This window comes from Ambystoma mexicanum, chromosome 13, assembly GCF_040938575.1.
Source record: "Ambystoma mexicanum isolate Mex_15411 chromosome 13, UKY_AmexF1_1, whole genome shotgun sequence".
Taxonomy (NCBI): domain Eukaryota; kingdom Metazoa; phylum Chordata; class Amphibia; order Caudata; family Ambystomatidae; genus Ambystoma; species Ambystoma mexicanum.
Genome location: NC_090938.1, coordinates 771,183,376 through 771,327,554, shown reverse-complemented (window position 1 = coordinate 771,327,554; position 144,179 = coordinate 771,183,376). Strand labels below are relative to the sequence as shown.

General features: G+C 49.7%; 1 protein-coding gene and 1 long non-coding RNA gene across 2 annotated transcripts; both read right to left on the bottom strand.

The window, feature by feature from the left end:
• Window positions 1-35,044: 35,044 nt before the first annotated feature.
• LOC138520557 (serine/arginine repetitive matrix protein 1-like) lies at window positions 35,045-36,118 on the bottom strand. Its single transcript, XM_069632898.1, has one exon. The coding sequence runs from the start codon at window positions 36,116-36,118 to the stop codon at window positions 35,045-35,047; it is 1,074 nt and encodes a 357-aa protein (XP_069488999.1).
• Window positions 36,119-50,802: 14,684 nt separating this feature from the next.
• Window positions 50,803-126,186, bottom strand: LOC138520687 (uncharacterized). The gene is made up of 2 exons (XR_011282859.1): window positions 125,784-126,186; window positions 50,803-51,239 (listed from the first exon to the last, which is right to left on the bottom strand). It is a non-coding gene; the product is annotated as an uncharacterized lncRNA (long non-coding RNA).
• Between the last annotated feature and the right edge of the window lie 17,993 nt (window positions 126,187-144,179).

The window sequence follows — 144,179 nt, the reverse complement described above, 5'->3', positions numbered from 1 at the left end:
CTCTTAGATGGAATTGTGAATATTATCATGCCCACACTTAGTTAGAACTGTGAAAGTTAGCATGTCCACTCTTAGATGGAATTGTGAAAGTTAGCATGTCCACACTTAGTTAGAACTGTGAAAGTTAGCATGTCCACTCTTAGATGGAATTGTGAATATTATCATGCCCACACTTAGTTAGAACTGTGAAAGTTAGCATGCCCACACTTAGTTAGAACTGTGAAAGTTAGCATGTCCACTCTTAGATGGAATTGTGAAAGTTAGCATGCCCACACATAGTTAGAACTGTGAAAGTTAGCATGTCCACTCTTAGATGGAATTGTGAATATTATCATGTCCCCACTTAGTTAGAACTGTGAAAGTTAGCATGTCCACTCTTAGATGGAATTGTGAAAGTTAGCATGTCCACTCTTAGATGGAATTGTGAAAGTTAGCATGTCCACACTTAGTTAGAACTGTGAAAGTTAGCATGTCCACCCTTAGATGGAATTGTGAAAGTTAGCATGTCCAATAGCCTCTCTGTGATTCTAGAAATGTGCCCAACAGCCCCCCTGAATTTAGAAGTTTACCCAATAACCTCTCTGTGAATTTAGAAGTCTCTGAAAGGGCATGTAACCCATCATATCTCACCAACACGCTTACTCTCTCCTTACATCACCACTCAAATAGAACACAGAGATACTATGACACCATTCGGTATAGCTGTTCTCATATCAACATTTGCTGCTCACCCCACATCACTCTAAGTAATCACTGCTGGTTACGCACCCCCCAGCGAGGCGTTCTCCTCAGGCCTAACGCAGCCACATCCGATCTGGATGAATCCTGCCAGAACGAACACATACTCCTGACCTCTCAACCACCACACCTACCGCTAGAAAGCAGCTATTACACCGATACCGCACGAGCTGTACACATACCCGGTGCTCACACGCACCTTTTTGACTCTCTCTACTCTCTCTACTGATATGAACTTCGGTTCCCAAGGGCGTTCAACCTACCAGCGCCTTCAGACCATACCAATGGTATATAAGGCGCTATATAAGTGCAAAATAACAATAACAATAACAATAGGTCCAGCACTTTAATGCCTAATGAATGGCGGGCTATTCTTGTTGGTGGAGAAATGATGTCATTGGTTTTAGCTACTGGGACATTTTTAGAGTGTATTTTATACAAGAAAGACATTTTACAGTAGAAATGGTATTTTCATACTGGATTTTTATTTGGAAATTGGTTTTAAAATGTTATCTATACTGGATGAAATAAATGTTAAAAGGTCTGCAATACACCAAAGGCAAATAACAAATAAATACAATGTTATACGGCTTGGGAGGGATGGTAGTGCAGGGTTTGCGCATACGACCAAACATGCCCCATTCCCTTGGGGGGGGGTTAAGATGCCAGACATAGTATGGGTCGATAGGATGCCAGACGTAGTATGTACTTTGCGTTTCATGACTTGGATTTCCCTATTACACGTCCAGGGCTTCAAGTCCCAGAAAGCAAAGGAAAATCAGGCCTGGCTCAACAGCTCCTGAATGGAGCGGGTCACTTTGGCATGAGTGCTTCGCCTTCCGTGCATTATTGTCTAGTAACTGCCCAGCTCTCCTCACACACATCTGCACACCCTAAAGACTCTAGCCTCAACCCATCGAGTGTGTATCCTGGAATGTGGTTAGCCAATAGGCTCTGCTCAGCTTCCAGTGAATGTGAATGAACCCAGACGCCTCAGTCACCAAAAGCAAACTCCTCTGTTTGGATATCACTCGATCGCTGGAGCGTGTTCTCGCGAGATCGCACTTAACGAGATTTCGCGAGCCCACGCTCCGCGGGAAAACGTTTCCCGCCTGAGAGCTGGCAGCCCGCCAGATGAAGCGGTCGCACCACAGCGCTGCTCCTGATGAGGAGCCGAGAAGGCAAGAACTTCCAGCAGCCGTACAGCCCAGCTTCTAGGGTGTAACACCACAGCCACAGGAGGTTACCTGGGGGCCCTAGAAGCTTACAGCGTGCCACCCTAGTGCACCCACTTCCCTCAGTGACTCAACTGGGGAAGTCCTGAACTTAACTGAACTGTAAGTACGTGCTTGATGAGAACTTGGACATATACCAGTCCACACCAGTTGTTATCTAATAAAGTAGAGTAAATTCACTACAGCGTCCTGTCGTCCTTCAAGGCCACAACATAATTGGCGACGAGGATACCAAAGACCCCACGGCCTCACCATGCAAGGCGCCACGCCGCCCCCTGCCTTTCTCCCGTCACCGGGGACACCAGCAATTCCATGGATGCAGTGGGAGCCCCTGTTCTCCACCTATCTGGAAGCGATAGGCAGCACGCGGCATGCCCCCGTGAGGAAGAAGGCGATGCCGTTAAATGCGTTGGCGGTTGAAGGACAGCGCATTTTTGCTGGGTTGAAGGAGATATCTGCGGCCGATGATGACGACGACGACGTCTACAAGGAAGCGACCCGTCGCATTGTGAAGAGGTTCACCAATAAGGAGAACGTTGTACTGCACAGACTGAGGTTCTACACCCGCAAACAAGAAGGGAGCGAACCCGTGGACGACTACATCACCAGGATGAGGGAGCTGGCCTCTCTTTGCGCCTTTGGCGAATACGCAGAACAGGTCATCTGCGATATTCTCGTCGTTCACACCAACTCTAGGAAAGTGCAGGACAAGTTCATACAAGAAAAGGAGGTCACCCTTGACAAGGCCATCCAAATTGCTAGGGCGGAGGAGGAAACCTCCAGCAGACGCAAAGAGGCGGGAAGTCACCTGCCCGCGCCCAAACTTGCGGCGCTACAATGGAGAGGGCGCAGAGACAAGCAGTCCCGGGACGGCCCCAGAGACAAAGGTCCCAGGCAAAAGGAGGCACCCAAATGCTATAGATGCGCCAGCACCAAGCACATGGCGAATGATCGCGACTGCCCCGCCAGGAATAAGGAGTGCTCTAAGTGTGGACGCATCGGCCACGTGGCTCAGGCATGCACGTGGCGGGAGAAGACGGTTTCCCATGTCGATGGTGACTGCGTTTCAAGCGACGATGACGACCAGCAGGACAGACCCATGGTGGTCATGGTCAACGCTCCCCAGGCCAGGAGGGAAAAGCCCCACTGCACCATTAAAGTTGACGGAATGGAAACGCGCATCATGGCAGACTCGGGATCCGACCTACCAATCCTCCCCATCAACACGTACAAGGAGATGATGGGTCGAGCACAAGTAGAGATCAGAACGACCAGGCAAAAGCCGACGGTGTTCGGTGGTGCAACTGTCGACCTTTTAGGCTACATCAAAGCCCGGATCGAATTCAAAGGGAGGTCCACCACCACCAAAGTGTATTTTTCACCCAAAGGCCCAGCTGTACTGGGATGGGACGATCAACGCAAACTCAGCATGAAACTGGATCCCAGCACTCCGGAACAGGTTCTCATGGTCTCCTCAGGAGCAGCGCTGAACTTCAAGGAGATGTTCCCGGACCTGTTCTCCGAGAACCCAGGGAAGGTGAGAAACTATGTCCACAGGATTCGCCTAAAACCCAACGCCATACCGGTGAAACACAAAGTCAGGGCAGTTCCTGCCACAGCGAGGCCCGCATTGGAGGCCCACCTTCGGAAGATGGTCAAAGAAGGAACCATCGAGACCGTGGAATCCTCACAGTGGTTGAGTCGAGTAGTTTTGATCAAAAAGAAATCCAGCAACGACCTTAGGATCTGCATCGACCTAAGAAGCCTCATTCTAGAGGTGATCACAGATAGCTTTCCACTCCCCAGTATCAATGAGATCGTCCTCATGATGAAAGAGGCGTCAATCTTCACTAAGCTGGACATGCGTGATGCCTATCACCAGATTCCCCTGCACAAAGCCTCTCGCCCCCTTACAGCGTTCATCACGCCCTTCGGCACCTTTCAGTATACCCGCATGCCATTTGGGTTGTCATCGGCGGCATCCGCATTTCAGAGAATGATGAACTCCTTACTCAAGGGACTCACAAATGTTTCCTTCTTTCAAGATGATATCCTTGTGTATGCCAGAGACAACGAGACCCATGACAAGGCACTCAAGGCTGTCTTGAGGAGGCTTCAAGAGGAGGGCATTCACCTACGCCATGAAAAGTGTGTCTTCGGAGTGAACAAGGTAGAATACCTTGGGTACTGCATTTCAAGTGACGGCGTTAGTCCCAAGAAGGACCTCATGCAGGCCATAACAGAAGCCCCGGCTCCGGTGTCCAAAGAGGAGCTACGCTCATTCCTGGGCCTAGCGGAGTACTATGCCAAATTCATCCCCAGATTCTCCGAGACCACGTCTCCCATGAGGGAGCTTCTGAAGAAGGGGGCAGCCTACTGGTGGGGTTCGGAGCAGAACGAGGCGTTCCGGGAAATCAAAAAGAGAATCCTACATGCGCCGCGCCTGAAACCATACAACCCGGAATGGGACACCTGCATTACCACAGACGCCAGCGCGTATGGCCTGGGGGCCACCCATACCCAGTAGAAGGGAGACGCTGAGAACATTGTGGCGTTTGCATCCAAAGCGTTATCCGCATCGGAGAAGAATTACTCCACGGTCGAGAAGGAAATGTTGGCATGTGCATGGGCCATCGACTACTTCAGATCGTACGTATGGGGGACGAGATTCAAACTGGCCACCGACCACAAACCCCTCATCCACATGTTGAGCCCGGGTGGCACCAAGACAGCCACCCCGAGGCTGGCCAGGTTCGCCGCAAAGCTTCAAGAATACACGTGCGAAATAGCACACATTGCGGGGTGGAAAAATGCACAAGCGGACTGCATGTCCAGACTCCTTAGCCAAAGAGCCCCCGACACCACGTTCCTGGAGGATGAGTGTGTCGTAGCCTCCATCAGTGACTTGAGGAACGGCGAATACATGGACCTGAGTGAGCGCCACTGGCGGGAGGAGTTCGAACAGGACGAGGCCCTACGGCACGTCAGCACCTGGGTTCGCGAGGGATGGCCCAACGAGAGAGCGATCCCCGAAGGCCTCCGCCCCTACTGGAAAGTGAACAAGGAAATCTCCACCATGAACAGTCTCATCTTCAGAGGCGATCAAATCATCCCGCCCAGCGGAATCCGCAAAGTGATAATGTGCAGGGCACATTCAGGCCACCTGGGGTGCAACATGACGCAGGATACGCGACGCCTACTGGTGGCCAGGCATGGACCAGGACATAAGACAAATGGTCGAAAGGTGCCACGAGTGCACCAACAGTGACAAGCGCCTAACCTTGAGGCAAGCCCCCATGCTGTCCACCGAAGTGCCCAAAGGGGTGTGGCGAAAGCTAGGTTTGGATTTCATTGGGCCCCTGGACAACATGCCCCCAGAGCACAGATATGGGATAGTCATGGTTGATTACTTCTCCAAATGGGTAGAAGCTGACTTCACGTCAGACATCACCACAAGCACAGTCATTGAAACACTCACCGCCGTATTCCAGCGGGAAGGTCTACCAGAAGAACTCGTCACAGACAACGGAGTCCAGTTAGTCTCCCAAGAAATGGAGAAGTTTCTCAAGCTCAACAGCATTCGACAACGGAGAGCAAGCCTGTACCACCCACAGGCCAATGGCCTGGTTTAGCGAGCAAACCGCTTCATCAAAGGGGCACTACAACTGGCTCATGCCTCGGGCTCTGACCCGTACAAGACGGTCAAGGAAGCAGTAGCGGCACACCGCCTCACCCCCAACGCCGTCACTGGCTTCTCCCCATTCCATCTGCTGAGGGGGAGAAGGGCCGCATCCTCACTGGTACCACCCTGGCTCCATCAAGTGAGGGCTGACGAAGACGTGAACATGGACGACGTAGCGTTTCGCATGTGGCGCAACAAAGAAGCCATGAAGGCCCAAGGGGACTTGCGTCGAGCCGCTCGACACACAGCAATTAACAGAGGTGACCTGGTAAAAATACGCCTTCCCCACAAAGACAATGAGACCGGCTCCAAGTACAGCAGTCCCATAGAAGTCATGGAGAGAGGGTCAAACCACATCTGCACCAGCGATGGAAGGAAATGGAATCTGGAGAGGGTGGCCATGTACCGTAGGAGGGAAGACGTGGAACAACCACACTGGGACACCGGAGAAGATCAAGACCGCCAAGGGACATCCGAAAACCCTCGCCGCTCAGAAAGAGGTGTCTTGGAGCCACACCAGGGCAACGAGTACTCAAGCTCCGACTCTCCAACTACACCCAGGGAGTCACAGCGAAGAGCAAGGGAAGAAGAACTTGAATCACCGCATCTTCTCAAGGGCACTCCAGCAATCCTGCCCCATATACAGATCTAAGCAGACCTCAGACAGAGAGAAGAAAACCCAGCAAGTTTGCAGACTTTGTCATGGAATGACCATGCATCCTTTTTCCCAGCAAAGGAGGTGTGTGGGGATATCACTCGATCGCTGGAGCGTGTTCTCGCGAGATCGCACTTAACGAGATCTCGCGAGCCCACGCTCCGCGGGAAAACGTTTCCCGCCTGAGAGCTGGCAGCCCGCCAGATGAAGCCGTCGCACCACAGCGCTGCTCCTGATGAGGAGCCGAGAAGGCAAGAACTTCCAGCAGCCGTACAGCCCAGCTTCTAGGGTGTAACACCACAGCCACAGGAGGTTACCTGGGGGCCCTAGAAGCTTACAGCGTGCCACCCTAGTGCACCCACTTCCCTCAGTGACTCAACTGGGGAAGTCCTGAACTTAACTGAACTGTAAGTACGTGCTTGATGAGAACTTGGACATATACCAGTCCACACCAGTTGTTATCTAATAAAGTAGAGTAGATTCACTACAGCGTCCTGTTGTCCTTCAAGGCCACAACATCCTCCCTCCCAAATCTCTAAACACTCCCTAATAGGGTTCCCCCCTTGACTTCCCGCCAGTGGCGGCTGCTTATTCAGGGCAGAGATGGGGGTGCAGTTAGCGTAATGCATTATGTAGGAGGCTGGCAGTGCTATCGATATGGCCCCACCAGTATTCATGTGTGCGCAAACAGCGCAGTGTAAGGATCTGCGGCATAGCAACAGAGGTTACTTACTTTCATTGGCTGTGTGTCAGCCAATTAAATTCGTTATGAGTGTGGATGGGGTCACGTGGGTCGGCGGCCGCACGCACGGCAGTTGTTGTAGAGTAGGGCGGTGCGGCCTAGCCGCCCGCCTGCAGCTCCGCCCCGCCCCCCCATGCCACGTGCGCCCGGTGCGGCCTAGCGCCACCGCCTGACAGCCCCGCCCTGCCACGTGCGCACGGTGCGGCCTTCCCTGAGCCAGACAGCCCCCTGCCATGCCACGTGCACACGGTTCGTCCCTTCCCTGAGCCAGACAGCCCCCGCCATGCCACATGCGCATGGTGCGGCCCAGCAGCCCCCGCCATGCCACGTACACACGATGCGGCTAGGCCTGAGCCAGGCAGCCCCCGCCATGCCACATGCACGTGGTGCGGCCTTGCGCTGCGTTCAACTTGTAGACCCCGAGTCCTCCGATTCCGACCAGTAAAGTAAGTAAAGGTGTGTGTACTAGAGAGCATGGGGGCAGTGGGGGAGGGAGGGGGGATCCTAGTCAGCGTCAATGACTTTGGAATGCTTAGTACTGATCTTCACATCAGCTCCTGCCAGCACCTAATGCATGTAGTCCCAGTTCAACAGCGCTCTCAGGGTCTGCTGTTGATGAATGGCCTTTGCAACGCACAAAAATCTGTGCCCATGTCACCCCCCTTTATATGACAAAACTTTAAAATGATAACATATATCTGCTGGGTGTTTCCTGCTCCCAGTATCCCCTCCTGCTCCCAGTTTCCCCTCCTGCTCCCAGTATCCCCTCCCAGCATCCCCTCCTGCTCCCCACCTTCCTAAATCAGAACTGGCCATGCAGAATGGCATCCCCTCTCTCCCAGCATCTCCTCGCGCTCCCAGTATCCCCTCCTGCTCCCAGCATCCCCTCGCGCTCCCAGTATCCCCTCCTGCTCCCAGCATCCCCTCGCGCTCCCAGCATCCCCTCACGCTCCCAGCATCCCCTCCTGCTCCCAGCATCCCTTCCTGCTCCCAGCATCCCTTCCTGCACCCAGCACCCCCTCCTGCTCCCAGAATCTCTTCCTGCTCCCAGCATCCCCTTTTGCTCCCCACCTTCCTAAATCAGAACTGGCCATGTAGAATGGCATCCCCTCTCTCCCAGTATCCCCTCCCGCTCCCAGCATCCCCTCCCGCTCCCAGCATCCCCTCCCGCTCCCAGCATCCCTTCCTGCTCCCAGCATCCCCTCCTGCTCCCAGCATCCCCTCTCTCCCAACATCCCCTCGCGCTCCCAGCACCCCTTCCTGCTCCCAGCATCCCTTCCTGCTCCCAGTATCCCCTCCTGCAGCCAGCACCCCCTCCTGCTCCCAGAATCTCCTCCTGCTCCCATCATCCCCTCCTGCTCCCCACCTTCCTAAATCAGAACTGGCCCTGCAGAATATGTTCTGTTTATTTGATCAGGAAGCCCGCAGTGCTGTCTACGTTCGCGTAGCACATTGTTCACACCTGTTTTTGATGTAGTTGCAAGTTGCTTTGCCCCATAAAAGCAATGAAAGAATATGGAAATGTTTTAATATTTTGGGACAGTTCTACAGTAAGTCACACAACCCCTAGTGCGTTGCCCACTGCTTAGTGTGCTACTACTGGCCCACCCGAGCGTTGCCATCCTTGACCTCTAAGCCCCAGTGTGGTGCCCAGTGCCCAGAGCGCTACTACTGGCCCGCCACGAGCTTTGCCATCCTTGACCTCTAGGCCCCAGTGTGGTGCCCACTGCCTAGAGTGCTACTACTGGCCACCACGAGCGTTGCCATCCTTGAACTCTAGGCCCCAGTGTGGTGCCCACTGCCTAGAGCGCTACTACTGGCCCGCCACGAGCTTTGCCATCCTTGAGCTCTAGGCCCCAGTGTGGTGCGCACTGCCTAGAGTGATACTACTGGCCCGCCACAAGCTTTGCCATCCTTGAACTCTACACCCCAGTCTGGTGCCCACTGCCTAGAGTGCTACTACTGGCCCGCCACAAGCTTTGCCATCCTTGAACTCTACACCCCAGTCTGGTGCCCACTGCCTAGAGTGCTACTACTGGCCCCCACGAGCATTGCCATCCTTGAGCTCTAGGCCCCAGTGTGGCCCACTGCCTAGAGTGCTACTACTGGCCCGCCACGAGCTTTGCCATCCTTGAGCTCTAGGCCCCAGTGTGGTGCCCACTGCCTAGAGCGCTACTACTGGCCCACCACAAGCTTTGTCATCCTGGAACTCTAGGCCCCAGTGTGGCCCACTGCCTAGAGCGCTACTACTGGCCCGCCACGAGCTTTGCCATCCTGGAACTCTAGGCCCCAGTGGGGTGCCCACTGCCTAGAGTGCTACTACTGGCCCGCCACGAGCGTTGCCATCCTTGAACTCTAGGCCCCAGTGGGGTGCCCACTGCCTAGAGTGCTACTACTGGCCCCCACGAGCATTGCCATCCTTGAGCTCTAGGCCCCAGTGTGGTGCCCACTGCCTAGAGTGCTACTACTGGCCGCCACGAGCTTTGCCATCCTTGAGCTCTAGGCCCCAGTGTGGTGCGCACTGCCTAGAGTGATACTACTGGCCCGCCACGAGCTTTGCCATCCTTGACCTCTAGGCCCCAGTGGGGTGCCCACTGCCTAGAGTGCTACTACTGGCCCCCACGAGCGTTGCCATCCTTGACCTCTACACCCCAGTGTGGTGCCCACTGCCTAGAGTGCTACTACTGGCCCGCCACGAGCTTTGCCATCATTGAGCTCTAGGCCCCAGTGTGGTGCCCACTGCCTAGAGCGCTACTACTGGCCCGCCACGAGCTTTGCCATCCTGGAACTCTAGGCCCCAGTGGGGTGCCCACTGCCTAGAGTGCTACTACTGGCCCGCCACGAGCATTGCCATCCTTGAGCTCTAGGCCCCAGTGTGGTGCCCACTGCCTAGAGTGCTACTACTGGCCGCCACGAGCTTTGCCATCCTTGAGCTCTAGGCCGCAGTGTGGTGCCCACTGCCTAGAGTGCTACTACTGGCCCGCCACGAGCTTTGCCATCCTTGACCTCTACACCCCAGTCTGGTGCCCACTGCCTAGAGTGCTACTACTGGCCCGCCACGAGCTTTGCCATCATTGAGCTCTAGGCCCCAGTGTGGTGCCCACTGCCTAGAGCGCTACTACTGGCCCGCCACGAGCTTTGCCATCATTGAGCTCTAGGCCCCAGTGTGGTGCCCACTGCCTAGAGCGCTACTACTGGCCCGCCACAAGCTTTGCCATCCTTGAGCTCTAGGCCCCAGTGGGGTGCCCACTGCCTAGAGTGCTACTACTGGCCCGCCACGCGCTTTGCCATCCTTGACCTCTATACCCCAGTGTGGTGCCCACTGCCTAGAGTGCTACTACTGGCCCCCACGAGCATTGCCATCCTTGAGCTCTACACCCCAGTCTGGTGCCCACTGCCTAGAGTGCTACTACTGGCCCCCACGAGCATTGCCATCCTTGAGCTCTAGGCCCCAGTGTGGCCCACTGCCTAGAGTGCTACTACTGGCCCCCACGAGCATTGCCATCCTTGAGCTCTACACCCCAGTCTGGTGCCCACTGCCTAGAGTGCTACTACTGGCCCCCACGAGCATTGCCATCCTTGAGCTCTACACCCCAGTCTGGTGCCCACTGCCTAGAGTGCTACTACTGGCCCCCACGAGCATTGCCATCCTTGAGCTCTAGGCCCCAGTGTGGCCCACTGCCTAGAGTGCTACTACTGGCCCGCCACAAGCTTTGCCATCCTTGAACTCTAGGCCCCAGTGTGGTGCCCACTGCCTAGAGCGCTACTACTGGCCCGCCACGAGCATTGCCATCCTGGAACTCTAGGCCCCAGTGTGGCCCACTGCATAGAGTGCTACTACTGGCCCGCCACAAGCTTTGCCATCCTTGAACTCTACACCCCAGTCTGGTGCCCACTGCCTAGAGTGCTACTACTGGCCCCCACGAGCATTGCCATCCTTGAGCTCTAGGCCCCAGTGTGGCCCACTGCATAGAGTGCTACTACTGGCCCTTCACGAGCGTTGCCATCCTTGAACCTCTAGGCCCCAGTGTGGCCCACTGCATAGAGCGCTAATACTGGCCCGCCACAAGCGTTGCCATCCTTGACCTCTAAGCCCCAGTGTGGTGCCCAGTGCCTAGAGCGCTACTACTGGCCCGCCACAAGCTTTGCCATCCTTGAACTCTAGGCCCCAGTGTGGTGCCCACTGCCTAGAGTGCTACTACTGGCCCGCCACAAGCTTTGCCATCCTTGAACTCTACACCCCAGTCTGGTGCCCACTGCCTAGAGTGCTACTACTGGCCCGCCACGAGCTTTGTCATCCTGGAACTCTAGGCCCCAGTGTGGTTCCCACTGCCTAGAGCGCTACTACTGGCCCGCCACAAGCTTTGCCATCCTTGAACTCTACACCCCAGTCTGGTGCCCACTGCCTAGAGTGCTACTACTGGCCCCCACGAGCATTGCCATCCTTGAGCTCTAGGCCCCAGTGTGGCCCACTGCCTAGAGCGCTACTACTGGCCCGCCACGAGCTTTGCCATCCTGGAACTCTACACCCCAGTCTGGTGCCCACTGCCTAGAGTGCTACTACTGGCCCCCACGAGCATTGCCATCCTTGAGCTCTAGGCCCCAGTGTGGCCCACTGCCTAGAGTGCTACTACTGGCCCGCCACGAGCTTTGTCATCCTGGAACTCTAGGCCCCAGTGTGGTGCCCACTGCCTAGAGCGCTACTACTGGCCCGCCACGAGCTTTGCCATCCTGGAACTCTAGGCCCCAGTGGGGTGCCCACTGCCTAGAGTGCTACTACTGGCCCGCCACGAGCGTTGCCATCCTTGAACTCTAGGCCCCAGTGGGGTGCCCACTGCCTAGAGTGCTACTACTGGCCCCCACGAGCGTTGCCATCCTTGAACTCTAGGCCCCAGTGTGGTGCCCACTGCCTAGAGCGCTACTACTGGCCCGCCACGAGCTTTGCCATCCTGGAACTCTAGGCCCCAGTGGGGTGCCCACTGCCTAGAGTGCTACTACTGGCCCGCCACGAGCGTTGCCATCCTTGAACTCTAGGCCCCAGTGTGGTGCCCACTGCCTAGAGCGCTACTACTGGCCCGCCACAAGCTTTGCCATCCTTGAACCTCTAGGCCCCAGTGTGGTGCCCACTGCCTAGAGCGCTACTACTGGCCCTTCACGAGCGTTGCCATCCTCAGCTTCTAGGCCCCAGTGTCGTATCTGCTTTGCTTTGTTCCACCCTCTAGTTTATTTGGCTTTTATAATGTTGTTTAATCTATGGTAAAGCAAACAGTAGTATGCTCTTATGTGGGGAATACTGTCATGATGCCTACCCCCGGGGACCCAGACCAAGTCCAGCAACCCCGGAAGCAGGCATCAAGTTATTCCAAGCAAGCCCAGCAACCCCTGCTAGGGGCTATTTGGGTGCGGCCAGGCTCATATGGAGAGTCAGTCCTGGCGCCATAGGCGCCAGGCTCATAGATTAAAACTTACCTGATGCAGACCATGCTGCCAACTTACCTGATGCAGACCATGCTGCAAGAGCTCCAAGCCAAATGAGGCTTGGAAGGGACTATTTTACCTAGGAACTATTTTTTTACTTGGGTGGGGCTGGGGAGGAATACTTACCTGGGACTACTTTGGTGGCTATTTAAACCACGCCCGAAGAGCAGCACACGCTTCGCGTTATTCTGCATCCAGCACCGTAACGCTCACCGTGCTTGCAAGTCTGCATCCAGTCTTCTGCCACGCCCACCTCGAGTCTGAAGCTCCTAGAAAAAGGGGGAAAGAAGGAGAAAAAGTTAGAACAAGAGCAATACCTTTGATCCTTATCTGAATTCCGGATCCACCGCGCCTTCGAGCTGGAAGAAAGAAGTTATTTTACGCGCGTCGCCTCGCCCGCTGCAGCGCCGCGCTGAACTCACCGGCCTTCGCAGCATCTTCGCGATCCACCGCATCCTTCTGCATGTTCCTGCCGCACTCCGGCACCTAAGGGGAGCACAAGAACAGCAAGGTAAACCAAGGGAATAAACAAGAGGCAATATTAGCTACCCCCCATAGACTTACCTGATTTTACCGCCAGGGGTACTATTCCTCTTCACGGGTCGGCGCAGTCTCCATCGCATCCTCGCCGTAACCCGACCCCTAAGGGGAACAAAAGGACAACAAGGTGAGACAAAGGGACAAACAAGGGGAATCCTTCTCACCACAATAGACTTACCTAATTTTACCGCGGGAGGCATTATTCCCCGAGACTTCATAATTTCTCTCCGCACCTGAATAACGGAGAAAGCAACAGGTTACATACTGGCATTATTTCATTGAACTGTGTTGGATAATACAAATCCTTACCTGAAAGTCGTCGGCTACCACGAGGAACTCTTCGCTTGGGTCAAGCTGCAAACTGCAAGGAATCGGTCAAGAGTGAAAGTCAGACATTTGAACTCTTACAAACTATATTCTTACAGCGTCTCACCGGAAATCTCAGAGTCAATATTGTTCTGGAACTCACCAATTCCTTCGAACCAGTGAAGCAACTGGTTATCTACGCGCCCCTGCGCTCGATGCAGGATGGAGAGCTCATCCTTCTAAACCATCAGGTAGACTATAAGAAGGGACATTAGAGGTGATCAGTGGGGAGAACAGTGGGGGTGTGGGTTAACACTCAACTCCACGGGTGGTTAATTCTCTTTCTCCATTTGCAGAAGAATACTCCTACGGGCCAAGCAAACGAAGCTGGGTGGACCAGTCCAGTCTGTCATCTCGGCACTACGCGTCACGTTGGTGGAGACCGCAGCTGTCCAGTTCAGATCGACGCCCCTGTGGGAACCAGGTGAGCGTAAAAAATACTGGCACATATTGGTGCAGCCAGCATGGAAATGTATGGGCACAGCCAGCATGAACATGTTTTTATACTGGCATATATTGTGGGCAAAGACATCATGAAAATGTGTTGGATAAATGTTCCTGTGCACTATTGGTGACTTGCATCTATTGGATTTTTTCATGCGTTACCCTACAAGACCAATTAAATTGGCATTTCACCCAATGTTTCTAAAAAAAGTGTGCTCTAAAAAGCATCATGTTAACCCATTATTTAAAAAGAAAATCCCAAACCCACCTAAATTGGTTTGGGTTCCCTCGCCATGCTTGGTCGCTATGGCATATCTGCGTGAAATATTTACATCCCTTGACTTGAAACACCCGCTGCTCCCCACCTTCTCCCTGATACCTCCAATCACTCCAAATCAATATTTCATGACCCTCAACCTCCAATTTCACCAGTGCCCTCAACATCCCTCTCAGCGGCAACCCCTCCCAACTTGACTGGACTGGAGCAACACGCCATGTACAACACGGATGCCCCTGGGCGTCCGGCGCACAGCAAAGCCGGACATTCCGGCGCACTGCTTTCAGCGCGGCGCGATGGGCGCAGGCCCCTTTTAGGTGCGCCCCATTGGCTGCGGCCAGCAGGGTGCAGAGACCCGGGCGCCAAGATATTTATGTTTGCTTAAATACATTGTGTCCCAAACCAGGGAAATATGCAGTGCTTTGGTTGAAAATACATTTAAGCAAACCGTAGCTCACTGTGAGTGCACGCTCCATGCAGAAATAGGTCGCTGTATCCCGCAAACATAACATTCGTGACACAGCTACCTACTTCTGCATGGAGCTTACTGGCAACTGAATATCATGCTCTCTGGCTGCCATCTGGTGGCCAGGACTGAAACTTCATGCAACAGCATTCCCTTCTCTAACTTTTTTCACACTGTCTCTCATTTTTTGCTCTCCGACCAATCACGTGTCGATGTTTCGTGCTTGCCTCGAGGGCTGCTCTGGGTTGATCGACTTCTCTGAAGTTCTGATTCAGGAACGCCGCAGCTGGCGGCGCACCTGTGGGAGGTGCAGCTGGTGGTGCACCAGTGGGAGGTGCAGCTGGCGGCGGCACACCAGTGGGAGGTGCAGCTGGCGGCGTCACACCAGTGGGAGGTGCACCTGGCGGCGCACCAGTGGGAGGTGCAGCCGGCGGCACACCAGAGGGAGGTGCAGCTGGCGGCGGCAAAACAGTGGGAGGTGCAGCTGGCGGCACCCCAGTGGGGGTTGTAGCTGACGACGCACCAGTGGGAGGTTCAGCCAGCGGCACACCAGTGGGAGGTGCATGGCGTCATCCTTCATACATTTGGAAAGGGTGCGAGAGCTTTTTCCTGTGGCTCACCTTTTCCCTGTGTAATCCTGAATGCCTTAGCCAAAGTCTGCATAGATATCTCGACACCTCCATTGGCACGCGGCCTGTATGGCGTGATGTGCTGGTGTTGCGCTCCACAGCAGGCCACACATTTTTTAAATTCCTTTCAGTAGAATGTGTGTGTGTGCGGGGGTCCGATTCCTGATCTAATTTTTGTGGGTATCCCATCTGCTTTAAACAGTTCTTGTTTAATTGTTGGGATAAACACTTCTGCAGCAGTTGAAGGGCTTCTGGAATTAGACCCAACAGGGGGCAGCTGCTGCGCTACGTTGGATGCTTGACTCCAGCGCAGGAGCCAAGTCCCTTGTCTATTTCCATGTCTGGGGACCAGACTTCCTCCCTCAGTCCAGCTTTAGCTTTTCCTGCCCCTTGATGCCCAGGGTGGACTGTTAGGGAGTTTTATTAAAGTCCACCTGTGGTAGGCGTGTTGGTGGCGTCCCGGTCTCTGATTAGATGGACGCTGCACAGGTACCGGGTTAAAGAGGGCGTTCGTGTTAGGTCACATTATTAGGGTCATGTGAGTAGGTCAGGCTAGCATCAACCACGTCAGACATGAACGTTGTTCCGTCTCTGGGGATGTCTAAAGAGTTGTTGCATATCGGCACGAAATATCGCGGGGATGGAAATAGAGAAATTTGAGAAAAATTTGGCCGCGACTCTGTATTGGGTCACATTGCATGATGTCACGTTTGCAAGGGCTGCTGGTAGATGTAGTTTATGCTCCATATCACATTATAGGAGAGTAAATATGCGGGTGAGGAGATAGTCATCGGGCCTTCTATCAGCTGGGTGCCGAGAATCTGCAGATGAAACTCATTCCTTACACTCCCTCAAGGCGGCTCCATTCAGAGTCTCAGAAACGTCAGATGGTCCTTCACTTCCAAAGAGCACGGGTCGGTGGTCGTGCTTTCTCCACCCTCGCACCTGGTCTGTGGAACTCACTACCAAATCACTTGCAAAGCATTGATGATCATTTAGCATTTCGAAAAGCTCTTAAGACATATCTTTTCTAGTTTCTGTCCACCCTCTGTAGATATCCAGAGTGGACTCTCCCACAGGCTGTTTCTTAGCACCTAGATGCCTTCTGGCTGCAGTCTGCGCTTTATAAATGCTATTACATTACATTACATTAATGCAATTCTGTATATGTAATAAGTACTCCGCTTTAGTTTGAAGCACTTGCTATACAGTGAAATTAACTAATAGAAAATAACAAATAACTTTTTCAACAAAACATAAATACCCAAAATTAAAGGTAAGTCTATATGGGGGGTGGGGTAAGGAGTTAAAACAGGTAGTGCAGTAGTTAGGGTGGGATAAGAATCATAGGGAAACATGGGGTTTCGGGGAGACCCCCCCCCCAAATAAAAAAATAAAAAATCTGTCTTTTTTTGTTATTTATTTTTTATTAAAATTTTTCGTTATTTCCTATGTCGTTAAGAAAGAACACCTAGAACCAAAGCACTTGCCCCCTTAGGCTAATGTTACCTTTTGTAAGTCATCTGCTCCCTTATATACATTTTGTTTCTGTTTCTTTTGTTTTGTCCCTCGTATATGTCCTATTCTTTTTGACACCTTCATAAATTGGCTCTTTACTTGTTCTCATCTTAATGCTACTGCACAGGCACCCTTCATGGGAATTCTTGCACCATCTGAAATGTGTTGCTGTAAGTCATTTCTGATCGAAATTGACATCCCTGTTTTTCGAATAAATAAAAAGAAAATACAAATGTGCTTCTATGATATAAATCACAGAGCCCCGCTTGAATCTCAGAGACACAATCACAGTTTCTATGCGCGGCATCCTGCAGGCTCACATAGACATCAGATTAGCAGAAACTATTTCCCGACTCTGCACCCCGTGGCCATGCAGCATAAGCGAGCAGGGCGCGCCTCCCTATGCTGCGCGGTTTGTAGGCCAATAAAGTAAACAGAAACAAGCTACAGTTTCCATTGACATCTGTGCAGCAGGCCCGCTCACTCAAGGGTCCCCATGCTCGGTTCCCTTCAAAGAAGAGTTGCCGAACATGCATGGGGAACCAGCGCCATGTTCACAATGTGTTTGTTATTTCTTACCGTTAATGCACCCTCCCGTGGTTCATGAAACTGGTCACCAGAGAGCAGACACACCATGTAGTTGTGCAGGAGAGTCCTGGGCTCTGAGTGTTTGGGGTTGGAATTCAAGATGGCTGTTTAGGCATATAACGATATCCAGACTTAAAGTTACCCATTGGACTCAGGTAATTATTTAGCAACGCCCACTGACTAGGCTACAGCCATATACCCTGACAGGCACAGACCACTGCAGGCAGCCTAGCAGAGGTTACCCTGGGATATGAAAAGCCAACTGCTCAGTAAAAGCCTGTGGGTGTTTGGAGAAGTAGGTTGTGGGAGGCAGTTGGAGCAAGATGGCAAGCATTGAAGGAGATTGTAGTGAGAGTTTGGAAAAACATGAGCTGGGAGAGAAGAGTAGGCTGGTGTAAAGACTGGAGGGGGGTTGTCTGTACTCCTGCTCTCTATATGGCAGAGTAGAGGCACAGAGCACCCCAGCCAAGATTCTCTATTGTTGGTAGCAATGGACAAGCAATCAAGGCTTAGCTCTCAGCAGGTGATGAGGGCTGGTTCTTAAGTACAGTGTAGCCCCCAAGCACCCACAAAGGAATGTCCACACACTATGTTAGTCAAAACACAGTTCTTTATATAAGCAATATTCAAGTTATGTACTCAATCACAATAACACACTTTGTGCTCCAGTTAATCTACAATGGCAAATATATACAGTTTTCTATGTGGTACCACAATTATGCTTTGATTCCATTAAAATGCATTAACTGTACTCAGTTCAAATGTCATAAAAATCAGTAGCTAAAGTCAACCAACCATAGACATAGGAGGAAAGCAGGTTGGTTAAAACAATAGGCAGAATACTGGCCCCGTTACCTAGACACAGTTCTGTGTGAGGATCCCCCCACCTGGGCAACCTGTAAATAAAGATATAATACAAGCCCAGCCCATACATTGTTCACATGAGTCTTATTTCCTTCTATAATAGTCCTACTACCCCAATGTACCTGGAATAGCAGAGTTCAACGTCTAGTCATCGACAGATCCTTCTTGAGCGCCCCCTTTAAGACAGGAGCCACGTTGATAGTCCACGAAGAAGGCGACCTTGGCATTGAGGCCGCAGCTTCGGTCTTGGCAGAGCTTGTTAACGTTTGGTTGGGGACATCTCGACGACGATAGTTCGTTGCTGCAAAGAGTCTATGAAGAACTTTGGCCCAGCAAGTGCGTCAAGTCATTGTCGTCTCTGCAGTCTTTGGGTGGTGGGAAACCCACCAGCTGTAACGCTCACCTGATTCCTGCAGAGGCGCCGGTCTTGACTGGGTGAATGCCGTATCTTCAAAGGTGATGTGTAACACACGGTTGGCTCTTTGGGCTGGACCTCTGTGCACTGTATGTCTGACTCGAAGAGTAAGATGTCTGCAGATAGAAAATATGGGATTAATGAACTGGGGTTATTGGGTGCCTCTCTCCTCTTCCCTTTCTCTTCTCCTGTAGAACCCCAAAGGTTAACACCCTCACCTTAGGTAAGTGCACGCCGAGCTCTCCATCTGCCTCGGGGCAGGGTGCCGTAACCAGTTTCTTCACTGGATAAGGGTGCAGGCCTCTTGACCTCAGAGGACTGCTGTCCGTCGTTAACTGCACGAACGGTAAGTTCTGGGCACTTCAAATGTCTTAAAAGTCTTTTGTAATGATATCTCTTGTTTTGCAGGGTTCTGGCGATGGCGGATGGCGGGCTGATGAGAGTTGAGGATCGAACCCGCGTGAGGAATAGAAGCGCCTGGAAGCACGTAAGTAAGCGCTTGTAGCCTGCTTCACGATGCACACTAACTGTCCCTTTTATCTTGCAGGTACAAGTTCGGAGCTTTAGAGAAGCTGAAGGGTGCTGGAATACCCACTGGATTCGGCGTGGGAAGGAGTAATGGCACGTGAGTAATAAAGTTGCCCAATGTCTTTAAACGCACCTTCTTTTGTCTTTCAGATGCGGGATGCAGCGCCGAAGGCCTCCGGAGCGTGCGAAGAGCTGGTAAGCTTTTGTCTTTCAGATGCCGGAATGCAGTGCGAAGACCTCCGGAGCATGCGAAGAGTAGGTAAGCCTTTGTCTTTCAGATGCCGGAATGCAGCGCGAGGCGTTGGTGACAGCCGATGGACCAGGTAAGAGATGCGCTGCCACTGAAGACCGTAGTGCTAACCTGTTCTTTCTTTGTCTTTACAGGTGCTGCTGAAGACTGGATTCCAGGATGGTAAGCCTTTGTTCCCTTAGGTCCAGGAGCAGAAGACACGATGAGCGTTCTGCTGCAGAGAATGCAGAATAACGCAAAGCAAGATTCATCCATCGGGTGTGGTTTAAATAGCCTCCTGTAGTGCTTAGGTGTCTCCTTCCACAGCCACGCCTAGGTAAGAAAAGAGTTCCTGCTTTCCAGAAGAGTTCCAGTGTTCTGAACCTAGGGAGTGGCTCCTGCCCCACCCAACAGGAAAAGTAGTTCCAAACAGAAGAGGATCAGAGGCTCAACTGGCAGCCAAGTAAGCAGCATGGTCTGCTGCAGGTAAGTCCACCCAAGCATTATGAGCCCGGCACTTCCAGCGCTGGGACTGGGCATCTTTATGAGCCTGGTGCCACTGGCGCCAGGACAGGGTCCAAAAGGTCCCAATTGTGACTGGCTGGCACTCGGAACCGGGGTTATGGGTCTGCTTCCAAGGGAGTTGGGCAAGTCCTGATCTTTTGGAAGCAGAGATCATGACAGCACCCCCCCTCAAGGCCCCTCCCAAACCGGGCTTCTCCGGGGTTTTGGGCTTGTTAGGAAATGTTCGATTAAATCTTTTGATTAGACGAGGCACGTGGACATATTCTGCAGGTTCCCAGGATCTTTCTTGGGGACCGTAGCCTTTCCAGTCAATCAGGTAAAATAGTTTAGATTTGGAGATCTTGGAATCCAGGATGCTTTTGACTTCAAACTCGAGTTTTCCATCAACTAGAATAGGTTTTGGAGATGTAGTTAGTCGGGTTTGATGTTGCACGGGTTTTAATAGAGAGACGTGGAAGACCGGATGTATCTTCATGTGAGGGGGCAAGTCCAACTTGACCGCTACTGGATTTACTATGGTAGTGATGGAATAGGGACCAAGGTATCTTGGGTTGAATGTGCGTGGTCCTTTTAGAGGTAGGTATTTGGTGGATAACCAGACTTGATCTCCTACTTGATATTGGGGGGCTTCCTTCCGATGTTGGTCTGCTCCTTTCTTGTATTGTTCTTTAGCCCTTTGAAGGTGAGAAACGGCTTCCTTAAAGGCTTGGGTGATTGTAGAATGCAGGTGGTCTACTGCTGGTGTTCCAAGATCTTGGAGTGGATCCAACTCCGAGGTTCGAGGGTGACTACCGTATAAAAGAAAAAACGGGGTCTTCCCAGTTCCCGAGTGGACAGAGTTATTGTAGGCATATTCGGCTATCCAAAGGATATCTTTCCAAGTTTTTTCAGTTTGTTGTAGCATGCAGCGCAAATACTGTTCCAGAGTTTGATTGGTCATCTTGGTTTGTCCGTCGGTTTGAGGGTGGTGGCTGGTCGAAAGTCTCACATCAATTTGAGCCGACCGACAGCAACTTCGCCAAAAATGAGAAATAAATTGACTACCTCGATCCGAAATTAGAACTGAAGGAAAACCGTGCAGTCGGACGATGTTTTCGAGAAATTCTCGGGCCAGAGTTGCTGCTGTTGGTAAGCCTTTGAGTGGAATGAAATGCGCCATCTTGGAGAATAGGTCCACAATTACTAGGATCGTATTGTATCCGGAGCATGGAGGTAGATCGGTGATGAAGTCCATAGAAAGCGTATGCCAAGGGCGAGGCGGGATGTCAATAGGGCGTAAGAGGCCGGCTGGTTTTTCCTTTTGACTCTTGTTTTGGGCGCATACTCCACAGGACATTATAAAGTCTCTGATATCTTTTTTCCAAGACGGCCACCAGAAGTAGCGCTTGATCTTTTCCGAGGTCTTGGTCATACCGGGATGTCCTTCCATTAAAGAATCATGATAACAAGAGATTACCTTTTTCTGTAAATCTGTGCTGGGCAGGTATAACCGTTCTTGGAAATATAATAGGTTGTCCTTCACCGTAAAGTCCTTTCCCTGCAGATGCCAATTCTGTATGTCTGCTGGAGTTACCAGTAGCCTGGCTTTATCCTTAACTTCCTCTATGGATTGTGTGGCGATTACACCTAGAATTCTTTGTTCGGGAATGATAGGTACAGGTTTAGGATTGATCAAATGTTCTTCCACTCCCATCCGAGAAAGGGCATCAGCTTTACCGTTTTTTGTACCAGGTCGATAAGTAATTATGAAGTCAAACTCGGCAAAGAATAGTGCCCAACGGAGTTGCCTAGAGGATTGAGCTTTTGCGGTTTTCAAATATTGCAGGTTTCGGTGATCTGTAATCACAGTAACGGTGTGTCGGGCCCCCAGAAGATAATGCCGCCAAGCCTTAAAGGCGGACTTGATAGCTAGAAGTTCCTTATCAGTAATAGTGTAATTGATTTCAGGAGGCGAGAATTTGCGGGACCAAAATGCCACGGGATGCAACTGATTGGTTACTGGGTCCTTTTGTGATAGAACTGCCCCCATGGCAAGGCTCGAAGCATCAGTTTCAGCGATGTAGGGGAGTTCTGGGCGAGGATGTTTTAAGATCGGTGCAGAGATAAATCTAGTCTTCAAATTCTGGAAAGCTTGTTCCGCCTCGGTAGACCATTCAAAACGTTTGTTTTTCTTTAACAAGGCGGTGATGGGCTGGACTATTCGAGAGAATTTGGGGATAAACCTGCGGTAAAAGTTAGCGAAGCCTAACATGCTTTGAACACCTTTTACGGAGGATGGCGATGGCCATTTGGGAATTGCATCGACCTTCTTTGAATCCATACGCACTCCGCTAGGTGATAATATGAATCCCAAGAATTCAACTTCAGTCACGTTGAAAACACATTTTTCCAATTTAGCGAAAAGTTTGTGTTGACGCAATCTCTCGAGGACCATTTTCACGTGTTTCCGATGTTCAGTTTCCGATGAAGAATAAACGAGGATGTCATCAATGTAAACAACAACACACACATCTATGAGCTCTCTAAGGACATTGTTCATAAAATATTGAAAGGCGGCCGGGGCATTGCAAAGTCCGAAGGGCATGACCTGATATTCAAATAGCCCATACTTGGTGTGGAAGGCCGTCTTCCATTCATCGCCCTCTTTTACTCGTACCAAGTGGTAGGCTCCTCTAAGATCCAGCTTTGTATATATGCATGCTTTTCTGACTTGGTCCAGGAGTTCAGGGATCAAAGGTAACGGATATCTATTCTTAACGGTGATCTGGTTCAGGGCGCGATAATCTATACAAGTTCTAAGGTCCCCTTCTTTTTTTGGAATGAAGAACAAAGCTGAGGAAGCAGGGGACTTGGAAGGATGAATAAACCCATTTGCTAGGTATTGATCCAGGTATTGTCGGAGGTGAAGATTCTCAGGCTCGGTGAGGGCATAAATTCTACTACAAGGAGGAGTAGATCCTGGTATCAGGTCTATCTGGCAGTCATAAGACCTATGAGGAGGTAGAGAGTTAGCCTGATCCTTACGGAAAACATCTTGGAATTCTAGGTATTCAGGAGGTAACTGGGGAGCCTCCGAGGAAATTGCTGCCAGTGCAACACCAGGTCGAGGGTGACAAGTAGAGACACATTCTGGAAACTGAACCGTTCTTGCTCGCCAATCGATCTGAGGATTGTGCTTCTCTAACCAAGGAATTCCTAGAATAATCTGGAACTGAGGGGCCTTGATCACATCAAACACGATCTTCTCATGGTGTCCATCTTGACTTACTAGCGTCACTTCTTGGGTGGTATGCGTTACTGGTCCGGAGGCTATCTCCGTACCATCCACCGTAGTAATGACGTCCTTTACAGCCTTTGGACAAAGAGTCAGATTCATCCTCAAAACCATTTCATGATCCACATAATTGCCGATGGCACCGCTGTCGACGTAAGCTTCAATCGCATGTAATCGATCCGGATGTTCAGGGCTAATGAGGACCATAGGTATCACGAAATGCGAGGTCACGAAACTGGTTTTAACGCTCGGCAAGAGGACCTCTATTCTTGTTGGGCGAGGTCGTTTCCCTGCTCAGAGTTTGTGACCCTGGTAACTGCAGCTCCTACTGCCTTCTTGGCTGGTTTCACCGGACAGTCTCGAAGAAAGTGCCCCGAGTTTCCGCAATAGAGGCATAATTGCAGCTGTTTTCTCCTTTCCCGCTCCTTTTGTGTTAGTGGTCCTTTCAGGCCCCCTATTTGCATGGGTTCCCCGGAGTCTACTCCTTTGGTAGGAGTTGGTGGTTTGGAAAATACTCGAGCATCAAACTTGGAACGATCGGCCTTCCTGTTCTGCAGTCTGTGGTCAATTTGAACGACTAAGTCTATATAGTCCGAACAGTCTTGCGGGGGATTCACTACTTGGGCTAACATCTTTGAGCTCTCCACGTAGACCTCTATAAAACAGCGTAATTCTTTTGTCCTCAGGCCATCGAGTTTCCACTATCAGTCTGTTGAAAGACGCAATATAAGCCAAAAGGTCTTGATTACCCTGTCGCAATGAAAGGAGCTCATTGTCCAAGGCCTGCCCCTGTGAATGTCTTGCAAACAGTTTTTCCATACTGAGCTGAAAAGCTTGAAAATCATGGAGAACCGGATCATCTTGATTAACTAGAGGGATCGACCAGTCTGCCGCATTGCCACTAAGGTACGAAAGCACGAAAGCTACCTTAGCTTGATCAGTTGGAAAGGCTGCTGGCCGGCATAAGAAGTGCAACCGGCACTGATTAATAAATACTGCAAACCTCTTTGGGTCACCAGAAAATCGTTCGGGCGGAGCCAGAGGTACATTCCCAGGTAGGTTGATCTGCACTGGGTTCGTAGAGGATGTTGAAGGAAGATTTGCCCCTGATGCGGGTAACGGAGTTTGTCCGGCTTGTGACTGTAGCAATTGTCTAGCGAGATCGTCTGTTCGCTCCTTGGAAATAATCAGTTCCCTTCTTAGAGCATTCGTTTCCTGACGGGCTGCATGCACTTCTGCTCTTAGTTCCCCAAGTAACTGGGCTAGCTGGTCGGTATCCGAGGTTTCCATAGCGCCTGGGTGGGAGTTTTGCGATAGGCTTTGCGTTCTGTAACGCTCACCTGATTCCCGCAGAGGCGCCGGTCTTGACTGGGTGAATGCCGTATCTTCAAAGGTGATGTGCAACACACGGTTGGCTCTTTGGGCTGGACCTCTGTGCACTGTATGTCTGACTCGAAGAGTAAGATGTCTGCAGATAGAAAATATGGGATTAATGAACTGGGGTTATTGGGTGCCTCTCTCCTCTTCCCTTTCTCTTCTCCTGTAGAACCCCAAAGGTTAACACCCTCACCTTATGTAAGTGAACGCCGAGCTCTCCATCTGCCTCGGGGCAGGGTGCCGTAACCAGTTTCTTCACTGGATAAGGGTGCAGGCCTCTTGACCTCAGAGGACTGCTGTCCGTCGTTAACTGCACGAACGGTAAGTTCTGGGCACTTCAAATGTCTTAAAAGTCTTTTGTAATGATATCTCTTGTTTTGCAGGGTTCCGGCGATGGCGGGCTGATGAGAGTTGAGGATCGAACCCGCGTGAGGAATAGAAGCGCCTGGAAGCACGTAAGTAAGCGCTTGTAGCCTGCTTCACGATGCACACTAACTGTCCCTTTTATCTTGCAGGTACAAGTTCAGAGCTTTAGAAAAGCTGAAGGGTGCTGGAATACCCACTGGATTCGGCGTGGGAAGGAGTAATGGCACGTGAGTAATAAAGTTGCCCGATGTCTTTAAACGCACCTTCTTTTGTCTTTCAGATGCGGGATGCAGCGTCGAAGGCCTCCGGAGCGTGCCAAGAGCTGGTAAGCTTTTGTCTTTCAGATGCCGGAATGCAGTGCGAAGACCTCCGGAGCATGCGAAGAGTAGGTAAGACTTTGTCTTTCAGATGCCGGAATGCAGCGCGAGGCGTTGGTGACAGCCGATGGACCAGGTAAGAGATGCGCTGCCACTGAAGACCGTAGTGCTAACCTGTTCTTTCTTTGTCTTTACAGGTGCTGCTGAAGACTGGATTCCAGGATGGTAAGCCTTTGTTCCCTTAGGTCCAGGAGCAGAAGACACGATGAGCGTTCTGCTGCAGGGAATGCAGAATAACGCAAAGCAAGATTCATCCATCGGGTGTGGTTTAAATAGCCTCCTGTAGTGCTTAGGTGTCGCTTCCACAGCCACGCCTAGGTAAGAAAAGAGTTCCTGCTTTCCAGAAGAGTTCCAGTGTTCTGAACCTAGGGAGTGGCTCCTGCCCCACCCAACAGGAAAAGTAGTCCCAAACAGAAGAGGATCAGGGGTTCAACTGGCAGGTAAGTAAGCAGCATGGTCTGCTGCAGGTAAGTCCACCCAAGCATTATGAGCCCGGCGCTTCCAGCGCTGGGACTGGGCATCTTTATGAGCCTGGTGCCACTGGCGCCAGGACAGGGTCCAAAAGGTCCCAATTGGGACTGGCTGGCACTCGGAACCGGGGTTATGGGTCTGCTTCCAAGGGAGTCGGGCAAGTCCTGATCTTTTGGAAGCAGAGATCATGACACCAGCGGATCCTCCTCGGCGCGTCGGTAGCCTCAACTTTCTCCAGCGGGACAAAGCTTTCGACAGTGCAAGCGAGATCGTCCTTGAATTCACAATTCTTAATCAATGGAGCTTTGCGGCTCCAGTTGTCGTCAGCACTGCGCCGATCAGTCCCTGCTTCTGGGCAACTCGCTTCGACGGGCCTCCAGTGGTTATAGCAAACCTGCGAACCCTGGTCGACGATGGTGGACGGCTGTCCGGTGCTTCTTTTTCTCCTCGGCAGTACCGTCTCCAGTTGACAGTCTTTCGAGGGTTAGCTTCCAGGGTGCTTTGGCGAAGGTTAGCAGTACCTGATGGTACCTCATAGCTCGGGAAGAGGGCACCTAACCATGTCCTCTCTTGGATCAGTTCTTGAAGACACATCAGCTTTCAGATTGTGATGAAGGTAACAGCAGTCAAACTTCTTCCGGCTTGGCTTCGAGATTAAGTATCAGTTTCGTCTTCAGCTTCTGAACGAATTCTAGCAGTCAGAGGCCCCCAGATATACTGTTCTGTCTCTCATTCACTGTGCTGGGTCACACTCAGGCAACCACTCACTCAGAAGGGCAGCCCGGCAGCCAGTCAGGCTCACAGTGCATTCAGGCCATTCTCCTCCCTCCAGACACTCACAACAAAGAATGTGTATTGGGACAAGTACCAAGCCATTCAGCACTGCACACTGCATTCATACTTGTTTCAGAGAGAGCTGTCTCATTCATTGTATTACACACCAGAAACCAGACACCCATTACATGAAGTGCATATTGGTCACACACTCCATTCACCCAGGTCCCACCCCAAGGGTGTACCCACAACATACAGTCACTGGGAAGGCTCCAGACAGCCTTCAGTACTTCCCCACAATACAATATATGGAACTTCCACCCTACAGCCAGTCAGGGGGAAGGGACACAGAAGGGCTTCCCAGGATTTTGGGAAAACAAGGTAACAGGCAATAGAAAGCAAGAGGCCACAGGGGCCATCTTGTCCTTTATCAGGAATCAACTGATTCCAATGGCAGAGCCTGGGTATCCCAGAATGGAGGATACTCAGAGGTGGACAGTGGGATGTGGTTGAAGTTGTATAACATTAGGTGGGTGGGTGGTGGCTGGAGGTGAAGGTTAGGAGGAAGCTGAAGGTGAACAGAGGGATGTAGTTGGAGGTGGACAGTGGGATGTAGTTGAAGTTGTATAACATTAGGTTTTGGGTGGTGTTTGAAGGTGAAGGTTTGGAGGAAGCTGGAGGTGAACAGAGGGATGTAGTTGGAGGTGGACAGTGGGATGTGGTTGAAGTTGTAGAACATTGGGTGGCAGGGTAGTGGTTGGAGGTGAAGACCAGGAGGTGTTTAGAGGCAAACAACAGAAGGCGGAGGAAGCAGAACTGAAACACCAGTTCTGGGGCAGGTGTGAAGGGATGAAGCTCACAGTAGGAGGAGGGACCAGAAGAGCAGTGAAGAGGAGGAACATGAGAATAAGGCCTAGCATCAGATATGTGCCCCAAGCCACCATTCATTGACCACATGTGAGTAATGGAGGCCCCGAGAAGAGAAGCTGTAACTATACCCATTATCCCTGGCAGAGGCAGAGCAGCGATTACAGAAGGTGAACCAGAAAACTGAATTACCTACTGGCAAGTGGTGCTGCAGGGGCAACCGGGGTGGGATACTGGACAAGCAGGGTGTGTGATCCCCTAAAATCCAATTGTATAGACTTTAGGATTGGCCCCATGGTAGGTGAAGAAGTGTGCTTTCTCTTTGGACCTTTAACATCACTATCAGCACAAATATAAATCAGTGCCAGGGATGACAAATAAAAGCACTCTCTCTGCCACATGAGTTGAGGTCTTAACATCCGTATTGCCACAGACAATCTCAGTGGGACCTTTAACGTCATTACCATATCACACTATCTATGTTTAAAATGTAACCTCAGGATCAACACACAAGTCAATGTAGACAAAAGCGCAACTGTCCTGAAACACATGCTGTGCAGAAGACATGGTCTTCATGCTGATTCAGTGAGTGCTGATTACTGAAACCTGTCTGCTAATCTAGCATACTCTATTTTTTGTCGCACAAAATCTTTGTGACAAGTTTAACATCATGATATCTTAATTTAATGTTAACCAAGGATGGGTAAGCCTTAAAGTGCTGGACTCGAATGCCACTTTGAACAGTGCAAAAAACAGTTTGATTTGACTCGAGTCATTCGAGTCGCCATAGAAATGGCCTGTGAGTGAAATTGAGTCAGTAAATGTCCAGTTCGACTTACATGAATATTGAATCGGCTCTAACCAATTCCAGCCAATTGCTCACTATCGTTCAAAATGGGTTAAAGCTTTTCTGAAAAATGTACATATATCGATTCAAATTAGTTTAGTATTTTCCAACCACAGGAAAATATTGATTGAAACTATATTGAGTCTGTGATTAACTTAAAGCAGAAAAAATGCCTGTTATGAACAATATTCTGAAATTAAGCATTTCACCAAAAATACCAACAAACTCCTAATGAGCCCCACATATCTGTGCCCGATTTCCGTTTCCCTTCTATAAAATAAAGCAAACCGAAAGTAAACTAAAGTACAGTTTTTCTTTAAAGAAAAGGCTGTAACTACAAACATAAAGTGCAGCTGTGTGGATTTTAGGAATGGATAACTTTAGATGAAGCAGACACATCCAAAGGTCTGTCTCTCTCCTCTCTCTGCAATAGAATTCCTGCCGGCAGGAAATTATGTCTCTATTGCATCATGTCCTTAGCCACCAGTACCCCAGAATTCAATACTACCAAAGAGCATTATTTGAGCCAAATAGAACCATCAAATACTCATGTCTATAAGAGCAGCTCGAAATCCTGTTTAAAGTTTTGAACCATCTCTAGCTTCAGCTCCAAATGGTTTCAATCGTCTGCGCCGATTCAAACTCCTATTGTTTATATAGACTCGTATCCGATTCCAGCCAGATCACGCACCCCTAATTTTACCATTCTGAAGCACTGTATTTGCAATGATTTTGACATTAACATCATCACATACCATGCATGTGGGAACCTGATCACACATGATCTCTGTGAGGACTTATACATCACCACTATCGCACATCATCTCTATAAAGACACTCAGATCATTATCACACAAAATCTACATGGGGACTTTAACATCATTATTATCACACACCATCTCTGTGTGGATCGTACCATCATCATACATGCACACACCATCTCTGTGTGGATTGTACCATCATCATATATGCGCACACCATCTCTGTGGGGATCGTACCATCATCATACATGCACACACCATCTCTGTGTGGATTGTACCATCATCATATATGCACACACCATCTCTGTGGGGATCGTACCATCATCATGTATGCACACACCATCTCTGTGGGGATCGTACCATCATCATATATGCACACACCATCTCTGTGGGGATCGTACCATCATCATATATGCGCACACCATCTATGTGGGTATTGTAGCATCATCATGACAAAACACTATCACTTTGGTGATTTTAACATCATCACACACACTAGCTCAGAGGGGGACTTTAAAATCATCATTATCACACAACATCTCTGTGGGGACTTTAACATAATCATCAAACACATCTGTGAGAACCTGAATATCAGTATCATGACACACAATCTCTATGGAGACCTCAACGTCACACACACTGTTCTTGGGCCTTTAACATCATGAAAATCGCATACCATCTCTATGGAAGCTTTAATATCGTTCTTACCATACGACATCTCTGTGCCAGGGGAGCCAATTTATGAATTTCCAGGGGGTGCCCAGATAGAAGGAAGTGACATCGCCGGCAGTGATATCACCACATTTGTACTTAGTCGCCAACTTGGTGAAAGGGAGGGGCGCAGAGCAGTGGAAACATTGGCAAGCATGTTCTGCATATGCTAAAGTCAAGGAGGAAGGAGAGGCCAGCCTCCCAGTTGCATTCTAGTAAGCCATAACTGCCCCTACTCTACCCTCTATAATCATCCAGGTTGCAGCAGCCCTCAAACGGTGGAGCAATGCCACTAGGATGGGAAAACGAGAGAACGGCATGATCGCTCAACAGAAGGTTCAGCTGCAAGAAGTACCACGCCACCAAAAAACGTCTGGAATTCAAGGGAAAACAAGAACAAGTAAAGACATTTCTTGTTGAAAAGGGCAACGTTGCTTTGTCATGATCTGCATCATACCATGAGTACCAGAACATAAACTTCACCCCAAGGGTGGTCTAAATGCCCACCTGAAGCTGTGGCAGGTTTTGCACTAGACCGTATTGCTGTGCCAGCAGAAAGCCTATGGAAAACGTTGGGTCACTGTGCTCTGGTGCAAGAGAAACTACTACCCCTGAGAACCAGGCAGACTTACTATTGGACAGCAATATTGTTTTGGGTCCACCGTCTGTGTGCATATATGTATTATGCTTATTACCCTTGTGTTGTGTGTGTGATAAACATTAGATGCTATCTGTTTCTTCCCTACGGTTTCAGTAAATCACTCTTTAGCACACCACCAGAATACATGACCAACTATCATGGGTTTACCACACTAATCTTATGAAGGAAAAAGACCCCGACATACACGGCAACAGACTCGGGGGTGGACTGGCCTGTCGGGAACTCTGGAGATTTCACAGTAGGCCTATACACCCTGGGCCTCTTTTGTATGATAACCTATTTTATTTCCAAATTATCTCATAGGAAAAGGCTTGAGCTTTTGGGCCTCTTTTGGTTCTTTGGTTCTCAGTCGAGACCCCCCCCCCTTCCCCTGGCAACAGTACCCGAGTAGCAGTCGGGTCAAAAACACTTCCACGTCATTTCTAAACTCTGCAGTAAGTGCCTCCAAGATCAATCCCAGTCACTGTCTCATAGCATCAAGATCAGTCCCAGTCACTGTCTCGTAGCATCAAGATCAGTCCCAGTCACTGTCTCGAGCATCAAGATCAATCCCAGTCACTGTCTCGTAGCATCAAGATCAATCCCAGTCACTGTCTCGTAGCATCAAGATCAATCCCAGTCACTGTCTCGTAGCATCAAGATCAATCCCAGTCACTGTCTCGTAGCATCAAGATCAATCCCAGTCACTGTCTCGTAGCATCAAGATCAGTCCCAGTCACTGTCTCGTAGCATCAAGATCAGTCCCAGTCACTGTCTCGAGCATCAAGATCAATCCCAGTCACTGTCTCGTAGCATCAAGATCAATCCCAGTCACTGTCTCGTAGCATCAAGATCAATCCCAGGAATGTCCTCCATATGCCATCATGAAGGAGATCTCCCCCGCCCCATACAGCCAACCCTCGCATTTCCCGTTCCCTGTGCATGTGTCTGTGTTCCTTAGCAGCACTTTCCGATTGAACTCCTAGACTCCTGGTTATTGGGCATTCAGTTGCGTTTTAGTCAGGATTTGTTGCCAGATTTTGCACTCTAGCCTCATCGGGTCCCTGCTGCAGGCCACCCCATTACAGAGAGGTCCATTACAGGGTGCCCACATCATGCAGGGTAGTTAGGGTTCCCAGAGAGCTTCATGGCGAGGAGGCAAGGGCATAGTTTATAGTACTTATAGGTGCCGCAAGGAGGGCACACACTGCGGACCACAAACGTCAGGGTTTTTGATTTCCAAATGTAGGCAGGTCTCTGTGTGGGAGCTTGCCCCCGCCCCCCAGTGGCTCTTTCAATAGCCAGACCAGGACATTTGGCAGTGGGACACCACTCCCGTTCGGCCCCTCAGGCAGGCCACCCTGCGGAGCAATGAGGGTGCCGAGTAGCACTGTCTGTCTCCCCATGTTCCCCCCTCCCTGCCTCGTCGCGCCTTGAAACACTTGTGTATAGGCGCGTTACAAATGCCATATCATATCATATAATAGCACAGTGTTGCTGCTCAGTACTCATTGTCCTGGCAGCAGGACACATTTCCCATTCAGCAGCTTCATTTTCAATGAGGGTGCCAAACGGGGGAGGTGTCCCTCTGCCCGGACACTGTCCCACAGAGCTCAGGCAGCAGAGCAGCTGTCCCGGGACCTGACACTATGCTCTGTGTTTCATCAAAGCTTTACAATGCGAGCCATTAGGGACTGATGGGAGGGAGGGGGAACTATTATCTGGTACTTTTTCCCCTTAAGAAATGTGAATGGGGGTGATCAGAACTGAGATGGGTGCAAAATGCAGGATATTTTAAAATAATTGCTATAGCTTTAAAACCCAAGGGGGATTGGTTAGGCTCACATTAATCTGCATGATGCTATTGTGACTTTGCATGCAGGATGGGGAGAATAAAACTAAAGCCATACTCTTATTGCTCATATTTCTATGATGATGTATGCAGTGTAAAACATATGCAAATGAGGAGGTTTGCAGGCATTTTGCCCCACAGAGCCTGAACAGAGCTATAATAGATGGGTTTCCTGCATCTGTAATGGACCTGCGGTTTTATTTTTTTTTGTTATGTGTTTTGTTAAACTGCCATCTGCCACTAATGTTACCAAAAATGTTGATTTGGGGGGAGCAGAGGGGGGAAGAATTAGACGTATGGAATCGCACGCACTGCACTTGGGGGGGGGAAGTAGGCAAACCTTTTTCGTGACTCGCCCTCCCACCCTACTCTTGCAATGCTGGATACCACCTTGGGGTGGGAGGAGTGATGTTGATTGAGCAGGTGGGAGTGGGAGGCCGAGTGAAGTGTGGAAAGGCCAGGGCCCAGAAGTGTTGAGGGACCGGGAAAAACAATAAAATGGGGCTGTAGAGAGCAGAGGTCCGTGTGGGAGATAGTAGAGGGAGAAGGAAAGTAGGGGAGGAAGGAAGGAGTGGGCCAAAATGACGAGAAAAATAAAAACGCACCTCCTCCTCCTCGAGTTATCAGGCCAGCTGGCATTGTATCTGCATGGGCCATCAGGCCGGCTGGCATTGTATCTCCGTGGGCCATCAGGCCGGCTGGCATTGTATCTGCGTGGGCCATCAGGCCGGCTGGCATTGTATCTGCGTGGGCCATCAGGCCGGCTGGCATTGTATCTGCGTGGGCCATCAGGCCAGCTGGCATTGTATCTGCGTGGGCCATCAGGCCAGGTGGCATTGTACCTGCATGGGCCATCAGGCCAGCTGGCATTGTATCTGCGTGGACCATCAGGCCAGCTGGCATTGTATCTGCATGGGCCATCAGGCCAGCTGGCATTGTATCTGCATGGGCCATCAGGCCAGCTGGCATTGTATCTGCGTGGGCCATCAGGCCGGCTGGCATTGTATCTGCGTGGGCTATCAGGCCAGCTGGCATTGTATCTGCGTGGGCCATCAGGCCAGCTGGCATTGTATCTGCGTGGGCCATCAGGCCAGCTGGCATTGTATCTGCGTGGGCCATCAGGCCGGCTGGCATTGTATCTGCGTGGGCTATCAGGCCGGCTGGCAATGTATTTGCATGGGCCATCAGGCCGGCTGGTATTGTACCTGCGTGGGCCATCAGGCCGGCTGGCAATGTATCTGCATGGGCTATCAGGCCAGCTGGCATTGTATCTGCATGGGCCATCAGGCCGGCTGGCAATGTATCTGCATGGGCTATCAGGCCAGCTGGCATTGTATCTGCATGGGCCATCAGGCATTGCATCTGCGTGGGCCATCAGGCCAGCTGGCATTGCATCTGCGTGGGCCATCAGGCCAGCTGGCATTGTATCTGCATGGGCCATCAGGCCAGCTGGCATTGTATCTGCATGGGCCATCAGGCCAGCTGGCACTGTATCTGCATGGGCCATCAGGCCAGCTGGCATTGTATCTGCGTGGGCCATCAGGCCAGCTGGCATTGTATCTGCATGGGCTATCAGGCCAGCTGGCATTGTATCTGCATGGGCCATCAGGCCAGTGGCATTGTATCTGCGTGGGCTGCATGGGCCATCAGGCCAGCTGGCATTGTATCTGCATGGGCCATCAGGCCAGTGGCATTGTATCTGCGTGGGCTGCATGGGCCATCAGGCCAGCTGGCATTGTATCTGCATGGGCCATCAGGCCAGCTGGCATTGTATCTGCATGGGCCATCAGGCCAGTGGCATTGTATCTGCATGGGCTATCAGGCCGGCTGGCATTGTATTTGCATGGGCTATCAGGCCGGCTGGTATTGTACCTGCGTGGGCTATCAGGCCGGCTGGCACTGTATCTGCATGGGCCATCAGGCCGGCTGGCATTGTATCTGCATGGGCTATCAGACCAGCTGGCACTGTATCTGCATGGGCCATCAGGCCAGCTGGCATTGTATCTGCATGGGCCATCAGGCCAGCTGGCATTGTATCTGCGTGGGCCATCAGGCCAGGTGGCATTGTACCTGCATGGGCCATCAGGCCAGCTGGCATTGTATCTGCGTGGGCCATCAGGCCAGCTGGCATTGTATCTGCATGGGCCATCAGGCCAGCTGGCATTGTATCTGCGTGGGCCATCAGGCCAGCTGGCATTGTATCTGCGTGGGCCATCAGGCCAGCTGGCATTGTATCTGCGTGGGCCATCAGGCCGGCTGGCATTGTATCTGCGTGGGCTATCAGGCCGGCTGGCAATGTATTTGCATGGGCCATCAGGCCGGCTGGTATTGTACCTGCGTGGGCCATCAGGCCGGCTGGCAATGTATCTGCATGGGCTATCAGGCCAGCTGGCATTGTATCTGCATGGGCCATCAGGCCGGCTGGCAATGTATCTGCATGGGCTATCAGGCCAGCTGGCATTGTATCTGCATGGGCCATCAGGCATTGCATCTGCGTGGGCCATCAGGCCAGCTGGCATTGCATCTGCGTGGGCCATCAGGCCAGCTGGCATTGTATCTGCATGGGCCATCAGGCCAGCTGGCATTGTATCTGCATGGGCCATCAGGCCAGCTGGCACTGTATCTGCATGGGCCATCAGGCCAGCTGGCATTGTATCTGCGTGGGCCATCAGGCCAGCTGGCATTGTATCTGCATGGGCTATCAGGCCAGCTGGCATTGTATCTGCATGGGCCATCAGGCCAGTGGCATTGTATCTGCGTGGGCTGCATGGGCCATCAGGCCAGCTGGCATTGTATCTGCATGGGCCATCAGGCCAGTGGCATTGTATCTGCGTGGGCTGCATGGGCCATCAGGCCAGCTGGCATTGTATCTGCATGGGCCATCAGGCCAGCTGGCATTGTATCTGCATGGGCCATCAGGCCAGTGGCATTGTATCTGCATGGGCTATCAGGCCGGCTGGCATTGTATTTGCATGGGCTATCAGGCCGGCTGGTATTGTACCTGCGTGGGCTATCAGGCCGGCTGGCACTGTATCTGCATGGGCCATCAGGCCGGCTGGCATTGTATCTGCATGGGCTATCAGACCAGCTGGCACTGTATCTGCATGGGCCATCAGGCCAGCTGGCATTGTATCTGCATGGGCCATCAGGCCAGCTGGCATTGTATCTGCGTGGGCCATCAGGCCAGGTGGCATTGTACCTGCATGGGCCATCAGGCCAGCTGGCATTGTATCTGCGTGGGCCATCAGGCCGGCTGGCATTGTATCTGCGTGGGCCATCAGGCCGGCTGGCATTGTATCTGCGTGGGCCATCAGGCCAGCTGGCATTGTATCTGCGTGGGCCATCAGGCCGGCTGGCATTGTATCTGCGTGGGCCATCAGGCCAGCTGGCATTGTATCTGCGTGGGCCATCAGGCCGGCTGGCATTGTATCTGCGTGGGCCATCAGGCCGGCTGGCATTGTATCTGCGTGGGCCATCATGCCAGCTGGCATTGTATCTGCGTGGGCCATCAGGCCGGCTGGCATTGTATCTGCGTGGGCTATCATGCCAGCTGGCATTGTATCTGCGTGGGCCATCAGGCCGGCTGGCATTGTATCTGCGTGGGCTCTCAGGCCAGCTGGCATTGTATCTGCGTGGGCCATCAGGCCAGCTGGCATTGTATCTGCATGGGCCATCAGGCCAGCTGGCATTGTATCTGCGTGGGCCATCAGGCCGGCTGGCATTGTATCTGCGTGGGCCATCAGGCCAGCTGGCATTGTATCTGCATGGGCCATCAGGCCAGCTGGCATTGTATCTGCGTGGGCCATCAGGCCAGCTGGCATTGTATCTGCGTGGGCCATCAGGCCAGCTGGCATTGTATCTGCTGGCCTGTTGTATCTGCATGGGCCATCAGGCCAGCTGGCATTGTATCTGCGTGGGCCATCAGGCCAGCTGGCATTGTATCTGCTGGCCTGTTGTATCTGCATGGGCCATCAGGCCAGCTGGCATTGTATCTGCGTGGGCCATCAGGCCAGCTGGCATTGTATCTGCTTGGGCCATCAGGCCAGCTGGCATTGTATCTGCATGGGCCATCAGGCCAGCTGGCATTGTATCTGTGTGGGCCATCAGGCCAGCTGGCATTGTATCTGCTGGCCTGTTGTATCTGCATGGGCCATCAGGCCAGCTGGCATTGTATCTGCGTGGGCCATCAGGCCGGCTGGCATTGTATCTGCGTGGGCTATCAGGCCAGCTGGCAATGTATCTGCATGGGCCATCAGGCCGGCTGGCATTGTATCTGCATGGGCCATCAGGCCGGCTGGCATTGTATCTGCGTGGGCCATCAGGCCGGCTGGCATTGTATCTGCGTGGGCCATCAGGCCGGCTGGCATTGTATCTGCGTGGGCTATCAGGCCGGCTGGCAATGTGTCTGCATGGGTCATCAGGCCGGCTGGCATTGTATCTACGTGGGCCAACAGGCCGGCTGGCATTGTATCTGCGTGGGCTATCAGGCCAGCTGGCATTGTATCTGCGTGGGCTATCATGCCAGCTGGCATTGTATCTGCATGGGCCATCAGGCCGGCTGGCATTGTATCTGCGTGGGCTATCATGCCAGCTGGCATTGTATCTGCATGGGCCATCAGGCCAGCTGGCATTGTATCTGCGTGGGCCATCAGGCCGGCTGGCATTGTATCTACGTGGGCCATCAGGCCAGCTGGCATTGTATCTGCGTGGGCTATCAGGCCGGCTGGCATTGTATCTGCGTGGGCCATCAGGCCAGCTGGCATTGTATCTGCGTGGGCTATCAGGCCGGCTGGCATTGTATCTGCGTGGGCCATCAGGCCGGCTGGCATTGTATCTGCGTGGGCCATCAGGCCAGCTGGCATTGTATCTGCGTGGGCCATCAGGCCGGCTGGCATTGTATCTGCGTGGGCCATCAGGCCAGCTGGCATTGTATCTGCGTGGGCTATCATGCCAGCTGGCATTGTATCTGCGTGGGCCATCAGGCCAGCTGGCATTGTATCTGCGTGGGCCATCAGGCCGGCTGGCAATGTATCTGCGTGGGCCATCAGGCCAGCTGGCATTGTATCTGCGTGGGCCATCAGGCCGGCTGGCATTGTATCTGCGTGGGCCATCAGGCCAGCTGGCATTGTATCTGCGTGGGCCATCAGGCCAGCTGGCATTGTATCTGCGTGGGCCATCAGGCCAGCTGGCATTGTATCTGCGTGGGCCATCAGGCCAGCTGGCATTGTATCTGCGTGGGCCATCAGGCCAGCTGGCATTGTATCTGCGTGGGCCATCAGGCCGGCTGGCATTGTATCTGCGTGGGCCATCAGGCCAGCTGGCATTGCATCTGCGTGGGCCATCAGGCCGGCTGGCATTGTATCTGCGTGGGCCATCAGGCCAGCTGGCATTGTATCTGCATGGGCCATCAGGCCAGCTGGCATTGTATCTGCATGGGCCATCAGGCCAGCTGGCATTGTATCTGCATGGGCCATCAGGCCAGCTGGCATTGTATCTGCGTGGGCCTACTGGAGGCAGAACTGGCTGCTGCTGCACCGTGCGCGACACAGAAGGTGCAAGAAATTCCAATGGCCTGTCCCTAAGCCCTCCCCTCTAGGCTTAACCACCAATAGGGGGCCTGGTGGAGAGCGCTTAGGTGCCACTCCCGGTGTGCCACAGGCCGTAGATAGAGAGAGAGGCACAGTATGGAGCCCAACACAAAGGGCCATCCATACTGTGTCTTCTCGCCATGCCAGAGGGGGTTTAGCCCTGAATTCATTCTCCCGGCGGGGGCCCCGGCCCTGGAGCACCCACATAGTCAGCGCCCCTGCTCTGTGCTGTCTTAAACATCATGATAATCACACCCCATCTCTATGGGAGCTTCTCCGCATCACACACAATGTCCATGGGCCTTTAACATCGTGATAATCACACACCATCTCTATGGGAGCTTCTCAACATCACACACAATGTCCATGGGCCTTTAACATCGTGATAATCACACACCATCTCTATGGGAGCTTTAATATCGTTCTTACCATACAACATCTCTGTGCTGTCTTTAACATCTTTATTATCACACACCAACTCTGTAGAGACGTTATCACACACAGACGCGGCTACTTGGCTTTCAGACAGACAGCAGGGAATACACACGCTGAGCTGACCGGCAATTTCAAACACCTGCATGAGAACGCTGACTTAGGTTTCCATGACAATGCATTTTCAACGTTGACTCGCTCTCACGCTTGCTATTCCATTGCAAGTCTCCTACTCGCCCGTGGGTAGGACCCATATTAGCTAGATCCGGCATCCTGTGTGCCCCGCCTCAGGGAGGCACTGCATGCTTGGCAAAGTTAACGGGCCCAATGACTTCACCAGAGTGCTTCTGTACTGAGACATTACCTCCCCGGGGAGCTCACACACAAACAAGCTTCTTCTGCCTCAATCATTAGGGGTCGCTGTACTTTGGTCCCGAGGAAGGTGGCACATGGATTTTTCTGCCGCCGAAACGTAAAGCCCCCTTTGTTTATCATTGATAGTACCCTGGCCCCGGCCAGAGTTGGGGTTGCCCTGAAGCATTTATCCGGTTATCATTAATATCACACAGTATCTCGATGTCCTCAGACACCCTCTCTGCGAGTACTTTAGCATCATTAATTGTCACGCCCCATCACACACACCATCTTCCTGGGGACATCAATAGTATCATTTTCAGGAACAATCTTTGTGGGGACTTTCCCGTCACCATAATCATGCGCCCACCCTATTGGGAAATTAACTTCACTGTCATAACACAGACTCAAAGTAAACGCTTACACCTTTATCATCACAGACTCAACGGGCGGCTTTTGAGCTAGACGTGGATGTTAAGAGAGGACACCACTGGATGAAAGGTACGAGGCATAGAGGCCTGTCTCCATGCTCTCTCTGCAATGGAATGGCTCCAGGCAGGATATAATGGCCTCGCTGCATCACTTCCTTACCCACCAGTATCCCAGAATTCCCTAATACAATAAAGTATTATTTGACCTGAGCTGAACCATCAAATACTCGCATCTAGAGGAGCGGCTCAGATTCCTGTGGAAAAGCTCTGAAGCATCTTGAGCTTCAGATCCAAATGCTGGGAATTGCTCGAGCTGAGCTGGTCAGGAGAGAAGGCGCTTTGCCATCCCTCATTTTACCATCTTTAAACACCACATTTGCAATGACTTTGACCCGACCACCATCACACGCATTTCATGGCATCTGATCGCCATTATCATCACACATCCTCTCTGTGGGGACTTTAACATCACAATTACAACACATCTTTGTAACTACTCATATCCTTATTATCTCAACTTCACCAACTTCTCATGCAATGTGTGCAGGGACTTTACAATCATCATAATCATGAACCATGTCTGTGGCATCCTTAATGTCATTATTATCACACACCATACCTTTAGGGAATGTACCCTCATTATTATCACACACTCTCTCAGTGACACACTTTATCATTACTGTTATCACACACCATCTCTGTGAGGACATACGAATCACTATACTCACACACCCTCTCTGTGGGGACTTCAATAACATTATTATCACACACCATCTCTGTGAGGACTTTAGCATCCTCATAATCACACACTCTCTCTGTGAGGACTTTAGTATCATTATAATCACACACCCTCTGTGTGGACTTTAGCATCATTATAATCACACACCATCTCTGTGAGGACGTAAACATCATTTTAATCACACACCCTCTGTGTGGACTTTAGCATCATTATAATCACACACCATCTCTGTGGGGACTTTAGCATCACTATGATCACACCCCCTCTCTGTGGGACTTGAATAACATTATTATCACACACGGCCTTTGTGGGAACTTACCCTTTAAGATAAACATGCAGCATCCCTATTGGGAAATTAATTTCCCTATCAAACTACAGCCTCAAAGTAAACAGTACATCTTTATCATCGCGTCAATCCTGGATAGTGGGTATGGTTCTGTGGGCAAGATGGTGACTGCGAAACAATGAAACATCAATTCTAATCACTGCCTCCCCTCCCCCAGCTGCAGTGTGTGATTATGGGTCATTCATGTCAACCTTCTGTGCCCCAGTCCTATTTCCGACACATTTGGAGGGTTTCTGATAGGGTGTAACGCCCCAATACAGTGCCTTTTGGGTGCATATTTTATGGGCAATGCCATACCATTAGCATCCATGTGATGTGCATCCCATGGATGATGGCAGCTGCTCATATAGAGGAATACAAATGCATAATGTGCAAAGATTGCTGTGCATCCCAAGGATGATGGCAGCTACTCATGTAGAGGAATACAAATGCATAATGTGCAAAGATTGCTGTGCATCCCAAGGATGATGAATACAAATGCATAATGTGCAAAGATTGCAGTGCATCCCAAGGATGGTGACAGCTACTCACGTAGAGGAATACAAATGCATAATGTGCAAAGATTGCTGTGCATCCCAAAGATGATGGCAGCTACTCATATAGAGGAATACAATTGCATAATGTGCAAAGATTGCTGTGCATCCCAAGGATGATGGCAGCTACTCATATAGAGGAATACAATTGCATAATGTGCAAAGATTGCTGTGCATCCCAAGGATGATGGCAGCTACTCATGTAAAGGAATACAAATGCATAATGTGCAAAGATTGCTGTGCATCCCAAGGATGATGGCAGCTACTCATGTAGAGGAATACAATTGCATAATGTGCAAAGATTGCAGTGCATCCCAAGGATGATGGCAGCTACTCATGTAGAGGAATACAAATGCATAATGTGCAAAGATTGCAGTGCATCCCAAGGATGATGGCAGCTACTCATGTAGAGGAATACAAATGCATAATGTGCAAAGATTGCAGTGCATCCCAAGGATGATGGCAGCTACTCATATAGAGGAATACAATTGCATAATGTGCAAAGATTACAGTGCATCCCAAGGATGATGGCAGCTGCTCTTATAGAGGAATACAAATGCATAATGTGCAAAGATTGCTGTGCATCCCAACGATGATGGCAGCTGCTCCTATAGAGGAATACAAATGCATAATGTGCAAATATTGATGTGCATCCCAAGGATGATGGCAGCTGCTCCTATAGAGGAATACAATTGCATAATGTGCAAAGATTGCTGTGCATCCCAAGGATGATGGCAGCTACTCATAAAGAGGAATACAATTGCATAATGTGCAAAGATTGCTGTGCATCCCAAGGATGATGGCAGCTACTCATATAGAGGAATGTAATTGCATAATGTGCAAAGATTACTTTGCATCCCAATGATGATGGCAGCTACTCATATAGAGGAATGCAATTGCATAATGTGCAAAGATTGCTGTGAAAGAAACATGTAACCATGTGCATATGAGTCAATTCAATTCCAAATCGGAATAATGAAATAAGTCCCCACACGAGATGGTCCAGCACACACGATTAACAAAAAGCATTTTTGCAAAGTTGAAGCTGGATCCTGTATTATGATTTTTTTCCTGAACATATTTCTGCTATTAGCATTATATATATATATATATATATATATATATATATATATATATATCTCCCCCGGCGTGCCCTGCATTCAGGGGGACATGGAAGAAGCCTGAGAAATAACACCATAGGGGTAAGGCAATTCTATTAGTGTGAAGGATGGGCAAACATGGGGAAGAGATTCTGATAATGCCCCGAAAAAAGATGCATAACATCTCATGGAAAACATCCTATGTACAGGTTATCCACCCTTCCCATGATGCAATGACTTGCAAAACACTGAACTTTAATGATTATTTGGGAATGGAATTCTGCAGTGCTACCCATTAATCGTTAGGCTGATAAAGTTTGCAGCCAAGTTATACCCTTCGCTGGACCCTAAGAGCCAAAACCAAAAATGCAGATTTATTCTGTAAGTATAAAACATGGTTATGGTCGCTGGGTTCTACTGAGTCCGGCCCCTCGGACCCCCGGCTGCCGACAGGGTTTGCATGCTCACTGATAACTATGACTGAAGGTAGTGACATCATGGGTGGTTTAGAAGTAGTAGTAGTTTGTCATTTGTATAGCGCCTTTATCCCATTAGTATGGCCTCAACACGCTTGTTACAGGGACCCTAACTCTCCTGTAACAGAATAAATCCACATTATATTTTTGGCTCTTAGGTGGCGCTTTAAGCAGCGCCTCTAAACCGAAACCATTGTCATGGGAAGTGAAGATAGGAGAGGGGTGGGATGTAGGAGGGGCACAAATCCTGTGGATGTTGTTTGACTTTTTATCCACCTATTGAATGGCCAAGGTCATGCTAGTCCCTATAGCCTTTCCCTCCCAATATCTGCCCCGCTGCAAAAAACACCCCCAGGATATTGTTATTTCTAATCAGTCCTCTGAAAGGTAAAGGTAATGGGCCTCATTCCAAGTACGGCGCTAACCAATGGCGCTATTAACGCCTTGGTTGACGCCGTACCCGGACCGGCAGCGCCTTGGTGGATGGCGGAATCACCGCCCCATTCCAAGGTTGGCTGGGCGGTAATTCCCCATTCACCAAGGCTCTTCCCCATTCCCAAATGAGCCCCCATAGGGCTCAATGGGAATGGGGAAGATGCAAATAACGGTGACCATTCATTACGGTCACCGTTATTGGCTTGGAGGCCCCTTTGCGCCCTCGACTTTAACACCTGCTCAAAGCAGGCGTTAAGGGCGAGGGCGCAGAGGGAACTCGGAGTATGGCGGTAAGGGAATACCGCCACCGGTCTCGTTACCGGTGGCCGCTATCCCTTACCGCCATACTCAGAATGAGGCCCAATGACTTAATTGCAGCTGTAAATCAGTCCTCCTGTAATACAAATGCCCTAACCAAGTGTGCCTTCAGCCACTTGATTTATAACCAACATGTGCGTCCTTGCCTCTGTTCTATGCACTGAATTTCTGTTAAAACACCATTTGCCAAACCAACAGTTTTAGCTCCTGCATAGGCATTGTTACATAGGCATTTGCCTGGCACTGTGATAATAAACCCTGACTTTGAGTGGCTTACCCGACACTCACCGGTCCTTTGACGTCTTCTCTGTCAGCTCCAACTGCCTTCTTCCTGCTTCACCGGTCGGCAGGACAGCCTCTGCGAGCCCGGGCTCTCAGTGACACCCCGGCAGCTCTGCTTCCTCTGCACGGATGCAGACGTCGTTCCTTCTTCTTCCATGCTTGCTCGCAGATGTATCTACTCGCTTCTAAATACGCAGGCTCCCACACCTTTGGTAGCCTAACGGCCTGACTTGCCTGGGGCTCCACAGGTTCTCTGGGCCTCGGCTGGCATCCTGACTTTCTTGCAGACCCCACCACGGCTGCCTCCTCATGGCACGGGTCCCCCACTGGTCGCTCACATGCAGGCCTCAGCTTCTTCCTCGTCCCAGTACCAAAGTGGTGAAATAAAGTTTGAGTGTTCATTACTCTGTCGCCTCTTCCTCGTCTCAGTAAGGCCAAAGGTTAAATGTGGAGAAATGAGGGGAGCTGTTTACAATAGCCTACAAAGGCCAGGGGAGGGTTAGGTTGGTTCTCAGCAGGGAAAGGCTGTTACCATATCTGTGGGCACCCCATTCCCAATCCCCAAGGTCTTTCCACCCAGGTAATCCTCCCTTGCTTCTCCACCCCCAGGTTCAGGGCCTTTCCCTGGCCACATGAGAAGAGGATCCAGGGGGAGTAGGAGTGAGGATACCCTCAGGTTTCTCACAGTACACCCTGTAGTGTTGGGGAGACTCGGGCGGTAACACTTAGCATAAAACAGAAACGGGTACATACCAGGCTGATCGCTGTGGTGACAGGTAGTCTCAGGAACTGTAGGGGCAGAGCGGGCTGAAAGCAAAGTGACACAGAGAGAAAGAGAAGGCAGGCACATATACTGGCTAACACGGATTGATCATAATAAAGGATGAACTGGAATATGATAAGGGGTCTCCATGAGAGTAAGGAAAGCCCTTGGGATGGGTACCAGCAGATTACTCTTAACAATCATGCAGCAGCGTCATGGGTAAGACGTGCTGATGAGATGGTTGTACTCAGTGCAAGGGTAAAGCTGGAGACCATATACCGAGACAGGCAATACTTGAACAAACCAGCCTAAGGCAACCAAAGTCTTCTTCTCTGATCTTAATGGAGACCAATGCAGGGGTCCCACTGTATACGGATACAAAGCTGAGACACAACAGTGGACCAATTTGTAATCAAGACTGAAAAGCAGAGTGGCTAGAAATAACCAAGTACAGGATAGGCAGAGAAAAGAAAAAGTGCAGAAACTGTAGACAGAGGCTGTAGGCGGAAACTATACAAGCACTACTTAGAAGGCACACATGAATGCTGGCATAGAGGAAATCTTGGACCAAGAACCAGAACAGGTATCAGGGACTTGGCCAAAGAAAGTTACCACACAAATGTGGAAATTTAGCATACTAGTAATACCATGAAACAAAGCTTTAGTCATAGGAAAGGTAGACGGTTGCTGCTAACTCAGTGAATACACAGTTCAAAAAACTCAGTGCACTACTCATTCACAAGAGAACAAGAGAAAAAGCCGCTGCCAACTCTGCAAATACGTGGTTCATGAAACCCAGTGCACTAGTAACAGCCAAGATAAGACATTGCTGCAAACATGTGGTTCAGAAAACAAAGTACACTAAAAAGCAGGTAAACTAAGGACAAGTGAGCTGCTTCGATCGTTATCAGGGGGCGCATTACATAAGTCGCTACTGCCAAGCGCAGGGGGCCATCCCTATACCCTGTTCTCTCTCGTGCAGGAGGGGACGTGCTTCTTTTAGTAGTTGTGACATATCCTCTGGATTCCTGAGAGACCTCCTTCTGGAACCTCACAGGTGTTACAGATATTGAGGGGACTAATAGCTTTTCTTTTTATTGAAATGCTGCACAGTGGCCATCAGTCAGTGAAATGTCAGTAGCATCTGGATGCTGTGGAGAATCCTGCGGATCCCTCACTAAACCCTGCCTAGAGTCTCCTCCCAGGTGTCCAGGAGAGGGCAGATGCCTCCAGATCCCAATCCTGGGGGTGGTGTACTGCGGGAGGACCACCGTGGTGGGGCACAGGCCCAGGGAAGTGGGGAGATTCCGCAGGGTGAAATGCAGTATTCTTCTTTAGGGAGGAATATATGTTCTCCAGACTGAGAAACCGGAGGGTATTCTCCCAGTAAGACCTCGAGACTCCCTTATTCAGGTGGCCAGGACACGGCCATCGTTGTTGGATCCAGTTCCTGGGGTGGACCAGTGGGGGAGGATCACCTGGGTAGGGGGACCCGGGGTTATGCTAGGGGGAAACCCAAGGTGAGATGCGGTATTCTACCGAGAGGGAAGAAGTGGGGGACGAACTACCTGTGGTTTTCTTTGGTTATTCCATTTCTACCTCCCTTCCATCCATAGAAGATCCCTTAGTCAAGTTCTATCGACCCTACTACACCACTAATAAACCAAATAGAAGTCCAAACTCTGTAGCATCTCAAAACCGCATCTCCCAGAACCTGTGTTTCCCTCTTCCCTACCTGCAAACTCCCAGCCATGCTTTTCCACGCCCCTCTAGTCAGTATATTCCACGCGTCCCATTTGCTCAGGTAAAATACTACGATTCCCACGATTGTTCAGATCACGATCCCAACTATCAGTTTACCCCGCAAAACCTACCAAGGTCGTCGCTTTTATTATAATTTTCCGAATTCTCACAAACCCTCCTGCTTATTTCACAAACCTTCCCTGTCCTGTAAGATATTCTGACACTTCAACCCTTTAACTTTCTAACGCGAAAACTGTCTTGCCTCATGCAAGACAGCAGACTGATACAACTGTTTATTTAACGTGTCCCAATAGAAGAGTCAGGCAATTAACTTGAATAACCTACACCTGACAACCCTTTCCTTTCCCCATAGGGATAATGGGTGGAGCAGGAGAAAGCAATACGAGCAAGGGGAGCATAGCGGACAACACGATGAGACGGCTAAACCAAGGCGGCAGTTCAGATGAAGGAGAAAGGCGGCAGGAAGAGAGAGGGAGGCGAGGACAGAAAGAACCTTGCCCTTTTCGTCCAAGACACGCAGAACCTTCAGTGAGGAGCATCTAAGACCGCAGACAATAGCCCCAGTGTCATGCTGCAGATGTCAATCGTACACAGGGCCAGCCTATGCTGATAAAGCAGAACAGAGGAAGCTCCCGCACCCGTGGTACCAGCCTTGACTCCACAGTGAAACAGAAAGCCAGGCGATTGAGCACACCCAATGAGTTGAGGGGAGAATCGAAAGAAGCCAGGAGGTGTTGAATGAGAATCGCAAAGTGGCAAGTTTTGAAACTAAAGTAATGAACTTGAAGTGAACTGTGAAGTACGAAGGGGGAATCAGCGACAGAGGGAAATCGACACCACACGTGGGTGTCAATTTAAGAGACTCTGGTCGAGCCCCATATTGATAAACTACAGAAACCAGAGGGCCATAGGAAGGCTGCCAAAGGAATGCAAAGTGGTCATACCAGACGGTTGAGCAAATGCCCTGTAGGTTCGAAAGACTTTGATTCGTGAATGGGCAACAAAGTGAGAAAGGGAATACCATGTAGTAAATAAGGAGGAGGGACATGATTTCCGTTAACATTTGAAATTAAAAGGGACTGAGCCTGGACGAGGGAGATCCGGGGTGACGCTAAACTCAACACTGACAGTCAAGAGAGCTCCGAGCCCGAGCGAGGGAGATCCAGGTGTGAAGCTGTCACTCAAGGGCTGGAAGTCGACAGAGATCTGAGTCCGAACGAGGAGATCCGAAGTTAAGTTATCGTCCAAAGGTTCTATTGCGCAAAGGTCAGGACCAGAAGAGGGGGGACCTAAAGGTGAGACTGTTGCCCTATCTAAAATATTGTGGAGAAATATAATTGAGAAAGGGGTCAGCCCGGAAGAGGGGGACCCAGGGGTGAAGTCGTCACCCTGTGTGAACTGTAATTTACAATTGAGAGAGGTCAGCCCAGAAGAGGGGACCTAGGGTGGACCCAACACCCAACGAATATTGGGAACACACTTTTCATTTGTTAAAGGAACTTTTCTATATATTGTTTGAACATCTCAGACCCGAAGGCAAGAGACTTTCTAAGGAAACGAGACTTGGCCATTGACATATTGAGAACTACCATTGGAACTGTCTCGGGCTCGTGAAGCCTGAGACCATACTGTGCTCCAAGCTCCAACCTTACCCTGTGCTTGAAACATGGGGAGGGGAGACCCAAGCCATTGCCTACTGACTTATCATTTACGAACACTTCTTTCTTTCTTGAAAACTATCCCACACCCCCCTTTGTAGTAGTCGTAAGGTTTGGTAATAGGTTTTCTTACTACAGGCCTTTTTATTTGACTTGACATCACTAGGACTGCCTTATTTTCATTTGATGGTCGACTCCTGTCCCCATCTTAGATTTAGGCTTAGATTTTTTTCCAACCTGCATACTCTCTTTATTGTTCAATAAACACCCTTGAACTGTGATCACTTGTGTCTGTCTTACTTTTGGTCACCATGAGTTTCTCACATATGTTGTCAGCAGTGGGATATGGGCCAATTGATAATAGTTGGAGAACCCACTTTCATGAAGAAACCCCAAATATAAACCTTCATACCCCTCTGCAATCCTCAGACCAACCCTATCAAAATTCTTTTATCCTCAAGGGTGAAAAACCAATGGAAGCATGACAACTCCCTTTCCACCCTTGGAACAGAAAATAGGAGTTCAATTTTCCGCCTTAATATCTCAAGCAATATCTGCAAGACAGCAGACTGATAAAACGGTTTATTTAACATGTGCCAGTAGAAGAGTCAAGCAATTAACCAGAATCACCCACACCTAACAACTCTTTCCTTTCCCCACAGGGATAAAAGGTGGAGCAGGAGAAAGCAATACAAGCAAGGTGAAGAAAGGCGAGCTTAGAGGGGCTCTGTGTCCTGAATACATCCCACATCATTATTGTGCACTGACCATAAGCAGTAAGGAACCTGGGATAACGATTCAGTGCGATCTAGAGACATACCTTCCTTTGGGTCTGAATCTTGGGACGGGACCCCCTGAAGTGCACCTAACACAGCCTTGGGGATACTGCCAGGGATGTCCAGGAATACTCTGCCTGGAGTGTAATAGATAGCATATTTCAGTTTGCAAAGGAGGTCTATGCCAGAAAAACCAACAGTTGCAGAAGGACTTTGCAAGAAAGCATGCTTGCCCGTGATAGGACCTAAGCTAATTGATACTGGTCAGTAACATGTTGTGGGACTGGAGTGTTGGAAATACCCACTGCATTAATCATAGTAGATGACAGGGGGACAACGGGAAAACAATCGGATCATTAGGCAGACTTATTATCCCGTATCTACCACACATGCAATGGTTTGCCCTTCAATAGTACACTTTACATGGGGACTTTCCTGATCTACAGGCATCAATGGATTCATGATGAGGGTTTCTCTTGGGCTGTCCAGGTTCTGATCCTCATCTGGGGCAGCAGGCCGTACATTGCTCGGGGTAAATCATGGCACATCCCGGTTAGGGAATTGGGTGAATTTAGGAGTACGGGGTGGAAAGTTGCTTTGGGGCCTGTTAGAGCACTCATTTTTCTAGTGACCCTCCTGCTTACAATAATTACAGGCTGTGAGGGTCCCAAATCTGCTACTCTGGGGATCCTGTCCAACGCCTTGTCCTCTCCCTCTGATGCTTATTCCCCACACTCTCTGGGGAGCCCATCTCCCCTTTTGGTCCTGTTAGTGCCTGGAAAGGGATGGAAACTCTCCTCTACGCACTCCCAGGTAAACAAGCAGCAGGTGCATCACATCTCACTCACCCCTTACCATCCAATCCTACCATGAAAAAACTCAGTCCACACCCTGCTCCCATGCACGTCCAACTCACAGAACCTCAACCACAGCCCTCATAACCAAACACATACCACCTCCAAAACACACATGCACCCTCATGCTCATCAATGCTCATTCTGTGGTACCAAATGCAGTAGACATTGCTGACCTCATCACCACCCAACTTAGATGCACTCTTTATCACAGAGACATGGTTCACCCCCACCTCCTCACACATCCTGGATATATACTACTCCCAACAGGCTACAGCACGCAACTCAACAGTGCTACAACTGGTGACTAAAAGACTGGTGGTTCAAGACCAACCTGTAAAGTCAATTATAACATTTATTGGAATGCAAAATACTATCTTGACTTGTGAGCACATTGCAACCCATGTTTATGTGTGAGATTGTGCATTCCTGCTGGCTGGCAGCTACTCAAGACCCTGTGGACCTCTCCATGACAGAGTTTACAAATATAAAGTACTCTAAGGGCGAGGGCAGGGACAGAACACTCAATTCCAGGACAGTCTGCCAAAACCTGGACGTCTGGTCACCCTAGGTAAGAGTAATCTTGGGAGGCTGATGAGAGAGACTAGGGGGAGGGCCTAGCCTCAGTGGACAGGCTCAAGAGGGATTAGGTGAGAGAGGAAAGAGACAATACATTGCACACTACAGACAGTGTGGCTCCTGAGAGAGAGTGGGTGGAGAGAAAGAGGGGGTGGAGAGAAAGACGGAGTGAGCGTGAGACAGAGGGACAGTCTCAGAAAAAAACACAGAGCAGTAAAGAGACACAGACAGAGAGAAACACAAAAGGAGCGACACACATACGTAGACAAAGACACAGACATGGCGAGACAGGGACACACACAAGCACACACTCTCTCATAAAAAAACGGCACAAAGCACTGGGGGCAGTTTGGTAACTCTAGAATTTCTTGCCATTAGAAGCTCAAGGGTCATGGGAAGTGCCTTATGTCTCGTTTTATTCCATGGTACTATGATTCATTGTATACACTGCCCGGGATATACTCTAGTCCTGTAAACTTGCGAAAGTGCTACAGAGGCAGGTGTGAGGAGGCTGGTGATGAGCCCAAGAGTGTAACCTTTGAGAGATCAAGTAAAAGTGAGCAGTATGTGAGTACCATCTCAACAGTGGGAAAGGAGCAGAGATGAGCCAAGCCTTAATCAGCTTTATAATTCCTGAAGAAAACACTGCTTTTGACAAGAAAGAACCCGAAATCATGTCTGTATGTATGTAGTTTAGAGGAGTGCTGATCTGTGAGCACTAGAAATCCGATACACACCCACAAACCTCTCCTTTCTGCACCCATGTCCACAGAGAAATGGCAGGCAATGATAATGTGCACCATGTCTTCAGTTAAGGTGTCAGCTGAAATTATAACAAGTCTATCCGGCCAAGACAGAATTCAGCCCTTAACCGCCCCCACCCTTCTCTGGTGGTTTCACAAATCAAAAGACGGACAAAAAGGTGGTAGAAAAGAGAATTTCCCATGTAGAAATGAATTTGCAACTCAAATTTAACTATGCAACATTGCGATGGCACTGCAGTGACAATACTCACTGTATCATCAGGCTCAGAAAGGTGTCGGCCATTTTAGACATTGCTTCTTTTACCCCATTCAAAACATGCCCCTGTTGCTGCTCATAGCTTTCAATATTGTAAAAAATTGATGAAACCATGTGATTGCTTTCGTCCAATCAAAAGAATATTTATTGATTAGCTCTTTGTTTGAATTTCACATATTGCCATTAAACATCTAACATAGGAAAGCAGGGCAATGTTAATCATTTTTAATAATCGTATATACCAGGATAGAATAATAGTTAGAAGAGGCTGAATTTGTCATCTCCAGCTTCTTTCATACTGCTCTGCAGACTTGTCTCTCTCAATTATTGTGATCTTTTATTCATTTCCCCCAAAATATTCTCTATGAAATTGAAAATCTGGTCTCCCTGAAGAGGGTAAATGTCTTGGAATATCGATTTGATCAGGACAGCATGTTTTCTCTTTGATGGAGAACCTTCTCTCGCAGAATGGTAAGGCATGTTCTCCCGGGATGTGGCACCCACCTCCGTTGCCATGGACGCCAAGTTTCCTCATCCTGGAGGCCTTGTTCTCTGCTGAGGAATATTAAAGACAAAATGCACCCATGTTAGAATCAGTGAAGCAGTGGAAAGAACACATCTTCATACTTTCTTGCCTACTTTTAGAATATTTCCATTCTAGTTATGCACGTTAAGAAGAGCATTGCCTCAAAAATATAGATGTATGTTTCTTGTGAATGAGGATAGTCGGGGCTCTAATACTTTGCTTATGCACACTATGGAGATGCATTCCAACCCATTCTAGGCAAAGTGTTGCAAATGCATTTCCTGCAACATCAGTACATCCAAGATGTTATAAGATACTTATACGATAATCACATCTCATTGGCCACCTGGATAACAGAGATGACGTCCCTAGCTTCTTTGGAACGATCAACATAAAGATATCCAAAGCAAGGACTGTATTATAAATCAACATGTGGAACATGTTTGCAAGCTACTTCCCCTGACGATTCTGCATGATCATTTGCATGGCTTTATAACATAATATGGGGACTTCAGCTAACTGTCTATTGAGACATAGACATAAAAGAAGTCTGAGAATATCATGTGACCTCTTCAGCCTATCTGGAATCGAGCTTGCCCGCTCTAGTGTAGCGGCTCAGACATTGAAATTGCCACAGGAAACGTTCATTTCATGAGCGTCACAGAAGTGCGCACGGTGGAACGATGGAAAGAGAAAGAGGGACGTGGATTGACATGAGGAACAGAGATTCAGATATCGTTACTTGTAGCACAGGATGCAATTAGCACATTCACATGAGAATGGGGTGTACACTCTGTGCTTACGCTACAAGGGTGAATTCTATAGTCTTTGGCATTTTTGAACTACAAACATATTAACAAATCTTGAAAGTTGGAATGTATCAAAAAACATGTCAATGATGTACATAGGTTTTATTTAAGCCACAGGAAGATGGTCAAGGGGACCGAAACATGCACAGATAGTGGCATGATATACTATGGACGCCATTAAGGAGCTTCTTTTTTAATTTAATTGAATGGGCTAAAATTAATGGATCATCAAATCAAAGATGATAAAATGAACAGCTGGATTAATAGGCAGGAACATTTGGCTAAGAGTGTTTATCCCCTATGCATAACTGTGTACCCCATATGTGATTCTTTTTCTTTTTTAGGGAAAGTGCACATATGTGTGCCAGTCATTGCTGGGTTCTCATGGCATGCACATGTGCAGGCTTTACAGGTAAACTATTTCACGCCCGCATAAGAGGTACAAAGGTCCAGATGTTGCCGTTAGACCGATGATTTAGCCAACATTAAACCTCACAAAAACTCCTCTAAACAACCATAGACACTGGAGACAAACTACATTAAAAAGCAATACAACCCTTTGAGTGTTCTTAGTACCTGGGTATAAACACAAAAAGAGTGGTCTTGATTTGCTACAACATATATGGGATACATTACTCACCGTAATCATATTTCTGATGAGTGTATCTGCTTAGATTCACATGCTGTGCATAGGCCGGCATCTAGTGGTAGCCCCAGAGTATTACATTTTTTGTTTTCTTAACTCGAAAAAGGGACGTCGACGGGGCGTGACAGTAATACTATCCCTTGTGTGACGTCCACTATACCCATGGTCCTTCATGTGTCGATGTCCCTCAGATTGTTTTGTTTCTAACATGAGGTAGCATGAGGTGTAGCGTGAGTACAGATGTAATAAAGCAGATAAGAGTAGATAAGCCAGAAAACACCTATGCACCTTCAACTCCCTGGGGGAGGAAGGGTGGGCGCATGTGAATCTAAGCAGATACAAGCATCAGAAATACTATTAAGGTGAGTCATGTATCCCTTCTGAGGCTTGTGGATCTGCTTAGATCACATGCTATGCATGGATTAGTGAGCAGAGTCTGGAGAAGGTAGTGGGTTGTGAGAAGGTACAGCAGCAAATAGATGTGTTGGCACTCTGCACTAGGACCCCAACCGGCCCATAAAGCTGGGGGTTGCTCAATAGCACTTTAAGATGAGTAGCAGCACCGTTGAGATGGATGGGGATGCAGATTAATACCCTCGCATGGAATCAATAATGACAACTCAATAGTTTGGCAAAGGGAGTCAGTTTAATGATAAATACAAAAAACGGGGAGATCCTGAACATCAGCAATCGCTCGATCTTTCTTCTCGCTTCACAACTTCAACAAACTTCATAAAAAACACATCTTTTATACTGAAAACTCGTCATCACTGACGTGTAACGCTTAAAATGTTGCATGCAATTCTATTGGTTATAGGAAAGTAACTTTAATATAGGTACTATATCTGTATATGGTAATGAAGTGAGGGGATTGGATAAACAGTGTCAGGTGGGGCATCTGAGCCCTTCCTTCAAAGTGGCTGCCGTAGACGTCACTAAAAGTACGTCTCATTGGTTCTACTAACTATAGGACCCTAGATTACTTGGTCCACTACGATTGGTTTGGCATCAACCCTACTCATACTTTTCCACCAGCCTAGCAGCATGCAGAATAGCTGGCAGGGAGCTTGTCCGCTCCCCCTGTCTCCTTCCAATTATTGCAACAATCATCACTTCAGTGATCATGTTTCAATTATTTCTTTGTATCTTGGCATCGAGACTGCTTCTTGGTCTGGAAAAGTGAAGGCACCTGGGCATGGCACAATTCCATGCATAGGTGTGAAAGTTTCATCCCTTCTGCTGGCTCGGTCATGTAATTCTGACACTGTGAAAGTCGTCTTCATTTGTGTATTTGATTTAATTTTGTCAGCCATCTGCCTCCTGTGGCTTATCTTGACCTTTCAGAATAGGATACTCTGTTTTTCTCTTCATTAAATGTCTCTACTATTGGCCTACTTCAGCTGGTACGACCTTGGCTTCTTGGCATGGCTTGTCTTCGTCTGAGTTTCTGTCTGTCCGTAATTCACGATTTTTCTGCTGCAAAGCTCTCCTCGTGAGACCTAAAGTAAACTTTGGTCAGTTCTGCTCTTGTGGGTAGTGGAAGTATACTTAAATACAGTTCTTTTCTTGAGGTCGATATCTATAGGTGGCGCTTGCTGCACTCTATTTTACTATTAAGCTTTAGCAAACCTCACGATTTTGTTAGCTTCTTGTGGTTCCTTGCATATGTACACGTGTAAGCTGGCTGAATATCTGCATCGCGCTTATGGCATAAGCATCTAACATTTGACATTGTTATTTCGCTTTAAACTCAGGATGTCACTTATCCATGGTGTTTCGTCTCTTTTCATCATTCATAGGTCGTCATATCTTTTATATGCGAGTCAGTCCAGGTTCTTGTGATGTCACTATTCGTCTTCTTTTAGGACTTTCTTGGCTTCTTCCGGTATTGCATTTTGACAATCGCAATTCTGTCTCACTTGTCGATATGGTTTTCTCAATGGGTACCTTACTGTCCAAGGTTTCTTAGGTGCAGGTACTTCAATAGGTGCTGTCAGTCTGATAGGTACTGGGCAGAGCCCCGTTGTTGCTCTCTGCTGGTTTATTTGCTCATCATACGTCACATATTTTGGCATGAACATTCCTGGCACCTCAAAGTGGGCGGTAGGGGTGCGAATCGTGTTTGGGACCTCCTCTACAGCTCCGCTTGTCCCACCTGCGAATCTGCTTTAGAATGTGTGCCAATGCAGTAGTGCTGAGTAAAAGTATGTATAGAGCTCCATGTAGCTGCTTTGCAAATGGTGTCCAGCAGGATGTTTGCAATAAAGGCCAAGGTAGCTCCTGTACCCCTGATAGTAGAACTGTATGCATTTCACTATCCAGTTGGAGATGGTATTTTTTGAAGCATGGTCACCTTCCCAGCCAGCTGCTATGGAGACAAACAGTTGGGTCTGTTTTTCGTAGCGGTTTTGTCTGGTTTACATAGTAAATAACTGCCCTCCTTACATCTAGTGGATGGAGGTTTTTCTCAGCTGAGCTTGAAGGGTTTTGAAAGAAAGCTAGTAGTTCGATAGACTGATTGACATGGAAATTAGAAATGAACTTTGGTGAAAACCTAGGGTGCGTTCTTAATACCAATTTGTCTTTGTGGATAACAAAGAAAGGGTTTTGCACTGACAAAGCTTGTAGTTCACGGACTCTCCTTCTGGAGGTGATAGCCCCCAGAAAAGCCGTTTTATATGTGAGGTGTTTAAGGCTGGACTTGCGCGTATGAGCTTTGCAAGTACCACATTTAGGTCCCACCATGGGGGCAGGTTTGAAATGGGAGGGTGGAGTCTTTTTACTCCCTCCATGAATGCCTTGATGACGGGGGATCTTGCACTCGGACACCTTACTCTGAGAAGTGGTGTACGCGGATAGAGCCGCTAGGTGAACCTTGATTGAGTTAAATACTAGCCCTGAGTCTAGTAAGTGGAGCATGTAATGAAGAATGTGTGATGGTGTACCTTTTTCGACTGGCACCATATTACAAATCCTTTCCATTTGTTAAAATAACAGTGTCTGGTGTTTGGTTTTCGTGCCTCCTTGAGGATTTCCATACACCTTTGAGGTCGTTTTAAATGGCCAAACTCTATGACTTCAGGAGCCTAGCTGCCAAGTTCATGGATTGAGGATGTGGGTGTAACGTTGTCCCCCCGTGTTGGGTGAGCATGTTGGAGGGGCACAGGAGTTTGATTGGATAGCATATCACCAGTTTGCGCAGATGCAGAAAAAAAAAAGGTTGTCTCGCCCACATAGGAGCAACCAGGATAAGCATCACTTGTTCCAGGTACATCTTGTTCACTATTCTGCTCAGTAGCAGTGGTGGGGGGGAAAAGTGTGGGCAAATTTCCCTGACCAGCTCATCCACAGGGCGTTTCCCTTGGATCTGGTTTGGGGAAACCTGGATGCGAAGTCTGGACATTGAGTGCTGAGGCTTGTGGTGAACAGGTCTAACTGAGGATAGCCCCAGAGGGAAAATATGTCTGAAATGTTTTTGCTGAACTGCCACTTGTGCTCTTCGGGTAGAGGATCTCTGCTGTGTAAGTCTGCCAGAGAATTGAGTTCCCCTGGAGCGTGATGCGACACTAGGAACATGTTCCGCTTGAGTGCCCACTTAAAAATTATTTGGTCTAGCCTGGACAGACTTGGAGAGTCTGTGCCTCCCTGCTTGTTTATGTAAAACATAGCAGTGGTGCTGTCTGTGAGGACTTGTACTGTTTGGCCTGATAGATGCACCTGAAAAGCTTGCAGGACTTTGAGCAATGCTAGTAGCTCTAAAAGATTTATGTGATTCTGGGCTGTGATATGGGTGCACAGGCCATGCGCTGTGTGGTGAAGGTAATGGGCTCCCCACCCGGTGAGTGATGCATCTGTTGTGACAATCGCTTGCATTGCAGGGTTGTGAAAAGGTCTAGGACAGAGCACATTGTTAGGTCTTTTTTCAGCACAAGGAAGTACATTGAATAAATATCCTTGTTTACCTGGTTTGCCAGGACGATTTCTATGGCGTCCTTTAGTAGCAGTGCTTGGACTTCTTCCAACAGGATGCATTATTTTTCCTGTGTAGTTTGTCTTTGTCTTGGTGGGTGGTTGACTGGTGTTAGTATTAGCTCTATGCAATAGCCCCCAACCATGGTGGAAAGTACCCACTTGTCCGACGTGATCCCTGTTAGGCAGAATCCTGTGTAGCGCCCTTAGGTAACCACTACACACAATTAAGACCACAGGTGGCAATACAAGTTATAGTGGCAGTAGCAGAGCAGCCAGGCTTATCTCAAGAGTGTATGAGCAGTAGCCGAGATTACACAAAGGGACCACAATTACTGTGACTCAAGAAAACACTGACTCAAGGTTTCAGGTAAAAAATATAAGTACATTTATTTTTAAACCATCAGTTATAAACACAACACTTCTATTAAACTTTAAACAAAACCACACGTTAAATAATACAACAACTAACCAATTCACTTTGTACAGTATGTCTCAAGGTAAGTACCCCGTGTTTGAATGAACCAGTGTTATGAACAAAACACGATACCGCGGATACGGTTGCGACCACTTTTTGACAGTTCGGTCTACTAAATAAACGCGTATCCGTGACATGAAATGCTACCGGGGCAAAAGCACACTTAGCACCTGAGATACCCAGAGGGAGTTGGAGGCAAAAATCACAGGCAATATTTAGGTTAGGCAGACAGCATCGAGAAACACTCAGAAACAGGAGTTGAAAAGTCAAAGGGCCGGAGCCAGGGTTAAGTGACACCGGAGACCTGTTGCCGAAGATCACACCGTTAGACAGTTCACGATTCAGCATAGCCCAAAAGTACTTTGATATTGTCAATGTTCGGAAGCAAAAGTTATAAGAAGTAGGGAAGACAAGGGCAAGCCTTGAAAATGAAGAAAAGGGGTTCACCCAGTTTCCTCGAGCAGAACACAGTACCTTATTCCAATGGTGCAGCTGGTGCCCTGGCGGGTGTTCCTGTTGGTTTCCTGCAGACCCACGATTCCTGGAGCTTCGTTGTGAAGGAGAACATCTGAAGGGGGTCTGCACCTCACAGGGATGAAGCCGGCAGCCGCGACAACGAATAAAAGATGTGCTCCTTAAAAACAGGAGAGGCTCGGCAGGTGTCTATCCGGACCACTACAGCAGTGTGCAGCGATTTCGACCACGACGGAGATCTCTGTCTAAAGAAGATGAGCTGGTTATCCCCACCAGGCTCAAGGGAAGAAGACTCTGGACTGGATCTTCTCTTAGTCGTTGAAGGGTAAATAGCTCAGGACTGCAGCAGGGCTTCACCGGGATGGGGTAGTTGCAGCAGCCGTCGTTCTCTCCTCTTCTCTTCGGTTCCTTGCAGTTCCAGAGGCGACTGACTGCTAGCCCAAGAGACCTGCCTTTTAATGTGCAAAACCCCCATTCACACAGCCTGGCTTTCAATCACGCAGCAGGGGGGCTGTCCAGCCGGGACAACCACCTCAGCCAATCATGGCAAAGTGAAACTTGGGTTTCCTAGGATACCCTGTGCAGGGGGTGACTACACCCCTTCCCCACATTCAGTCTACCTAGACACCCAGCCGCCAAGAGGAGGGCTTCCCTGCAGAAGCCCGCCAAAAGAAGGTGAACAAAGAAGGCGATCCTAGTTTGCCGCGCAAAGTAAAACACAAGAAGGACTTTAACAAAAAGAAATGGCGAATAAACCCAACCGGAGCCAAAATAAAGATGATTTGGTCAAGCGGGTTTATGCTTAAGGCTGCTAAAAGATCCAAAAGCATTACCACGTTTATCTAATATGATCGCAGTAGAAAGGTTAGGGTAGATACCACTGCCACCAGCCAATCTAAATGTTAAAAGAGCGAAACAATGCTCAGGGAGGTACAGACAGAAAAGGGGTACAGATTATCCCTTTCCAGTACTCCATGTAAGATGGGGTGTACTGGGTCTGTGGTAAAAGTGACTATGTAAAGTAAATGGCTACTTTACCTTTCTCTGGGGGACAGTAGTCAGCCCCAGCACAAATGGAGTCAGAGGGCAGTCTTAAAGACAACCCTGGGTTACTACACTGAAGGTGCTGTGTAACCCATACAAGAACAGGGGCACTTGAGTGGTGTGCTCCAGTGCCCAAGATCACACAATGAGTAAAAACACATAGGCCAAAACACATGTAAGAGTGAAAAAAGGATGTACACTCTTACCAGGTGGAAAAAATAAACTCCAGAAATCCAGCAAAGCTGCTGGGGGACTCACTAGGTGAGGGAAATTAGCCCTAGAAGGAGGATTCACCCTAACAATCCCCTCCCACACGTGGGCAAAATGAGAAATACAACCTCCTATTGGAGAGGCAGGGGAGGGAACCTGTAGCGGGTGGTCATTGCTTAGGAGGGGTGGAGCCCCCTCTTGAGGATGATCTGCCCCTACTTCTGGACCTTCTTTGGCCCCTTTGAAAGTACTGTTGGGAGGACTGCCCCTGTGGAGAACCCCAGGACGAACCTTGCCCACCCTGGTTGTGATTGGAGGACCGCTGGGTGTTTTGTCCTCTAAACCGGTGTGTATTTGAACCTCCTCTCTGCAGGAAGGGTTTGTTATTGAGTTGTCCCAGGGATGTGAGGGTGTCGTACTCCTCTTTTGCACTTTTTAGTGCACCCTTGACCGCTTTCCCGAATAAAGCATTGGGCGTTATGGGCATGTTTAAAAGGGTAGCCTGCGTCTCCAATTTGAAACCTGATTGACGTGGCATGATCGGCATGGCATTTGATAAGGGCAGCTTCTGCCATAATTCAGCCCGCATGGTCTGCTGCGTCTAAGTTGTTTTTAAGAATGCAGCTTGCTACTGGTCTCCCTTCAGCAATAGTCTGTAAGAGCTGGGTCTTTAGGGGCTCTGGAAAAGAGTCTATTTGTTGTGTGACCTCATCCCACATGTGGCAATTATAGCTGGATAACAGCATAGTGGTGTTAGCTTTTCTGACTTGATAGGCAGCCGAGGAAGCTACTTTCCTGCCCAGGGTGTATGTAGATCTTCTTACTCTCCTTGTCAGGAGGGGCTTCGGCAGAGGCTAAAGGGGTTCGAGTTCTCTTCCTAGTGGGGACTACTAGAGAGTCAGGCTTTAGCTGCCCCGTAATGTATAATGGGTCCGATGGGGCTGGTCTAAACATCTTTTCAATGCGTGGGTTGACTGCCCATGTCAGATTGGGGGTTATTAGAGAAGGCTGAATACGCCTCTGGACAGATTGAAGCAGTGGGATGACCTTTGCTGCAGATCTCTTATCCCCGAGGATGTCTTCTACAAAGTCTTTATCGACTTGAGCTTCCTGGGTATATAAAGTGTTCTGCAGCCTTTAAGAGCAGGTCATTGTATTGCAGCTGGTTGGCCACTGAGGAATCAGCCACTGGTTGGTCAGTATGGTCTGGGATGATGTATACCTCATCATCATCACAGTATTGGTCTAAGTCCCCTGTGTCCCCTTGGTCTTCTGGGTCTGAAAATTAGCCCGGGTCTTGTGAGCCTTGAGTGTCAAAATAATACGTGTCCTGAGCTGCGCCCAGATATGACGAAGTATTAGTATGTGTAGCGTCCAAGCAGGCTCTTTTGTTATCGGGCTGCTTGCTAGCTGCTTCACCTAGAGGGGACCCTGATCAGGGTGTCGGTCAAAGAAATATACAAAACTGCACATTCTCCTCATGACCCTATCAAATTGTTCCGGGGACCAATGGGAGGAGCTTGGCAACACTGAGGGGGCCGGTGTAGGCAGAAGCTCTGGAGCAGGGGACTGTTTGAGATGCATTGCCCCTGAAAGGGTGTCCTCAGGGGTAGAATAATCCCATCTCTTTGAACCTTGTTATTTCGAGTCACGTGGCGTTGAGTACTTTTTTGATGTTCTTTCTGGCATTCAGTAGGGTTTTATATATATGTGTTTTTTTTTATAAGTTTCACATTTTTTAGCTTTTTGCAGTGCCGTTGATGCGTCTTTCGACACACACGCCGCCAGAAACCGAGGACTGCATATTTGGATGCAGTGTCGGAAATGGACTTTGGCGTCTGTTTCGGGGGCCTGTCATGTGGTGATCGCGCCCGCGATTTCTCAGAGGACAGGGAATATTCTGACCTTCCCTTCAACATTGTGTGTGGCTTATCGTTTGACGACGTGGTCAACTATGGGGGATGTGCTTGGTGTGGCGTGTAATAGAGGTGCTTGAGCCGCCGAGTGTCGTGCCATATCAGAACCGCCGGCCGGCCTGTCTGTCTGTTGGAGTCTGGGGCTTGCACACGGGAAACCATTGGATCCCGAACGCCCTCGGCGTCACTTAGGACGCTGACAGCGCTGGAGGCTTCCTCGCTGTGCATGGAGGCCTCGGCCTGCATGGCGTGGTGGGTCCAGCATTTAGTCTTTTGGTCCTTTAAAGTTTTTGGCCTAAACAGTTTGCAAGACTTGCACTGTTTTTATGGCATGGTTCCTAGGGAGGCAAAGGTTACACGCTCAGTGTGAATCCTTCCAAGGAAACTTCCTGTTACAAGAAGGACAGAATTTAAAAGGAGTATTTTCCAAAGTGTAAAAAGATGGCAGCCTGGCTGAATACAAGGAAATAGAGGGGAATTTGTATTCTCTAAAGTGAGATGGAATATGAACCTCCCCCAGCTCTCCCTACTGTACAGGGCCGAGGCACGTTGGGGCCTAGATAGGCCGCAGACAAAGTTCGTCGAAACAGGAGTCGTTGTCGTCGATGGATGGTCTTGTCCTCGTAAGCAGTTGCCGGAGATCTTGGGGTGTACGATTGTCGAAAGGACAGAAAGAAAGTCTAACTTTAAACTTTTTCTAAGTAATGGCGACAGCCAAGAAGGAACTCTGCGATATGCATCCGAAAAGGAAGGGGGAAAAAAACAATCTGAGGAACCTCGACACATGAAGGACCATGGGAACAGTGGACGTCACACTAGGCATAGTATTACTGGCACGCCCTGTCAACATCCCTTGGAGTTTCGAAAACAAACAATGTAATACTCTGCGGCAACCACTAGATGTCAGCCTATGCATCACATGTGATCTAAGCAGATCCACAAGCCTCAGAAATGTATATATATGACAAATATTACATGCCTGTAATAGTCTTTCTGATGCTTGTATCTGCTTCGATTCACATGATTTGCATAGACCAACATCTAGTGGTTAATGCAGAGTATTGCATGACTTTTTTTCGAAGTTCGAAAAGGGACATTGACAGCATGAGGTGTGTATGTGAGAACAGGAAGGTAAAGAAAGGTGTAAGATGTCCATGTACCTTCAACTACTAAGAGGGTAGGAAGGGTGGGCGCATGTGAATCTAAGCAGATACAAGCATCAGAAAGACGATTACAGGTTTGTAATATTTGTCTTTTGAGGCTTATGGATCTGCTTAGAATCACATACGTTGCATAGACCGCTTACCCCACCTGAGAATCATTCTTTGTACGAGTATCCACACAGCAATGTTGCGTGAAAGTGTGAACTTAACTCCAGGTTACTTGTTTGCAAATAGCCTCTAATAGCACATTTTCAATGAAAGCCAGAGTAATACCGGTACCTTGAGTTGAGCGTGCTCTGGGTGTAAACAGCAAAGTGTTATTAGGTGGGAATCATGGATGTGTTCTTAACAGCACTTTGTCTTTATGAATGGTTGCAAATGGATCTTGAACTGAAATAGCTTGCAGTTCACTGACTCTTCTTATTGAAGTGACGGCCATTATAAAAATCAGTCTTATAGGTGAGATGCTTAAGACTATGTTTATGCATAGGTTCAAAAGGGGGACCCAAAAGCTTAGTAAGGATTACATTTAAGCCCAACCCTAGGACAAGGTTTGCGATTGAGGGGAGCTGGGAGCTATTTAGCTCCTGCTTGTGGCCTAGAAGAGCCTGGCTAGCTTCACTCCAACAGCTACCAGAAGCTACTTTTGACTCCACAGGCCAACTGATGCCAAACAAACACATGTGATGGACCACTCAGGCGAGGTAGTTTAGTTCAACAAAGGTCAGTCTTTATTGACTTAGAAGGAAAAAAAAATGATCAATCAAGATTTCAATTTCTCTTAATAAAGTCCAAGTTTGAAGTGGTTGTAGGTTTCCTTGGAAGGTAAGGTAGAAACCTGGGTTTAATCCTCATAAGTCCAGCGGTATGGGGCTCCTGTCTCTTCGCATCCAATACGATTCTGCAAGAAAGAGGAGAATTCACACTCAGTCCCTCTTCTCTGTCCACCTTAAATAGGGGCTGGATACCCCTGGACCAATCAGGGCCCTCCATCCATTTTAGGCTTGAAAAAAAAAAACACAAGTCCCAACCCCTTCCTTCTGTAACGCCGGTTGCCATGATGTAATCCAGCCATGTGCCGTGAGGTGAAGACTGGGGTTTCTGCCTTTAGAGCCCTCAACGCTAGGTAAGACACAAAAGCTCCTGATATCCCTACCATTTGTGTCCGGAGTACCCGCTTTCTGTATTGACAACGGCCGTTTGGGAGGCAGCTCATATGGTCTTTTCGCCCTTCCCCGAGACGCGGCCTCACTGCGGCTTCCCGGCCGAACCACACCTGTACATTCTTCGCCCCGCCGGGCAAAGAGCATCCGCTGGCCGCATTCACGTTTCTCCCATGGCCGGGCCGCAGCCACAACCACGTTGTTGCCAGCCTGAATAGCCCTCCCCTCCCCGCGTGGTCCAGTACTCCATGTCGGCATCTGTCCCCTCCCCTCACTGCGTCGGCCAGCGCTCCGTGTCGGCATCTGTTCCCGATGAACGTTTAAAACGCCATCGTCGGAGCTCATGTTCAACATGGTACTATCAGTGCCTATGTCTGCATTCCACCACGTGGACTCCATGTTTCCTACGGCCCCCTCCTCAGTACTCACGGCCCCCTCCTCAGTACTCACGCCCCCATCCTCAGTATTGGGTTCCATGCTTCCTACGTCCCCCTTCTCAGTACTCACGGCCCCATCCTCAGTATTGGGTTCCATGCATCCTACGGTCTCCTCCTCAATACTCAGGCTGTCATACACACCTATGTCGATTTAACTCTGAGTTTGTGACGATCTATAAATAAGCATTTGGACATATCTTTACATCATTTAAAGCATAATGGGTCATAAAAAAATTGACTAAGTGAAATGTTTGCGGCTTATGTGTAAGTTTGATTTGCAGAATGCTATGCGTTAGCTCCTGGTTCCTCAGTGGTAGCTCCTGGTCAATGCTGGATACCCATGAGCTGCTTTTAGCTCTGGCTCATCAAATCCTCAATTTGATCCCTGTAGGGGCGGCGTTGAAATTGGGGGATGTAGTCTTTTGACCTCCTACATGAAACCTTTAACCACGGAAAACCTCCACCAAGATACCTTGCTGTGTGAGGTGGTGTATACTAAGAGTGCGGCTAGATGGACTTTAAGAGAGTTAAACACTAACCCTAAATCCAATACGTAAAGCAGGTAGTGTATTACATTAGAAGGTGACCAGTCAATGGGGTTGACATTACTTCTTTTGCACCATAACACAAAGTGTTACCATTTGTTGAAATTACAATGCCTTGTGTTCGGTTTACGTGCTTCCTTTAAGATGTCCATGCATCTTTGAGGTAAGTTTAAAATGTCCAAGCTCTATGACCTCAGGAGCCAAGCAGCCAAGTACAGTGCTTGAGGCTGTGGATGGAGGTTTGTTCCCTGATGCTGGGACAACATGTTACTTTTACTTTACAACATTTGTTGAGCGCATTGTGGACCCTCGGGCATAAAGGCACTGACAGGTGGACAAACATGTAACATATAAGGTTGAGCAAGAGGGGCCGGTGCAAGACGAGATTATTCAAAAAGATGGGTTTTTAGCGCTTTCTTAAAGGTACGTAAGGTATCAAGAAGTCTTTGCTCTTTTGGTAAATTGTTCCAGAGTTGAGGAGCCGATGAAAAGAAAGCCCCCTTCTCGGCTTTGACATTTCTACATCTGGGGTGAGTAAGAAAGTTTTGACCATTGGATCTGAGACCCCTACGCAACGGTTTGTCGATGATGGAATTCTGCAAATAAGCAGGCATGTTGCCTAACCTGCACTTCAAGGTTATTAAGTAGCCTGAAAGCTACATGCACTTCAACTGGAAGCCAGTGAAGTGAACGTCTGGCACTCGTTACATGGTCTCTTCTGGAGAGACACAAAACCGCTCTGTTCTGTATTATTTGGAGCCTATGCAATTGGGGTTTATTGATTCCCGCTAGCAGACTACCACAGTAGTCTATCTTGGCACCAATTATGGCTCTGGCGATGATCTCTGTGCTTTCTTGGGTGATGAGTGGTTTGAGATGATGTAAGAATTTAATGTAGTATGTAGGGGAAGCTGTTATACTCGAGACTTGAGATTCCATGGTTAATGATTGGTCCAGCGTAACTCCCAAGATTTTGAGTTTCGGTACAGGGGCAATAATGTCGGTTCCGAGTCTGAACAAGCCGTAATTACTATCTAGTGTTTTTATTGCTGCTGAGCTCTCCACTATCATGAGCTCTGTTTTGCTTTTGTTAAGTGCTAAGTTATTATTGAGCATCCCGTTCTCAATGATACTAAAGATTCTATTTAGTTCTTGTTCATCCTGCGTGTGGGTACCGGAAAGTGGAACAACACATTGTGTGTCGTCAGCATAATTACAAAACATTATGCCCTCCGATTCCAGTTCAGAAAAAAACAGTGTCACAAACATGTTATAGATGCAAGGAGACATACTGGCACCCTGAGGACTCCGAAATGTACTGGTATTGGCGAGGCTTCTGCTATATTAGAGCAAACTCTGCCAACTCTGTTTTCCAAAAAGAGACAATCCAAGAGACAGCCAGGGGAGAAAAGTTGGCAACATCTGTTAGTCTATGCTTCAAAATAGAATGATCGACTAAATGGAACGCAGCCGATTGATCCAAAGAGACTAACAGGGATAGCAAGCCTTTGTCCAGTCCCTTGAGCAAGTTGGATTTTATTTCAAGAAGTGAGGTTTCAGTCCCAAAACCAGTTCTGAAGCCTGATTGGTGTTCATTCAAAATGGGAAACAGATTTAAGTGGTCTGATATTTGTCCGTAAGCCACTTTGTCTAAAATCTTTAAAAGAAAGGGTGTATTCAAAATAGGGCGATAGTTCAAGGGATTGTTCCTGTCTAGTCCTATTTTCTTTAGAATGGGTGTAACCATAGTTTGTTTCACAATATCGGGAACCATCCCTTTGTCCAGTGATTCGTTAACAAATTTGTGAATTGCTTTTGTGAGGATAGAAGCACATGTTTTTATGATCACAGAGGCACAAGCGTCACCTTTACAGTGAGACGGTTTCAATTTCTCAATGACTTCTTGTAGTGCCTCCTCTGTTATAGGGTGGAAATGAAATTGGGGAATGGTCGGTTGACATTTACAAGGGTTCAGAGATTCACTTGGGGGATTTACTGGGAAATTCTTCTTTCTTTCCCGCATACCGGCTATAATTCCCAAGAGCTTGTTGTGCATGCCTTCCTGAATTTTCTGGCACCAGGGAGCATCCCGAATTTCTAATTGGTCAGCTGGTGATGGGACGGACTCTTGGTCTTTTAAGATTTTAAAGATTTCCTTAGTATTTGAGACTGTTTTATCTATTCTTTGATTGTAATAGTTTTGTTTTGCCAATAGGATTGCTGATTTGTATGTTTTTGCTAAATTTTAAATGCTGATAACAAGCTTGATGACGGCGCAGATTTCCAAAGGTAAAAAGCCTTAAGAGCTGTGGCCTTAAGATTCCTGAGGTCAGTCGAGAACCAATGTTGGCTTTTTTGTCCTAGATGCTTCTGTTTCTTACATTTTAGAGGGGCTAGAATTTCAGAGTTGTAGCCCATATTAGAAGCAAGATTTAATCACATGGTCAATAAAGTCAAATGTAGAGAGAAGTTAGTGTCGAGATCAAATAAAGGCGAAATGCTGTCCGCTCCTGAGGTCAGTCGAGAACCAATGTTGGCTTTTTTGTTCTAGATGCTTCTGTTTCTTACATTTTAGAGGGGCTAGAATTTCAGAGTTGTAGCCCATATTAGAAGCAAGATTTAATGACATGGTCAATAAAGTCAAATGTAGAGAGAAGTTAGTGTCGAGATCTAATAAAGGCGAAATGCTGTCCGCTGTGAGATGTTTACGGTTGCGTGACAACACGTGTACGTTGGACACATTTTTGAGTTTCGTAGGAAATTGAACTGTAATGGAGAAATAAATAAGTGAATGGTCAGACCAGGGGCATGGAATGATGTTTAAATCATGACACAAGATGTTGGTAGTCGAGATCCAATCAAGTGTGTGCCCTAGAATGTGGGTAGGTTTAGTCACTTGTTGCTCAAAACCTAGTTCTGAAAGAGTCATATGAACCTGTGAGGCGTATGGATCTTCAGGATCGCCTAGCCAGTGATTGCAATCACCCATTATTATAAATTGCGATAGTGGTTTGAGCCTTGGAAGCACGTGGTTGGTAAGAGCCTCTATCCAACTTCCTTTAGTGATGGGGGACGATATAGGAGAATAATATTAACTGTGGCCTCAGGGGGGCGTGCCTAAATGGCCGTGTGAAAGGACGTGCCCTAGAGGAGCTCCCGCAGATCAGACATCGATCCTGCAGAAAAACGTGGCATTCAGGAGATAATGCATGCTGGCAGCGCACCCATGGATATGGGAATGATTTGTGCACATTTCGGGCGCCTGAGGGGTCCGATTGGTGGCGGAGAAAGGAAGATATATCCATCGAAGTGCAGCGAGGTGCCCGAGACCTGAGGGCAGGCAAGATGTCGGACCAAGGACAAAGGGCCATAAACTGACCACGGGGCCGCGGCCGAAATTGCAAGCTAGTGCGACCGAGTTCAAGCCCGCTACGACTTTAGGGGACTTGTGCTGCCCAGCCTGCAAGCAGATCCAGGGACCCAACTGGGGAGCCCTGCCGGACTGAGGAGCGAGCACCCGTGCCCGCGACGAATGCAGGATAGGCAGAAGGACTTTGTCGACACTGGTCGCCGGATACAGTGCAGGACCAGAGGGGGTCGCTCCTGGTGGCGCTGCTGCCACAGCGCACGGAGCAGCGGGAGGACTGGCGCTGTGCACTCGGGACATCGGGGTTGGAGCCCGTGTACCCGGTTAAACAGAGGCTCCTGCAAGGTCGTGGGCCTGGAAGGGGCCGAGCAGGGCCAGAGACGCTGGCCCTAAGTGACCCGGACCACCGGGGGAGGAGGGTGCCAGAGCGCAGCCCAGCCTGCAAGCAGATCGAAGGACCCAACAGGGGAGCCCTGCCAAATCGAGGAGCGAGTGCCCGAGCCCGCGACGTGTGCAGGTGAGACAGGAGGACTTTGCCGACACTGATAGTTGGACTCAGCACAGGGCCGGGGTGGGGGGGTTGCTCCTGATGGCGCTGCTGCCACAACGCATGGGGCAGCGGGACAGCCGGCGCTGTGCGATCTGGACACTGGGGCTGGAGCTTGGGCACCCGGCAAGCGGAGGTCCCTGCAGGGCTGCGAGCCCGGACAGGCTCGAACAGCACTGGAGAAGCTGGCCTTCGGTGACCCGGACTGCTGGGGAGGGGGTGCCGAAGCCCTTCCTGCGTGGCGAAACAGAGACCGGTGCCGGCTAGACCCAGCGGGCGCTCGGGCTGACCGAGCTGCGACCTGCTGCACCGAGTAACTGAGCCAGGGTACATGAATCAGTATAATCCCCGGGCACTGGGGGACACATTATAAGATCGGAGTGCCTTGGCGGTGGCTCCCTGTGGAGCTTCTGTGAAACACTTATCAAGCACACGGGAGCGGACTCCCAGCCCTGGAACGTGGGTGTGGAGACTGGCCTCCAGTCTAGTCTGGCACCCGTGACAATTGAGTGTTTGCCAATGCAACGCACAGGCCGGGGAGGAGGAACCTGAGAGCCTGGGCCAAATGACACACGAGGAATGCACTAGGGCCGGGAACATTCATCAGAGGCCAGAGTCCCCACGCGAATGTCCACGACAGAAAGAGAGACTAGGTGACAGCCCTGGCAGGGTCCCCGTGTTGGGAAACACTGTTGCCCATAGAAAGGGGCAGACGTGCCCAGTTTGATCCAGGGCATACGCCTCACACGAGAGAGCACGCAGGAGATGGCCTATACTGGCACGGGGCACGGTGGATGCGCTAACGACACCACTGCTGGTCGGGGAGCTATAAGATCCTGCTGAGGCCCGGATCAGACGGGTGTGAAACCAGTGGATACGCCTGACCACCGGTGACAGCGGGAGCTACAGCATACGCCTGTACAAGTGAATGGGGCCAGGACGGATACATAGGAGGACACAGCCCACTCCAGGAGTGTAACTGGCAGTCGGCACATACCCCTGACGCGGCTGAATTGGGCCCAAACACAGGGAACCATCCAACACGGGGTAGGCCTGCAGAGGAGGGGCTGTCGCGTAGGCCCACGTCAAGTTGGGACTGGCCATGAACAAACTCAAAGTGGCACTGGACCTTAAGGTTGGAGCTGTCCAGGAAGAGGTGAACCTCCTCAGACAAGATGTTAGGACATTGGTGGACTGCACCAGAGACCTGGAAAAAGAGATGGCCCCGAACACAGCAGATTGTGCCGCCCACAAATCGGAACTTCACGCCCTGGTGCAGCGAGTGGGCAACCTAGAAAGCAGGGCGAAAGAAGCAGAAGGACTTGCCCGACGGAATAACATCCGCATTATAGGTCTGCCGGAGGGAACTGAAGGGCCCAACCCAACGGAATACGTCGAAACTATGTTATTGCAGGAAATAACTGGAGGGGTGCTCACCCGGGGGTTTGCTGTTGAGAGAGCGCACATGGCCCTGATGAGGAAGCCGCCGCCGGGGAACCCTCCGAGGCCACTGATCGCAAAGATCCTGAATTACCGGGATCGAGAAAGGATACTTGAATTGTTCCAGAAGGGTGGAACAATTGAAAAGAGGACAGCGAAGATAACTGCATACCCAGACTACACCCTGCAAGTGCAGCGCAACAGGATGAACTTTGGAGCGGTGAAAAGAAGACTGCCACAAACAGGCCACAAGTATATGCTGCGCTACCCGGCCAAACTGAAGGTGTTCCACAAGAACAGAACCTTGTTTTTTGATACTCCGGAAGATGCCATGGGGTGGCTGGACATGCAGAGCTGCCCCCAGGAATCGGGCATACAGACAGGAGTTGGAGAGGATAAGTAATCCGAGGCGATGCCACCCAGGGTGACATCGTGCAAGACACTGGGACTGGAATATAGACAGGGAATGGGCTGCTCAGGATGTACATGCATGCAGGATCCGCTTGAACTGAATAATGTCACGCACGTAGGACCTGGGAGCCAACCCTTGTACCCCCAGAGCATTAAGCTTAGTTAGGTCACTGGTAGTCCGGTGACACCCTGCCGGGTTCCTGTCCTCAGGTATTTCGAGGAGGGACCAAACGCGGGTGGGCCTGAGATCCAGGGATGGAGATGGGCATTTGTTGGGGGGGGGGTAAGGGTTGTGTGCAGTGGGTCGTAGTTGGGGAAGGGAGGGAAGGAGAGGTTGTTGGGGTTGGGAGGGAAAAGAGCCAGACTCAGTGTTATCAGAAGAGAAATGGGAAACTAAGAAGAGAGGCAGGACACCATGTTAATGGTGTCGGGTAGTCTCAGGATGGTGACCTGGAACGTGCGGGGCCTCAATAGTTACCTAAAACGAATTAAAGTAATGATGTATCTGAGGAGGATGAGGATCGACATAGCTCTATTACAAGAAACCCATCTCACCAAAGAGAAACTGGAGGTGGTCAAAAGAAAATGGAAGGGAAATGTCACAGGAGCCACATACTCAGCGTATGCAAGAGGGGTCATCATATGGGTGGCACCGCATGTGCCGTTTTGGCTGCTCTGGTCGATAATAGATCCAGAAGGTCGAATGGTGGTAGTGGAGGGGCTCCTGGAGAATCGAGAAGTGAACATTATAAACCTATATGCCCCTAACCAGGACACAGCGGCTTACTTTAGGTCTTTATACAGTAAAATCAGCCCCCCTGCTGGGCAGAGCGATTCTGTGGGGAGGCGATTTCAATTGCACCCTGAACCCAAAGATGGACAGGTCAGATAGTAAGCTGGAAAAACCAACCCCGGCAGCCAAAGTGCTGTGGGCACTGCTGACAGACTTTAAACTGGAGGATGTGTGGAGACGGTTGCACTCAACGGATAGGCAGTACTCACACTACGCAGCGCCACATGACCTGCACACTAGGTTGGACTATGTGTTCGCTGCCGCTGAAATAGCGGGAGAAATGGTGGGAGCAGAGTATAAGGCCAGGGTGCTCTCGGACCGCTTCCCTTTGGTCTTGGTGTGGCGATACCATCCCCCTAGGGCGTTTATTCCGACGTGGAGGCTTAAAACAGAGGCCCTACAGGATTCAGGATTCCGAGAGGACCTAAGAGAGGCCATCACGGAATACTTCAACATTAACACTGGTAGCGTGCAATCAGTGGGAACAGTATGGGAGGCATTCAAAGTGGTGGTGTGAGGGGTAGCTATATCAAAATCCAGGGGGCTCCAAGGGGGTATAGAACGGGAGTTGCAGGAAACGGAAAGAGAGCTAGAGGACTTGATGCGCAAGGAGGGGAACACTCAGGAAGACGGTGCAAAGATTGGGGAGCTGCAATGTGCTAGCGGCAAGCTCTGGGACAGGCTGTGTAAGTTGAATTATAAAAAATATGTAGAACGGCATCATGCGGGGGGAGACAAGCCAGGCAGGTTGCTGGCCTAGTTATATAAAAATGAGACACCCCGATCAGTGATTAAAGAAATCAGGGGAGAGGAGGCACAGATCTGCGATACCCAGGAAAGTGCGAATGAGGAGTTCCTCAGGTATTATAAACACCTGTATGAGGACACAGGGGAAGACATGGGTCAAGAAATTCAGGAAACATTAGAAGACATAGGCCTGCCCACTTTAGATGACCTGGAACGAGCAGACCTAGAGGCCCCAATCACCACAGACAAACTGGATGCAGTGATCCAACACCTGCCTACGTGTAAAGCGCCTGGGTCAGATGGGTTACCCAGCTAATTCTATAAAGCGTACAGGCAGGATTTGCTCCAGCCGCTGCTGGCCATGTTCAACGAGGCCTATGAACGGGGGGAGTTGCCACAGACCCTGCGAGAAGCGGTGATCATTCCGCTCCTGAAAGCGGGCAAGCCGGACGCAGACTGCGGGTCATACAGACCCTTATCTATGCTCAACCAGGATAGCAAAATACTCACAGCGGTGCTTGCCAATAGGCTCAAGCGAGTAATTGGCAGACTGATACACCCTGACCAAACAGGCTACGTCCCCGGTAGAAACATCACAGACAATCATAGGAGGCTACACCACATTATTGACCAAACAGAGAGAAAGCACGGGTGAAATGGCCATTGTGTCGTTGGACGTGGTCAAGGCCTTCGACTCAGTGAGGTGGCCATGGTTGATAGCGACCCTGAAAGGGTTTGGGATGGGACCGGGGTACATGAGATGGGTCAAGATGTTCTACAGCTCCCCGATCGCTAGGGTCAAAACAGGCGCCATAATCTCAGATAAGTGGCAACTCAGCAGTGGGACCAGACAGGGATGCCCTTGGTCGTCCATGTTATATATTCTTGCACTGCAGCCGTTGGCCGCATGCCTTAGGCAACAATATGGGGAGGTGGGGATCATACTGTGGGAGGTACACATTTGATTTCATTGTATGCCGATGACATGCTCCTCTTCCTGCGCTTCCCGGAAGAGAACCTGCAATACGTCCTGGAGGTGATGGAACGTTACGCCACCCTCTCGGGCATATCAGTAAACCCAGGGAAGTCCAGCGTGTTCCCCTTAGGGAGATACAAGGGCATTCCGCCAGATAAGCTGCCTATTCTGCAGATACCCTGGAAGATTGAGATGTTCCGATACCTAGGCATAAATATATACCACAGGATAGAGGCGGAGCATAATTACAACACTGAGAAAGTGATTGAAGGTATCAAAAACAGCATGGTGTTCTGGTCCAGGTTGCCGCTAGCCATGATGGGAAGGGCAGCCTTGCTCAAGATGGATGTTCTTCCCAGACTGCTACACTTTTTGTGAATGTCCCGTACTTGATTCCTAAACGCTTTTTTGTCAGACTCAATAGCCTGTGCAGGGGCTTCATATGGCACAACTCTAGGAACAGGGTGGCCTTCTGGAAACTACAAAATTCGTGTGACAAGGGGGGTATAAAGCTGCCAAATTTTGAATTATATTATCTGGCGGGACAGCTATTATATGTAGCTAGATGGTTGTCCGAAGATGACTCAGCGGAGGTCAGGCTTTTGCGGGGTGACTCTGCCCCATACTTTCTGAAAGAGACAGTGTGGTTGCCTAAGGCGAAAGTGTCGGGAAAGGGGAGGCTGCTGGTGATGGGCTGGGAGGTCTGGCGTAGAGCATGGCGAACTGTGGGTGACCTGGACCCGCTCTCTCAGCAGGTCCTGCTGGTGGTGTTATGTGGGGGAGACCCCCAACTGATTAAAGGGGTCCGCAGATACTGGGAACCGGTGGGCCTGGCCACCCTTGGTGACATATGGCAGGAGGGGGAGGCATTGGGATTCCAGAGATTAATGGAGGAGACTGGGGTGCACAAAGGCCAACATATTACTTATTGCAGAATCATGAAACGGGTAAGGGAAAGGTGGCCCGAAACAGTACTCACAGAACAACCTGATGCCACCATAGAAATGATGTACGATGTCTCGGCGGGCAGGCACGAAATATCACGGATATATGAGTTATTGAGCACTAAGGCGGGGATGGAGCTGCTTCAGCTGAGGCATGACTAGGAGGAGGAGGTGGGAGAACCCATGACGGACGGACAATGGGATAGAGCCCAAAGTTACCATAAGAAGGTGTCCCGAAATGCGAGACTTCAGCAGATCCAGCTATACGTCACCCATAGGGTGTATTTGACCCCTGGCAGAATAGCCAGGTTTGGGGGTTTGGTTGCACAGAAATGCCCCAGGTGCAGGGAGGAGGAGGCTGGGCTGCTACACATGTTCTGCGCCTGTCCGGAAGTGAACAGATTCTGGATAGAACTGAAAACAAGATTGGCTAGCAGAGGAGTGGTGCTTGATGTTGGATCTGCTTGGGCATGCATGCTAGGGAGCTTTCCCAGGCCACGTAACCTAAAGCATATTTGCAAGATGAAGGACTTAGCTTATATTTTGGCCAAGCGTAGAATTGCGATGTGCTGGAAGGCGGCCCGCCGGCCTAGCTTGGAGATGTGGTGGGTAGACCTCCTGAAATGGCAGCGGCAGAAACTGCGGCCTGGCATGAAGCTGTCATCAGAGGTGGGACCCCTGATAGCCTGGAGGCAAATGGTGACCTCAATGGTAAACCCCACCAGGCCGATCACGAAGTAGATGACTGGGAGGAGATGATAACAGAGACACATGGAGAGGCTCAAGTGCATGACACGGGTGAAATGGCTCAAGTTAACGGGAGGGGACAGTAAAGTGCATTTTATATTGAAACGCTTTATTATTGTTTACGTATGTCCTAATTGGTTGTAATGTTTGGAGTATTGTTTCTTTAAAAAATAACAATTGTTAAAAAAAAAAGAAAAACTGGCCTCTGCGTTCATACCGATCTTGATATATAACAAATCGATTTCTTTGTTAATCTCTAATGGAACCTCCCATATGGAAAGGGACTATTAAGATGAAGGCTACCCACCCCCACTCTGCCTTCCTGTCTATCTTTATGTTTCATGACGTATCCCTTGGGTATTTTCAGGTTTAAACTAGAGCCCGCAGCATCAGAGCTCCAGGTTTCCGATACCGCACAGATATAGATATTGTTATCTTCAATATGGTTACAAACCTCAGCAGCGTGTTTCACCAAGGATTGTGTATTAAGCAGCGCGCATAGTAAAAGTGAGATCGGGCTGATGGGACGAGTAGGGGAATGGGTCGTGTTATGGTGCTAATAGTTACAATTGTTTATTCAGTGGTGGTCTGGTGAGTTAGATGCTCCTCCATATTGGAAAGTTGAGTCTTTGTTGGATAATTAATTGTGTCGCTACAGTCTGGCTGTACGTCTGCAGTAGGCGCACACTCCAATAATGGAGAGTCATGAACATGATGTGTGTAAAGAGTGGAATTGCTTAAGACTGGTGACTGTGGCAAATGCTGTACAGGACTCACCTTTGATGGTGGTACTATAGTGGTGGAACGAGCCAATGACTTGGTTCGTTCAGCTTGTATGAGCACCAAGACTTCCGTCAATCCCATGTTAGAAAAAGCTGCTTGTCTGCGTCTGCCGGCGTCCTGACTGCGGACTGCTGCAGACTGCCCCTTACGCCCGCGCCGGCAAGTTCTGCGCCAGGTTTCTAGTGAATTAGGAATTCAGAACCTACAATCCTGCTGGGGATTGTAGTTCCAAGCTGGCCTAGAGTGCGTGCAGGGGATCTGAGCTCCTCTGTTTCTAATCGCACTTTTCGTTCGTCAAGAGGTAGTAAGCTGGCTCCTAGTAGCCAAACTAATAACTGCAATGACAAGGACTTTGTAGCTTCACTAGAAGAAATATTATTAAGAACACAAGTAATATAAATAATCAAGTTAAAAAAACGTAGTTCTAAAATAAACGAGTAAAATAAAATAATGATTGCAAGGGCTCAGCAGTTTTGCTGGTGGGCAAAGGGACATTTTGAGCAGGTGTGAGAACCATGTTTGACGTGCCCACATTAGAGCCATTAGGATCATTGTGAGATGTTCCTGGTGCATCTTGTGGATTATATTGTTGAGAAGAGGTGTTACGGGGTTTAGGGGGGGAGGAGTAAAGCGTACTCACATTTCCCTGACCAACTGATCCACAGTACATTCCCCTTGGACTCCGTCTGGGGAAACCTGAATGCGTAATCGTGTCATTTTACATTCTTTTGTGTTGTGAAGAGATCTATGTCTGGATGCCCCCAGTCTTTGAAGATATTGTGTAGAATGTTTGAGTGTTACTCCCATTCGTGTTCTGTGGGAAGCTGCATGTTTCTGCTTAACACGTCTGCTAGACAGTTGCGTTCCCCTGGAACATGTTGTAATAGGAGGAAGATGCTCTTGAGCGATCAATTCCAAATCTTCTAAGCTAGTTTGGACAGACCTGGAGAGTGTGTTCCGCCCTGTTTCTTTAGGTAAAACATGGCTGTTGTGCTGTCTGTGAGGACTAAAATGGTCTTCCCTGACAGTTGGCGTTGAAATACTTGTAGGTCTTTGAATACCGCTAGCAATTCTAGAAGGTGATAAGCTGTATTGACATCAATTGTGTGCACACACCATGCACCTTCTGATGGAGATAATGTGCTCCCCATCCAGAAACGGATGCGTCTGTTGTTAGAGTGGCTTCCACTGCAGGGTTGATAAAAGGTTTAGTCATTTTTCTATGGACCACCACTGAAGTACCTGGACTACAGCTTGCAAAACGACCACTAGATCTTCCCAGTTACCGTTTGCTTGAAACCAATGGTTCGCCAGCCACTCTTGTAGTGGACGTATACGCAACCTTGCATGTGGCACTAGAAAGATACAGGAAGCCATTTCGAGAAGGCGCATTGCCTATCAAACAGTTATCTGACGGCCGGCTGTATAATGAGGAACTTAAAGCAGCATGTTTTGTACCCTCTCGTTGAAGGGGACGACTAAGGCATCTTCTGTTCGAATTATTGCACCCAGGAATTGTTTTACTTGGCTGGGGATGAGACTGGACTTCTTGTCGTTGATTGAAAACCCCAACTGAAACAGAAGATTGATTGTGTCTCGAGTGTGCTGCTGTAACGCTCACCTGATTTCCACGGAGGCGCCGGTCTTGGCAGGGTGGTAACTGTATCTCGAAAAGTGAAGTGCAGGACTCGATTGGCTTCCGGGGCTGGGCCTCTTCGCACTGTGTGTCTAACTCGAAGAGTAAGATGTCTGCAGGTGAAAGAATATGGGGTTAATGACCTGGGATTGTCGGGTGTCTCTCTCCCCCTCTCACTTTTCCGGGAGCCCCAAGGTCAACGTGCTCACCTTAGATAGGTGAATGCTGGACTCTCCATCTGCGTCTGGTGCAGGGTGCCGTTACCAGTTCCTTCACTGGGTTGAAACGTAGGCCTCTTGACTTCAGAGGATTGCTAACCGTCGTTAACTGCACAAACGGTGAGTTTCCGGGCACCTTTAATGTCCTTACAGTCTTTAGGTGCGAGGGCACGTTAGTATGGAATAGGGCTCTGTATAATGTTCTTTTCTAATGGTACCTATTGTCTTGCAGGGCTCTTGAGGCGGAAGATGGTGGTTTGAAGAGAGCCGGAGTTCGAGCCAGCGCATAGGAATGAAGCGCTTGGAAGTGCGTAAGTAAGTGCCTGTTGCCTGCTTTCGAAATGCACTCTAACTGTCTCTTTTCTTTTGCAGGTATGAGTTTGGATGCTGAAGAGACGCTGGAAAACGTCGGAGTATTTGCAGGCGCCTAATTGTAGAGGGCGCGATGGCGCGTGAGTAAATAGCCTGCCTAATGTCTCTCCTTTTCTCTTTCAGGTGCAGGAATGCAGCGTTGAAGAAAACCGGAATTCGAGGGGTGCCGGTAAGTAAATTCCCCACAGGAATAATTATGCTTTTGTCTTCACAGGCTTTTATAATGGCGGAGGAGCAGCGCGAAGAGTTGGTAACTTCTGATGGATCAGGTGAGGAAAGCGCTGCGAGTGAAGGTTGCCGTGCTAACCTGTTGTTTCTTTGTCTTTGCAGGTGCTTCTGAAGGCTGGATACAAGAAAGGTAAGCTTTGTTCTCACAGGTTCAGGATCGGAAGAAAGAAGACTGGAACCGACACGGTGAGCGTTCTGCTGCAGATGCAGAACAATGCGAAGCACGTTGCATCAATTGGGTGTGGTTTAAATAGCTTGGAGTGATGAGGCGTCTTCCTCCACTGCCTCGCCCAGGTAAGAAAAGAGTTCCTGTTCTAGAAGAGTTCCAGTGTTGTATTCAGGGAGTGGAGCCTGCCCCACCCAGGAAACTAGTCCCGGCTCGCAGAGGATTCCCATATGGCTGGTAAGTAAGCAGCATGGTCTGCTGCAGGTAAGTCCACCCAAGCATCTTTATACATGTTATGAGCCCGGCGCTTCCAGTGCCGGGACCAGTGATTTTGATGAGCCTGGTGCCACCGGCACCAGGACAAGGTCCAAAAGGTCCCAGTGGGGACCGGCTGGTGCCTAGGATGAAGGTTAGGGGCCTGCTTCCAAGGACGTTGGGCTGGTCCTAGCCCCTTGCAAGCAGTGATCATGACAGCACCCCCCCTCAAGGCCCCTCCCAAGCGCGTCTTCTCCGGGGGTTTTGGCTTGTCGGGGTGATTTAGATGGAATTTCTTGACCAGACGAGGTGCATGGACATGTTCTGAGGGTTCCCAAGACCTTTCCTGGGGGCCGTATCCTTTCCAATCAACCAGGTAATATAATTTAGATTTGGAGATTTTGGAGTCTAGGATGTTCTTTACTTCGAACTCAAGTTCTCCATCCACTAGAACAGGTTCTGGGAGTTTGGTCAATCGGGTTTCTGGTTGTACTGGTTTTAGTAGGGAGACATGGAATACTGGATGTATTTTCATATGAGAAGGCAATTCCAATTTGACAGCCACCGGATTAATTATGGCAGAGATGAGATAGGGTCCAAGGTATCTCGGGATGAAAGTGCGGGGTCCTTTTAGAGGCAGGTGCTTAGTGGATAACCAGACCTGATCTCCCACAGAGTAGTGAGGGGCCTCTTTACGGTGTTGATCCGCTCCTTTTTTGTATAGAGCTTTAGCTCTTTGCAGATGGGCAGTGGCTTCTTTAAAAGCATGAGTGATCACCAAGTGCAAGTGATCCACAGCAGGTGTTTCGAGTTTTTGGGGAGGATCCAGGTTAGAGGTCCTAGGATGGGTTCCGTATAACAGGAAGAAGGGAGTCTTCCCGGTTCCAGAATGGATCAAATTGTTATACGCGTATTCAGCGATCCAAAGGATATCCTTCCAAGGGTTTTCAGTTTGTTGGAGCATGCAACATAAATATTGCTCCAGAGTTTGATTTGTCCTCTCGGTTTGTCCGTCAGTTTGGGGAAGGTGACTAGTTGAAAGTCTCACATCAATCTGGGCTAAGTGACAGCAACTTCGCCAAAAGTGGGAGATGAATTGACTTCCTCTATCGGAGACCAAAACCGAGGGGAAACCGTGTAACCGAACAATGTTTTCTAGGAATTCTCGGGCTAACACTGAAGCTGAAGGTAGGCCCTTTAGGGGAATGAAGTGAGCCATCTTGGAGAATAGATCCACGACTACTAAAATGGTATTATACCCTGAGCACGGAGGTAAGTCAGTGATGAAATCCATGGACAGGGTATGCCATGGACAGGGAGGGATGTCAAGCGGGTGTAAGAGGCCGGCTGGTTTCTCCTTCTGGCTTTTATTCTGAGCACACACCGCAGGAGATTACAAAGTCTCTAATGTCCTTCTTCCATGATGGCCACCAGAAATGTCTTTTGACCTTTTCCATGGTTTTGGTAATGCCAGGGTGACCCTCCATTAATGAGTCATGATAACAGGAGATTACCTGTTTTTGTATTTTCTCACAGGGCAAGTACAATCGTCCTCGGAAATATGGTAGGTCTTGATCCACTGAGAAGTCCTTCCCCTTGAGTTGCCAGTCCTGTAATTCTGCCGGTGTTAGGAGTGATTTGACCGTTGTCTCGATGTCTTCAAGGGATTGAGCGCTGACCAAACCCAAAACTCTTTGTTCAGGGATTATGGGTATTGGTTCAGGATTGGCCAAGTGTTCATCTATTCCCATCCGGGAGAGGGCATCTGCTTTTCCGTTTTTACTGCCTGGTCGATAAGTAATTATAAAGTCAAACTCAGCCAAAAACAGAGCCCAGCGGAGCTGCCTGGAAGACTGAGCTTTGGCCGTCTTCAGATATTGTAAGTTGCGGTGATCTGTCATTACTGTGACTGTGTGTCTGGCTCCCAAAAGGTAAAGCCACCAGGCCTTAAAGGCCGATCTGATAGCTAGAAGTTCCTTGTCTGTAATAGTATAGTTGATCTCGGGAGCCGAGAATTTGCGGGACCAAAAGGCTACAGGATTTAATTGGTGTGTAACTGGATCCCTTTGTGATAAAACTGCCCCCATAGCAAGACTAGAAGCATCTGTTTCAACGATGTAGGGGGGTTCTGGGCAGGGATGTTTCAGAACAGGTGCAGAGATGAATTTAGCTTTTAAGTCCTGGAAAGCTTGTTCCGCCTCTGTAGACCACTCAAAACGTTTGTTTTTCTTTAACAGAGCGGTGATGGGCTGGACTATTCGAGAGAATTCGGGAATGAACCTGCGGTAAAAGTTAGCGAAGCCTAACATGCTTTGAACTCCTTTTACAGAGGTTGGTGAAGGCCACTTGATGATTGCATCGACCTTTTTTGAATCCATATGGACTCCGTTAGGCGACAGTATGAATCCCAGGAATTCAACTTCAGTTACGTTGAAAACGCATTTTTCAAGCTTAGCAAAAAGGTTATGTTGACGCAATCTCTCGAGGACCTCTTTAACGTGTTTTCGATGTTCCTCTTCAGATGATGAATAGACGAGGATGTCGTCAATATAGACAACTACACACACATCTATGAGTTCTCTGAGGACGTCATTCATAAAATACTGAAAGGCGGCCGGAGCGTTGCATATTCCAAAGGGCATAACTTGATATTCAAACAGCCCATACTTGGCGTTCATCGCCCTCTTTTACTTGTACCAAGTGGTAGGCTCCTCTGAGATCCAACTTTGTATATATACATGCGTTTTTGACTTGGTCCAGGAGTTCAGGGATCAAAGGCAACGGGTATCTGTTTTTAACGGTGATTTGGTTCAGGGCGCGGTAATCTATACAAGTTCTAAGGTCTCCTTCCTTTTTCGGAAAGAAGAACAAAGCCGAAGAAGCTGGGGATTTTGAAGGATGGATAAACCCGTTAGCTAGGTATTGGTCCAGATATTGTCTGAGGTGGAGATTCTCTGGCTCGGTGAGGGCATAAATCCTACTGCAAGGAGGAGTAGATCCGGGTATCAGGTCTATTTTACAGTCGTAAGACCTATGAGGAGGCAGGGAGTTAGCTTGGTCCTTCTGAAAGACGTCTTGGAATTCCTGGTATTCAGGAGGTAGTTGGGGAACCTCAGAAGAGATTGCTGCCAGTGAAACGTCGGCCCGAGGATAACAAGTGGGGATACATTCTGGAAACTGAACCGTCTTTGCTCGCCAATCGATCTGAGGATTGTGCTTCTCTAACCAAGGAATTCCTAGAATGATCTGGAACTGAGGGGCCTTGATCACATCGAACACGATTTTCTCCCGGTGTCCATCTTGGCTCACTAACGTCACTTCCAGGGTGGTGTGAGTTACTGGTCCGGAGGCTATCTCTGTGCCATCCACTGTAGTAATGACGTCTTTTACTGCCTTAGGACAAAGAGGTAGATTCATCCTTGATACCATTTCACGGTCCACATAATTTCCGATTGCTCCGCTGTCGATGTAAGCTTCAATTGCATGCAAACGATCCGGACGTTCAGGGCTAATGAGGACCATAGGCACCACGAAATGCGAGGTCACGGAACAGATTTTAACGCTCGGCAAGAGGACCTCTACACTTGTCGGGCTAGGTCGTTTCCCTGCCCAGAATTTGTGGTACAGGTAACTGCAGCTCCTACAGCCTTCTTAGCTGGTTTCACTGGACAGTCTCAAAGAAAGTGCCCCGAGTTTCCGCAATAGAGGCATAATTGCAGCTGTCTTCTCCTTTCTCGCTCTTTTTGGGTTAATGGTCCTTTCATGCCCCCTATTTGCATGGGTTCCACGGTGTCAACTCCCCTAGCTGAGGTCTGCGGTTTGGAAAAAACTCGGGTATCAAATTTGGAACGATCAGCCTTCCTGTTCTGTAATCTGTGGTCCAATTGAACAACTAGGTCAATATAGTCTGAGCAGTCTTGTGGAGGATTCACAACTTGAGCTAACACATCCTTGAGCTCTCCACGCAGGCCTCTGTAGAAAAGCGTAATTCTCTTATCCTCAGGCCATTGAGTTTCCACTATAAGTCTGTTGAATGATGCGATGTAAGTCAAGAGGTCTTGATTACCCTGTCGTAACGAAAGGAGTTCATTGTCCAAGGCCTGCCCTTGTGAATGTCTTGCGAACAGTTTCTCCATGCTGGACTGGAAAGCCTGGAAATTATGAAGAACCGGATCATCCTGAGTAACTAAAGGGATCGACCAATCTGCGGCACTGCCACTGAGATAAGAAAGCACGAAGGCCACCTTGGCCTGATCTGTTGGGAAGGCTGCTGGCCTACATAAGAAGTGTAAGCGGCACTGGTTAATGAACACTGCAAATCTCTTTGGGTCACCAGAAAAGCGTTCGGGCGGAGCCAAGGGCACATTACCGGGTAGATTGCACTGGGTTTGTGGAGGATGCTGAAGGATAGTTTCCTCCTGAAGCGGGCAAAGGTGTTTGTCCTGCCTGCGTTTGTAGCAATTGCCTAGCGAGGTCATCTGTTCGCTCCTTGGATATAATCAGCTCTCTTCTTAGAGCGTTCGTTTCCTGACAAGCTGCATGTACTTCCGCTCTTAGTTCCCCAAGTAACTGGGCCAATTGATCGGTATCTGAGGTTTCCATTGCGCCTGGGTAGGAGTTTTGCGGTGGGCTTCGCGTTCTGTAACGCTCACCTTATTCCCACGGAGGCGCCGGTCTTGGCAGGGTGGTAACTGTATCTCGAAAAGTGAAGTGCAGGACTCGATTGGCTTCCGGGGCTGGGCCTCTTCGCACTGTGTGTCTAACTCGAAGAGTAAGATGTCTGCAGGTGAAAGAATATGGGGTTAATGACCTGGGATTGTCGGGTGTCTCTCTCTCTCCCCCTCTCACTTTTCTGGGAGCCCCAAGGTCAACGTGCTCACCTTAGATAGGTGAATGCTGGACTCTCCATCTGCGTCTGGTGCAGGGTGCCGTTACCAGTTCCTTCACTGGGTTGAAACGTAGGCCTCTTGACTTCAGAGGATTGCTAACCGTCATTAACTGCACGAACGGTGAGTTTCCGGGCACCTTTAATGTCCTTACAGTCTTTAGGTGTGAGGGCACGTTAGTATGGAATAGGGCTCTGTATAATGTTCTTTTCTAATGGTACCTTTTGTCTTGCAGGGCTCTTGAGGCGGAAGATGGTGGTTTGAAGAGAGCCGGAGTTCGAGCCAGCGCATAGGAATGAAGCGCTTGGAAGTGCGTAAGTAAGTGCCTGTTGCCTGCTTTCGAAATGCACTCTAACTGTCTCTTTTCTTTTGCAGGTATGAGTTCGGATGCTGAAGAGACGCTGGAAAACGCCGGAGTATTTGCAGGCGCCTAATTGTGGAGGGCGCGATGGCGCGTGAGTAAATAGCCTGCCTAATGTCTCTCCTTTTCTCTTTCAGGTGCAGGAATGCAGCGTTGAAGAAAACCGGAATTCGAGGGGTGCCGGTAAGTAAATTCCCCACAGGAATAATTATGCTTTTGTCTTCACAGGCTTTTATAATGGCGGAGGAGCAGCGCGAAGAGTTGGTAACTGCCGATGGATCAGGTGAGGAAAGCGCTGCGAGTGAAGGTTGCCATGCTAACCTGTTGTTTCTTTGTCTTTGCAGGTGCTTCTGAAGGCTGGATACAAGAAAGGTAAGCTTTGTTCTCACAGGTTCAGGATCGGAAGAAAGAAGACTGGAACCGACACAGTGAGCGTTCTGCTGCAGATGCAGAATAACGCGAAGCACGTTGCATCAATCGGGTGTGGTTTAAATAGCCTTGGAGTGATGAGGCGTCTTCCTCCACTGCCTCACCCAGGTAAGAAAAGAGTTCCTGTTCTAGAAGAGTTCCAGTGTTATATCCAGGGAGTGGAGCCTGCCCCACCCAGGTAAGAAACTAGTCCCGGCTCGCAGAGGATTCCCATATGGCAGGTAAGTCCACCCAAGTATCTTTATACATGTTATGAGCCCGGCGCTTCCAGTGCCGGGACCAGTGATTTTGATGAGCCTGGTGCCACCGGCGCCAGGACAAGGTCCAAAAGGTCCCAGTGGGGACCGGCTGGTGCCTAGGATGAAGGTTAGGGGCCTGCTTCCAAGGACGTTGGGCTGGTCCTAGCCCCTTGGAAGCAGTGATCATGACAGCTGCTGACATATTTGTGGTGTGTCTCCTGTTATGAGCTAGTTGTCTAGATAAGGGTACACTGGGATGTATTGCCTGCCTAAGTGGGTTGCCACCACTGCCAGTACTTTTGTGTATACCTGAGGTGCTGAGGCAATGCCGAAGGGTAGCACTCTGAACTGGTAGTGAGTGGACCCTACCTTGAACCGGAGGTACTGTCTGTGCGCTGGCAACATTGAAATATGAAAGTGTGCATCTTTCATGTCTAATGTCGCCATGTAGTCCCTCTTTTAGGAGAGGGATTGCCTCCTGCAGGGTTGTTATCCTGAATGTATGTGGTTTGCCGGGCGCAGGTCTAACACAGGGCGCATAGTTAAGTCCTCCTTTGGTGCAAGGAAGTACACTGACTAAATACCCCTTTACCTTGTGTAGGGGAACTAGCTCTATTGCTCCTTTTTCAAGAAGAGAGAGTATTTCTGACTGGAGCATCAAATGATGCTCTTGCGACATTCTTCTGGATCTTGGCAGATGGCGGCACGTTATTTTCAGAAATTCTGTGGAGTAGCCTTTGGACATGGGTGACAGCACCCACTGGTCTGTTGCGATTCCCTCCCATGCGTGGGTGAATTGTGAAATGCGACCTCCTACTGGGGAAACATGGGCGGGAACTTGAATGTATGCGTCATTGCTTAGAAGGGGCTGAAGAGCCTTCCAGAGGCTGCACTTCTACCCCAACCCCCCCCCCCCATCTACAACCCCTTTGAAAGGAGGACTGAAAGGGCGTGGTCTGTGCCTGAGAGGAGTACCACTGGGAGGATGTAGATCTCTGCCCAAAATGGGATTGCGATGTTCTTGGATACGGAATCGAATTGTTCTTGAATAATATCCCATTGGGCTCTATTGTAGCTGGCAATTAACGTTATGTTGTTGGCTATTCTAGTTTGGCATCCCCCCCCCCGAGGTTGCGACTTTTTAACCTGAAGCATAGAGCTATATCCGGGGGAGCTTCCGCTGTTGACAACTGGGTGCCAGCTCTCTTCCATGTTGTTGGGACAACCCGGGAGTCTAGTTTCAAATGCCCCATAAGAGTCAGTAGGTGCAGGTTTAAAGCTTTCTTCAATTCTAGGATTGATGGCTCTAGTCAGAGGGAGAGTCATTAAAGATGGTAAACCCGATTTCTTTTATTGATAAAGGGATCTATTGCCCCACAACCCTTTTCATGTTTGCAAATCATCTACCAAGTCTGTATCTTCTTCAGACTCGTGCAAGGTCTGCGGCTTTTTCAGCAGATCATTGAATACGATTTGGTCATGTATGGGGGAGTTTGCAACGGGTTCATCTGGGACATCGGGTGATTGCAGCAAGTAATCATCTGGGTCATCGTACATTGTGCCTTGATCCTCAATGAAAACATCATCATCATCATCATCATCATCATCTGCGCCCTCATCAATATTAATGACTCTCTCTAACCGGGGTGTTTATACTGGGGGCTCTCCCGCTCACATGGAAACAGACTTTTGTGACTTTTTAAAATGTTTTGTTCCGTTATTGAACCATAAAAGAATACCCTCGCATTACATTATTACATATCAAAACATTGCATACAAGTTCATACATCAAGATGGAATGACATTCAATATTTTCAAATTCAAGAAACAGTCATTTACAAAAATATACAATTAATGTAATCTAAGGCCACTATGTTTTAAGTGGGGGGGGGGGGGGAGTGATTCTGGTGACATATCATAAACTTTAGATCTTGCAGCCTCCCTCCCAGGCGGCTAATATTAGTCATCTGTAACTAAGACAACAGCTCATAACTTAACCTTGTGATGTCCACGGCATCGTTCCCCATTTCATTATACACCAGCAGATCAACTGTATAACCTAGCATGACTTCAAGGAGAAACAGAGTTCAATTCATTTAAATTCTAAAAACAATCTATACAATCTGATGATTCTATGTTTTTAGGGAAGGGAGATTGTAGTAGCAGATCATAGAATTTTAGAAGTCGCAGCCTCCAAAGCAAAGAAGTTGGAATCATCTGTAACTAAAAGCACTGCTCATATTTGAAACCTTATACTGCCCATGAAGTCATGCTATGTTTCATTTAACCCCTGCATTTCATTTATAGGACCTGGCATTATGTGTGCTCATGGGGGGTGAACCAGACAGTAATAGTGAACAGGGTTGGAAGCTCGCGGCTTCCTTGGGTCAAACACAGGGTCATCATTAATCATAAAGGTGGTGACACACACTTGTTTGCCTCAGCAGCCAGGCCCTAATTATGAATTTTTTATATTTTATAGACCCTTCCTGGGTCATCAGTTGCATTGCATAGGTCCAAGGCTTCTGTGACAGCTTGTCTCATCAGAGATTTTAGATATAGTTTTCCTAATTCATGGGTGACGGGGCAGAAGAACATGAAGTGTGTGACTGTTTCCTCACTTGCTTTACACAGGGGGCACTGCTCGTGTTTCCTGGCTCCATGAGGCGGTACATGTTGCCACCTTCCAAGAACCCAACCTGAAGTTGATAAAAAGTGTGCGTGCAGGTGGAGGTTTAATCCAGTCCATATATTTTTCGTACCCAAAATGCTGCTGTTCCCATTTCCTCTTCGGCGTCATTTTGTGTGCTGAATTCCTCCTCCTCCTCTGACTCTTGTGCGCCTGCTGGCGCCTCTATGGAAGCCTCGGCCTGCATGGCGTGGGCCGCCCAACATTTAGTACGCCAGTCCTTTAGAGTCCTAGGTTGAAAAAGCTGGCAAGCAGCACAGCATTTTCCGAGTGAATAGTTCAGGAATAGTTCTTATGACAGGAGGGGCAGAATCTTAAAGGAATGTTTGCCATGATAAAGGAAACTTGTAAAAGTGTAGGTAGAAAAGTGGGAAAGAGAAAAGGTAGGCATCCTCTAAGGGATATGTGGAATATGACAACCCCCCCCTCTCTCTACTATGTAGGCCAAAGGCCTAAGGTAGGCCGAAGCCGTGACAGCAGTCTATCAGGAGGCTCTTGATGATGTTGGTCTGCCGAAAGCTCAGTCGAGGAGAAATAACTGCTGTCATCGATCGCAATATTAAATTTAAGTATTAACAATATAAGTAATAGAGACTATAAGTCACGAGCTCCGCAACTTGTGACCGTCCACTTTGGCAGGATTAAAAACAATCGGAGGGAATTGACACGTGAAGGACCATGATATTACGAAGATCATTGTGTATTTAATCTGCAAATTTGAGGAGATTCCCCAGTGATTAGCCAGTCGTCCAGATAAGGGTATACTGGGATGGACTTTCTGGGCAGGTGTGCTGCCACTACTGCAAGCACCTTTGTGAACTCTCTTGGTAGTGAGGTGATGCCGAATGGGAGTACTTTGAACTGGTAGTGTACTCCCACCATCCTGAAATGCAGGTACTTTCTGTGAGCAGGGTGCATTGAAATATGAAAGTAGACATCTTTCATATACAACGTTGCCATGTAGTCCCCCATTCCAGGAGTGGCATCACCTCCTGGAGCGTGGTCATACAGAACTTTTGTGGTTTGACATATTTGTTCACAGGGCGCAGATGTGGTATTGGGCGCATGGTATGGTCTTTCTTTGGCACAAGGAAGTATGTTGAATAAATACCCTTGTTTACCGGGACAATCTCTATAGTGTCCTTGTCGAGTAGCACCCTTATTTCTTCCAGCAGTATCTTTTGCTCTTCTGCTGTTTCTTTTGTCTCGGTGGGCGGTAGGGTGGTCTTTGTACCAGCTCTATACAATAGCCTCCTGTCACGGTGGACAACACCCACTTGTCCGATGTTATCCTCTCCCATGCGTGGATGAATTGGGAGATGCGGCTTCCTACTGGCGTGGCATGTGAGGGGACCTGAAGTGGCGTGTCATTGTTTGGGAGGGGTTGAGCCTCAACCAGGTGAGGGGCTGACCCTACCTCTCCCCCTTGAGAGTAACCTGAGGAGTGTTGTGCACCCTGGCCCTGAAATCTCCTAGAGTTTGGGGAACCCTGTTGGGAATAGGATTTTTAAGAGTGTCATACTCCTCCTTGGCACTCTTGAGGGCGTCTTCTACAGCATTCCCAAATAATACATTTGGCTCCACTGGCATGTTTAAGAAGGTTGCTTGAGTCTCTATCTTAAACCCTGACTGCCTAAGCCAGGCATGGCGCTTAATGAGTGTTCCCTCCGCTATGATGCGTCCTGCGTTATCCGCCGCATCAAGAATGTTCTTCAGGATGCAGTTGGAGATTTGCTTGCCCTCTGAAACAGTTTTAAGCAGTTGAGCCTTTAGTGGTTCTGGGCCGGTTTCTATTTGGCGTTCCAGCTCATCCCATTTGTGGCAGCGTAACTAGCTGACAGTTTATTATTGTTAGTAATTCTTGTTTGGTATGCAGCAGATGAGGTGACCTTTGTCCCAAACGTGTATATTTTCTTGCTTTCCTTGTCTGGCCGGGATTCTGTCAACTCCAGGGGAGTGCCTGCCCTTTTTCTGGTTGTAGTGACCACTAGGGAATCTGCTTTGAGCTGACCCCTAATATACAGGGGGTTGGTGGGCGCGGGTCTGTATAGCTTTTCGATTCTCGGGTTGACCGCCCACGTAAGAGTAGGCATTAGTAGTGATGGCCGGAGACGTCTCTGTATTGACTGCAGGAGAGGTATAACTTTTGTCCCCCAGGATATCCTCCACCAAGTCCTTGTCGACCTGTGTTTCTTGAGTGTCGATATAGAAATGTTTTGCCGTTTTTAGTAGCAGTTCGATGTACTGGAGTTGTTTGTCAACCAGCAAATCTGCTACCGGCTGGTCGTGATAGTCTGACGACTGAATAATGTAAATGTCGTAATTGTGATAAAACTGGTCTTGGTCGTAGAGGTCACCCTGAGACCCTGGGTCTGCTTGGTCGTCATAATATGAGTCCAGAGAGGGGTGTTAGTATTGAGAGGTGTTTTGGAATGCCGAGGCCGGATTGCTTAGAGCAGAGGTGCTTGGCTGTGGCTCAAGGTGAGACTTTTTGGCAGGGGGTGGATCTGGTGATGCCCCTGGCTGTGAGGCATCTCTAAGAACTGTCAGTTGGTCGGGGTGTTTGTCCATGAATTCCATGAAACAGGACATTCTCCCTACAATGTTATTAAATTGCTCTGGTGTAAAACGGCAAAAGGGTGGGAAGCCCGAAATGACAGGGGACTGGGGGGGGGGGGGGGGAGTGACATCCTCAACATGGGTGGGCTGGGAGGGAATGGTAGCCTTATTGCGCATAGCCCCAGAGAGGGTGTCTATGGGGTGAGAAAACTTTTTTGGGTGTCCTTTAGGGCCAAGGGAGTCGACTTTGCTTTAAGTGGTGAAGCACTGACGTGTTTCTTAATTATGGCTTGTATTTACAGCGTTTTCTTTGGAGATGCCAAAATGCCTATCGCCGCCTGTTCATCAGCGCACGAAAGGAGGACCTTTTCATATGCGGTGTCAGAATCGACATTCGTTATCGGTTTTTGGGAACTGCCATGAGGCAAAAGCATGTGCGATGGCCTAAAGGACAGTGAGGAACATGAGGCTGTATCCCCGGTCACTTCATGGGTCTTGACGCTCAACGATGTCGTCGAAAGTCAGCTGGGGGTATGCCCTTAGTGTGTTTGCGTGTGCCTTGGGCGCTGGGTGTCTTCTGCAGCACAGGACCGCCGGCCTGCTTATCCGAGTCAGGGGCCCACACTTGGGGTTCCGACGGACCCCGTTCGCCCTTGGCCTCACTCATGACCCCGACACTGCCCTCGCTGGAGTGTTTTTACGTCTATGGAGGCTTTGGCCTAAATGGCGTGAGTGGCTCAGCGTTTCGCCCACCGATCCTTTAAGGTTTTAGGCCGGAAAAGCTGGCAGGATTTACAATGCTTTTCGGTGTGATCCCTTGGGAGACAGTGATTGCACACTCAGTGCGTGTCCTTCCACGGGAAATTAAAAGGGCAGATGGCCAAAAATAGAAGAAAGATAATGATGGAATAAACATTCTCTGAAAGAGATCAGTATAAAGAACCTTCCCCCTCTCTCCCTACTGTAATGGGCCGATGCCTGATGCAGCCGTAAAAGCTGTGTCTGGTCATCGATCATCACTCGTCGTCTATGTGGGTGTTTGTCTGGAGCCATCGAGTGGTTAAGCAGTTGTGCGGCGAGGCGAACAACATAGGAAAGGAAGAAAGTCTACAAGTACAACTTTAGTTAATCAAAGGCATCAGCCTGGAAGAGAACTCTGCATTTGCGACGACTTCGATGGTGGAAAAAAACAATCTGAGGGACCTCGACGCGTGAAGGACCATGGGTGCAGTACACGTCATACTAGAGATAGTATTACTAAACATGCCCTGTCGACATCCGTTTTCGAGTTTCGAAAACAAATCTTGTAATACTCTGCGACTTCCACTAGATGTCGGACTATGCAGAGCATGTGATCTAAGCAGATCCACAAGCTCCAGAAACATACATACTGTGATGAGTCACTAGGTGTTGTCACTTCTCCCCAAGGGGGACGACCTTTCCCATGAGGCTAGGGATGTGCATCCGCTACCCAATATAATCCCCTGGGGGCTTAATGCGGGAGGGTCTCATGGGGAGGGACTCCCCTCCTGGGGATATGGAAGGCCAGCTGGCTGATAGTCGGCATAACACCCCTGCCCAAACCTTCACAGGACCTCTACCATCTTCCCTCAGCCCCCTCTGACTAGCACCTCCAGGTGTTATTGTAATATTATAACCACTACACCTACTGAGACGAAGAAGGTTTGTAGCAACATGAAGATTACGCCTGACCCAAGTACTGGCTGAACAAGATGTGCGAAAGCATCAAGAATGAGTCATGGAAAATAACAAAGGACTTTAATAGGACCTCAAATATACCAACGGGTATCACAACTGAGAAGGGACTTACATGGTGGGCAAACCAGCCCCGGAGCAGCAGCAGGGGAGGAAGCTGTGGAGCAGAGAAGTGGCAAACAACAGGAAGCCGCGGACGCCAGTGGAAAGCAGAACGTAGGAGGAGGTGGCCCATGCAGCTCGCTAACTGTACCGACATTGCAAGGAGCCACAAGACCCAAAGCCGCCGAGAACAGAGAGAAGAAGCAGACTGTTACGGAAGGGGAAACGAAGACCAGCTCTAGTCCTGGGAAAAGCCACCGCCATATGACAAAGCCGTAGAAGGTAACGGGTGATATGGGCTGGCCGGAAGAGGTGTGGGGAATGAAAGGGGGTCTTTGAGAAGTACAGGAATCACTGAGGCCCAGTGAGGGGCCAAGTAGGGTCTGAGACCCTACAGCAAATGAAGAGTGCATCCGAGGAGGACTTCTTCATCCAAGTTGCATACCGAAGACCAATGACATACATAAAAGGGTGTGGGACCCTACAGTATATGAAGAGTGCATCCAAGGAGGAATTCCTCATCCAAGTGACATACCGAAGACCAATGACATACATAAAAGGGTGTGGGACCCTACAGTATATGAAGAGTGCATCCAAGGAGGAATTCCTCATCCAAGTGACATACCGAAGACCAATGACATACATAAAAGGGTGTGGGACTCTACAGTATATGAAGAGTGCATCCAAGGAGGAATTCCTCGCGGCATACCCAAGAACACCAACATACAGAAAAGGGTGTGGGACCCTACAGTATATGAAGAGTGCATCCAAGGAGGAATTCCTCATCCAAGTGACATACCGAAGACCAATGACATACATAAAAGGGTGTGGGACCCTACAGTATATGAAGAGTGCATTCAAGGAGGAATTCCTCGTCCGAGCGGCATACCCAAGAACACCAACATACAGAAAAGGGTGTGGGACTCTACAGTATATGAAGAGTGCATCCAAGGAGGAATTCCTCGTCCGAGCGGCATACCCAAGAACACCAACATACAGAAAAGGGTGTGGGACTCTACAGTATATGAAGAGTGCATCCAAGGAGGAATTCCTCGTCCGAGCGGCATACCCAAGAACACCAACATACAGAAAAGGGTGTGGGACTCTACAGTATATGAAGAGTGCATCCAAGGAGGAATTCCTCGTCCGAGCGGCATACCCAAGAACACCAACATACAGAAAAGGGTGTGGGACTCTACAGTATATGAAGAGTACATCAGAAGTGTGCATCCTCGTCCCAGTGGTGTCTAGGGGACCATTGAGGCACAAAGAAGGGTCTAGGACCCCATGCATTGTGAAGCAAATACGGAAGGAGAACCAGGGGAAGGGGGTCGTTCCCCCTGGTCTAGAAGTTACCAGAGAAGGGTCTGTAACTCTCTAGAAAATAAAGTACAAAATTGGCAAGATTCAAGAGCCATACAGTTGTTGTATCAGAAACCAGGGGAACCGAGTCATTCCCCCTTGTTTAGAATTGATGAACCTTCTGAACAGTAAATAGCGGCAAGGAGTAGGGAGTCATTCTCCTGGTAGTTGAATTACTGAAGGTATGCCAAAAAGGATGCCAGGAGAAGGAAGTCATTCCTCCGGGTTCACAGAGTGAATATTAACATTCAAGCCAGTCAGGGGAAGGGAGTCATTCTCCTTGTCCACCAGAGTGTGACACTTTGCCTGTGGAAAAACTAAACAGCCAGGGGAAGAGAGTCATTCCTCCTGGCCCAGCCCTTTGGTTTAATAGACTTTCTTTCCAAGGAAGTTTTGATACCATATTTTCAAAGAAACCATATATCCTCTTTTATTCACAAGAACCTGCAACATTCACCAGGGGAAGGGAGTCGTTCTCCTGGTGTGAGCACTTTACTACATTTATTAGAACTCTTTGGATGTAGTGTAAGGGATATAGACAGATTCTTGACACAGGACGGTGAACTTTCAGGTGACGGACATTCTGACTTTCCTTTAGTTTTAGGTTGAGGCTGGGAAACCCCTGCAGAGATAGCGATAGATAGGTTTTTGCAAACCTCAATATATGTTTATAGCCCACAATATGTCACCTCCTGGCCAGTCTCCTTATTAAGACACCCTTACCTTAAAGTCATGTGCCCCCCGCCCAACATCACCCCACCTATCTCAGACAGCCAGGCAAAGCTTTTCTATCTTGGTACCCCTGGAGATGGGAGGAGGGGGTGGGTAGAACTGAGAAGTTTGGACTAGTCTAAGCAAATGATCCTAGAAATGAGCCAGGAAGTCAAGGGCCCAACATCCTGCACTCACAGCAGAGTCCTGCAAACAGGGAACTACTTCCCCCATTCAGACTCTCCTAAATAGCCTAAGGCTGAACAATGAATTATGATGAAATTCCCACCAACAGCACAGAATGGATAATCTGAAGTGGAGGCTGACACTGAAGAACAGAAGCCGCCCGAGGACCCCTTCTCTCCCTCCTAATCCTACAGTTCTGTGCAGCTTTAAACCACACCTGCTCCTCCTTTTATCCAGCTTCACTCAGACCCCATAGTAATCTAGATCATACCTGGGACACAAACTAAACCTGGACAGAGAGCCTTGTGCCTTTTTCTGATTAGTGGAATTTTAATTAATCTCCTAATGAGATATGCTGCACTTTTACAAAAGCATATAAGATGGCATTCTCCCAGTTGCCACCGGAGGCACTTTAACAAATGAGGTGAGTTTTCTGAAGTCCCCATCCTACTACGTGCAGGAACGAGTCACCAAAGACTGGGCTGACCTGGTTGTTACCTAATGTGCCTCCCAGAGGTTTAATGAGGAGGGATCCTGCCAGCTTGCTGCCCACCCAGAGGCACGGTAATACAACATCAGGGGTTACATTGTGGGATGTAGGCCAGTTGAACTACAAGTACCAAAAAGCCTTGCAATGGGCACCCTCAGCCCGGGGACTGAAGCGACAGCCATGTCATTGAGAAAAGCATGGGTTCCGTGAACCTGTGGTGTTCGGGAGGGATGGAGAACAGTTTATGAACCTTACCTAAAAGAGAGTGAGCCAGGGAAGGCATGGATACTCTGTGCTCCAGCACTCACTCAGGGAAGGCATGGATACTCTGTGCTCCAGCACTCACCCAGGGAAGGCATGGATACACTGTGCACCTGTACTCACCCAAGGAAGGCATGGATACCCTGTGCTCCAGCACTCACCCAGGGAAGGCATGGATACACTGTGCACCTGTACTCACCCAAGGAAGGCATGGATACCCTGTGCTCCAGCACTCACCCAGGGAAGGCATGGATACCCTGTGCTCCAGCACTCACCCAGGGAAGGCATGGATACTCTGTGCCCCTGCACTCACCCAGGGAAGGCATGGATACTCTGTGCCCCAGCCCTCACCCAGGGAAGGCATGGATACTCTGTGCCCCAGCCCTCACCCAGGGAAGGCATGGATACTCTGTGCTCCAGCACTCACCCAGGGAAAGCATGGATACTCTGTGCTCCAGCACTCACCCAGTGAAGGCATGCATACTCCGTGCTCCAGCACTCACCCAGGGAAGGTGCTCCAGCACTCACCCAGGGGAGGCATGGATAATCTGTGCTCCAGCACTCCCAGTGCTGCCTCATCCTCGGTAGAGTGGAGGAACCATTCACCATGCAGACAGGGATTCCAAGATGGCACCAGAAACACCTTGAAAACCTCGCCAGCCATTATTTAACAACAATAAAAACTACCAGATAATAATACAAAAGCTTGGCCATAATATAACGAAGAAGTCTAATGAGGGATTAACCAATCAGATTTGAGATTTCAAACATGAGGAACAAACCAGCAGGAACACCACTGGATGCCAAGCCCCAGTCAAGGGAATGTTAAAGGGACTGGGAAAGTTCAGCGAAGGAGAGTATGTCAGACGAAGCAGACATGCTTACTTGCAATCCCTCGACACAAAGCGACCCCCCTGGAGCATGGAGATCCCTTGGGGAGCAAGGAACCAGGAAAAGAATACTGCCTAAAGGAAGGCAGTGATAATCTGGAGGAAACTCAGAGAAGCCAGGCTGGAAGCTTCCCAGGAAGCCCTGGGCAGAGAGGCTGGCCTGGATGCTGGAAAAAACATCTTCCAAACCTCCAGGGAATTGACAGGCTGAGGATGTCTGTGATGCTGGAAATGCATCGGAGGGACAGGGCCTCTGTATCCTTGTCCTTTACTGCTTTTTATCGTGTGTGCTGTCGTGTTTTCCGTGCAGGAGTTCATGTGGGACTCCTGGCGGTGCAGCTCTCTCTCTTTTGGTTCGGTGAACAGACCCATGGGATACCGTTATGGCACCCATGGGTAGGGGTGCAACCCTGTGCCCCTAGTGTATGTTTATGGGCACCTGTGTGTGACCCACAGAGCAGGGTATGCGCTGGTGGCAGCTCCGTGCTGAAATGACTGGTGCTCTGCACGTCCTCCATTTTGGGATGCCCAGGCCCCGTCACTGGAATCGGTAGATTCCTGATGGAGACAAAATGGCCCCCATGGCCTCTTACCTTCCATCGCCTGTTACCTTGATCTTCCCGAAGTCCCAGGAAGCCCTGCCTCTGTCCCATCCCCCTGACTGGCTGTGGGGTGGAAGTTCCATATATGGTATTGTGGGGAAGTGCCGACCAGACTGGCTGGAGCCTTCTCAACAACCGTATGTTGTGGGTATGCCTGTGGGTAGGACCTGGGTGAATGGAGTGTGTGACAAATATGCATTCTATGTTGTGGCTGTCTGGTATCTGCTGTTTGACACAATGGTTTAGACAGCCCTGCCCGAAACCAGTATGACTGCAGCTTGGAGTGTTGAATGGCTCGGTACTTGTCCCAATACGCATAACTTGTTGTGAGTGTCTGGAGAGAAGTGAATGGCCTGAATGCACCGTGTGCCTGATTGGCTGCCTGCCTGAATGTCCGTAGTCGTGATTGGATGCTCGAGTGTGACCCAGCGGAATGAATGGGAGATCAACAGTATATCTGGGGACCACTCACTGCTAGGAATCGTGTTCAGAAGCTGAAGTCCACTACGACGAGTAACTGGAGTAACTGAAACTTAACCTTGAGCCCCGCTGGATGAGAAGAATTGCTGTTGCTCTCCTTCGCAATCTGAAAGCTGCTGTGCCTCAAGGACTGACCCAGAGAGGACCTGGTAAGGTGCCCTCTTCCCGAGCTACGAGGGACCATCGTGCACAGCTGACCTTTGCGTAAGCTCCCTGGTAGACAGACCTTCGACAGGCTGCCGACCCGATTCGGGGATTGCTGTGGAACTCCAAGGAGAAGCGCCCGGACTGTTGTCCACCACTGTCGACGACCGCCGTCGCTGACTGGAGCAGCTGTTTTCCCGGTGCCTAAGAACTTCTTTGATCCAAGGACGCTCTCGTCCGCATCGTCGCCGCTGTATCCTGCCGGAGAAGGCATGACCGTCGACACGCCGAGGAGCATCCACCGGTGGGTTTCCCGCCACCCAAAGACCACAGAGATGCCGATGACTCAACGCCCTTGCTGGGCCACAGTTCTTCAACTCTTTGCGTTCCAGAACTATCGACTTTGAGGTGCCCCGCACGCCTCTTCCTTACAGGACGTTTACGCTTCCCCGTCAACGAGCACCGTTAGGAACGACGCGGCCACTTCACCGTCATAGCTTGACCTGTTCTCCGTCGGACGTTCGACGACCCGTGACCCATGCCTGAAAGGGAGGACACTCAAGAAGGGCCGTCGATCCCTGACACGGAACGCTACAATGCCAAGGTACTTCGGGGTTGCAGAACTATTTGAAAGTCTAGTGTGAACAATATATGGACTAGGCTTGTATCATTCTTCTACAGGTTGCCGAGGTGGGGGGGGGGGTCGCCACACAGACCTGTGTTTAACGGTAGTTACCAGTATTCTGCCAGTGCTCAACCAGCTTGATTTCCTTCCTCCCTCTACTGCTGGTTTCCTCTTTATTTTGATCTGTGTGTCATTCTGACCGTATGCACTTTAATGAGATCTAATAACGTTAGTGGTACCACTTTAGAATTGCACATATTTACCAGTGTTGATTTTCGGAGTACAAAGTGAGTTATCATGATCGTGTATATGACCTTGAATATTAATAATATAAAGACTGTGTTTTTACTGATACAGTGTGTGGACATTCCTTTGTGGGTGCTTGGGGACTACACTGTACTTAAGAACCAGCTCGCATCACCTCCTGAGAAGCTAGGCCTTGATTGCTCGACTACTTCTACCAATACTAGAGAATCTTGGCAGGGCTCTCTGTGTCTCTCCTCTACCAATCAGAGATCAGAAGTACAGACCCCACCCCCCCACCCCACCAGTCTTTACAGCTGGTGGCAGCGGTGGGATGCTTATGGTTTTAAGACTCAGTGTATAACTGTCCCACTTACGAAGGAAATCTGCACTTTGTTAATTTAAGGTTTAGTCGTGTACAAGATAACTGCATTACAAGCAATGGAATCTATTGCGAATGGTAAATTGACTCGGATGAGCTTAAAGGCTCTCCAGAGTGCTTGTGAAACCAGGGAATTAGACTTTGTGGATAAGTCTAGGGCTGAGTTGATAGCTGCCCTGGTGGACTACCAGATCGATTGTGAAACTCTTGAAGGGGGAATGCAACCAATGAGGACTCTACCCCGGGGGTTGTCGCCGAATCTGAATCTGGGAATCCCACCATTCCTGCTGCCTCTGTTCCAAACCCCAGCAGTTCTTTAGAGCTTGAGTTATTAAGGATGAAGTTGGCCTTTGAATATCGCAAGTTGGAAATAGATGCTTAGCTTAAGAAAGGAGTTGGCACAGCAAGTGGAACTCAAGAATAGGGATCTGGAACTCAAAGACAATGACACTGAATGTCAGCGAATCCAGTTGGAGAAAGCTCGAGTGGAGACTTCAGCGAAACCAGTTGAGAGTGTCAGGTCCCCAGCAACCAAGTTTATGAAAGATTTGGTTGGTGTGTATGCGGAGGGTTCTGATATCCTCCAATGGATTGAAGAGTTTGAGATGGCTTGTGCAATTCATGATGTTAATAAGAGAGATTGGGCTAAGTGTTTGTTAAGCAGAGTGCCTCAAACTGGATATGACTGTATTCTGAAACTGACTGTGGAAGAAAGGGGTCAGTATGAGTGCATGAAGTCTGCTTTAATTGGCAAGTTTGGCAAGACGCCTACCCAATATCTTAAACGGCTCAGGGGTTTTAAGAAACGAGAGAATGTGTCTTGGGTTGACTGGGTGAGTGCTGCGCACATGAACATGATGGGATGGATTGATGGTTACAAAGTGAAAACGTTTGTTGAACTGCCTCAACTCTTGTTTTTTGAGCATTTTTCAGAAGCTTGTTCACCAGAGCTGCGTCAGTATGTTGCTGACCAGAACATTTTGGACCCCTTTAAGCTGGCTAGGTTGGCTGACAAGTGGGTCTCCCACCGGGTGTCCCATAAGGACTCCAGTGGGAAGGACAAGGACAAAGAAAAGGGGGCCTCTCAGAAAGCGGAGGAGTCCCAAAAGCAGTCACAGTCGGGAAAACCAAAACCTTCCTCTCTGAAGACCCTAAAACCTAGTGGGGATAGGTCTGTTGTGGGTGGGAGTAAGAGTAGTGGTCCGCCTGCTGCAAAGCAGGGTCCCAGTGGCTCCAGTACTGTACCCCGCCCTCCTGGCACTTGTTGGGATTGTGGGGCTCTGGACCACCGAAGGGGTGACCCCAAGTGTAAGGGTAAGGCACTTGGAGTCCAGGCTGCAAGCCTGACCTATCCCTACTCCGCACCTGAGGTGGAGGCCACTGTCCTCCCCTCCTCTACTGGAATCACCTTCCGTGCTCCCGTAGAGATTTCCTTAGTGTCCCTTGGGGCCTGGAAAAAGTACGCAGAAGTACTGGTGACTATCTGTCACGCCCTCTCACACAACTCTTCCCTCTTCACACCTCTCCTCCTCATCAGGCGCTTCTCGCCGTCGTATTTCCTATTTACACCACCAGCAGGGAAAACACGGCAGGCGGAATACCATGTTGGGCGGACCTGCCACTTTTCGCCCTTTTCCGCGTTGGCGACTGCCATGGCGCCTCTTGCACACCCGACAACGTCAAGATACCAGGAAGTGCCGGCAGCCCCAATCGCTGGCCACGTTGCGCTCCACGCAACGTACGCGAGCAGTCACGTGATGCGTCACGTGATACCACTCGCCACTTCAAAAGAAGCCGGCAAACAAGAGTCTTTGCTTCACAGCTACTTCAACTGCTACGGAGGACAGTCACGCATTACTCTTGCTCTTGTTTGCTTCGACCTTGGAACTCTTTTCGGATTTGCTATTGGATTACCCTTGGATTTTGGCGTGCTCTCTGATTTTCTGGACATCTGACCTTTGCTGTACTCTGGACTTGTTCTTGGATTGCCCTTCTGTTTTGCAACCTTCGGATTGCTTCAAGCCTTACAGATCTTGTCTCACTGCACAAGGTACTAGGAAGGAGTGCCTATTACATCATTCCAGCCTGCCGTGGATTTCCTTGTGTAGGTTTTCTACCTCCTCTCCATCTCTATTAGGTAAGCTGTTGTCACTGCATCTTGTTTAGCTCTTTCTATCATTGTCCATTGCCAATATAGAGTGTATCCCTGATTATAACCCTTTGCCTTACAGCACTCAGGGGTCCTTCCGGCGTTCTCAATACCAGGCTGACGACAACACTCCTTCCTGTGGCCTCAAAGATTGCTAGGGCAGTATTTTATATCCTGCTCGAGCGGTACTTGGGGACAGAGGCATTTATAACTGCACGACCATCAAGTCAGACCCATCAGGTTAGAACAGACTGTGAAGCCTTATGGTCGTCCAGTTATGGATGTTTCAGCCGGGGATCCTGTGACTGCTTTAATGCAAGCAGTGACATCGCTTAGGACAGATATGGCAGCTGCTACCACTGCCCTCCGCACTGATTTAGCCTCTGCCACCACTGCACTGAACCACCGTCTTGATGCCATGCAGAGCACCCGACATCCCTCACCTGCTGACGCTGAGTTCGGCGATACTGCATCATCCCAAAACACGGTCCCCATCACTCCACCTACTCTGCCAGCCCCGTCTGTGGTGGTTCAGACTCCATTTCCTCTAGCAGCCCCTGAGAGGTACCAGGGAGATCCTTTGAAATACCGCACTTTTATAAATCAGTGCAAACTACATTTCTTATGCCGACCTCAAGCTTTCTCTGATCCAGTCTCTAAAGCAGCTTTTCTTCTCTCCCATTTGTCGGGTGTGGCAGCCACATGGGCTAATCCATTTTTGGAAAGCAATCGTCCCGCTCTGTACGATTTCGAATTATTGACTCAAGAAATGGCCAAGGTTTTTGACACTAGATATAAAGCCCAATCCAGAGACATGGAGCTCTTAGATCTCACTCAAGGTCGATCTACTCTCATTGAGTATATTACCAAGTTTAATCAACTCGCTACCGAGACTTCTTGGCCAGAGAACAAGAAGGCTGTGATCTATTATCGGGGTCTGTGTGGTTCTATGAAGGATGCTTTGTCTGTAGTGCCCTCCCTTCCATCTCTTTATCTTGATCTGGTAGACTTAACCTTGCAAATCGATGCCCGGCGAGCAGAACGCAAGGGGGAAGCAGGGTTATCCCAGACCTCACCTTCAACATCATCTAGCACCCTACCCGAACCCATGCAGATTGGCGGGGTACGCAGTCCTATTTCACATGTCGAACGAGAACGCAGGAGAGCAGACAACGCTTGCTATTACTGCGGACTCAACGGGCACTTTGTAAAGGAGTGTCCCCATCGACCAAGAAACAAAGCTCCGGGTTTTCCGAAGACTCGCCCTTGAGATCAGGGGTTGGGGCGAGTCCTATACCTAATACCTCTGATCTTGCTTTTGGTCCCGTCCGACCTGTGATGGTGCAAGCTTCCATAAACCTAGCTGCAGGAGTCTCCCATGCCATACAAATAGTGATCGACTCTGGTGCTACTGGTTGCTTTATAGACATAGCACTAGCCAATGCTTTAAACTTACCTCTGGTCCAAAAGAAATACCCCAAATCGGTTCATGCAGTAGATGGGACGTCTTTAGCCTCTGGACCGATCTTACAACAGACAGCCCCTTTGGAATTAGTCATACAGGAAGTCCATAGAGAGATCATGTCATTTGACCTCATAGCCACGCCTCAGTTTGGTGTTATCTTGGGAATTCCTTGGCTAAAGAGGCATAATCCATTGATTAACTGGGGTACAGGCCAGGTCCTCTTTGAATCCGAAACATGTCAATACTACTGCCTGCTCGAGACACCTCGGGTTTCCAGTCCCGCAGACATCCTAGGGGTAGTCGCTTCATTAGACATAGAAGACAGGTCCGATTCTCCAGACACACACATGATAGGGGCGGTCACAAATAACATACCTTCTGAGTATTGTGAATTTCGGGCAGTGTTTGACAAAGGCTCTGCGGAAGGCCTTCCTCCACATCGATCTTATGACTGCCCCATTGATTTAATCCCGGACGCCCCCATCCCAAAGGGGCGGATATACTCCTTAACCCAAACAGAAGAACGAGTCTTACAGGATTACATACAGCAGGCTCTACGTCTAGGTCATATTCGCCCATCAACCTCTCCTGCTGCAAGTCCTATCTTCTTTGTGCCAAAGAAGGAAGGGGATCTCCGTCTTTGCATTGATTACAGGCGTTTGAACGCCACCACAGTAAAAAACCGCTATCCAATTCCTCTCATTACCCCGTTGTTGGACAAACTTACTCATGCCACTATTTACACCAAGTTGGATCTACGGGGTGCATACAATCTCATACGCATACGAGAGGGAGATGAATGGAAGACGGCTTTCTGCTCACGACAAGGGTTGTTTGAGTATACAGTTATGCCGTTTGGTCTCTGTAATGCTCCTGCTACGTTCCAGCGCTTCATGGATGACATATTTGGTGATATCCTGAACGCATACGTAGTAGTGTATTTAGATGACATATTGGTCTTCTCTTCCTCTCTTGATGAACACATCAAGCATGTCAAGGAAGTGTTGTTACGCCTTCAAGCCAATGCACTATTTGCTAAACCCGAAAAGTGCATTTTCCATACCAGCCAGGTTGAGTTCTTGGGGTTTCATATCTCTCCTTGAGGTCTCTCCATGAATCAGTCTAAAGTTCAGGCAATAAATGATTGGCCCATTCCAACCACACTCAAGCAATTACAGTCATTTTTGGGTTTCGCCAACTTTTACCGACGGTTCATAGCTGGGTTTTCCTCTATTGTAGCACCACTCACTGCGCTCACTAGTCCTTCAGTCCCCTATGTCTGGTCCGAAAAACAACAAAATGCTTTTGATTCTCTGAAAACTATGTTCACCACTGCTCCGGTGTTACAGCACCCTGATCCTGAACTCCCATTTGTCCTTGAGGCAGACGCATCCTCATATGCACTTGGAGCGGTACTGTCCCAGCCATGTCCTGCCACTGGTCGATTACATCCGGTGGCATTTCACTCTCGCAAGTTCACAACAAGTGAATTACACTACACAGTCACAGAAAAAGAACTACTGGCCATTAAGGACGCCCTACAGACCTGGAGACATCACCTTCTAGGAGCAAAAAACCAGACGGTGGTGTTCTCCGACCATAAGAATCTCCAAGACCTTGCCTCCTTGAAATGTACCAATAGTCGACAAGTACGTTGGCATCTTTTTTTTGCCGCGTTCGACTTTGTGGTCAAACATAGACCCGGTGTAGGGCATGGGAAAGCAGACGCACTGTCTCGTTCCCCTGGGGGGGAAGTTCTACCATCCTTCCCTGAAACCTTGTTGAGTGAGTCTCATGTAGTTTGTGTTTGCACACCATCACCTTCATTGCAGTCCACCATACGACAATGGGTCTCCCGATATCCACAATCACTAACAGAATGGGATCCCGTTATGCAGGATGGGCTGCCCTTTGTACATGGGAAGCTTTTTCTTCCCACGAGTGAAACCAGGAATTTGGCGTTGGAATGGTCTCATGATGCTGCCGTTAATGGTCACCCCGGGCAGCAGCGTACCCTAGAATTACTCAAACGCTGGTGTTGGTGGCCGGCTATGAAACGAGACGTACAAAATTATGTCAATACCTGTCCAATCTGTGCTCAGGGGAAGTCACGTAGGGGCCGACCTTTAGGTCTTCTTCTTCCTCTCCCGGTTCCTCCACGTCCCTGGCACACGGTCTCAATGGACTTAATTACTGATTTGCCACGCACACAGGGTTTCGATACTATTTGGGTTGTTGTCGACTCCTATACCAAAATGGCTCGTTTTGTACCATCTAAGGGAATACCCCCAGCCCCAGTTTTGGCCAAGCATTTCTTTAAGTCTGTCTTCTGTCTCTTTGGCCTGCCTCATGTTTTAGTGTCCGATCGAGGCACACAGTTCACCTCCCGTTTCTGTCGGGCCCTCACCTCTCTGTTGGGGATCGATGCTCATTATTCCTCTGCTTACCATCCAGAGAGCGACGGGCAGACTGAGAGGGTTAACCAGTCATTGGAGCAATACCTACGCTGTCTAACGTTACAATATCAGGACACTTGGCTTAATTTATTGCATCTTGCCGAATTTGCTTATAACAACTCTTTGCATTCTGCTACTGGTTTTTCACCCTTCTTCGCCCTCTATGGCCAACATCCTCGTACTCTTCCCCTACCAGACTTCTCCTCTTCTGATACCCCCACTGCCTCGGCCTGCGCTAGGGATTTGGTCTCAGTCCATGCCCAGACATTGATTCATCTGCGTGAGGCCCAATTCTCCATGAAATCCACTGCTGACAGGAAGAGGGCGGATGCTCCTGCGTACAAGGTGGGGGACCGGGTTTGGCTCTCCACTCGCCATTTGCACATTCCTGGCTGTCGCAAACTTCTCCCTCGCTTTGTGGGTCCTTACGAGGTGGTCAAAGTTCTGAACCCGGTGGCTATGCGTCTGGCGGTACCTCCTGCCTGGCGAATCCACACGGTTTTTCATGTCTCCCTGCTTAAGCCTTGCCCTGGTCCTACCCGATTGGTTGCCCCTCCTGCTCCGGTCTCTGTCTCATCCCCTGATGTTTTTGGGATCCGGGGTATACTGGGTTCCCGTATACACAGGGGTGGGCTACAATATCTGGTGGATTGGCGGGGTTATGGCCCTGAAGATCGCTCCTGGGTTGCTGCTCGAGATGTACACGCTTCTCGCCTGGTGGCCAAGTTTCATCGAGAGCATCCTTCCAGCCCACGCGGTCGTGGGCCTTTGAGGGGGGGCTCTGTCACGCCCTCTCACACAACTCTTCCCTCTTCACACCTCTCCTCCTCATCAGGCGCTTCTCGCCGTCGTATTTCCCATTTACACCACCAGCAGGGAAAACACGGCAGGCGGAATACCATGTTGGGCGGACCTGCCACTTTTCGCCCTTTTCCGCGTTGGCGACTGCCATGGCGCCGCTTGCACACCCGACAACGTCAAGATACCAGGAAGTGCCGGCAACCCCAATCGCTGGCCACGTTGCGCTCCACGCAACGTACGCGAGCAGTCACGTGATGGGTCACGTGATACCACTCGCCACTTCAAAAGAAGCCGGCAAACAAGAGTCTTTGCTTCACAGCTACTTCAACTGCTACGGAGGACAGTCACGCATTACTCTTGCTCTTGTTTGCTTCGACCTTGGAACTCTTTTCGGATTTGCTATTGGATTACCCTTGGATTTTGGCGTGCTCTCTGATTTTCTGGACATCTGACCTTTGCTGTACTCTGGACTTGTTCTTGGATTGCCCTTCTGTTTTGCAACCTTCGGATTGCTTCAAGCCTTACAGATCTTGTCTCACTGCACAAGGTACTAGGAAGGAGTGCCTATTACATCATTCCAGCCTGCCGTGGATTTCCTTGTGTAGGTTTTCTACCTCCTCTCCATCTCTATTAGGTAAGCTGTTGTCACTGCATCTTGTTTAGCTCTTTCTATCATTGTCCATTGCCAATATAGAGTGTATCCCTGATTATAACCCTTTGCCTTACAGCACTCAGGGGTCCTTCCGGCGTTCTCAATACCAGGCTGACGACAACACTCCTTCCTGTGGCCTCAAAGATTGCTAGGGCAGTATTTTATATCCTGCTCGAGCGGTACTTGGGGACAGAGGCATTTATAACTGCACGACCATCAAGTCGGACCCATCAGGTTAGAACACTATCCCACAAAACACTCATAGGTTTTTGAGAAGTGTCCTCTTGAATGTCTAGCCTTCTAATGGTTTGAGAGACACTGGGGCAAGCATGACAGTGGTGGGCAGGACCCTGCTCAAGCCAGAGGACTATATAGGTGCTCCTCTGAGAACCACCAGGTTAGCTGGTGGGCCTCCCAAATTATCGCTTGTAGCCTTAGTCAACATTACGATTGGAGACAAGACAGCAAAGCTTCCGGTCCTGGTTCAGTACAACGTGCCTGCAAAAATTTTGTTGGGAAACGATTTGGTCGAATTAGGGATGATCACGGATGGTTTACCCATGGCTGCTGTGGCGGTCACCCGATCGCAGGTCACACAGGGTCCGGCTGCGAGCCCGGCACCCTCGCCGATGGGGAAACCCAAGGCACGAAGGAAACGGAAAAGTAAGGAGGCCGCCTTTTTCGACAGCCCCCATTGGGATCCATGCTCCAGACGGGCTGGGTCCAGTGGTGAATCCCGTCTCAACTCCTGTGGGAGAAGAGCCAGAAGACTTTCCTGTGGGAGAGGCTCGTAACCCGGAGGATCATCCTGACCTTCAATGCTTGTTAGCTGAAGGGGGACCCTCCTGGGCTGACTTCTGTAAGGGACAGAGAGAGTGCCACTCTCTCGAGGGTCTGTGGACACAGGCCCTGTGCCAGGAACAAGGAGAAGTGCCTAGGAAATTTCAGATTTACTGGGAGGGTGAGCTCCTTGTTAGTGAGCCCACTAAGACTGAACCTGGCGCCCTCAAGAGGTTGGTGGTACCCCAGGTTTACACGCCCTTCCTGCTGCAGTTGGCGCATGAGATGCCTTTGGCTGGTCATCTTGGGACCAAGAAGACTAAGCAGAGGCTCTCTGCCCATTTCTACTGGCCACGGATGGGAGTAGAAGTGGAGTCCCACTGCAGGACCTGCCCAACTTGTCAGTTGTCTGGCAAGACTGGAGGCAGAGTCATCGCCCCACTGCAACCATTGCCAGGGGTTGGCACACCGTTTGAGAGGGTTGGCATCAACATCATCGGTCCCCTTGACCCTCCCACATCGGGTGGACATCGGTTCATCCTGGTCTTGGTCGATCATGCCACCAGGTACCCTGCGGCTATACCCCTTCGGACGGTTACGGCCAAGGTGGTTGCCAGGGCTCTCCTGGGCCTTTTCACCCATGTTGGATTCCCTAAGGAGGTTGTCTCTGATAGAGGATCAAACTTCACGTTGAGTTACATGAAACCATGTGGAAATAATGTGGAGTAACTTACAAGTTCTCCACTTCTTACCACCCCAGACCAACGGTCTAGTTGAGAGATTTAACAAAACTCTCAAGAGCATGTTAGGCGCTTTGGAAGAGCCCCTCAGGAAGAAGTGAGATCTTCTCCTGCCATGCCTGCTGTTTGCTCACAGAGAGGTACCTCAAGAGGGTGTTGGTTTCAACCCTTTGAGTTACTCTTTGGACATCCCGTGAGGGGGGCCCTTGCCTAGATCCAAGAAGGTTGGGAGGCCACTCCTCCAGGTCCCGCCAAGCAAGAGGGGGACTATGTATTAGGCCTCTGATGGAGGATGACACAGATGATGGATCAGGCAACAGCAAATCTTAAGGCCAGCCAGGAATTTAATAAATACTGGCATGACCTTAAAGCATTGCAAGTGGATTGAACTCCGGGACAGGAGGTCCTCGTGATGGAGCCTACCAAGCCTCGGGCTTTGGCAGATAAATGGACTGGATCCTTCAGGATCATCTCCAAAATGGGCGAAGTCAATTATCTGGTTGACATGGGAGCCTCGAGGGTCGCCCCTCAGGTATTCCACGTCAACAGGCTCAAGCCTTTCCACAGGCGAGCCGAAGTCTCATGTCTCTTGCTAGCTTCAGGGCAAGAAGAGGATGAGAGTGAGCCCCTTCCTGATTTGCTACATAGCAACCCTCAGGGTTGCTCCGTGGAGGGAGTACATCTCTCTCCCGATCTGACAGCATAGCAGCAGAGGGCCTGCAGGGCTTTGCTGCGGCAGTTCGCCTCTCTGTTTTCACTGACACCAGGCCTTACACAGTGGTGTAGGCATGAGATTGACACTGGTGACAGTGTGCCTGTCAAAAGCAGGTGCTACCATATGTCGGATACCGTCAAGAACCACATCCAGGTTGAGGTAGCCAAGATGTTGGATCTGGGTGTTATTGAACCCTCAACCAGTCCCTGGTCCAGTCCCGTGGTCCTTGTCCCCAAGGCAAGTTCCCAGGCAGGTACCAAGGATTGGAGTTTATGTGTTGACTGTCGAGGAGTCAATGCCGTCACCAAAACTGACGCGTACCCATTGCCCCAGGCTGATGAGCTTGTGGACACGATAGGTGCTGCCAAATTTGTGAGCACCTTCGACCTTACCTCAGGCTATTGGCAAATAGCTCTGATGGACCATGCCAAGGAAAAGATGGTGTTCTCAACACCAGAGGGACTCTACCAGTTTAGAGTCATGCGTTTCGGGTTGAAGAACGCCCTTGCCACTTTCCAGAGATTAGTCAACCATGCGCTTAGTGGGCTGGAAGCCCTTTGTGTGGCTTACTTAGATGACATTGCCGTCTACAGTTCCACTTGTGAAGAGCATTTGACGCATCTGGATAAAGTGTTGCAGGCGTTAAAAAGGGCTAACCTCACTATCAAGGCCACCAAGTGCCAGATAGCTCAAGGGAAAGTCACGTATCTTGGTCATGTGGTAGGAGGGGGTCAAATCCAGCCTCTCCCCAGTAAAATACAGGACGTACATGGCTGGGAGACTCCCACTACTCAAACCCAGGTGAGAGCCTTTTTGGGCCTCACTGGGTATTATCGCAATTTCATGGCATACTATGGAACGATAGCTGCACCCCTGACAGCTCTGACTTCGCCCAAACAACCAAGGAAGGTTAATTGGACCGAAGACTGTCAGAGGGCCTTTGATGGCTTGAAAGAAAGTCTGTGTAGGGCACCCGTGTTGTGTGCGCCGGATTACAGCAAGTCCTTTAGGGTTCAAACTGACGCCTGCGACACCAGAATTGGAGCTGTCTTGTCCCAGTTAGATGACAAAGGAAGAGAACATCCGATCATATTCATCAGTAGACAACTTAAGGGTAGGGAACTTAGGTGGGCTACTGTTGAAAAGGAATGTTTTAGTATAGTTTGGAGCCTTAGGCGCTTTAGACCCTACCTTACTGGGTCTACCTTCAAGGTCCAAACCGATCATAAGCCCCTTAAGTGGCTTATGCAGATGAAGGGTGAGAACCCGAAACTGCTCAGGTGGTCCATTAGCCTGCAAGGGTTAGACTTCACCATAGAGCACAGACCAGGGAAGAGTCACGATAATGCAGATGGCCTTTCCAGAAGGTATGTTGACCGTCTGGAGGAGGGTGCCTATCCCGTGGGAGATTAGGCACCCTAACCTCTGTCTGGGGGGGGGGGGCACTGTGATGCTGGAAATGCATCGGAGGGGCAGGGCCTCCGTATCCTTGTCCTTTACTGCTTTTTATCGTGTGTTCTGTCGTGTTTTCCGCGCAGGAGTTCATGTGGGACTCATGGCGTTGCATCTCTCTCTTTTGGTTTGGTGAACAGACCCATGGGATACCCTTATGTCACCCATGGGTAGGGGTGCAACCCTGTGCCCCTAGTGTATGTTTTTGGGCACCTATGTGTGACCCACAGAGCAGGGTATGGGCTGGTAGCAGCTCCGTGCTGAAATGACTGGTGCCCTGAGTATCCTCCATTTTGGGATGCCCAGGCCCTGTCATTGGAATCGGTAGATTCCTGATGGAGACAAAATGGCCCCCATGGCCTCTTGCCTTCCATCGCCTGTTACCTTGATCTTCCCGAAGTCTCGGGAAGCCCTGCCTCTGTCCCTTCCCCCTGACTGGCTGTGGGGTGGAAGTTCCATATATGGTAGTGTGGGGAAGTGCCGACCAGACTGGCTGGAGCCTTCTCAACGACCGTATGTTGTGGGTACACCTGTGGGTGGGACCTGGGTGAATGGAGTGTGTGACGAATATGCATTCTATGTTGTGGCTGTCTGGTATCTGGTGTTTGACACAATGGTTGAGACAGCCCTGCCCGAAATCGGTATGAATGCAGCTTGGAGTGTTGCATGGATCGGTACTTGTCCCAATACGCATAACTTGTTGTGAGTGTCTGGAGAGAAGTGAATGGCCTGAATGTGTTACGCTCACCTGGTATCCACGGTGACGCCACCCAGCCAGTTGGTCGTTGGTGCCCTTCTCAATGATTCCCTGGTGTGATTCTCGGTGTCGATGGGACTCTGCCTGGAAATGAAGACTATATTAGGACTGGACGATCAAGGTAAGTTTTCCCCCACCTCCCTTGTGATTTCAGCCCCTCCGTGGGTGCTCTTCTCACCTGGTTGTTGGAATTGGTGGGCTCTCCGTCCTGCTCTCTGGGCAGGGGCGCGTTGTCTTTTGTGGGCACGTGCGGTCCAGTTACTTCACTGAATGCGGGCCTAGTAATGTCTTTCAGGTAGGTCTCATTGCGATTGATGGCATTGTTATTCTTGCATGCCTTTTCTCTGTTCCAAAATGTCTCTTTTTATCTCCCTTAGGTGCGCCGAGTGTCCGCTTGGTGAACTGGGCAGGCTGGTTCTCGCTGGTAAACAATGGTGCACAAAAGCGCTATGATGCGGTAAGGATGGCGCTTTGCGCAGCACAGTGATGTCTTGTCCTCACTAACCTGTGCTTTTCTCTTTTTCGTAGGATGCGGTGTGTTCCCAGCGCGGATGGAGTTCCGGAGCTATGCCGGTCGAAAAGCAACCAGGTAAGTCTCTAAGCGCTTCGTGGTTGTAATGCCTCTTCTACCTCCTTTAATTATGTCTTTCTCCCTTTCTCAGGTCCATCGATCCGGGCCGCAAACTCTTCCAACAGAGCTGCCCAGGAGCTGCGAGCAGTGAAGGATGGAGATTGCAGGTAAGATTCTGCTGCTAACAATGTTCTTTGTTTTTTCTGCAGGTCCGGAATTCGTCAGGCTCGTGAGAAAGCTTGACACGGTGAGCGTCACGTTGCTAGTAGCAAAGTAACGTGAAGCGTGTTGTCTTGTTCGGGTGTGGTTTAAATAGCCACTGCAAAGTAGTACAGGTAAAGTAGTCCCTAGGCCACCACACCCAAAACACTAGACCGCATAGCTTGGTTCTAGGAATCAAGCTATGTGGATGCCTCCATGTTGGCTGAAAGCCTAAAAAATAAAGTAGTTCCTCAAGCAGATGTCTTTCCTTGTTTATGAGCCTGGCGCCAAAGGTGCCAGGACGGGCCCCAAGAGGGCCTGAGAAGTGGATGCCAGGCCTTATTAGCGATCCGAGTTCTGATCCCACCTGGCCAAGGGGCTTGCCAGTGGGGAATCAGGGCTGAGAGTCGTGACAGCACCCCCCCGCAAGGCCCCTCCCATGGTGTGTCTCATGTCTGGTCCAGGTTTACTTGGGAAGTTCTGATGAAACTTCTTGATCAGACGTGGTGCATGGATGTTCTCACTGGGTTCCCAGGATCTATCTTGAGGCCCAAATCCCTTCCAGTCGACGAGATAATATAACTTGGCTCTAGAGTATTTAGAGTCCAGGATGCCCTTGACTACGAATTCTGGTTCTCCATCAATTAGTATAGGTTGAGGTGGTGTCTTGATTTGTGTACCGGGTTGCATTGGTTTTAAGAGGGACACATGGAATACCGGATGGATTTGTAGATTAGGTGGTAAGTCCAATTTGACGGTTGCCGGGTTGATAATTGCCTTGATGGTATAGGGTCCAAAATATCGAGTATGGAAGGTCCGGGTCCCTTTGATGGGTACATATTTGGCGGCTAACCAAACCTGGTCTCCCACTTGATAGTCTGGGGCCTTTTTCTGGTGCTGGTCGGCGAAGTACTTTTGTTTTTCTTTAGCATGAATAAGATGTCCCTTTGCCTTTCTGAACGCCTGAGTGATGGTTGTGTGAAGAGTCTTTACTGCAGGCATTTCCAGGCTAGCAGGAAGGTCGAGTTCTGAGGTACGTGGATGTCTGCCATACAGGGTGTAAAAAGGTGTTTGTCCTGTGCTAGAATGTACGGAATTGTTATATGCATACTCGGCTATCCAAAGTAAGTCCTTCCAATCTCTCAATTCATGGTGCAACATGCACCGTAAATACTGTTCGAGGGTCTGGTTGGTCCTCTCGGTTTGGCTGTCCGTTTGGGGGGTGGTGACTGGTAGATAGCCGGACATCAATCTGTGCCATTGCACAACTTTTCTCCAAAAATTGGATACAATCTGGCTGCCTCGATCGGAGAACAGAACTGATGGGAAACCATGTAGCTTGACAATGTTTTCCAGAAATACTTCTGCTAGGGTGGATGTGTCCAGGAGGCCCTTGAGAGGAATAAAATGTGCCATCTTAGAGAACAAATCCACGACTACAAGAATGGTGTTAAAGCCTTGACTCTGTGGCAGTTCAGTGATAAAGTGAAGGGAAAAAGTGTGCCATGGAGCGGGAGGGATGTCCAGTGGTTGTAGGAGACCCGATGGTTTCTGTTTCTGGGATTTATTTTGTGCACAGACGCCGCAGGGCTGAACATACTGGACAATGTCCTTACGCCAGGCAGGCCACCAAAAGTTCTTTTTCACCTTGATGAAGGTTTTAGCGATTCCAGGGTGTCCTTCGATCAGAGAGTCATGATAACCTGAAATGATATGCTGTTGGAACTCCTTCTTGGGTACATATAACCGGTCCCTAAAAAAAGGTAACTGATCCTTGATGCAATATTGTTCTCCTTGAGTTTGCCATGAGAGGAAAGCATCCGGGTTTATTGACTGTCGAATTTCGTTTCGTAATTCGGCTTGTGATAAGGTTGTTGTGGGTACCCAAGAGTTTATCTTCTGGTATGATGGGTACCGGGTCTGGAGTTGTACACACCGTTTCATCGATGCTCATTCGAGATAAGGCATCAGCTTTCCCATTCTTGACCACTGGTCGAAAGGTGATCACATAGTCATATTCGGCGAAGAAGAGGGCCCACCGTAACTGGCGTGAAGACTGGGCTTTGACTGTATTGAGATATTGCAGGTTCCGGTGGTCTGTGATCACTGTAATGGTGTGTCTAGCTCCCAGAAGATAGTGTCGCCACACCTTGAAAGCGGACTTGATGGCTAGGAGTTCTTTGTCCGTGATAGTGCAATTAATTTCCGGGGGTGAAAACTTTTTTAACCAGAAGGCCACAGGATGCAGCTGGCCAGTTTCTGGGTCCCTCTGTGAAAGGACCGCTCCCATTGCCATACTGGAAGCATCAGTTTCTACGACATAAGGGAGGTCTGGACGAGAGTGCCGCAGGATCGGAGTAGAGATGAACCTTTGTTTCAGTTCCTGAAAGGCTCTTTCAGCTTCCTCGGTCCAAGCAAACTTTTTATTGCTTTTTTGTAGCAGTACTGTGATCGGGTGCACAACCTGAGAGAAGTCTGGGATAAATCGGCGGTAAAAGTTTGCAAAGCCTAGCATGCTCTGCATCCCCTTCAGAGATGTTGGTGATGGCCATTGTCATGACCCCCAAGACTCCAGTCAGTAGCATTGGCGGCATCTGGTCTAAGAACATGGCGACATGGCACAGAAAACTGGCTTTTGCCACTGCTTTAGGCAATGCCCCTTCCAAAATGGCTCCCGGGTTGGGACCGATCAATGTAATCCAACATGGCCCCTAGAGGGCCTACTGCGGAAACATCCATGGTGACCTAGTGGTGCTGGGTGGGCTCAGGGCTATATAAACCCCGCCCTGAGCCACACCCAGCGCTTAGCGTTCTCCCCGGCTCCGCAGAAGCGTGACGCTGCCTGTCGCGGTCTGACTCCGCTCTCATCCCGCGGCTCCAGTCATCTGGGTTCCTCGATCCCAGCAACGCAGAAGAAGCAGCAGGTTACTCGCCAGGTCCGTTCGCATCACTGCAAACAGCTGATCTCTCGTCGGCATCGCAGAGGGGAACAGCTGTCACTCGTCAGTAACGCAGAAGGCAGGCACCAGCTGATCTCTCCCTTGTCACCTCGCCCACGTTGCAGCTCCATTCTTCTGCCTGCAATATAAAGCATACGGGGAAGGGTAAGAGACAGTCATTAACCACCACACCCCTCCCCATCCAGTGAACTTACCTTGGTCCGCTCCTACTCCCAAAGGGCTCTTCACTACTGCAGGGCTCAGGCGGTCCACCGACCTGCAAGAGAGAAGAAGTATGATACTTAGTTAAGTGGCAGACATTTGAAGGCTCCCCAGAACCTAGTTGAGCCACATGGTATATTGAACACTTGCATTGTAAGACTTAATCAGCGCAGAACTGTGCATTGCAGCAAAGGATATATACAAGGCAGTTGGGTGCGTCACAGCAGGCCTGGCCCACCTGGACCCAGTGAAGGAACTGGGCAGAACTGCAACACCACCTAGAACCCAGTGAAGAAACTGGGCAGGACATTAAAGACTCATAACCATCCAAGGATCCTGCAGCTCCGAGCAACCTGGAACCTCATTCCTCAATCCGGATCACTCCCCCACATTCCGTCCATTGGGTGACTAAACCTGCAGTGGGCAGAGTGAGGAGGAGTGTTTTGGGGAACTGCGAGAACCACAGACCGGACCAGAACCCATCGACAGACCGGACTAGGCACTCCTGCTGGGCCCCAGAGGCAAGCGATACAGCCATTTTAGAATAGCGTCAACCTTATGTACGTCCATTCTGATGCCTTTTGGCAAAGGATGAAACCAAGAAATTCTACTTCGGTGATGTGAAAAAAACATTTCTCCAGCTTTGCATACAAATGATGTTGGCGGAGCTTGGTGAGGACTGAACGAATGTGCCTGATATGATCTTGTTTTGAGGCTGAGTAGACCAAGATGTCATATATGTACACTGAGGCGCAAACGTCAATCAGTTCTCTCAAGACATCATTCATGAAATATTGAAACGCTGCGGGAGCGTTGCATAAGCCAAAGGCATGACTTGATATTCCAACAAGCCATATTTGGTACAGAAAGCGGTTTCCCACTCATCTCTGCTTCTGACTCGGACCAGATGGTATGCTCCCCGTAGGTCTAATTTGGTATAGATCTGGGCATTTTGACTTGGTCTAGCATTTCTGGGATAAGAGGCAAGGAGAAGCGGTTCTTCGCGGTGATCTGGTTTATTGCGCGGTAATCAATACAGGTCCTCAAGTCCCCTTCCTTTTTCAGTACGAAGAACAAAGGACTGGCTGCTGGGGACTTAGATGGGCGGATAAATCTGTTTGCAAGGTACTGGTAAAATAGGATTTCAGGTGAAGGTTTTCTGGTTCGGTGAGAGCGTAGATCCTGCCGCAAGGGATTTGTGCCCCAGGAATAAAGTCAATTTGACAATCATAAGGCCTATGCAGCGGCAATGTGTTAGCCTGGTCTTTTTGGAATACGTCCTGAAAGTCATGATATTCATCTGGCAAATAATTAGTTACTCCTAGGGTAGAAGCTACAGTATTGGAAGTCTTGGAGATACAGGAGTTGGGTTCCGGTTCGGAGAGTAGCATGCCAGGGAGCAGTTGCTGGAGAAGGTTAATTTCCGTGCCCGCCAGTCAATCAAAGGGTTGTGAGCAACCAACCATGGCATCCCTAGTATCAACCGGAACTGAGGTGCCTTAATAAGATCGAATGAAATACACTTCCGATGTCCATCCTGGCACAGCAAGATTACTGCAGCTGTGCACTGGGTTACTGGTCCAGAGGCGATTTCTGTCCCATCCACGGTAGTCACCTTGTCCCTGGTAGACTTAGAACACAACGGGAGCCCCATCTCTGCTGCCAACTCTTGATCTATATAGTTTCCAACTGCTCCGCTGTCGATGTATGCTTCTGCGGCATGCATCTTTGACGATTGTTGGTGGTTTATTAAGATCACGGGTATCGCAAAGTGTGAGGTCAGTGGCTCTTTCTCATCACTCGACAAACTGACCTCTATGGTTGCTGAGCTTGGTAGTTTTCTGATTCCTTAACTTCATCCTTTTCTGTGGCCCCGACTGTCCTCCTTGGGGGTTTTACTGGGCAGTCTTTCAGAAAATGTCCTGGTTTTCCACAATACTGTTTTGTTAATGGCGGTTGTATCCCTCCGATCTGCATTGGTTCTACGGCGTTGTCTGGCACCCACGGTGCGTTGTCTCTAGGCCCAACATAAACTACTCGAGAGTCTGCTTTGGACCTTTCTGCTTTTCGGTCCTGCAACCGATGGTCTAGCTGCACGACCAGATTTATGAATTCGGTACAGTCACTGGGGGGGGGTCAACTACCTGGGCCAAGACGTCCTTTAATTCGCCTCGTAAGCCTTGCTGGAATAACGTGGTTCTTTTGTTTTCTGGCCACCTGGCTTCAGCAACCAGTCTATTGAAAGTAGCAATGTATGTTAACAAGTCTTGGTTCCCCTGCCGGCCGGAGGGATAGGAGTTTGTTATCCACTGCTTGTTCCCGAGTGTGGCGAGCAAACAGTTTTTCCATTTCTCTCTGGAACCCCCCATAATCCTGCAACAATGGATCATTATGGGTCACCAATGGCACTGACCAATCCACTGCACCTCCACTCAAGTATGATAGGATGAAAGCTACCCGAGCTTGGTCATTTGGAAATGCAGGAAGGGATATAAGGTGCACACTCTCAGACCTGAAATATTAGGGATTAAAGGTTATTAGACCAAGGGTTTAAAGGTCTTTTGGGTGCGGGGGAGGAAAAGCAGCCCTAGCACAGGGCTGCATAAATATATAGAAGAGAGAAAAGAGGATCCAAACTGGAACCCTCCCGTCCCCTGCACACCTATAAATTGCGTCAAAAAGACGCCTAAACATTAGTTAAAAAAACTTTTTTGTATTTCAAAATCAAAATATTCAATTAGAAAGCAGATTTAGTCATTAATAATTAAACAATCAATGGTGTGAATATAAGAACACGCGTTATTTATTCCAAACGCACATAACAGAGAAAGTTTCATTCATTGTGGACGGCTGACGCGTTTCGAGAAGTAAATTCTCTTCTTCATGAGCCAAAGATCATACAAATGAACTGAAATAAAAAAAATGTTGAAAAAGTATGTATAAGAGCAGGGTATTGTAGTTCAAGAGGCATACTACATACTGTGGTACTTTTGCACAATTGCACAATTACATGTGAGCATTGGGCTGGATGTCCCAGATTGTATACCCTCAAGAAAGGACAGAATTCAATTTAGTGCTTATACAGACACTCATATTTCATTAGTATCCAAAGCCACAAGCAACCCAGACGCCAGTGGCTCCAATGTATAATTACAGAGTAATCATCAATGCAACGGAGAAAGTATACAGCCCTGTGTCTAAATACAACTACAAAATCCAGATCAGGCAAGCGCTCACCTTATGTGTAAGGATCCTGTGTCCTATTGTGTTGGATGTGCCTATGGGCAAGTATTCTTCAATCAATCATGAAGAAATCAACAAATCAAAAAATGCAACGGGGGTCCCAGATGCTGAAAACAACAATACGGGCAATGAGAGGTGTGCATGGATGCACGGTACTGAAATTAGGTTAACAAAAGCTGCATTGCTTAATTATGTGTTGGAAAAGGTAAGGACTCACCCTGGCGGGGTGATTTTTCAGACAGGTCCAACGGATTCCGAAGAACCCAGTCCCGGGAATATAATGATGGCACGATCCAGTGCAGGATGCGGCACGCTCTAAGCGTCTGTAAGAAAAGCCCAGAGGAGCCTTAGATTAATCATGGCGAGTTTTGAAGTAAACCTCAACATAGCCAGGCATAGTGTGGGAAGTGAGGCAACTTACTATTGAAGCCGCGGTGCGCGGTCGTGAACAGCGTTCATCAGTCTTTTCGAGGAAGATCGCGGCAAAGCGTCTTCATTCCAGGTCGAAGGTACTCGAGCGTTTGTTAGAGACCGTTGCTAGGCAGGGTACGCTCCAAGTGGAACGAAGGACCCTCCTGCACGGGTTAGACTGTACAAATGAGTGCAGTTGTGTAGAAACAGAAGTCGGTCTAGTGAAAGTGTACACAGGCTGGAACAAGCTGCAAATGCCCCTCATTTGGAAATGCCCCAGGGCGACAAAGGAAATGAAGGCGACACTGATTTATGAATGCTGCATACTTCCGTGGGTCACCCGAAAACCTTTCTGGTGGTGCCAGGGGAACTGTTCCAGGCAGCGTGATCTGTACTGGTGTCGGGGATAAGATGGTGAGATAGGATCAGTGGATTTCCTCCAGGCAGAGGAGTCTGACCTGCCTGTGATTGCAAGAACTGTCTGCCGATTTCGACGGTGCGCTCCTTGGTCACTATTAGGTCTCTTCGGAGTGCATTAGTCTCTTGTCGAGCTGAAAGAACCTCAGCACGAAAGTCCCCCAACAATTGGGCTAATTGGTCGATTTCCGATGTTTCCATGGCGCCCAGGTGGATTATTTATGTGAGGCTTCGCGTTCTGTTATGCTCACCTGGTATCCACGGGGACGCCACCCAGCCAGTTGGTCGTTGGTGCCCTTCTCAATGATTCCCTGGTGTGGGTCTCGGTGTCGATGGGACTCTGCCTGGAAATGAAGACTATATTAGGACTGGACGACCAAGGTAAGTTTTCCCCCACCTCCCTTGTGATTTCAGCCCCTCCGGGTTCTCTTCTCACCTGGTTGTCGGAATTGGTGGGCTCTCTGTCCTGCTCTCTGTGCAGGGGCGCGTTGTCTTTTGTGGGCGCGTGCGGTACAGTTACATCACTGACTGCGGGCCTAGTAATGTCTTTCAGGTAGGTCTTATTGCGATTGATGGCGTTGTTATTCTTGCATGCCTTTTCTCTGTTCTAAAATGTCTCTTTTTATCTCCCCTAGGTGCGCGGAGTGTCCGCTTGGTGAAATGGGTAGGCTGGTTCTCACCGGTAAACAATGGCGCACAATATCGCTATGATGCGGTAAGGATGGCGCTTTGCGCAGCACAGCGATGTCTTGTCCTCACTGACCTGTGCTTTTCTCTTTTTCGTAGGTCGCAGTGTGTTCCAAGCGCGGATGGAGTTCCGGAGCTATGCCGGTCGAAAAGCAACCAGCCAGGTAAGTCTAAGCGCTTTATGGATGTAATGTCTGTACTACCTCCTTTAATGATGTCTTTCTCCCTTTGTGAGGTCCTTCGATCCGGGCCGCGAACTCTTCCAACGGAGCTGCCCAGGCGCCGCGAGCAGTGAAGGATGCAGATTGCAGGTAAGATTCTGCTGCTAACGATGCTCTTTGTTTTTTTCTGCAGGTCCGGAATTCGTCAGGCTCGTGAGAAAGCTGGACACGGTGAGCGTCACGTTGCTATTAGCACAGTAACGCGACACGTGTTGTCTTGTTCGGGTGTGGTTTAAATAGCCACTGTAAAGTAGTCCAGGTAAAGTAGCCCCTAGGCCGCCACCCCCAAAAAACTAGACCGCATAGCTTGGTTCTAGGAATCAAGCTATGTCGATGCCTCCATGTTGGCTGAAAGCCTAAATAAATTAGTTCCTCAAGCAGATGTCTTTCCTTACTGATGAGCCTGGCGCCAAAGGTGCCAGGACGGGCCCCAAGAGGGCCTGAGAAGTGGATGCTAGGCCTTATTAGCGATCCGAGTTCTGATCCCACCTGGCCAATGGGCTTGCCAGTGGTGATCAAGGCTGAGGGTCGCGACAGAATGCACCTTGTGCCTGATTAGCTGCCTGCCCGAATGCCCGTAGTCATAAATGGATGCTTGAGTGTGACCCAGCGGAATGAATGGGAGATCAACAGTATATCTGGGGACCTCTCACTGCTAGGAATCGTGTTCTGCCGACCCGATACAGGGATTGCTGTGGAATTCCAAGGAGAAGCACCCGGACTGCTGTCCACCACTATCGACGACCGCCGTCGCCGACTGGAGCCGCCGTGCTCCCGTTGCCTAAGAACTTAATTGATCCAAGGACGCTCTCATCTGAATCTTCACCGCTGTATCCTGCCAGAGAAGGCCCGACTGTCGACACGCCGAGGAGCATCCACCGGTGGTTTCCCGCCAGCCAAAGACCACAGACACGCCGAAGACTGAACGTCCTTGCTGGGCACAGTTCTTCAACTCTTTGCGGTCCAGAACCATCGACCTCGAGGTGCCCCGCACGCCTCTTCCTTGCAGGACGTTTATGCTTCCCCGTCAACGAGCACCGCTAGGAACGACTCGGCCACTTCACTGTCGTAGCTCGACCTGTTCTTCGTCAGACGTTCGACGACCCATGACTCCTGCCTGAAAGGGAGGACACTCAAGAAGGGCCGTCAATTCCCTGACGTGGAACGCTACAACGCAAGGTACTTTGGGGTTGCAGAACTATTGGAAAGTCTAGTGTGAACAATATATGGACTGGGCTTGTATCTTTCTTCTACAGGTTGCCGAGGTGGGGGGGATCTCCACACAGAACTGTGTTTAACGGTAGTTACCAGTATTCTGCCTATTGCTCAACCAGCTTGCTTTCCTTCCTCTCTCTACTGCTGGTTTCCTCTTTATTTTGATCTGTGTGTCATTCTGACCGTATGCACTTTAATGAGATCTAATAATGTTAGTGGTACCACTTTAGAATTGTACATATTTACCAGTGTTGATTTTCGGAGTACAAAGTGAGTTATCATGATCGTGTATATGACCTTGAATATTAATAATATAAAGACTGTTTTTACCGATACAGTGTGTGGACATTCCTTTGTGGGTGCTTGGGGACTACACTGTACTTAAGAACCAGCTCGCATCACCTCCTGAGAAGCTAGGCCTTGATTGCTCGACTACGTCTACCAATACTAGAGAATCTTGGCAGGGGTCTCTGTGTCTCTCCTCTACCAAATAGAGAGCGGAAGTACAGACCCACCCTCCGGTCTTTACACTGTCCACCAACGATCCTCGTGTAAAAGGGAGAAATACCTGAGCCATGGAAGGAGGGCGACAACATTGGCTGCCTCGCAAGTTCCATACATTGGGGGGAGGAGGGATGGCACCCATTACTGCTGCTATGAATGCAGAAAGAAAACTCAAGGTCTGGGAGAGACCCATTGGGAATCCTGACAAACCCATGGTCTGGGAGAGACCCTTTGTGAATCCTGACAAACCCAAAGACTGGGAGGGACGTACTGTAAATCCCGATTAATGCAAGGGCTGGGAGAAGTCTACAAGAGGCTGTTGCAAGGCAGAGGAACGGCCTGAAGGAGAGAGAACCATGAAGCTTGAAACCTGGAAGAGATATTGAGACAAAAGGTGAAAACAGAGAGACCGAAAGGATTGACCAGAGTGATTAACTACTACAAGAACATTCTCAGAGGAGAACTTCTAGATAATAGAGTGGGACTTTGAAGACCAGGTTTGTGAAGCCTTTACATTGGGCCAAAACCTTGGAACATTTGTGCTGCTAGTTTAGGGGAACCAGGGGGTTAAAAGACTTTTGAAGATTAGGTGCTGGAACATTTTGTTTGCCAACTATTTTGAGACTTTACATAGGAGGTTAGAGCGTCTCAAGTAGAGACAAGAACATGTAAGAATAAGTTAAGTTATGATTTGAACCAGAATCAACTAAACAGTTGAACACCTGGACGAAACCCCCCACTTTGTGTAGGTACACCCTGTGTGCCGTTTGCTTTAGGACAATCCCCATTTGTAGTTCATCCCCTATACCTATAGGTGTTTAAATACAAAAACGAACCATCAAATGTCCACTAATAACCAGCAAGTGGCATGTGTCCTTGCCCGGACTTACCACACAAAACACACCGCACGCTGGACTCCACTGTTGTCCAGATATAGCTCCCCCTGATTTAAAGGCTTAGGGGAGTTCAGAGGAGCTTAGCACAATGTCTGGAACTGGTTCTTTCTGGCTCAACCCCGCTGCCAGTAGCTCTGCTCTAATAGGGCCATTTCTCTTGGCTGATGGGGTTCAGTCATTGGCTGCTGGGGTCTTGCCCATTATCACAGAGACTGTATGATGCTGAACCTTGCACCATAACATGATCACGGAGACTGTATGATGCTGGACCTTGCACCATAACATGATCACGGAGACTGTATGATGCTGAACCTTGCACCATAGCATGATCACAGAGACTGTATAATGCTGGAGCTTGCTCCATAACATGATCACAGAGACTGTATGATGCTGGACCTTGCACCATAACATCATCACGGAGACTGTATGATGCTGGACCTTGCACCATAACATGATCACAGAGACTGTATGATGCTGGACCTTGCTCCATAACATGATCACAGAGACTGTATGATGTTAGACCTTGCTCCATAACATGATCACAGAGACTGTATGATGTTAGACCTTGCACCATAACATGATCACGGAAACAGTATGATGCTGGACCTTGCACCATAACATGATCACAGAGACTGTATGATGCTGGACCTTGCACCATAACATGATCACAGAGACTGTATAATGCTGGACCTTGCACCATAACATGATCACAGAGACTGTATGATGCTGGACCTTGCACCATAACATGATCACAGAGACTGTATGATGCTGGACCTTGCACCATAACATGATCACTGAGACTGTATGATGCTGGACCATGCACCATAACATGATCACTGAGACTGTATGATGCTGGACCTTGCACCATAACATGAACATGATCACAGAGACTGTATGATGCTGGACCTTGCACCATAACATGATCACAGAGACTGTATGATGCTGGACCTTGCACCATAACATGAACATGATCACAGAGACTGTATGATGCTGGACCTTGCACCATAACATGATCACAGAGACTGTATGATGCTGGACCTTGCACCATAACATGATCACAGAGACTGTATGATGCTGAACCTTGCACCATAACATGATCACAGAGACTGTATGATGCTGGACCTCGCACCATGACATGATCACGGAAACTGTATGATGCTGGACCTTGCACCATGACATGATCACGGAGACTGTATGATGCTGGACCTTGCACCATAACATGATCACAGAGACTGTATAATGCTGGACCTTGCACCATAACATGATCACAGAGACTGTATGATGCTGGACCATGCACCATAACATGATCACTGAGACTATATGATGCTGGACCTTGCACCATAACATGAACATGATCACAGAGACTGTATGATGTTAGACCTTGCACCATAACATGATCACGGAAACAGTATGATGCTGGACCTTGCACGATAACATGAACATCATCACGGAGAATGTATGATGCTGGATAGATCTACCCATTTTAAAAAGACTCACCTTTCATCCTAGGGGTCTCAATAATGCTGTAGAAGCTAGTAGGGGTTGCCAGAATATCATGAAGGTTTGGGAGCGAAATCCTATGCTACAGGTGTTTGGAGGAGGATGAACTCGGTCTGGAGATGGGGTATTGCCAAGCATCACATAGAACATGGGTAATGCCATGGACCCCACACAGTAATGAAGATGACAAGGAGGGTGAGGAAGGGATTGGAATAAAGATGTGAAGAGCAGGAGCAGTCAAGCATCAAACAGTGAAAAGGAGCTGCCTCTGGGAACTAGGAGCTATTACACAGCTTCCCACTAATCCAACTTCCACGTGAGATACACACTATTTGTCCACTATATATGACCGATTCTGCTTAAAGTAACTTCTAGCTGTTTACTAATACACCTCTAAGCAAATTTCCCAACACACACAGTAAATGTCACTGAGGTAGGGTTGTGTGGTTCAAGTTCCTTTAACGTTGATTTTCTGAAATTCAAAATGTTTTTTTTGGCGCAATTAAACCATAACGTCCCTTTAATGTTTTCTTCACTGAATAAATCACGCAGTGTTAATTGATTGATTCATTATTTGTATAGCGCCTATACACAATGTTTTTCAAAGTGCTTCAAAGAGGGAGGGAACATGGGGGAGTACAATTACATTCTTACAGGTCATTGAAACAATTCAGAATGTGAAATAACCATCATAATCAGCCAGGCGACATTTCAGATAGTGCAAGTGCAAAGAACAATTAAGGAGGAGAGGAGAAGGGAAAGAATGAGACAAGACAAGCAGTAACATTACTATGCCTGACGACAATGGATGTAGTGCATGAGTATAACGATAGGAGGAGGGGTGAGGGGGGTATGAGACAAGACAAGCAGTAACATTACTATGCCTGATGACAATCGATGTAGTGCATGAGTATAACGAGAGGAGGGGAAGGATAAGAATGAGACAAGACAAGCAGTAACATTGCTATGCCTGACGACAATTGATGTAGTGCACGAGTATAACGAGAGGAGGGGCAGGGGGTATGAGACAAGACAGGCAGTAACATTACTATGCCTGACGACAATCAATGTAGTGCATGAGTATAACGAGAGGAGGGGGGGGGAGGTATGAGACAAGACAAGCAGTACCATTACCATGCATGACGACAATTGATGTAGTGCATCAGTATAACGAGAGGAGGGGTAGGGGGGTATGAGACAAGACAGGCAGTAACATTACTATGCCTGACGACAATCAATGTAGTGCATGAGTATAACGAGAGGAGGGGGAGGGGGTATGAGACAAGACAAGCAGTAACATTACTATGCCTGACGACAATTGATGTAGTGCATCAGTATAACGAGAGGAGGGGGAGAGGGGTATGAGACAAGACAGGCAGTAACATTACTATGCCTGGCGACAATTGATGTACTGCACGAGTATAATGAGAGGAGGGGGAGAGGGGTATGAGACAAGACAAGCAGTAACATTGCTATGCCTGACGACAATTGATGTAGTGCATGAGTATAACAAGAGGAGGGGGAGGGAGGTATGAGACAAGACAAGCAGTAACATTGCTATGCCTGACGACAATCGACGTAGTGCATGAGTATAACGAGAGGAGGGGAAGGGAAAGAATGAGACAAGACAAGCAGTAACATTACTATGCCTGACGACAATCGATGTAGTGCATGAGCATAACGAGAGGAGGGGAAGGGGAAGGGAAAGAATGAGACAAGACAAGCAGTACCATTACCATGCCTGACTACAATTGATGTAGTGCATGAGTATAACGAGAGGAGGGGAAGGATAAGAATGAGACAAGACAAGCAGTAACATTACTATGCCTGACGACAATTGATGTAGTGCACGAGTATAACGAGAGGAGGGGGAGGGGGGAATGAGACAAGACAAGCAGTAACATTACTATGCCTGATGACAATTGATGTAGTGCATGAGTATAACGAGAGGAACAAAACAAGCAACTGTCATAGTAGGTCAAAGGATGATTCAGAATAGTGCTGGGGGGTGGGAGACAGACAAGCTGATATCAAAGGTCAAGGGACAGATGATAAGAGTAAGTGCTAATGGACATAAAAGGGAGGGGGGAGGGGAGGGCAAGGTGGATGTGAAAGACAGGCGGCTACGACTACTATACACATTTATTAATGTGACAAACTGGAGAAGATATAAGAAGTAAGTGAAGAAAGTAAGATAAGGCGGTAAGAGCAGCAGAGAAACATTATCCAAGTTTTGTGCTAATGTTTAGAGAAGGGGAAATGGTCAGAGGTAAGTGCGAGTAGTTAGTAAAACTCTCTCAGAAAATATAATAATGATTTGTTGCCATGAGTCAAAAGTGAGACATAATTACAATGCAAGCATAGAAAGGAACATATCAGTGCACACATGCATGTGTATGTAGTTAGTGCAGCTGTCTAACGGGATAAAATAAAACTAATAAAGAGCTGAAGACCACGTGGTTTGAAAAGATGTCACAAAGAAAGAGAACAGCAAAAAGAAAACCATAAAACAGTGTTTAAATAAATAGTAACATTACTTAAGACCTACCAATGGATGTAAATAACCCCTTCCTAAATGTGCCACTAGCGGCCAGTATTGGCCAGGGAATGGGAGACTTGCAGTTACCGAGAAAGCAATAGTAGCGAGAAAGAGACCTACCAATGGATGTAAATAACCCCTTCCTAAACGTGCCACTAGGGGCCAGTGTTGGCCAGGGAATGGGAGACTAGCAGTTACCGAGAAAGATAGTGATTCAGAACCAAGTAAAGTGGCTTTCCTGCCATAGAGATGAGCCGTAAAATATAAGTGAAACTCCAAAGGGCAGGAAATACCACTGAAGAAATGACTCCACACCAAGCGCCTATAGCAGGACAGTATATAATAAATATTGCACATAAAACTAACATTGAAAAGCCCTTCTTGTGCGGAAGGGGGTGACGTGTGAGCAAAGTTGCTACAGTTTTGCAATGTAAATGTGAGAGCCGCATATATGGGGGTGTAGATAGGCTGGGGGGGGGGGAGTAGTGGGGGGAGGTCTAAAACAATTAACAGGAGACCCCACTGTGCCTCCCAGCCCCCTCTACTCCAGTGTAGACGCCAAATTACATCTGCAAAACCCCAGACACCGCTCAAACGAGGCTCCCGCCGAAACCCTTAACGCCCCCCAGATACAGGACAGTAACCCCAGCCCCCCAAAACAGAGAACAGTGTCCGCCCCCCTCCCTCATTTCTCTCCTCACTAAAAAGAGGCAAAAGTACCCCCCATTTCTTAAACATCCCAGGACAGCGCCCGAAAGAAGTAATTGCCCCCCCTTGCAAGAACTTCAGTCCTGTCTACGCCCCCCCCTGCAGAAGTAAACTGACAGCTGAGCCCCCCTACAACGGACACTGCAAGAGCGAGCAGTGCCCCCCCAATAAGGACGAGCCACTGCCCCCACAGCTCCCCCTTACCTTTATATACCGCTGGCCAGGGCTCCCAATCCCCCCCACAGACAAAGCCCCCCCCCTAGTGCCCCACCCTCACAGACACAGTGCCCCTCGCACTTGCAGCCCCCACCAGTGCCCCCCCAGACACAGCCCCCAGTGCCCCACCCTCACAGTGTCCCTCGCACCTGCAGCCTCCACCAGTGCCCCCCTCCAGACACAGCCCCCCCCCCCTTCGCTGACCTCTCAGACACAGCCCCCCTTACCTGCAGCCCCCCGTACCCTCCCCTCACTGACACAGCCCCCCCTCTTACCTGATGCCGGGCTCCGCTGCTCTCAGTCCCCTCCGGCCCCCGGGAGGATCCGCAGCCCCCCCTCGGGGCTCCATGTATAGAAGTAGGGCCGCAGGGTGCGGGGGAAGGGGGCCCCGGGGAAGGTGAAGAGCAGAGCCCGGTCCTGAGCATCGTAGACCGAGAGCCTGCCCGCCTCATAGTCCAGGAAGAGGCCCAGGACCCCGGGGGGAGCGCGGGGGGTCAGGGGGGTGGGAGGATAGGTGAGAGCCCAGTATTTACCATCCCGGAGCCGCACTGTCCAGAGTCCTCCCTCAGGTGATAGTGTGATCTTCTCCTTCCTGGGCACAGACTCATCACACACCCCCAGGGCCCAGCGCGTGCAGCCCCCCACCTCCACCTCCCAGTAATGCCCCCCGGAGCTCAGCCCCTCCCCCCCCAGGACGATGGCGCATAGAGTGAATCTCTGGGGGTGTCGGGCAGGTCCTGGTCTCGGCCTCCGAGTCTCACGCTTCTCCCGTCCGCGGACACGATGAGCCGGGGATGAGCGGTGCCAGGATCCAGAGTCACCTCACCTGCAAGAGAGAAGCCCGGCTCAGAAACCAGCCAATCACAGCGCTCAGACAGCCTGTCAATCACACCAACAGCGAGAGCTCAGCCAATCACAGCCTCCTGTCACACCTGCAGACCCCGCCCACAGCCCAGGGGGGATGCGGCTGTTCCTCCATTCTTCAATGAAACCCCAAGTGACCCCCACATTCCAGAGAGAACCGGGAGAGCTCTCCCCCCTCCCCACAATTCCCCATTCTCCACCTCCATCCCAGGTCCCAGGGGGGTCTTCGGGTCTGCAAGGGGGGCGATGAAAAACGAAGAAACGAGAAGAACGCAAGAAGGGAGGAAAGAGCGAGAAAGGCAACGAGAGAGACAGACAACGCCCAAGAGGAGGGAGAGGGACACAGAAGAGAGGCAGGCAGAGAGGAGAGAGTGAGAAGAGAGGGAGAGACGAGACAGCAGAGAAAAGAAGCTGAGAGGAGAGTGGGAGGGAGAGGGACACAGAAGAGAGACAGGCAGAGAGGAGAGAGTGAGAAGAGAGGGAGAGACGAGGCAACAGAGAAGAGAAGCTGAGAGGAGAGTGGGAGGGAGAGGGACACAGAAGAGAGGCAGGCAGAGAGGAGAGAGTGAGAAGAGAGGGAGAGATGAGACAGCAGAGAAGAGAAGCTGAGAGGAGGGTGGGAGGGAGAGGGACACAGAAGAGAGGCAGGCAGAGAGGAGAGAGTGAGAAGAGAGGGAGAGATGAGACAGCAGAGAAGAGAAGCTGAGAGGAGGGTGGGAGGGAGAGGGATACAGAAGATAGGCAGGCAGAGAGGAGACAGTGAGAAGAGAGGGAGAGATGAGACAGCAGAGAAGAGAAGCTGAGAGGAGAGTGGGAGGGAGAGGGACACAGAAGAGAGGCAGGCAGAGAGGAGACAGTGAGAAGAGAGGGAGAGATGACACAGCAGAGAAGAGAAGCTGAGAGGAGAGTGGGAGGGAGAGGGACACAGAAGAGAGACAGGCAGAGAGGAGAGAGTGAGAAGAGAGGGGGAGACGAGACAGCAGAGAAGAGAAGCTGAGAGAAGAGTGGGAGGGAAAGGGACACAGAAGAGAGGCAGGCAGAGAGCAAAGAGTGAGAAGAGAGGGAGAGATGAGACAGCAGAGAAGAGAAGCTAGAGAGAGAGTGGGAGGGAGAGGGACACAGAAGAGAGGCAGGCAGAGAGCAGAGAGTGAGAAGAGAGGGAGAGATGAGACAGCAGAGAAGAGAAGCTGAGAGAAGAGTGGGAGGGAAAGGGACACAGAAGAGAGGCAGGCAGAGAGGAGAGAGTGAGCAGAGAGGGGTAGATGAGACAGCAGAGAAGAGAAGCAAGAGAGCAGAGTGGGAGGGAGAGGGACACAGAAGAGAGGCAGGCAGAGAGTGAGAAGAGAGGGAGAGATGAGACAGCAGAGAAGAGAAGCTGAGAGGAGGGTGGGGGGTAGAGGGACACAGAAGAGAGACAGGCAGGGAGGAGAGAGTGAGAAGAGAGGAGGAGACGAGACAGCAGAGAAGAGAAGCTGAGAGGAGGGTGGGAGGGAGAGGGACACAGAAGAGAGGCAGAGAGGAGAGAGTGAGAAGAGAGGGGGAGACGAGACAGCAGAGAAGAGAAGCTGAGAGGAGAGTGGGAGGGAGAGGGACACAGAAGAGAGGCAGGCAGAGGAGAGAGTGAGAAGAGAGGGAGAGACGAGACATCAGAGAGGAAAGTGGGAGGGAGAGGGGCACAGAAGAGAGGCAGACAGAGAGGAGACAGTGAGAAGAGAGGGAGAAACGAGACAGCAGAGAAGAGAAGCAGAGAGGAGAGTGGGAGGGAGAGGGACACAGAAGAGAGACAGGCAGAGAGGAGAGAGTGAGAAGAGAGGGAGAGATGAGACAGCAGAGAAGAGAAGCTGAGAGGAGAGTGGGAGGGAGAGGGACACAGAAGAGAGACAGGCAGAGAGGAGAGAGTGAGAAGAGAGGGAGAGATGAGACAGCAGAGAAGAGAAGCTGAGAGGAGGGTGGGAGGGAGAGGGACACAGAAGAGAGGAGAGAGTGAGAAGAGAGGGGGAGACGAGACAGCAGAGAAGAGAAGCTGAGAGGAGAGTAGGAGGGAGAGGGACACAGAAGAGAGGCAGGCAGAGAGGAGAGAGTGAGAAGAGAGGGAGAAATGAGACAGCAGAGAAGAGAAGCTGAGAGGAGGGTGGGAGGGAGAGGGACACAGAAGAGAGGCAGGCAGAGAGGAAAGAGTGAGAAGAGAGGGGGAAATGAGACAGCAGAGAAGAGAAGCTGAGAGGAGAGTGGGAGGGAGAGGGACACAGAAGAGAGACAGGCAGAGAGGAGAGAGAGACGGGTACAAGAGATCTGCAGAGAAGAGAGGGAAAGACAAGACAGCAGAGAAGAGAGTGGGAGGGAGAGGGACACAGAAGAGAGGCAGGCAGAGGAGAGACAGTGAGAAGAGAGGGGGAGACGAGACAGCAGAGAAGAGAAGCTGAGAGGAGAGTGGGAGGGAGAGGGACACAGAAGAGAGGCAGGCAGAGAGGAGACTGTGAGAAGAGAGGGAGAGATGAGACAGCAGAGAAGAGAAGCTGAGAAGAGAGTGGGAGGGAGAGGGGCACAGAAGAGAGGCAGGCAGAGAGGAGACAGACAACGCCCAAGAGGAGGGAGAGGGACACAGAAGAGAGGCAGGCAGAGAGGAGAGAGTATGAAGAGAGGGAGAGATGAGACAGCAGAGAAGAGAAGCAAGAGGGGAGAGTGGGAGGGAGAGGGACACAGAAGAGAGGCAGGCAGAGAGGAGAGAGTGAGAAGAGAGGGAGAGAGGAGACAGCATAGAAGATAAGCAAGAGAGGAGAGTGGGAGGGAGAGGGACACAGAAGAGAGGCAGGCAGAGAGGAGAGAGTGAGAAGAGAGGGAGAGATGAGACAGCAGAGAAGAGAAGCTGAGAGGAGAGTGGGAGGGAGAGGGACACAGAAGAGAGGTAAGCAGAGAAGAGACAGTGAGAAGAGAGGGGGAGACGAGACAGCAGAGAAGAGAAGCTGAGAGGAGAGTTGGAGGGAGAGGGACACAGAAGAGAGGCAGGCAGAGAGGAGACAGTGAGAAGAGAGGGAGAGATGAGACAGCAGAGAAGAGAAGCTGAGAGGAGAGTGGGAGGGAGAGGGACACAGAAGAGAGGCAGGCAGAGAGGAGACAGTGAGAAGAGAGGGAGAGACAAGACAGCAGAGAAGAGAAGCTGAGAGGAGAGTGGGAGGGAGAGGGACACAGAAGAGAGACAGGCAGAGAGGAGAGAGTGAGAAGAGAGGGAGAGATGACACAGCAGAGAAGAGAAGCTGAGAGGAGAGTGGGAGGGAGAGGGACACAGAAGAGAGGCAGGCAGAGAGGAGAGAGTGAGAAGAGAGGGGGAGACGAGACAGCAGAGAAGAGAAGCTGAGAGAAGAGTGGGAGGGAAAGGGACACAGAAGAGAGGCAGGCAGAGAGCAGAGAGTGAGAAGAGAGGGAGAGATGAGACAGCAGAGAAGAGAAGCAAGAGAGAGAGTGGGAGGGAGAGGGACACAGAAGAGAGGCAGGCAGAGAGCAGAGAGTGAGAAGAGAGGGAGAGATGAGACAGCAGAGAAGAGAAGCTGAGAGAAGAGTGGGAGAGAGAGGGACACAGAAGAGAGGCAGGCAGAGAGGAGAGAGTGAGAAGAGAGGGGTAGATGAGACAGCAGAGAAGAGAAGCAAGAGAGCAGAGTGGGAGGGAGAGGGACACAGAAGAGAGGCAGGCAGAGAGTGAGAAGAGAGGGAGAGATGAGACAGCAGAGAAGAGAAGCTGAGAGGAGGGTGGGAGGGAGAGGGACACAGAAGAGAGACAGGCAGGGAGGAGAGAGTGAGAAGAGAGGAGGAGACGAGACAGCAGAGAAGAGAAGCTGAGAGGAGGGTGGGAGGGAGAGGGACACAGAAGAGAGGCAGAGAGGAGAGAGTGAGAAGAGAGGGGGAGACGAGACAGCAGAGAAGAGAAGCTGAGAGGAGAGTGGGAGGGAGAGGGACACAGAAGAGAGGCAGGCAGAGGAGAGAGTGAGAAGAGAGGGAGAGACGAGACATCAGAGAGGAAAGTGGGAGGGAGAGGGGCACAGAAGAGAGGCAGACAGAGAGGAGACAGTGAGAAGAGAGGGAGAAACGAGACAGCAGAGAAGAGAAGCAGAGAGGAGAGTGGGAGGGAGAGGGACACAGAAGAGAGACAGGCAGAGAGGAGAGAGTGAGAAGAGAGGGAGAGATGAGACAGCAGAGAAGAGAAGCTGAGAGGAGAGTGGGAGGGAGAGGGACACAGAAGAGAGACAGGCAGAGAGGAGAGAGTGAGAAGAGAGGGAGAGATGAGACAGCAGAGAAGAGAAGCTGAGAGGAGGGTGGGAGGGAGAGGGACACAGAAGAGAGGAGAGAGTGAGAAGAGAGGGGGAGACGAGACAGCAGAGAAGAGAAGCTGAGAGGAGAGTAGGAGGGAGAGGGACGCAGAAGAGAGGCAGGCAGAGAGGAGAGAGTGAGAAGAGAGGGAGAAATGAGACAGCAGAGAAGAGAAGCTGAGAGGAGGGTGGGAGGGAGAGGGACACAGAAGAGAGGCAGGCAGAGAGGAAAGAGTGAGAAGAGAGGGGGAAATGAGACAGCAGAGAAGAGAAGCTGAGAGGAGAGTGGGAGGGAGAGGGACACAGAAGAGAGACAGGCAGAGAGGAGAGAGAGACGGGTACAAGAGATCTGCAGAGAAGAGAGGGAAAGACAAGACAGCAGAGAAGAGAGTGGGAGGGAGAGGGACACAGAAGAGAGGCAGGCAGAGGAGAGACAGTGAGAAGAGAGGGGGAGACGAGACAGCAGAGAAGAGAAGCTGAGAGGAGAGTGGGAGGGAGAGGGACACAGAAGAGAGGCAGGCAGAGAGGAGACTGTGAGAAGAGAGGGAGAGATGAGACAGCAGAGAAGAGAAGCTGAGAAGAGAGTGGGAGGGAGAGGGGCACAGAAGAGAGGCAGGCAGAGAGGAGACAGACAACGCCCAAGAGGAGGGAGAGGGACACAGAAGAGAGGCAGGCAGAGAGGAGAGAGTGAGAAGAGAGGGAGAGATGAGACAGCAGAGAAGAGAAGCAAGAGGGGAGAGTGGGAGGGAGAGGGACACAGAAGAGAGGCAGGCAGAGAGGAGAGAGTGAGAAGAGAGGGAGAGAGGAGACAGCATAGAAGATAAGCAAGAGAGGAGAGTGGGAGGGAGAGGGACACAGAAGAGAGGCAGGCAGAGAGGAGAGAGTGAGAAGAGAGGGAGAGATGAGACAGCAGAGAAGAGAAGCTGAGAGGAGAGTGGGAGGGAGAGGGACACAGAAGAGAGGTAAGCAGAGAAGAGACAGTGAGAAGAGAGGGGGAGACGAGACAGCAGAGAAGAGAAGCTGAGAGGAGAGTTGGAGGGAGAGGGACACAGAAGAGAGGCAGGCAGAGAGGAGAGAGTGAGAAGAGAGGGGGAGATGAGACAGCAGAGAAGAGAAGCTGAGAGGAGAGTGGGAGGGAGAGGGACACAGAAGAGAGACAGGCAGAGAGGAGAGAGTGAGAAGAGAGGGGGAGACGAGACAGCAGAGAAGAGAAGCTGAGAGGAGGGTGGGAGGGAGAGGGACACAGAAGAGAGGCAGGCAGAGAGGAGAGAGAGGCGGGTACAAGAGATCTGCAGAGAAGAGAGGGAGAGACGAGACAGCAGAGAAGAGAAGCAGAGAGGAGACACTGACCGAACGGAGAGACAGACAGTAGAGAGAGACTCAGAAAGGTAGACTGAACAACATGCAGAGAGGAGATCGAATGTGAATGTCGGATACAAATAAAGAAATATTGCAGATTAAAGACAGAAAAGAGAGAGCAATAACGACAGAGAGACACGAGAGGGAACCGCCGGAGATGCAGAGAGAGCGGAACATGGAGGAAAGGAAGAGTGGGAGAGAGACACGTGAAGAGGGAGAGAGCAACATGGACATGATGAGAAGCAGAGAGAGGAAGAGAGGAGAGACAGTGCAGGAGACAGAGGCGGTGGAACAGAGAGAGACACTTACAATCCCTCTCATATTATTCAGACCCACACCCTCCAGGCAGCCTCGTGATACAACAGAGTGAACTCCTGGGAAATCCCCCATCCCCCAACCCCCTTCTCTTCCGACATCTTTACACACCTCACTCCCGGCCAGAGAGTGCCCTGCAGCTCTGCCGAGCAAAGGAAGTGAAGGGGTGAAGAGACAGCACAGGGACAGCGAAGAAAGAGACATGTAGTGACGGGAGATCAGAGACAGCGTGAGGTAGAGACTGGGAGAAAAAGACAGAGAGTGGGACAGGAGAGATGAAAGAAAGAGAGATCAGAAGGGAGGGGAGAGACCAAGCAGAGATGCGCGAGAGAGAGAAACAATAGGAAGGAGAGAGAGACAGACTAACACAGAGAAACAACATGAATGAGAAACAGACTAACAGAGAAACAACAGGAGAGACAGACTGACAGCGGGAAACAACAGGAAAGAGAGAAAGACTAACAGGGAAACAACAGGAAAGAGAGACAGACTAACAGGGAAACAACAGGACAGAGAGACAGACTAACACAGAGAAACAGGAAAGATAGAGACCGACTAACACAGAGAAGCAGGCAAGAGAAAGACAGACTAACACAGACAAACAGGAAAGATATAGACTAGAGGAGAGAGAGTGAGGGCGATAAGCAGAGTGGATATGAGATATGATAGGTTATTTATAACACGCCTAATACCCAGAGGTTTCTAAGCGCGGGGATCGAAGCTGTGTTGCTCCGTGTCGTCTTGCTTCCAAGGCGAGCACGTTACCGCTGAGCTATCCTCCCGAGACTGGGAGGGGAAGACTAGGCACAGTAGAGCGAGGTGAAAAGGGACATAGAAAGAAGAGGAGACACGCAAGACAGACAGACAAAATAACACGCAGAGGAGAAAAGGGAGAAAGAATGACATGTATTGACGTGAAAACTAGAGAGAAGTAGTGCGAGAAACTAACAGAGGAAGCCAGAGAAATACAGGCAAAGAGAAAGAGGCGACAAGAAGAGAGCGACAGAGGGAGACCGGGTGAGTGACAGAGGAGCATGGATAGAAACTTAAACAGGAAGACACAAATGGAAAGACAGAGACAGGCATGCAGGAGAGAGAGAGAGAGAAACTGAGACAGAGGAGAGAATACAGGCCTGCAAAGGGGAGAGATGCTAGGAAAAGACAGAGGAAGAAAAGAGAACATGGACACAAGAGAAGCAGAGACAGAAGAGATGGAGAGAAGGTGTGTGGGAGAGGAAGATAGAGGGGCAGAGAGTGGGGAGTATCAAAGGGAGATAGAGAGGGATAAAAGGAAAAGGCAGAAAAAAAGACACACAGAGAGGAAATAGAGGAGCTGGTGATCAATAGGCAGACAGCAAGGGAGATAGAAATACCAGCAGAGGGGGAGAGGCAGGGAGGAGAGAGGGAAGGAGATAGAAAACCTTCGAGGGAGAGAAATAAAGAACTAAAGGCAGGGGTGTCCATGAATGGGCCCCGCGCCTTGCACCCCACCCTCCCATCCCCACACACAGGCGCTTCTCTCGAGTTTTTTATGCAAATGCTGGATATTGCTTGAGATTCCAAATGTGAGGGATTGGATGAAAATATGAAATAAACCCAGAGGGGCAGAGAGAGAAACACATCAAGAAAGAAAGATTAGCAGGCAGAGAAACACAGCAAGAAAGACAGGGAGAGATGCAAAGAGGGAAACTCAGCAAGAAAGAAAGGGAGAGCGATGCAAAGAGGGAAACACAGCAAAAAATAACTATTAGCAGGCAGAGATACACAGCAAGAAAGAAAGACAGGCAGAGAGAAACATAGCAAGAAAGAAAGACAAGCAGAGAGAAACAGAAATAATGAAGGCAAGGTGGGCAGAGAGAAACACAGCAAGAAAGAAAGACAGGCAGAGAGAAGCACAACACGAAAGAGAGACAGACAGACAGAGAGAATCGGCAATAATAAGGGAAAGAAGGGCATAGAGAAACACAGCGATAATGAAAGACGGACAGAAAAACACAGCAAGAAAGAGACTGGCAGAGAGAAGAGAGAAACACAGCAAGAAAGAAAGATTTGCAGTTAGAGAAACACAGCAAGAAAACAAGACAGGCAGAGAGAAACACGGGCAAGAAAGAACTATCAGCAGGCAGAGAAACACAGCAAGAGAGAAAGACAGCCAGAGAGAAACACAGCAAGCAAGAGAGACAGGCAGATTGAAACAGCAATAATCAAGTAAAGGCAGGCAGAGAGAAACACTGTGATAATGAAAGACAGGCAGAGAGAAACACAGCAAGAAAGAAAGACCGGCAGAGAGAAGCACAACACGAAAGAGAGACAGGCAGAGAGAATCGGCAATAATTAATAAAGGCAGGCAGAGAGAAACACAGCGATAATGAAAGAGGCAGAAACCCAGCAAGAAAGAAAGACAGTGAGAAACACAGCAAGAAAGAAACACAGGTAGAAACAGAAAAACAGCAAAAGGAAAGGTAGGCAGGAATAAAGAGAGCAACCGGCAAGGAGGAGCTATGGAGACAAGAAGGGTGAGAGAAAGAGACAGGCAGATCGAGATGGAAAGGGTTGAGACAGGAGGAAAGGGATAGAAAGAAAACATAGCAAGAAAGAAAAGAAGAGACAACGAGAGGGAGAGAAAACGAGACAGAGAGAAAGACAAGCAGAGCGAGGAGAGGAAGAAACGGAGCACAATACACAGGTGGGAACGAGAGAAACAGCAGGAGACAGTACAAAGAAACAGATGAGTGGGGAGAGTGAGAGGGAAAAGTGAAGAGAACGAGTGAGTGGAAGAGAGAGAAAGCAGCAGGCAACGAGGACAGAGAGGAAGAAGCAGGCAGAGTGTAGAGAGAGGAAGATAGGAAAGAGAGAGAGAGATGGGGCAACATGAGCAAGAGACAGAGAGGAGACACAGAGGCAGAGTGGAGAGAGAGGCAGCTATGAGAGAGGTAGTAACAGGGTGACCAAAAGCAAAATGCAGAGAGCAGAGCTGGGGAGACAGAGCAGAGAGACAGGGGAGAGGCAGAGGAGAGACAGAGACACAGGGAGAAAGAAGCAGACAGAATCGAAAGAGAGGCAGGTAGGATAAACAAAGTAATAGGAGGAACAAGAGGAAGAGGAACAAGTGGGACCGGGAGCATCAAGCAGCGATGAGCGACAGAGTGACAGGGAGAAACAAGCAGAGATGAGAGACAGGGAAGAACCAAGTAGAGATGAGCGACAGAGAGACCGGGAGAAACAAGCAGAGATGAGAGACAGGGAGAAACAAGCCAAGATGGGAGACAGAGACTGGGAGAAACAGGCAGAGATGAGAGACAGGGAGAACCAAGTAGAAATCCGAGACAGAGAGTCCGGCAGAAACAATCGGAGAAGAAAGACAGTGAGACCGGGAGAAACAAGCAGAGATGAGATACAAAGAGACAGGGAGCAACAAGCAGAGATGACAGACTAGAGAGACTGGGAGAAACAAACAGAAATGAGAGACAGGGAGATCCTTGACAGTCTGTCTGCAGTGTTTATCGCTACGTGGGAGGACCTAAATACTGCCTTCAGCCGCAGAGCAGCCGCAGAGTTGCTGCAGAGTTTGTGCAGTCTTTGGCAAAAGAGACCAGGAGAAACAAGCAGAGATGAGAAACAGGGAGAAACAAGCAGAGATGAGAGACAGGGGAGAAACAAGTAGAGATGAGCGACAGAGAGACTGGGAGAAACAAGCAGAGATGAGAGACAGGGAGAAACAAGCCAAGATGGGAGACAGAGACCGGGAGAAACAGGCAGAGATGAGAGACAGGGAGAAACAAGTAGAGATCCGAGACAGAGAGTCCGGGAGAAACAATCGGAGAAGAAAGACAGTGAGACCGGGAGAAACAAGCAGAGATGAGACAGGGAGAAACAAGTAGAGATGAGAGACAGAGAGAACAGGAGCAACAAGCAGAGATGACAGACTAGAGAGACTGGGAGAAACAAACAGAAATGAGAGACAGGGATATCCTTGACAGTCTGTCTGCAGTGTTTATCGCTACGTGGGAGGACCTAAATACTGCCTTCAGCCGCAGAGTTGCTGCAGAGTTTGTGCAGTCTTTGGCAACTCTACTATGTTGGTTTCCAGATCCTTGACAGTCTGTCTGCAGTGTTTATCGCTAGGTGGGAGGAGAGGAACTTAATACTGCCTTTGGCCGCAGAGCAGCCGCAGAGTTGCTGCAGAGTTGGTGCAGTCTTTGGCAACTCTACTATGTTGGTTTCCAGATCCTTGACAGTCTGTCTGCAGTGTTTATCGCTAGGTGGGAGGACCTTAATACTGCCTTTGGCCGCGGAGCGGCTGCAGAGTTGGTGCAGTCTTTGGCAGTCTATGGCTGCGGAGGCGAGCAAGTGGTATATTGAAGAGGAGGGCCATTGCCTGCGTAGCTCGCGTATGCGGAGAGAAGAAACTGGACTGCAAGACCAGCAAAGAGAAATTAAGTGTGCATTGCAAGTTTGTCAGCTGTTGGGCTGTTGGGCTGTTCGGCTGGTGGTGTCGGGCGGGCCCTACTTGTTAAGAACTATTGTTGATGTGAGTAGTCCACCTTTTGAATACAAAACTCTGAGGTTCTCGTGCTAGCTACACTCGGTGTGGTAGTAGTGGAACGAGGTTACTTGTACGGCTGGACTCGGGCCTAGTTCATCATCAGGAAGAACCAAATCCCTCCGCTCAGGAAAGAACCGGGAGCGGACTTTCTTGCTGCGGTAAGCACGAGGCAGGCGAGTCTTGCTAGGGCAGTGGGACGAGGCGGGCGAGTCTTGCTAGGGCAGCGGCACGAGGTGGGCGAGTCTTGCTAGGGCAGCGGCACGAGGCGGGCGAGTCTTGCTAGGGCAGCGGCACGAGGTGGGCGAGTCTTGCTAGGGCAGCGGCACGAGGCGGGCAAGTCTTGATAGGACAGCGGCACGAGGCGGGCGAGTCTTGCTAGGGCAGCGGCACGAGGCGGGCGAGTCTTGCTAGGGCAGCGGCTCTGCCCTTGCCGGAGTCGAATGAAGAGGAGGGTGCAGCGCTGCAATGTGCGCAGGATTGCTCACTTGCAGAAACAATTATGGGGGATACGGTTGATCCCCCCCCAATCACTGTTTCTGGAGGAGGTGTCCACAGGGCTTACTAAAGATACATTTGACAGGGGGCCAACATTGGAAGACTCATGTAAACCTATGACCACTACTAATTATGATTACCTCTTCGACACTCCCAGTATCTTCTTGTCGGAGGAGTACCCCACTGAATTTAATACCAATGTACCATCAGCAGAGTTACACCAGCTAGCAGGAGGGTCGGACATTTGAACTATGTTGGGAATCTTTAATAGGTTGATCCTGCTTGAACTACGCAAGCAGGCGGCATTACTAACTAAAGTAACAAGTGATGTGGTGGCGCTGCCATCTAGAATGGGAGAAGCACTGCAGATTTTGGCAAAAACGATTGAACCAGTAAAGATGCCCGTAAAGAAGGGGGATGGGACGAATGCAAAGACGCCTAATGGGCAGGTGGGGACAGCGGGAACCGGGGAATTTATTATAATTCCCGAAACACAGGGAGGGGAAGGGGTCCCGAGTGCTCCACCGATTAGACGGAGCTCAGGGGTAGTGAACAAGGAGATGGGGGAGGAAGGAAACCAGAAGATGGGGGAGGAAGGAAACCAGAAGATGGGGGAGGAAGGAAACCAGAAGATGGGGGAGGAAGGAAACCAGAAGATGGGGGAGGAAGGAAACCAGAAGATGGGGGAGGAAGGAAACCAGAAGATGGAACAGGAAGGAAACCAGAAGATGGGGGAGGAAGGAAACCAGAAGATGGGGGAGGAAGGAAACCAGAAGATGGGGGAGGAAGGAAACCAGAAGATGGAACAGGAAGGAAACCAGAAGATGGGGGAGGAAGGAAACCAGAAGATGGGGGAGGAAGGAAACCAGAAGCAGGTTGATGCGGATGATAACTATCAAATAAAAATGTCAAAAAAACAGGGGAAAAATTAACTAAACAGAAAAGAAAAACTGAGCTAAATAAAAAATCGTCAAGGAAATTTTTGAGGGACTCAGATTTCAAACACATTATACAAGAAGCTGCCAATGGGGAGGTGGCGCTGGAAAGACCATGTGAAAGGTCACCCAAGGCTAAGACTGCTCCTGGTCTACCTCCTCCTAACAAGAAAACCACGGATCAAGCCTCGCAGAGCGTATACTCGGAGGGGGATTATGCGCTCTTCGACGTAATGAAAAAGAAAAGAGGCGACGTCTTTGAGATTTTCAAAAATTCGACCTTAACCTTCAATGGTCCTGAGATAACCGACCCCACCAACGATTGGGGGCCAACAGGTGGCAAAGTTCCCCTGATGGCCTCAGACTCGAAGGTCATGGTGATACAATCTATTCCTAATACGCGCGACCCATATGGCCCACATAAGAGTGAAGAGAGAATTACAGTTAATACAGGTCTTGGTCACAAGGAGTGGAAAGACTCGAAGACCAAGGCCTATATTAATTTTACCACGGGGTCTGATCAAGTAACCAGTCAAGAACCAAGTGGAGCTATATTGACTCCAACTGAAATACTGGAAGTGCTCAAAGGTCACGATAAGACTGGGTCACAGATTAAGGAAGATGCTCTTCGGCGTATGGTTCTCAAGGTGCTTGCAGAAAGTCTTAATCCATCAGAGGAGATTTCTGACTCTGTGGCTAAGGGCCCGGCAAACCTACCTATAGATAGCAACAAAAGCAAAAAATTAAGGCCAAGAGGACATTCGGCACAAGCTTACTGGTTTACATAAGGTTGTGAATGTAGTTGGTGGGGGCCGTGCGCAGATGACTTCAACGAATTACGAGTTACATCTGAGAAAGCCCATAAACCCGGATTTACCTGGTCTCATTCTCAGATCTTTATTCAATGACGGTGGCAATATTTCTTTGAACCGACCGTACATATTGTCTTTATTTGCTTCAATCCCTGAACTGAGCCAAATCACCTCAGCGGATATATACCTGGTAGATTTTATCCACAAATTCAGATATGACTATGTACGTTTGGTTATACCCTCCCTATTAGTGAGGGCACTACTTTATTAATTTTTTAAAAAAAACATTTTATTAATTTTATATTTTAGAAAACCAAACAACACACAACACAATACAACTGTTACAGCATGTCGTCATCAACGCACCATATTATATAACATAAATCCACAACTCCCCCTTCCCCCCATCAAGCCAGAGCCGGCTCCCCTATGTCATCAGCCGGAGCACCATCAGGTGGTACATTGTCTATACGCTCATCGTCCGAGTTCTCAGATTCGTCAAGACCTTGTTGTGGATTGGTCATAGAGGCCACCAGTTGTCGCCAGGCCAGCAGGGGCCCTATTTCCTCCTCGCCCCCTCTAGTGACCGCTTCAAACCATACCGCGGATTCCGCTTCCGCCCACCTCAAGAGGTCCACCCACCATAATTCCACTCTTGGCCTGCGGGCCGCTTTCCAGTTCATAGCAATCCTGCGTTTGGCCAGAACATAGGCCAGGTCCTTCATCTTGCTTATGTGCCTTAAGTGTCTGGGCCTGGGGAAGATCCCAAGCATACATGACCAGGCTGATCCTACGTCCAACACCACTCCCCCACCAGCTAGTTTCATCTTGACCTCCTCCCAAAATCTGCACACTTCCGGGCAGGCCCAAAACATGTGTAGCAACCCTGCTTCCACCTCCCCACACCTGGGGCATCTCTGAGTGACCGGGCCTCCAAACCTTGCAATCTTCTGGGGAGTCAAGTAGGCCCTATGAGTAATATACAGCTGGAGTTGTTGGAGTCGTGCGTTTCGGGACACCTTTTTATGATACCTCAGGACTCTCTCCCACTGACCCTCCGTCATAGGTCCGCCCACCTCCTCCTCCCAATCATGTCTCAGTTGGAGCAACTCTTTCCCAGCCTTCGCTCTAAGGAGTTCATATATCCTTGATATTTCATGCCCGCCCTCTGAGACATCATACATGGTTTCCAGGGAGGCATCAGGGTCATCTGCCAGTGCCGTCTCGGGCCATCTCTCTCGTACCCGTTTCACAAGCCTGGCATAGGTTATGTATTGGCCTCTATGCACCCCTGTCTCATCCTGTAGCCTCTGGAAGTCCAGTGCCTCCCCTTCCTGCCATATGTCCCCGAGCGTGGCTAGGCCCACTGGTTCCCAATGTCTACGGACAGACTCAAACAGTTGGGAGTCGTTTCCGCACAGCGCCACCAATGGGGCCTGCCGGGAGAGCGGCTCCGACTCCCCCATCAATTTCCATGTTCTGTGCCAAACCTCCCATCCCAACCTCAACAGCCGCCCCCTTCCCGTCAGTTTATCTTTTCGTAGCCACACCACCTCTCTTAGGAAGTATGGGGCAGTGTCCTCCCGTAGCAGCCTAGATTCCGCCGAATCATCATCTGACAGCCACCTGGCCACATACAGCAGCTGCCCCGCCAGATAATATAGTTCAAAGTTTGGCAGGCCTATACCCCCCTTCACGCACGGGTTCTGGAGCTTCCACAGAGCCACCCTGTTTCTGGAGTTACCCCACACGAAGCCCCTACACATGCTGTGAAGTCGCACAAATAGGCTCCTAGGAATCAGATACGGGATGTTCACAAAGAAATGCAAGAGTCTGGGAAGGACCACCATTTTGAGCAAGGCCGCCCTCCCCATCATGGACAGGGGCAATCTAGACCAGAATACCATGCTGTTCCTGACCCCCTCTATGGCTCTCTCTGTATTATGCTTGTGCACCGCCTCAATCTTGTGGTAGATGTTTACACCCAAATACCTGAACGTGTCGGTCTGCCATGGTATTGGCAAGACAGGCAGCCTTTCCAGCGGGACATCCCTGTACCCGCCCAGGGGGAACAAGCTAGACTTTCTGGGGTTCACTGATATGCCTGAGAGGACGGCGTAGTGATCCAGCACCTCCAGTACATATTGCAGGTTCTCCTCCGGGTAGCGCAAGTAGAGGAGCATGTCATCCGCATACAGAGATATCTGGTGACTGCCGCTGGCCGTTCTAATGCCCATCTCTTCGTACTGTTGCCGCAGGCATATCGCCAGCGGCTCCAGCGCGAGTATGTACAACATGGGTGACCAGGGGCATCCCTGCCTGGTCCCCCTGCTGAGTTGCCAGGCATCCGAGACTATGGCTCCCGTCTTGACTCTCGCCAACGGGGTGCTATACAACAGCTGGACCCACCTGACATACCCAGGACCCATGCCGTATCCCTGCAGGGTCGCTTTGAGCCAAGGCCATCTCACCGAATCAAAGGCCTTGACCGCGTCTAGCGACACTACAGCAATCTCGCCCATGTCGTCCTCAGTTTGGTTGATAACATGGTGCAGCCTCCTATGGTTATCGGTAATGTTCCTGCCTGGGACATAACCCGTCTGATCTGGGTGGATCAGCTTACCGATCACCTTCTTCAACCTATTGGCCAGCACCGCCGTGAGTATTTTACTGTCCTGGTTAAGCATGGACAGAGGTCTGTAAGATCCGCACTCAGCGGCCGGCTTACCTGTTTTCAGTAATGGGACAATCACGGCCTCGCAGAGGGACAATGGAAGTTCCCCCTGCTCATATGCCTCGTTAAACATGGCAAGCAGTGGCTGGAGCAGCTCCTGCATGTATACCTTGTAAAACTCACTGGGCAGTCCGTCCGATCCAGGCGCTTTACACGTGGGGAGTCTCTGAATCACCACCTCTAGCTCGTCTGAAGTGACAAGGGCATCCAACTCCTCTCGCTCTAGGTCATCTAGGGTGGGCAGGCCAATGTCTTCGAGTGTGTTCAGAATGTCCTGACTCATGTCCTCCCCGGTATCCTCATACAAGCATTTGTAAAACTTGAGGAATTCCTCGTTTACCCCGGCCTGGGTGTTGCGGATACAACCTCCCTCACCGCTAATCTCATGAATCACTACCCGGGGGGCCTCACTCTTGTACAGCCAGGCCAACAATCTGCTTGGCTTGTCGCCCCCAGCGTGTAGCTGCTCCGTGTATTTCTTGTAGTTTAATCTACACAGTCGATCCCAGAGAGCGCCACACGCTACCTGAAGGTCTCTAGCCTTAGTTTTGTCATCATGAGTGGCGTTCTCGAGGCGAGCTAGGCTCTCCAGTTCCTTTTCGGTGTCCTGGAGTTCAATACCCCCTTGGAGCCCTTTAGATTTAGAAATGGCTACTTCTCGCACCACCACCTTAAAGGCCTCCCACAGCGTTCCCACAGAGCGCACGCTGCCTGTGTTTATCTCAAAGTATTCCCCGATGGCATCCCTCAGGTCCTCCCGGAACCCCTCATCTTGCAATGCCTCTGACCGAAGTCTCCATGAAGGGATCCTAGGCCTAGGGGGTTGGTGACGCCATTCCACCACCAAGGGCGAATGGTCCGATAATACTCGGGCTTTGTATTCCGCTCCCACTAGTTCTCCCGCTATCTCAGCAGACACGAACACATAGTCTAACCTCGTGTACGAATCATGTGGTGCCGTATAATGCGAGTACTGCCTATCTGTGGGGTGGAGTCTTCTCCACACATCTACTAGACCCAGGTCTCCCAGCAATGTCCCGAGCGCCTTGGCCGCCGGCGACATTTTCCCAGTTCTATCAACGGACCGGTCCATTCTGGGATTCAGGGTGCAGTTGAAGTCCCCACCCCACACCATCGCACCCCCAGCCAGGGGGCCTAGTTTGCTATAGAGGGACCTAAAATAAGCTGCAGTGTCATGATTGGGGACATACAGATTGAGGATGTGCACTTCCCTGATTTCCAGGAGCCCTGTTACCGCCACCATTCTGCCTTCCGGGTCTACTGTTGAGTCAAGCACCCGAAACGGCACATGCGGCGCCACCCAGGTGATAACCCCTCTAGCGTACGCTGAGTACGTGGCACCCACAACATTACCCTTCCACTTTCTCTTGACCACCTCCAATTTCTCCCTGGTGAGGTGAGGCTCTTGTAGCAGGGCTATGTCTGCACGCATCCTTTTCAGGTATAGCATTACCTTGTTCCGTTTTAGATAGCTATTGAGGCCTCGTACATTCCAGGTCGCTATGCGAAGATTATCCGATGCCATCAGTTCGGTCTGTTCCCAACCCCACCCTCCCCTTAATGCTCCCTTTGTCAATCCTTCCGCCGGCTCTCTCCTTCCCATTCCCCAACCCCCCCCCTCCCTGTTTCCAAACTACACACCACAACACACAGCCCAACCCCCCCCCAACAAAAGCCCAGCTCCATCCCTGGATCTCAGGCCCACCCGCGTCTGGTCTAATCCCGTATACGAGGAATAGGACCCCGCGGGGCGTAACCGATCTAACAGTGACCTAACTAACTAAATATATTACTGTTGGGTTCAAGGGAAGCCTCTCAGGAGCTCCTAGCCATGTAATCAAGGATTGGCACGCCCGATGGGCCAGCCCGTCAGCACTACATCGCACGCGCCATGGGCCGCATATCCCTCTATATTCAAGTCCCAATGTCTTAGCCCTGTCACCCTAGGCGACACGGCCACGAGCTACTTATCTTCCGTAGTTTCCGCCTGGATGCCCGGTTCCTGAGGTCTGCCCAGCATGTCCAGCCAGTCCATCGCCTCAGTTGGTGTTTCGAAAAACAAGGATCTGTTCCTGTAAAATACTTTCAGCTTGGCCGGGTAGAGCAGCATATAGCGATGGCCTGCCTCTCTCAGTCTTCTTTTCACCGACCCAAAGTTCATCCGACTCTGCTGTACTTGTAGCGTATAGTCTGGGTAGGCCGTGATCCTAGCCGATCCTCTGTCAATCGTTCCTCCCTTCCGAAAAAATTCAAGTATCTTTTCTCGATCTCGGTAGTTCAGGATTTTTG

Coding starts and splice junctions, on each gene's coding strand:
- LOC138520557 (XM_069632898.1), bottom strand. CDS start 36,118: ATGCAGATACAACAGGCCAGCAGATACAATGCCAGCTGGCCTGATGGC.